This window comes from Phalacrocorax carbo, chromosome 5 (assembly GCF_963921805.1).
Source record: "Phalacrocorax carbo chromosome 5, bPhaCar2.1, whole genome shotgun sequence".
NCBI lineage: Eukaryota > Metazoa > Chordata > Aves > Suliformes > Phalacrocoracidae > Phalacrocorax > Phalacrocorax carbo.
In genome coordinates, this window is record NC_087517.1 from 53,993,206 (window position 1) to 54,115,101 (window position 121,896).

Sequence of the window (121,896 nt, forward strand, 5' to 3'; positions counted from 1 at the left end):
TGCCTGCCTATCTTTTATATACCCTTACCCTTTTTTTGCAGAGAGCTGGGTTTTGAAACAGGCCAGTTGCAATGCAGAAATGTTTCTTGCTGAGCAGATAGCTTCATTTTCAGACCAAGATGTTGGTCCTCATTGAGGAAGGCAGCTGTAACACCTGGAAAAGAGACCAACAAGGCAGGCAGCTGCCATTATGCAGCTCCCACCTCCTCGGCTGGTCACAGCAGGGGAAAGAAACAGCCACGCCAGCTCTGAGTGCTGCCCACATGCTCGCGCAGAGGGAAACAGCAAGGCTCAGCCTCCTCCATAGCCTTGTGTGACAGTACAACGGGGGCAGGGACTGTGCCCACAACACAGGGTCTGCTTCTCTGCCTGGTGATGCTGGGGCAGGTGTGTTACATACATATAGTGCGTGTACACCCATCTGTTTGCATATTTGCATGGTTCTCAGGGGTAGGTGTTTTCCGGGAGGAGAAGCTGTCGATATGAGGTTTTTCAGGGAGCTCCCTCCACCCTTGGCAGGAGCATAGGGCTCCTCCAGGCTGTACCCCACAGATGGAGGCTTTAATCATGGGGTCAGACAGTTGGGCAAGTTGGAGCTATGCTTTTGAGCAGCTGTCCTGTATCTTCTTCAGGTATCTTTATGCCAGTGCCAGGATAGGGGGAAAGAGGTAAGAGGTACCCATTACAAGGCTTTCCACAACCAGGCAAGCAACTGAAATGTTTCAATAGCGGCTTCCTTTTGAAACCAGAAAAAAAGCCAGCAAGCAGTTTCAACTAATCCTTCCCTCGGTGAGTATATTGTTTGTGTACATGCCCAGCCGGCTGGGTCTCCTCATGTGCACAGGAGAATGTTAACCCCGCAAAAAGAAAAGAAAGCAGGGCAGAAAACCAGTCCCTCAAGGAGCAATGGAAATTGGTGCATGGGTTTTAGGTGCACTTTTATTTACCCAAGAAAGGCAGCTCTGCAAAGGACTTTCTAATTCATCGTCTGGGCCCAAGACTTCCTTATAAAAGACTGTTGGGCTTGTTGCAACATATTCCAGGTGTGTAAGTGATGCCCTGCCTTGCACCTTTCACAGTGCAGAGCCCGGGGCCTCGAAGGGAGCAGGGAGGAGGAGGGAGGGAGACGTGAGTGTGTTCAAATTAAATGAAGCAGAAAGAGAAAGCTGGAACCCGCAGTGCCTGGGGCACCACTAATTGAACAGGTTGAACCTGATAGCAGCGCAAGGAAGGCAGCAGGAGGCATCTTCCAGCTCCTGGCCGGTGGTGGAGAGTCGGGCATGGCTTAAGAAGCCAAGCTTGAAAAGCTCAGGTGGTGGGAGACAGGGAACAAGGTGAGGAGACGGCTTATTTGGGGCTGGAAGAGGGAGACTTCAAAAGAAAAAAACTAATTATTCATTAGCATGACAAAGGGAGGCAAAGAAAAGAGACGGCATGCATACTCTTACTTCACTTGCTCCTGAGGTCCTTAGCTATTGCCCAGGATTTCATGGGCGTCCCCCTCGCTGGGATCAGCTCTGTCCCACCGAGGTACCTGGGGATGCAGAGATGCACGATGAATGAGCACTGAATGAGCACAGAGCTGCTCAGCAGCACCTGTGCCCAGGTGCCCTGGATGCTCTTCCCTGGCCTCATCCTCTGCAGATCCCAGCTAGCACAGCATCCACGCCCCTTTCTTCCCCAGCAGTGCTCCAATTGCAAGGATGTTGTCCAAAAGCCAGGGCACAGGGACAGCTGTACTGTCTTTCCTAGTCTTAAATGAAATAAAACCCACCAAAAATCAGGAAAATTCACATTTTCAGGCTTGTTTTCAGGATGGCCTCATAGACAGTTGCCCAAGGCTTTCCAGCTGTTTATTCTGGAGGGACGCAAGGTACAGGCTGACAACATTTTTCCTCTCAGCTATGGTTTGAAAAGTCAGCCAAAGGAGGTGGTGGGACCCTGTGGGACAGACACGTCCTGGGGCAGGAGGGCTTGCCCTGGGAGAGAAGGGGGAAGGTGGGGAACATCCAGGCAGCGCCCCAAGGAGGGCAGTAGCAGCAGGACTTGCAGGTGCCTGCATCGCCCCAGCGCCGAGAGTCGCCAGCACCCTCTGGGTCCCTCCGCTGTCCTTGGCACACCACAAAGGCTATCACCTGCTTTTTAAATAGCAGCAACTCATTGGGAAGCTGGGAGACAGGGTAAGAGGTGGTCAGAAATGAAGGAGCTTTGCACTTCAACAGCAATTCTCCATCACTGCTAAAGGGTGCCAGGCAAAGACTTGCCTTCCTTTGCAGCAGTGATGGACAGCAGCTCGAGGAAACACTGCCAATTTAATTAGTGATGCCCAGAAAATTTGAGAGCAGCAGGAGCTCTGGCCTCTGCCATCTCCCAAGCTCTGGGCTTGCTATTTCAACCCAGGGAGGCTGCAGGAGCAGTAACTAATTGCCATTGCCCAGGTCTACAAGCCACAGGCTGTGGGTCTTCACTCACTCATCCCCTGGCTGCCTCCTGCCCTGCAAGGAAGCTACGTTGCCACTCTCTCACCTGCAGGGTGCTCCCTGTCACCCTGTCCTGCATGGGAACGAGTGGTGATGGGGCACTGCAGAGGACCATGCCTGCACTGCCATGATGCCCTCACATCCACTCCCACTTTCTACTCCTGTCTTGGCCCTGTTTGAGAAGAGAAAAGTCTCGCTTGCTGGGAGAGAAGTGGCTCCCAAACTTTGCAATGCTTCAGGGCCTAGAAGGTCATTCCTCTTTGGCTGTTCCTTTTTCTTTTTTTTTTTTTTTTCTTGCCTTTCCCTCTCTGTGGTCTCTGTATCACAACCCAGTGAAAAGTAACCTGAGGGGAGAAAACATTGCATTGAGGAGAGGAGCCCTTTGCTACTAATGACTCTAGTAAAAATGGGTGATGTGGTAACTCAGCGTCCTTTCTGGACCTCGTTGTCAGCCACTTGGTAAGCTCTGCAGGTACCCCTGGCCCTGGGTTCCCACTGACGGCCCCATGGCAGAAGTGGCCCAGTGTGGTCCTCAGCACAAGATCCATGGACTCATCTCTGTCCCCTGCTGCTTAAAACAGGGCAGTTCAGGTGTACCCCAAGGTGCAAAGAACAGTTTGCAGGTGGTTTGTCAGGATCTGGACTGAAAAGCTGCATTCAGCTCGTGGTGTGTTCATGGGTAAGCTCTTCAGGGCAGGGACTCTGCTCGCCTGGGTGCTTGCTCACTGGACAGCAGTGACTCCATGCTGCTAATTCAGACCTGCAGGCATTACTGCAATATAAACTGCAAATAGTCATCATAATAATTAATAAACATGTTGAAACGAAAACATTCTCCTTGTTTAATTAATGTCAGTCTTCAACAGCTTTATCTTGGGGTGAGTGGCTACTTTGTTGGTGCTCTGCCTTCACACTGAGCCTTGCCCTCCATGGCTGGGGCAGGCAAGTCTTCACTGTGCAAATGGGAAAGTCTCTTTTTCACTCAAGCTCCCACCGAATGACTTTGAACCATCATCTTTCAGACTGCTCTAACCTGAGAGAAAGGCTACAGCAAGAGGAAAAGCAGCTGGAGAAGCCTCATAGCTATCTTTGCCTTGCCAGGGATAGAGGCTGAGCACATCCAGGGACAAGCATTAGAGACAAAGGAAAACAAGAAGTGGAAAGCTTTGGGGCAAGCAGGCCTAGAAAGAGGCTCATAAAATAATGCGTGGCTTGAATTGAGAAGCTGGCAGCCCCCTGGGGCAAGGGACACACATTTGTACACTGTACATAGTCCCCCTACGGAGCACAGTGCTGCAGGGGGCATTGCAGGTTCTGGAGAGGGGGGCTTACCCGCGGGGTGCAGAGCTTCCTCAGCATAAACTAGGCACTGGCAGGTGACATCAAAAAAAACCTTCAGGTATAGCTGGGAAGCCACAAGCATTAGGTGTCAAGTCCTCACCCCTCACCCTGAGGTCACAGCCAGGTTTCTGAGCAGCATTTGGAAAGTCTCTGGAGCAGGAGTCCTGCCACTCAGGTGCCCCATGCAAATGTATTTCTGCCCAGGGACATTGCCCTGGGAGCACTGAATGCCAAGTTGAGACGGCTAGATACACACAAGGAGATGCAGCCCTGCTCATGACTCCCTCCCACCCCACTATCAGGGCGGCTGAAGGTTCAGCCTTTGACCCTTTGCAAGCAGATGGGGCAGAAAGGCAGCCCTGTGGGTTCATGCGGCCCCAGTAGGAGCAGGGTGGGCGTTTGCCTGCCCCACGCTCCAATCACTGCTGCTTTGAAGAAGCATATCTGTAATCTTTACGAGGCCTTGGAGATAGGAGAACACTGGGTACACACTAAACCATGGCAGCCATCTGCTCCCCTCTCCCTCTGTTTTCCCCAAATCCCTCCCTGATGACCCAGTCTGAGCTGCAGTCATTGCCATAGCAGTAAAGGTTTATAGGGCCGTACCCGCTGACAGTACGCCAGGTAAATTCAGGGTCCTGAGCTCCTTCCTAAGGCAATTGGGAAGGACGTAACAAAGAGGAGGAGAGTGGAGGAATGGCCATTCCAGGAGCCCAGGCAGCATCTGTGGCCAAGAGGGTGGCAGGACAAATGGACAAGCAAGCCCTCCCTGCCATCACCCTAATGCTTTGTGCCTCCAAGAAATACCCCACTCTGCTGCAGGGCTTATTGGGGAAATATGGACCGGAGGGGCCATCAGAGCCGGTGCTAGGGTCTGGATCAGTGTGTAATTCCCAGGGTCTTGTTGCTCCCTGTTCAAAAAGGGATGTAAAACATACACAGTGTACATTGTGAAGGGCTAAATGGGCAATATAAGGGAAAATAGAGGGCTCTCAACACTTCAGCTGCCTGGATGCATTGGGCGCTCTGTCCAAGATGGACACTGCCGTGGCCCCAGAGGCGTTTCCCAGCAGAGCTTGCCCTGGGCAGCACGAAGGGCTTGGGCCTGCCAAAACTGGGCTGGGACGGGTGTGCTGGGGACTGATGCGTTGCTGGCAGGCTCCACCAGTCGGCCGGCAGTGCCCTCTCCCTCTGTTGAGATGCAGGAGATAGGGCTGAGGCTTGCCCGGCTGCCTGGGTACACCAGGGCTGCAGATGTACATGCAGGCTCTTGCAGGCTCAAGCTTCCTGACGGGGATCTGCTGTCCTGTTTTTTTTAATGAGAACTTCTTGTAATCACCCCTGTAAAACTCAGGGTGGGGAGCTGTTACTTATTAACATCCGTTGTCTCCAGGGAGGGTGGAAGAGGGGATCTGCTGGCAAATCAGCAGATGGGCTGCAGCATGACATAGTGTGGCAGAGAGGTACCCACACCCACATGTGGATGTACCCATACACGCACGCATGCTCATCCTCTGGCTGTCTCGTGTGAGATGCCATCACCAACCCACCTCTGCCACCACGTCCTTGGATCTCTGCTGGTCCTAAAGGTTCTTTGCAGCAGCCAGCAAAGCAGGAATGATAGTGGAGGTGCAAAAGTCCTTTCTGGTGATTAATACATCATGTGTACAAAGAAGGTCTGTGGTGAACGGAGGCTGGAGCCGGGATTAATTGCATACCTTGAAGTGGAGAGATTTATGTAAGGAAACAGACTTGGCGGACTGCCCCGCTCTGGGCTGTGTTTACCTGCCTGCACCTCCACACCTGTCGTGCTGCAGCAGCAAAACATTATTTAATAACATTTGAAGGGAGACCTTAATAGCCATGCACCCTCTCCACCTCACCCCACCTCCCTGGGTGCTGTGGTAAAGCTCAGCCTCACTTTTACAGACTCTTCAGTGGGCTCCCTGGGCAACGAGTCAGCCCGCTTGCCCCCCAGTGCTCACCTGCAAGGGGCAGACCCATTGCACCCTTGAACCAACCACGATCCAGGGTGATGAGGGATGGGGTGGCTGGAGAAGAAGATGAAATAGGCTAATGCTGGAGGCCATCCCCTGAACTGATGCTAACCCAAGTGGTTCCCCCGAAATCCGCAAGCAAAGTGAGACTTCCTCCTCTTCAGCATGAAAACAGCAACTGAATGCACAAACATTTGCATGCATGCAGGACTGCATGTATACAGATATATATATATATGAACAACACAGTTCAAAATGTTCATAATGCCAATTCAAATAAGAGACAAATATTTGTTAAAACCCTGTTCAGAGATGCTTGAGCATGAGGCTGTTTCTTGAAAGAGATTTGGCTATTAATTTCAGTTCGTTTATTAATTTGCATACTTATCAGCAAGGGACAAGACCAAAAAGGGCCACACAGGCCTCTAATGGGAGCACGTGTAGCTTTATTTCTTACCAACAAAGCCTCTTGGTGATTATAAGCAAATGAGGGAGCACTAAGGACTGTTGGAGGAGGGAAAGAAGTGCATCCCACCTGCCAGGGCATGATTTCTCCCACCAGAGCTTCCCTCCTGGGATTAAAGCCCTGGGTTGGTCCCTACAGAAGGTGCTGGCTGTTTCACATACTCCCCTGCTGCGGCAGCCAGTGTGTGACCTGTTGGATGCTCACCCCAAACTGACAGCCTTGCCTGCCTGAGAAATGCAAACCGCAGCAATGAAGCACCACCACGCAGGGAGGCAAGTGAGCAAACCCTCTCACCCCGCGGTGCAAACTTTGGTCAAACACCTTCAAGTACAAAATACTCTCCATTAGCATGGAGCACAGCAGCAAAACACAGGGTGCTAACTGCAGGCGTAGTTCTCAACGGTCTTGTCGGCTTTTCCTCCTCAGCCTGCTGCAGCAGGCCAAGCCACAGCACCTGGGAGCCTCATGCACCCTGCTGAGGCTGGGCACAGCTCATGGCAGCAGCTCCATTTTAACCAGGAACCTGAAACAAATCACAGGAGACTTGTTTTCATATAGACATGCTACATGTGTCTCAACAGCAGACGAGGCGCGCTGTGCTGCACTGGGGCAAGCCACACTGGTGTTTGCAAAGATATCAGTCTGGGTTCAGCTGAGCAACCCCAAATAAAAGCACTTGGCATAAGCAGAAATGGGAGCACCTTCCCTTTCCATCCCTCTCCAGCAGCAGGGATTTCATAATTCAATCCCAGCTGAAGCCATTAAATGGCGCTGTAATAAACTAAGAAATCATCGCCATAATTCCTTGAAAGCAAGGACTATATTTCATCCTGTGTTGGTACAGCACTAGGAGAGCCAGGGTCACCTGATACCACCCAGACAGGAGGGAAAACAGGGAGAGGTCGAGTGAAAGTCTGTCCCCTGTGATAATTGTCCTACTGTTTTACACTTTCTCTTCTACAAATAAATCTCCCATCCTGCACAAAGCAGGTGAGCTGACTCCTTTTGGCACCACTGTTGGCACTAACCCGGATTGTCCCAGTTCTGGTTCCTTCCTGCATTATTGAAGGAAAAGACTGGGGTTTGGTTGGTTTTTTTTTTTTACCCCTGGAGAACAAACTTCAAAGGAGCAATTGAGACCTTGCTATTTCAATATGAAAAGACCAGAGGACCTGTTCTCCAGGGCCCGTATATATGCATGCTGCCTCATTTCACCCGATAATCTCAGCGGGGGGCTCCAGAGGGGGATGGATGGCTGGAGGAGTGGGGATACAAGGTTCCCCAAGGTTAATCGCAAACTGCCTGCTGCTTTCATCGCAGCGGTGCCTGATTGATGGGCACCATTAATCACTGCCCAGAGAGGCTGGAAGTAAGGCAGGAGCACTGGGGGGGCTGTGGGGACAGGGAAAGGGTACCAGAACGGGAGCAGTGACACCCAGCCAGCGTGGGTTGGGAGACATACAACTGCCACATCTGCTTGCCTACAGAAAATATATATGATAAGGCTTCTTTAAAAGCTAAGAAGTGTATATGTCTGTTCACTCGATGTGTGGTATACACATGCCCTACTGTAATGCAAAGGACAGATGCAGAGGCAGAGAGTAGAAGGTCTCTCCAGCCCTCTGAAATTCCCTGTGGCTTTCATTGAGGGATCAGGATTTGGGATTCTGGCAGGGAGGAGGGCTCAGGGCAAGGTAAGGGTGGCCTTGTGTCACAGCCATAAGGCAATTAATAGAGTTTCAGTCTTCTTTACGGACTGAAATCTGTCTGAGGTTTTTATAGGAACAATGAAGGCAGTGAAAGCCACCCACGTGAGGTCAGATGAGGAGCTTGTGTAGGCAAGTGACTCCATGTAGACACCAGATGCCAGCATGTGAATTTTCTATCATTCCTGACAATTTAATATGCTTTCTCTTTCATTCTGGTCCTAGGTGTTGCTTACCTTTATAGAGAGGCTGAGGCTCTGCCTGTATTAATGACATTTGCATCAGTGTTAACTACCTGGCTGCACATGATAGTGAGGGCTTGCAGCAGGGCTTGACACACTGCAATGTATCCTGCTGCATTACAGAAGCAAGCCGTGATTTCTACTGCGGAGGTATGAGCCATGCTTGGGCAGCTGTGCCAGGAGGCTGGGGATGATTTGCTTGTCCCACTGCAATTGCTTCTGACGTGGTCTGCAGGACAACTCATGCTGCTAAATGATCTGTCATTTCTCGGTTGTCTTCTTCATCCCATCTGCTGATGTCCCTGGCCTTGGCCACACGAGTTAGTGCCTCAAGAACATGTGCAGTTCTTCTCCTAAACCTCTTGTCCAAAACAACAAGAAAACTGTGGCTTCTAAAAAAATATTCTGCAAGTTCACTTTTTTAATTGTTTCACGTGAGGCAGCTGTGTGACATTTTCAGATTTTGCTCTTGCAGTGTCAAAGGCAGTAGCATTTGAATCCCATATGACTGCTAGGACACAAAAAACACGTTATCCAGCTTTTGCTGGATGCATTCAGTACCATTTAAAGATGAAGGCTTGACAGCCAGTGGATGAGGTTGTGGGCTTTTTCAGTCTGATCCATGTTGTAGATCAGGTACAGTGACTACCAGAAATAAAGCGGGGTCCATTTCTGATACTGCACCAGATGCGTTACTACAGATACAATGCAAAGGCCACTGAAAACTACAGCAACCTGGACTTCAGTGAACTTTGGGCTGAATATGTGTTATTTCAGAGATGACCTCTTGGATGGAGGGAGGTGCTCCAGCCTCCTTGAGCACCCAGGTATATAGGGCAGGAGGCAACTCAACTACCTGTGACCACCCAAAGCTGGCTATGACTGATGCATCTACTCACCACCGACCCACCTACAGCCGTCAGGAGGGATGAGCATCACCCAGGGGCGGTTGATCCCATGTCAAATAGTCATCCTACAGCAAGCAGAATGAATTGCTCTCAGAAAATACCTCTGTCTTCGTGAGCTATTAAAGTAGATGACTAGTCAAATTACTAACTTAAAGTAGACACCACACTCCTAGATGGCCAAAGGGAGATATTTGGGTTGGGTTTTTATGCTCTCCGGTTGCACCCAAGAGCACCTCTTTCACCAGAGACCACTGATTTTCAAATGGAGTTTCTGCAACATCCACTGACACAAAAAAGAATAATCAGAAAATGTGGGGTTTTTTGATTTTACAACATTCTTTCCATAACTAAGGCTGTCAGGCTTGTGGATGTGGTCATTTTTTAAGTATAGCCATCTCTGATCCTCAGGTAAGGCTCTGTAATTCAGCAATTTTGCTGAATTAACTTACTCAATGACAGTTACCTCCTCCCAGCAGCACTTCTTCCTTCCTCTTTGCTCCTGTCCAGGACTGCATTTAGTCCTTTCACAATAAGGATGTTTTAGCATAAGAGTTTTCTCCCAGAGAGGTAATTATCAATCGCTACCTTACTTCAAGCCCCTGTTTTTACCTGAATTACATTCCCTGTGTAGACAAGCATTTAAAAAAGTATGATATATAAGTCCCTGTTAAAGTGAGTGCCATCATTGCCCAGTTGCAGTGGGTCTGGGCACTTCTAGCCTGGTCCATGACTCACGGGGGTCCACGGAAAAATTCAGCTCCATCAGGAACCTGGGCTTAGGCTTGCTCACCGGCTCAGGCAGCCTGGGTGAATCGACATTTTTTATCATCACTGTCTCGCTTTTACTTCTGGACCTTACTCCTGCCTTATGAAACCTGCCTGTTGAACTGCATCAACAGGGATAAGGGTGGGCTGGGCATCTTGGAGCAGCTTCTTTGTGTGAAGGGAGGCATGGTCCTTGAGCCTGGAAACATCTCTAAGTCAGGGTTGTTTTGCCATCCTGGGTGCATGTTTCAACGGCAACATTATTGTAAAACAGCTTTGTGTTTACTTTGTGTACAGAAAAGATAAAATCAGCATTTATATGCAAACATGAACCAACAAGGAATTTCAAAATCCTGCCATTTCACTCCTCTGAGAAGGAGAGCCAGGGTTATTGTGTAACCAGAAACATCTGAAAGCAGGGGATTTTCTGCATCTAAATTCAATTTAGATTGTAAGAGGCTAATTTAGGATCTGACTGTATCACCTTGAGCAGCCATAATACGATCTGAAACACATGGAGACAAGGACTTTGGGGTGGAGAGCTGTTCTCTGTTTCAGACAACCTGGGGGACCACATGGGACTGAGCTCTCCCTTTACAAATAAAAATGGTGAAGAAACACAAGGCAGATACTCAGTCAGGGTGAGCTACCCAAGCCTGCTCTGATATCCCCAGCTGCCCTGGAGGACAGGAGGTGTTCATGCACCCACCCCAGCCCTGCCTTTCCAGGGCAGCCAGCGTGCACAGCTGGAGCCGAGCTCAGCAGAGGCGCGGCCACTTGAATGTCAAGGCCTGAGAGCATCAGACATGCAGAATAAGGGCTTTTACTTGGATTTCATAGCTGAAGCACTCTATTGCGCCTCTGCACATTTGTGATTGCTCAGGGACACATGCCGGGGGGGTGGGGCTGGGAACTGGGGTGTTCAAGGCAGAGAGCTGCTCATGGTTTTCGAAAAGAAAATACCCACTGTAGAAACTTCAGAGCACAGGTGTTATCTATCTCTTGGAGACCTTGATGCCTGTTAAGTACCCTGAAGAAGAAGGCTGACTCCATTTAATGCAGACCTTTAGCCATAGGCATGCAGCTTCAGTAGTGGCAAGTGTGGCCCTGCCTCTGGCTGATCAGACCCATGTGCCTCTTGCTCCTCCAGTGGAGCTATGCCAGGCTCAGGGTATCTAAATACCTTCACCAGCTTTAAAAATTATATGCTAGGGGAGTCCAGTGTGATGGATGCTTAAACCCTGTTCTGGGAGAAAAATAACCCTGTGGGAAATACTGCTGTGCCACTGCTCCTGATAGAGGGTTCAGCTTCCCATGGGTAGACTCATCCCTGCCTGGTAAGTGGGAAAGCCAGGTGCCCTGCATCACCTTGCTGCCTGCCTGCAGGGAAGCAAGGGGCTGGCAGGACCTGGTGTGTTTCTCAGATGACCTGATAATGAAAAAGAGGAGTGGAGGGACTGTTTGCAGTGCTCACTGCAGGGACGCCATTGCACTGCCATCCTTTGCAGCCAGCAAAGGTGAAGCCTCCATGCAGGCTTCGCCTGCGTGACTGAGCTCTGCCAAAGTGAGCGGAGACTGATAAAGATTGATGAACCAGCAGGAACTGAAGGGAAACAAATGCAGGGGAGAAAAGCCAGGAGGAAAGTGAGCAGCCTACAGGCACAACAGAATGAGCTGTGGGTAGGCCCTTGCTGCACCCAGACCAGCAAATGCTTTTGTTTCTCCCCTAGCAAACATCCCCAGTGTTGGCTGTGGCTGGATATTTGTTCCTCAAAGGCCCACACACCCATGCTGGAGTACCCTCAGCCACCCCAACCCAAATCTGGCTCTGACCCTCCTGTGGGGCTGGCTGCTATGGGCCTTTATATAAGGTGGAAAAGAGGATGTGCCCTCTTTTGGGGCCAAATCTGCCAAAGCTCTCTGCACCCCTGGCTCACTGCAAGATGCTGGGCAGGTGAATCCACCCCGGCCATGCACCACCCCCTAATAATGTCCCCATGCTGGTGCCCCCCGGCACCAGCCCTTGCCCTCCCAGCTTCCACCCTCCGCTTGCCCCGGGTTTTTTTTTTTCCCGGGGGCGCAGGTATAAATGGGGATAAGGAGATAGAAAAGGTGGCCTGGGTGGCAGCCACAAAAGGGGACATTGTGCCTCCGGGGAGGGGTCGGATCCGCCTGGGGAGATGGGGCACTTTGATACAGTCTGGGTGAAGGAGGCGGGGGAGGAGGAGCAAACGGGGAGGGGACAACACGACACCAAAACTGAAAGGCAACAGCTGGGGCACAAGTCGGGACGGTCCCTTTATTTAAATGGATAGAGCAGGGCACAACGTGGGGTGGTCTGGGGCTAGCCTGTCCTTGTCCCCCTGCAAGTCCTTTCAAGCCTCTCCCCTCCCCTCGCCTCTCACTTTCTTTCCTTTTTCCATTTTCTTTCTTTCCATCACTCCCCTACTCCACCTCCCACTTCCAGCTCTTTCTCACATGGTGAATGCACTGAGAAATGAAGTGGGGGGATAGATGATGCGAAGTTAATTTTAAGTAGAGGTGGGGAGGGGAAGACTGAAGACACCGGTGGAGAAAAAGGGGCTTGGGGATCGATCCTATGAGGAGACTGCCTCCATACATGCATGTCTGTGTTTCAGCATGGCTTTCTGGGCACTGCAAATCCTATGGCAGGGCTGAATCCCGGGCAGAGTGTGCTTGGGGCTGTTACGCCATACAGGCCCCTGCTTAGGTGCATAAGGCTGGAGCATCAAGGCTACCCCCGTGGCTGGAGGAATTCAGAGGCAAGATGTCCCACGCATCCACGCCTCTACAGATGCCCCCAGCTGCTCTTAGGGGGGGTTGCTGGAGGCCATTTCCTGCGGTGGGGGTGGCTGCAGCCTGGGGCATTGCCCCTCGCTTGCCTGGGCTCACTCCTGCCTTGAATTTCCTTGATGTTTCTAGCCCCTCAGTAGGGAAGGAGGTCCAAAGCCCTACTGCCTCAAGTTAAGACATGAGGTGAGCAAACAAAACCAAAACCCCATCGTACATGTTATTTCTTCCAACCTGCCGGTTTTTAGCTGGCCATGTGACCTTTTCCAACACAGACTTGCTAGCACTTTGTTAAGAAAGAGTCAGAACCCAGGATTTTTCTGGTAGCTTGGATGTCATTGCTGTACTTTGATGATAATTCAGAGGTGCTTCAAAATTTCCGGAAAACTGAAATTTTAAAATAACCTGACCCAGAGTAGAGTCTTTACTTCAGCAAATGTTCTGATGTATATTTTGACCATGCAGAACTTTGGAGATTTCAATAAAATATTTAACATTTTGGAATAAAAAGTAGTTACATCCAAACAGCTCCAAAAATTAATAATTTTGTAACCCAAATGCTGCACTTATAAAGTGCTTCTTATTCACTGAATCTTCTTTTTTACTAAAAAAAGAAAAAAGCTACATGGGAAAAAAAATCTCGATTCAGACAATAAATTATCAGGGGAAAGAAAGCAGCAACAAATCCCCTCTTTTTTTTCAATAGATAACACAATCAGCTTCCACAATGCTCAGCTCAGAACTTATTTGAAAGTTCAGTACTTGCTTTGTCACACACTAACAAGGAATGCTTGAAGTGAATTATTTTAACTTTCCAACAGAAGTCTCAATTCATTTCTCTTATTAAAACAGAAAAAAATAAACCTAAGTGGGCACAAATAAATTAACACAAGAACTTTACTGTGCACTTATTTTACCTCTTCTGGCTTATAAAAATTTGCCAGGAAAGAGCTATACAGCTGTTTAGATTGCTTGTGTTCAAGCAGGCGTGTGTCATGACCCACTGCCTGGCTATGAAGAAGCTGGCTCTGGAGCCAGGGCTAATCCAGCCATGCAGCATGGTTTTGTAGTGGGATGAAGTACCCTATGGTGAACTCCTTCAGCAATGCCTAAGGTGCTCCTTGCTGTCTGTGTACAGAGTGCCCTCCGCAGTGGCTGAATAAAGCAGCCGCAAGACCTGGTTATCATATTCTGTACAAGGTTGCAGTGATGCGACAGTACACCAACACAGTGATGATGCTGCTTCATTGGGTCAAGGCTGACGGTGGTGGGATGCAGTTGGGATGGGAAGGCAGCAGAACAGTGTGGGTGGCTTTATGGTTCACTCACAAGGAATGGTCCCCAATCCTGTCCCCCCAAATGCAGCAGAAGAAAACGACTTGCAGGCAGCCTACCTCACCTCCTGCCCCAGCCTGTGTCCCAGGCAGCCTGAGAAGCCATCATCTTCTGCTCCTTGGCCAGAGCTGGGTGATTTCTACCACACGCACACCAAGTGCAGCCCCTGTCCTATACCCCAGATCCCACTAAGGGTCCTGTTCACATACTCAGGCCCAAACAGCCATGGGATGTGCAAGACATGGACGCTGCACCTGCTTTCCCCAGCAGGTTTTGCTGCACAGAGCGGGTTGGTTCTGATTTCAGCTGGGCTTGAAAGAGTGCTCAGAGGTCCCTTTAACACGTTGCCATGCTTCTCTTTAATGGCACGACTTGCCTGCCAGCAACCATTAGCTCTCTTCAGCATTGTAAACAGAGTCAAATTCAGTTTACACCACGTCTGAACTTGGCTTAGACACTAGTTTTTCTGCCAGTACATCACTGTTTTCAACTCCAGTCAGCACTGGTTTGAAGTTATTACTGTCTGGTGGTTGGGGTTTTTTTGGTGGTGTATGCATCCTAAATGAGCTTTGTGGTCTCCCCACTTCAAAAGCCTCTCTGCTCCCACTCCTCTTTACTGGCTGTCCTCTAACAAGACCAAAGACCGAAGGGTATAAACTATCTCAGCTGCATCCCTGGGATGCAACCTGCAGGACAGTCAGCCAGGCTCCTAGAGAGGGGTTTTGGGGGAATCAGGCAAAGACACAGTGCAGAGCTGTGCCAGGGTGCACCCAGACCTGGTCCCCATCCTTGCCTCCATTCAAATCAGATGCAAATACAGTGTGTGCTGAAAACTTCAAGCTGCTTAAAGCACATTTCACACACCCCCCCCGTTGCCCAGTTCGCTCTGGTGCTAGGTGTCTCCTGGGCAAGGAGAAGCAGTGATGGGAGCCAGCTGACCAGTGCAGACCCACCTCAGTAGGGAATGGAACAGAGGTACTTCACTGAGGGAAGCAGCTGCTTCCAGCTGACACCAGTTGGCTTCCCTTTGATATAAGCAAGCCCATGCTAAATGCAAGCTGGTGCCAGGGATGTAGGAATCAGCAGCCTGTAAGGAGGGCTTTGCAGGTACTGTGCTGGTATGAGGATGTTGGTATTTACTAATACTTTTAAGCTAGATTTTTATTTACCCAGTGGGTTTCACCTGCTCTTTCTGTATATGGTTCTGCTAAAGGGACTGTGGCTCCTTTGTAGAGCCTTGAAGGAATTGTGCATGTGAAAATGGGAAACAGAGAGAAAAGGAAAATGTTACAGTATTGCAACACTTCCTCCTAGTATTTAATATCCTGATAAAATTCATTTCTTAAAAAAAAATCTTGAAGTGCTTCACTCAAGAGAAGGATATTTTCTGTGTTATAAGTGTCAACATTTCACTTACAAATTGGTCATTCTTTTGGCAGTGACTTTAACAGAAAATTTCCCTTGGGGCTATCGTGCCTCCCTCTGTTGGTTTTTCTTTGCCTTTAAAAAAAAAAAAACAAAAACAAACAACTTAAAAAGCAAGCACAATTTACTGTGTCTGGTGACTGGATAACTATTGTACTGCAGGCTTTAAGTGGTGGGGCTGAGGCCAGGAGATGAAAGGAGATCAAGAGGGGAGAGGACTGAGGCTTCTCCAGCAGCAAGGTGGATGCTCGTAGGTCAAAGCTTGAAGAACTGCCCTGGTCCCTGCAGCCAAACAATTGTCTTACCAGAAGTTTCTCCTTTTCTGCTGTTCATACTCTAGTCTTACTAACATCTACCCATAAACAGAAGCATCTATAGAGTTAGGGGTGGGGTGGGTGGGTGTCATAGCCTAATACTTGAAGTCATTTCTCTGTGCTTCTTGCCTTCTGTGCACTATGCCTTCTACTGCTGACCGCTTTCTTGCACTTGTTTCTCACTTTCATTTCCATGTTCTTCTACAAGATTGTTTATTTCTTCTCTATTGTAAAACAACACTGATAACTTGGGCAGATATTAAATGTCTGTCTTGTCTTGGGGTTTTTCCCAAGACAAGTGTGTGGATGCTGGTGTTGGAGCCTACCAGCTGGCTAGGGTTTCTCTGAGGACCTCTCTCCTGCCTCACCTGTATGTAGCACAGCCACGTTAGGACCTGTGTGGGTCACTTTGCTTATCCTTTTGCCACCTTGTTGTGCCCTGGGACAAAAGAGTGGTGACAACAGGAGGGGGCAGGCAGCACTCTGTTCATATCAGGATTAATAAATCCTCATTTTCCGCAATGATCTCTGTCTCAAGGCTCTTAAGAACAGGGGAGAATCTCCAGTTAAAACACAGCAGAAATTCCAGTCTCTGCTTTTCCCACACTTTCCCTAAGCTAAGGATGCTGATGTTTCCCCACTTGAGGATGGTGACAGCAGAGGTGCAAAGCAGCCCCTCTTACTGGGAAGTACTTTAGCTATGCCACTTCTCCCTTCCTTGTACGAGCTTTAGCCTCTTCCTCAGTAGATCTATATTGTGGGAAAATAATGGATGGAGTAAATTAGTTGGCTATAACAGACTGAGCGCTGGTAAGTATAAAACCTCTCTGTGCCCTCAGACTTAGGTACAGGAGCATCCACTCACTTCTCCAAAGACGAAGTCCCAGGGACTGGCTTGAGAAGACCTGTGGTGAGGTCCTGGCAGAACTCCTCTGTTCATGAGTGCCAGGGGATGCACAGAGCTGAAAAGGAGCTGGGGGTTCATGGTGTCCCCAGGATTTTAAGTCATTTGTTATACTGCCTGATAGCCTCTTAAGAGTGCAACGTTAACTTGTGATTACAGCTGGTGCTGCTTTAATACTCTTTTTCCCATTACTCTCAGGTATGCCTTCATATCGTACTTTGTTGATGATAGTTTCTGGGAAGAAAACCGAACCCTTGCTGGCTGATGCCCAAACTGGGCAAAGCCAGGCCAGCTCTGCCTGCTGTTGACTGTGCAAGGGCTGCCCTTCATTCTTAACTACACACACTCCCAGGCTGCTGGCCCACATCCAATCCAGATAAGGAATGACTGAAAATTGTTACTGTTAGCCGTCTATTCTGTGACCTGCATGAAAAGAGTGAAATGACCTCAGGACTAGTCTTAGCACACAGCTGTCTGCCCACAAACCATGGCAGGCAAAAAGCCTTGGGACGTACACCAAAGGCTGGCAAGACCAGTATTTTCCTGGCGGCTGCTTCCAACAGATGGGAGGGGAGGCAGAAGCTCGCCTCACTGCCTGCTGCGCTTGGTGTGTAACAAGATCTTTACAAGGTGTTAATGTAAAAGTGAGTCCTTATAAATGGAAACCAACCACTGGCCATTCTCTGCAGGACAACCTGTAGTAGAGCTGATATTTGCTGGTGATGCCATGTGGTGGTAGGAACAGCAGAAATCCCTCTGCCATTGGACTCTTGTCTCTCAATGTGGTCTGAGACAGGAATCTCCTGGAGACCCCTGCAGTGCCGGGGTTCTGAGGCAGCCGCTTGTCCTGCAAGAAGGACCAGCAATGCCATCCTGCCATGGAGATGCTGCAGGGTACCCGTGTGCCAGCTTCCTGGTGCTTCTCACGGTGTGCAAGCCTTCAAGCAGAAGGCATAGCCCTTTCCTACAAAACTACTTTTCTAATAACATGTGAACAAATTTGGAAGGAGTGTAGCCATGGAACTGAACCTGGGGCTGGCCACAAACGGTGACAGCATCATTTAAACACTACAGTGCAATAATGCATGGTTCAATGCTGTGCTTCCTGGCACCCTCGGCTTGCTGCAGCTTTTTTTTTTTTTCTTAATTCTCAGAATTCCTCAGCGTATTTATTCTGCTTGAATCTGACTCTCCTGCAGACCTCAGCTTAGGGCTGGGTTTGTGTCTTCCCAGGGAGCTGGAGTTTCCATTTTAGGCACTGAATTTCTAGCTATACATCTAAAGAGAAACGATGTGCTCATCAGAGACATTCCCCATCCCTGCCACAAGTGTTTCAGGTAGCAGTTTAGGCAGGCACCCAGGCTTCCTGGAAGCCCCCACAACAGCCCTTGGTTAATGGCAGCTAACCCAGACTCTGAAAGTCCCACTGTCATGTGGAGGTGGCTACTCCAGGCAGGGGAAGCACCTGGCTGAGAAGGCAGATCTGGTGTGGTGTCTTGCTGCTTGGAGGGGACTTTCGTGGTCAGAGGGCTTTCATCTCCAAGTCTTTGCTCTAGCACTATTTTGCATAAATGGAGCAAAGCGGTCTAGGTGTGAGCTTTTATAGCCAGGAATCTTCTCAGTTTGGTCCAAACACTCTTCAGGTGGCTGCAGTTGAAGAGAACAGGAGTGAGCCAGGCTGGCCAAAGGTACCAGCTGTCTTTGCAACTGCCAAAGAACCTACCTTGCATCCTCCCTAACGCTCTCTTAAAAGGGCAGAACAATTCAATAACTTTCTCTCTGGTGCAGCCTCTTTAGCAGCTTGATCTGAGAATCTGCTAGTGACTTGTCACCATGGCTGAGGAAAGAGTCCCTCTGTCCATCTTGCGTTTCTAAATCAGGCATACATCCTTCTCCCTGCACTCTTTCCCCTCAAGTGTTTGGAGGACTCATGACCACCTTGATTTTTTTAAAAGTAAATTGTACATTCCTGATTTCCCCCCCTATTTATTTTCTACTGAAACGCTGACTGACAGCATTAAGGTAGCTTTTGATGCTGACCAAGCTCTCTCTCCCCCCTCACCCCCTCAATATTAAGTGAAAACTGTTCTCAGCTCATTTCTTGCCAATACAGTTACAGTTGATTCTGCTTTAATGTTGCTGCAACAGTATCTTGGGTGATCTGATGAACCTAGTAATAAGGCTGGGAGTTACTCAACTAAGAGCTAAATATTGCTTTTGGAAATATGAAAATGGCCAGTGCTGCTACGGAAGGAAAACAAACACTCTGACAAGCAGTAGTAAAACTCTCTAAACAAATGCGTTCTGCCATCACGGGACGCTTGTGCAGATAAATGCAGCAGTCCTGTTTTTTCCTAAATTGCTTGGAAAAGATGGCATGCTGTTGTTTTAGGCTGAGAATAAGTATGTGGGAATCTGCATGGGTTTATGCCTGACTGAATTTTTGGAGGTCATCCATGACAATAAAGCCCCTAAACTCCAACTGGGGAAAGGTACCATGCTAACCCACCCCACCCACCCTATCTGCTGCTGCCGCCAAGTGTAGCAGATCACTTAACACCCAGGTCAGCTCACACTCCTACCGATGGGGCTGTTGAAGAGTCATGCAGGGCAAAATCTTTGCAAGCAATTTACCAAGAACTTCAATTTCCAGGGCCTTTCAAAGGGCATGTTTATTAGAGCAACTTTGGGGAATGAACTTGAAGCACAGTAATCATTGATCTTGCTTGCAGACTCCTAAATGGTACTTGCTGTCAGAGCCTGCGTTTTCCCATGGGTTGTTGATTTTGGTTTTTTTTTTTTTTTTTCTCTTTTCAAATGGAATAATGGAATCATATATGTGGAATACTCTTACAGATCTAGATTACAGAGCACACAGTCGGGACTGTGTGATCATACTCCTGAAAACTTCTACCTTCCCAGCACTAACACAGCCAAGAGATTACACACACAGTCCCTGCAAAGTAGGTCAATTTTAATAACCCTTTCTGTTTTGTGTTTGCTCACTGTATTCTAGAGGCTGGTCCATTTTGCTCCATGCAACTAGTAGCATTCGCTAGAGCTATTTAAGGGAAGTAACCTCTGCTGTAGTTTTTCATGCCATCATCGCTGTGTTTTGTTTCACAGCAATGTTTTACTTTGGCTCACCTGCACTGAAGCAGGCCTTCAGCGTGAGTGCAAAAGTAATGGACAGAGCTTAGGAGTCTGACAATAGTTTCTAAGGAGCAATTAATGTTTGCTTATTGCTTTTAGATAAAGTACATGTACAAGCAGCTGAAGTTAGAGGAGGACAGAGTAGGACACTTAGTTATGTATAAGGGTTTTAAATGACAACACTGTTCTCAGAGATGCGGCTCACCTGAATAAAGGCACCCCAACCTAACTCCTCAACGTAGGTGCCAGGACAAACCAACTTCAGATACCCACTCCCCTTCACCTTCCCGTGACTCTCCCATCGCTGCCAGCAAGGGCAGCGCAGCCTGCGGCACCTTCTGCGTGCCCTGGAAAGGAGTTACCAGGGCTGAACCTGCCCCATCTCCCACATGCATCCGCCTCCCCGTACATCAGCTCTGGAGTACTTGCACCAAGTGTAAAGTTCATAAAATTTGAATGGGGAGGGGGAAAAAAAGGAAGCCTGGAGGTTTTGCTGTGCTGCTCCTTATTCCCTTCTGCACATGAAGCCTGGTCCAGGAGAACTGCCTCTCTGCTGTACCGCTCATTAGTCCCCTCTCCCACCTGCTCAGACAGAAGTTACCTTGGGCATTTCTGGCAAACACATGCACCTTACAGCCCTGAAGTCATTTATAAATAGATTTTTATTTATAAAGTCAATTTACATAAAATATGATACTCTCTTAAAAACTGCATATGTACAACTTAAGAAATCCTAGCAAGTGCATACAAAAATGCCTTCAATACATTTTTTTTAAAAAAAAAACTTCAGTTTTCAGAGCAGTGGACCTTCACACCAGGCAAACTTGGACACCACGTTAAGACACAACGTAACTTTACAGTCTTTTACTAAAGTGTTTGGAGAGAAAAAAACCCCATCTTTTTATCTAAACTTGTGTATGTTCCCAAAACATTCTAGCTGGCAGTGTTCAAGAACAACGGAATAGGACTTGCTAAAAATAGACCCATCTCCTCACCCCTTTTCTCTAAGGTTTCTTGTACAAAAATAAGTCTTCATACACCAGTGTTCCCACAGGCCGTTCAAGTTATATGTAAAATAGAATCTGACATGATAAAAAAGTTCCCTCCCCCTCCAGAAACAAGGAAGCATCAAGAGTTTTTCTTTTCTTTTCCACCCCTCCGAAGCAGCCGCGGCGGGAAGCGGGGTCTCTCGGGCCTCCTCTCCGCCGGCAGCTCCCGGCGGGCAGGTGGAGCCGCCGCCGCCCCGGCGCAGGTACCGGAGCCCCGCCGGTTACGCCATTGCACTTCCCGCTGCCCGAAGACGACGGGTGAACCCGGCGAGGGCAGCAGCCAGCGGCGCCCCGCCGGGGCGGGGGGGGGCCGGCAAGTGTTTTTGTGGGGAGGGGGGTCGCCGTGCCGGCTTTCTGCGGAGAGCGAGGGCGCTGAGGTACTACTGCAGGCTGAGCGCGGCTGCGGAGAGATGCGCAGAGAGCTCCGGTGGGTACGCGCCCCGCTCCCCCGAGCGCCGGCGCACGGGGAGGCGGCCCCCTCCTCCCCCCCACCGCCGCTGCCCCCTCACCTCCCGCCGGGTCAGTAGCTCCCGAGCCAGCTGGTGAAGTCCAGCAGCTCCCGCTCCTCGGGGCTGAGCGCCGCGTCGTAGCCGCTCTCCTCGGAAGAGCAAGGCGAGCCGGGCACGGAGGAGGCGAAGGAGGGCGACGCGGAGGAGTAGCCGCCGCCGCCGCCGCCTTCCCCGACGGCCGCCCGCCCGCGGCCGTCGGGGAAGGCGGCGGCGGCGGCGTCGTGCTCGTCGAGGAGCCGCTGCAAGGCGCGGATGTACTCGACGGCGGAGCGGAGCGTCTCCACCTTGCTCATCTTCTTGCTGGCGGCGCCGTGCGGGACGTGCTGGCGGAGGGCGGCGAAGCCCATGTTGACCAGCCGCACGCGGTTGCGCTCCCGCTCGTTACGGCGGGCCACGGCGGCCGCCGCCGCCGCCGCCCCGGTGCTCGGCAGGGCGGCGAAGGCCAGGCGGCGCTTGCAGCGCAGCAGCTCGGGGGAGGCGGGCCGACGGCGGCCGCGGGGGGCGGCGGGGGGCAGCGGCGGCAGCGCCGCGCCGTTCATCGCCGGGCGGCCACGGCGGCGGCGGGCGCAAAGCGCGCGAGAAAACAAAAAGATTTATTTTTTAAGAAAAACTAAATTTAAAGGGTGGGGGGAAAAAAAAAATAATAAGGAAAGCGGGGGGTGGGCAGCGCGGGGGTGTTTATCCCCGCCACCGCTCCGCGACTCTGCGGCGGGCGCCGCCGCCGGACGCCCCTTATCAACGCGCCGCCGCCGCCGCTCGCGAGCCCCCGCCGGCCGCACGCGCCGCGCACGCCGCGCCACGCGCGCCCGCCGCACCCCCTCGACACCCGCCCTGCCCCCGCGCGCGCGCCCCCGCCCCCGCGCGCGCCCGGCGCGTGGCGCCGCCCGCTCCGGGCAGGGCCCGGCGTTCTCCCCCTGCCCCCGCGGGACGGGGGTGCGCGCCCGCCCCTGCCCGCCCCTGCCCGGCCCTGCCCGGCCCGCCTGCTGCGGCCCTTCCCTTTGCCCGCCGCTTCTGCCTTTATTTTTTTAATAATGTACTCTACTTTTTATTATTATTCGGGGGAGGGGCTCCCCTTTGGCCCCGCCTCCCCTCCCGCACACCGGCGCGGGCACGCACAAGCAGCCGGGGGTCCCTCTGTCCCCGGGGTGCGGTGCCAGCCCCCGTGTCCTGTCCCCTCAAATATGGCATGCCCCGCCCCGCGCCCCCCCCCCCCCCCCCCCAAACCGGGCACCCCGTGGGTGGCGGGGCCAGGGAAGTCGGCGCCCCCGGGAGCGGGCGGCCCCGCGGCGCGGTGGCTGGAAGCAGCCCTGCCATCAAACGCCGGGGCCGGAGCGGTGCGGGCACCTGGCTGCCGGCTGGCGTTTGTTTTGCAAAGCGAAGGGATGCACCGGGACTCTGCTTTGTTACGTGTACAAAAAAATAATAAAACTTTATAGCAGCTGCGTGAGACATCTTAAAAAGGCTGTTCTCCGCACGCCTGCTTTTCAGGCTTACATGACAGTTTCAATGATAAAGGCACAGAGAGGAGAAAAACGCAAAGCTTTTGTGGCTCAGGGGCTGCGCCCGGGCTTCACTTTGCTGTGACATCGAGCAAACCTTGCTCCCAGCTCCAGGGAGGAGAGCAGCAGGGTAAGGTACTTTCAAATAGCTGAATTTAATGGACAGGGCAAAGGAGCTGTTTCTCGGTATCCCGGGAGCTTGTGGTGAGAAATAACTTGCGTTTGTTTTGCTAAGTAAGCAGGGTGGATGGAGGGGGTGCCACATGTACCCATTGCCCAGGGGCTGCAGTCCACTCCTGGCTTCGGCACGGCTGTCCTCAGGGCTTTGCTCTAGCCCAGCCTTTAAAAAAAAAAAAAAGCCCCAAAAGACCCCGTGTGATGCTAAAACATCTGCAACAGACCCTTTCACTGGCTTCAGTGGGGTCAGCCCTGGCCCCTTCTGCCTTGCCTCCGGTGCCAGCTGCCAAGCTGGTGCTCGTGCAGCCCCTCCTCAGTGTGACCATCTGCAGGAGGTGGAGAGTGCTCATCCACTTGAGGGTTTGCAGCAATTAGACTAAGAGACATGCTAATTGCCTTCTGCAGGGTCTCCCTCCACCCAGAGGTGTGCAGGCAAGGAGGTTGGAGGCAGTTCAGTTATGGGGCTTCATTTTTTGGCAGAGAACACAACCCCTTCTCAGGAGACGCTCAAAGCCAGTGGCTCTGGCAGCAACCTGGTGGCAGGGACATGTACGTGCCCATAGCAGAGCCATCACCGCACAGGCGGGGGCCAGCCAGGCTCTGCAGCAGAAGTCGGGTATCATAGTAAGTATCTCTATTCCCCTGGCTGCCCTGAAGTACTCTGGTGCTGCTCCTAGGGTGTATCTAACCCAAAAATAGTAATACAACAAGCCATCCATGCTTTCTAGATGTGACACAGAGGTGGCTTTTTTCTACCTGCCCGGGGTATTTAGGGAGCAGCAAAGCTCCACCATGTTGGAAGAGAAGTAGTTTTCCCAGGGATCGGTTGCAATGGCAGCAGGTTGAAGGAGCAAGCACTGCCACAGCATCGCAGGCAGCCCAGCTGAAATTCCTGGAAGTGGCAGGAAGAAGCCTGCGAGTGCTTCATGTTTCTGGTAATCCCACCCAAGCATACTGAGCACCCAAATTCAGTAGCTTTCAAGATGTTCTTGGCTGTGCTGTAGACCTGGGGCAAAAACTATGAGCAGCTCTGTGGTTGCTCTGAAGGGTTTGGCCCAAGGGGAGCAGCTCGTGAAGTGCGGTGCAGGTGGGAGCATTTTGCTTGGTGGGTTCCTGGGAAGTGCAGGGGAGCTGCTTGTGCATATAAATGTGCTTGTCTCCACGAGCGGTCACAGGATCGCTTGCTCGGCTCAAGCCATGTAATGCCAGTGCTTGCCTTCAGCATCCGCAAAGCTGTCTTGACTGGCGCAGGGGGCTTCCCTTGCCCTCACTAGCAGTAGTGGCTTAGGCAGAAAGGGCATTACTGCAATGGAGTAATATTAATGTTCTTTTATTACCCCGTCTTTAATTTCTGATGCAAGCCTTTCTCACAGGAAAGAGGAAGTTGCTGTCTTTGAAGCTTTTCAAGAGAAAACCTTCTGTATCGAAGAGCCACACTCAAGAGTAATAACTGGATTTTTATCGTACAAAAATAACTACAGGGATTTTTTTTTCATTAATAACGCACAGTTTAAACACCAGTAAATCCAGTCTCAAGAGAGAGCATGTAGCCTCCAGCCCCAGTGATTCCATGCTCAGCTTGGCAACAAACTTGACTTGGCCAAATTGGCTTCGGGGCTGCTGATGGCGATGCGTGTTTCCAGCCAGATGAGGCTGTCGGCTCTGGGCCTGAGCACAGCACAGAACAACTGCGTATGCTTTCTTAACAGTACAGCTGGTTTCCTGATAGTCTGAAGGAAGGTAGGTACATCTTGTACTCTGAGAAATGTAACCTTATTTGAAATCTCTTTATAAAAGCTAATGACTATGTAAGATCCAGTAGAACATCATTGAAGACTGGGTTCACAATCAACTTCCTGATTGTAATCTGGGGAGAGCGAGCTTCCAGCTATGTGATACCCATCCCCAGAGGATGGGGAGAAGAAATTCTCCTATTCTGGCACGGGTGAGGCAAAAGTGATAAATGCATGGTTGGTGTGGACACCTCGCAGCCCTGTGTGGCTTTGGCCAGCGTGGTGCAAGGTGGGCAAGCTCTGCTTGGAGAGAGAGTAACTCTGCGGTGAAGGGCCTCCAAGCCCTGACGCTATGTGTTACTTCTTGCGTCTGCCAAAGTTGAGGGCAAAATGCTGCCACCTGTGTTGGCACGTGTGTCGGTGGGAATGCAGCAGACGAGGTGCTGGGTCAGTCCCACCATGACCCATGATTTACAGGCAGCTGGCATGAGCTTCTGGGGTTTTTTGCCAAAACTTTCTGGACATCTGTAGAAAGCAGTAAAGGTCCCGTTGTGGTAAGGCTCAACAGAGCAAATGACAGAAATAAATGGCAAGGGGCAGTCAAGCAGCCCCATGCTCCCTGGAGAGGAGGTGAATCCCGGCTTGCTAGGCTGGGCTCTGCTTGCATTGGTTTTGTCAGGAGCAGGGCTAGAGTTGTCTTTGTGTCTATCACCAGCACAGCTGGCTCCTGGGTGGTTATGGTTTGCAATTGGATACCATGTGGAAAAGAAAAAAGGATTTCGTTTAAGTAGGGTGTTGTGCTTTAGAGCTATGAGTACAGTTGTTTCACTTTCAGGGGGAAAGAAGTTTATTTGAGTTTATTCTTTGAAGTCTTCAGCTTATGTTCTTTTTGAATGTAATCTTTCTTAGGCTTGATGAACTTTTTTTAGTAACTCTTCTGACATTTATTTTCTCACCTACAATTTCAAAATGCCTGGGAATCACTGGAGGATTTCTGGAGGAGACACACTTTGGAAATAATAATAAATAAAAAAGTCCTTTGGAGATTTTATGATTTCTATCCAGTTTTGTTTCTTCCAAGGCAGCATCCAGCCAGCCTTGTTTCCATTCATAGTGGAGTTGTATGGTGCGTCTGAAGCTTGGCAAAGCTCGGCACCGCCCTCTTTTCTCCTCTCCTTCCCTTCTTGAAAAGAGAAGGCCCCAGGTCTAAAAGTTGATTTTTAGCTTTGATTGTGCGTATGTGCTATAGGAATACTAAGCAGCCTTTACAAAGCGTCCTTGTGATGTGCCTGGGAAGGCAGACACAGGCTGTGAGGTCTCCCTGGCTTCCCGTCATTCATACGGCTTTGGTGCAGTTTGATATGGACATGTTTTATTTACGAGCCTGCACTAGGGTGAATATAGCCGTGCTACGGGCAGTAGCTGAGCGACCGAATGGGCTGAGCCAGTGACACTTGTAAATCTGCCACATTTGGAGCTATTTTCTTAGAAGAGAGGTATTTTCCCTAACAGTGGTATGGGCTGGCAAAAGAGGAGGCTCCTGAGAGGCAGCAGGAACCTGGCACGAGTGTGCCCTGCCTGGACGATGTGTATAGCTTTGCCTCCTGGAGCAACCTCCTCTCCCCTGCCTCCAGCACATCCTTTCACAGGAACACGAGTAGCAGCACCCCAAAGCCACAGGGGAGGTTTCTTCTACCTGCTGCCTGGCTGGAGTTGAAGCAGCTGGGGCCGGGGTGCTGCTGTTGCATCATTAGTGGCTGCACCGATGGAGCGAGAGCCAGAGAAGTGGACAGTGAGAAAGACTAGCATGAATTCAGCCTCTCCTCCTCCATTTATGTTTAGTCTCCCAAGTTCACCCCATGCAGCAGTGACACATTAAATCCCCCAGCTCTTTTAGGATATCCGTCTTGACAGTGTGGGCAGCATTTCCCTCCAGCACAGAAGAGGGTTGGAGGTTTTTAGCTCTGCAAAAGTATGATCTGGCATTGTTCCCTTTTTTAAATCAATCCTTTACTTCTGGACATGGTGGCACATCCTTCCGACACCCATGCAGCTGGGGATGCCAGTGTGTATTTTCACAGCCTAACAGAAGGCTGCAAGCTGCCACAAGGCTAGGCGAAGAGGGCACCTGGGCTCTCTGGGGTATTTTCAGCCTTGCTACCCTCTTCCCGTGCTCCAGCTGATAACCAGAGATAAGGGAGGAAGCCACAGGCGAGAGCTGTGGTCACCTGTGGTTTTTGCACCGCGTCTGGGAGTGATAAGTTGTGCCCTTGCAAAGGGGACCAACTGATAAAACCCAGCAGGGCGGGCAGGAGGCCGAGTCTTGCAGGAAAAGCCATGCTGCCATCCAGCCTGCACACCGGCTGCGAGGATGGTTCCCCGGTGTGCCTCCAGCCCTGCCTCTCTTCCCACTGGTATGGGGCTGGGGGACACCCTGCTTCTTGCCAGGGGTCCCTGGGCAGAGAACTGCCAAGGCAGGCATATGACAATGACACGGCACCCAGAAGTCTACACCTGTGGAAAGTGAAGTGTTGTAAAGGCCCCCTTTTGATGGCCACAGTTAAGATAAGCATGCATGCTCTCCCTGTGCTCACTTCAGCAGTGCCCTTGCCACGTGCCAAATGTGCCTCCCTCAATCAGAGCCTAACCTCTTAATGCCCCAGGTCTACTAACACTCCTACTGTTGACTTTTGTTTGGGGGGAGGGGGTAACTTCTATTGCTTTTTGTTATTTTTTGATGTTAGAAATTCACATATGTTCTGCCCAAAGAGAAATCTTTCAGGCCATACCTGTGTGAGATAATGTGTAAGACAGAGGGAAGAGAAACAGCGGAAAATGCTTCCACACCCAAATCCAGCGCAGCACTGGAGCGGGTAATCAAGAGAGCAGGCACGAAGGCAGAGCGCTGAGCACTGGAGGTGGGAGAAGCATCTGAAGCATCAGAAGACATGGGCAAACTACCAGGAATAGGTATGCGCAACCAAACCAGAGGCAACATCTGTTTAAATCCAGGTGTTTAAAGTTCTGTACCTGCTTTGAGAGCTTTGGTGAGGCAGTGAAGCTGCCTGTTTTTATGGCTGGAGACAAAGGGAGGTAGAGCATCTTTTGTGGAGAGAGCAGGGGCACTTCCAAGGGGTGTAGATGATGATTTTGTGAGCTGGTGGTCAGGTCCAGGATCAGGTGGTCCTGCAGCGAGGTGTGAGGCTCCTGCACGGACAGAGGAGACCTTTGTGGAGCTGGGAAGGGAACTGCCCATCTGTTCCCTTCAGAAAGCCCACTTGAATCATCCAGGCCTTCGGGAGGGAGTTCTGCTGGTCTGTGGGGACCTCTAGTGTGGGATCTGGCTTCGCACAAGTCTCTGGTAGCGTGCGTTTAAGGTTGAGGAAGAAAAGTGGGGTCTAGGGGAAAATGAAGATGGGCTGCATGGTTTTGCATATGTCCCTTGCTGTGAAACAGGCTCCAGGGGTGTTCATGGTATGCACCACGGCTGTGCCCTCGCTTCTAACTCACCGTTGCTCTTGGTCGGGCTTCTGTAGCTGGTTTTACATGCAGAGCTGTGCTTCATACCTTCTTCCAACCTTTCCGTATTTAACCTGTCATTCCACCTGTGAACCAACCCCACTGCCTTTATACCCGTGGCCCCTTGCCGTTCATTCCCCATGAAAGTGCAGGTGACAACACAATCGTCTGGCCCATAGTACCAGAAGAAATGACGGGTGCTAACAGCTCTGCATTTGGATGCAGTCCTAACTCCACCACAGTGTTTCATAAGGCACTTTCCCGACCTGGCCCATGGTGGGGACCATGATCACCTTGCAGCTGTGCTCTGGTCCCCAGGGGTGTCTGCACTGCTGTGGATGGTGTCTGGATCCTGCTCCTGGACATGTGTGGCTGGGCACCAGCTGCCTCCCCAGCCTGTTGCCCTCTCTCTGTAGTCCTCTCCTCACCGCTCTCCTTCCCTGCTGTCCATCTGTTCGACTTTCTCAGGTGATTTCCAGCTGGTGGCTGGAGTAGGAAGGTCTCTGTGTGCACATGGGTACAACAGTGTCTCCTGCTGGGCATCAGGGACCCCCACCAGGGCAGGGACCCACGAGCTATGGGGGATACCTGTTTTCAGAAATGGCTGTGGCAGCTCTCATTGGTGTCTTGGGAGGTTGCAACCAAGATGTTTGACGAGAAAGCTTGCAAGAAAGCTAGCAATGTAGTCAGAAAATCATTACATGCTTTTTCCTGTGCACATGACTTTGTGCAACTCACTTTCTCTTGCTTCTCTTTGCTCCACAAAATGCATCTTCCTTCCTTTTTTCACTCCACTCCTCCTCCTTTGTCATCTTCCTGTAACTACAGTTACTGATGTGGGGTGGTTTTACCCTCCCCACCACCACTTTCTTTGCCACCTGGGGGGAGTGCGACTATTTTCCATTGTTGTTTCACCTGTTTTCCACAGGTCTATCTCCAAAACCAAGGGTGATTAAGGCACTCAGTCATTCCGTCTCCCTTTGGCCAGAGTGTTCTTGAGGCTCTTTTGTGATTTACTTTTGGGAAATATGCAGCCACCAGGCAGCTATTTTTGAACAGCAGAAGTCACATGAGTCTTCTGTAGCCGTGGGTCCGTGGAGTCGTCAGTGGTAGGAGAGGGGAAACAAGAGAGTCAGAATGTTCATGGACAGTGAGGGTCTCCTGAGCAGGGGTTTATATTTACATATAGCCATTTTCCTGAATAAAATGCTACCAAAGGGATTTTTTTCCCCCGTCTGCAAATAGAAGTTTTAATAGACTCTCAGCCAAAGGATATTGCCATGTGGTGGTTTTTCAAATGGATGGGAAGACTCATGCAGGTCTGTTTGAGGGTTTTGATGTCTTGTTTAAACATGAAGATATTTTTCTCTAAATAGCATTTTCCTAAACTTTTTCCCAAGAAACTAATTATGCAGGCTTAGAAAAAAATTAGTGACAATGTTCATTACGCAGAACTGCATCCCAGTGAAAGCGAAAACCAGGGTATTTTGATACTGGCTCTTGACTGAATAGTTTTTAAAAGTCTTTTGAGAAGCTTTGCTCTGAAGTCCATGAAAGGCTGTTTTTCTATACACCTTTCCTCCTTTCCCAGGTGGCCACATGTTGGAGCTGACAGCAGCCCACCGAAAGCCTGGGTGGAAAGTGGCTGCTCTAAACAGGATTTAATAATCGGGCAGGAGGAGGTGCATCGGCACGTGGTGGGGACTACACTTCCCGAGAGGCCCCACTGTGGCCGTGCCTCCCTTTGGTGGAAACTCAGGCTTTATCAAGAGCTAGAGGGACCAACTGCCAGCTCTCTCTGGGGACGAGCAGCCATGCGACTGAGGTGCGGGATGAGGACCACCAAGTGCCAGCAGCTGGTGACCAGCCTCTGTGTCATGGTGAGCAGGCAAGTTTGGGGGGGACCTCTGCAGAATTGGGGCAAGACAGACTGTTGCCTTTCCCGTCCCCGCTCGGAGACGGTCAGGTTTTCCCACGTTCTGTTTTTCACGGGCGGAGGGCAAGCAAAGGCAACTGCCTGAGTTATCGTTATGCCCTGGGCAGTTATCACCGGCCGCCAGCATCACCCCCCCCCCGCTGATAGACTTCTGGTTTCTCAGGGCTGCCACGCCACTGCAGCTCTTTCACAACCTGCTGGCCGCCTTGAGGGAGAAAGGAAAGGTCGCTGCTTGACAGAATGTGTGGTTTTCAGCAAAAAGAAACTTGTTCCTGTCTCCTTGGAGCAAAAGAGGGAGGATGGACCTGCTGCAGTCACACTTGTTGCTGGGACAGTGGTCAACTGCAGGTGGGATCAATGAGGATATGAAACTGCAAGACTTCGATGGAAATATATGTGAGAGACCTGTGAATCCGCACCACAAAGTGAAAGCAGTTCTAGGCACTTTTTAAAGTTGGTTTTTTTTTCAGATTTTGAAGCAAATTAAAGGGGAGCTTCTTGACATCTGCTGTTAGAGCTGATGGGAAATGTTAGAAACTGGGGGATGCTTCTGCTGGATGTTTTTGAGTTGTATGTGCTTGTCTTTTCACTTCATCAAAACTTGCAGGCTTAAAAAAAAATAATCTGTATTTAGTTGAAAGAGGGTTAGTGGCTTGGAAAGAGTGTAATTAAAAAGTGGCGCCTTATTTTGGGCCATATGGGAAATTTATAGTTCATCCAAATTTGAACATTTCAGGACCACTGGCTGTAGTGGCTGTATGTTGTTCTCTTCCAAATAGCAGAATATGTCATTTGGAGAAAATCAAAGGAGGATTGGTACCAAAGATGTTGCCACCGTTCTAGGCAAGAATCATGTTATTGCTGTTGGGAGGATTTTAGACTGGTGTTTCTCAGAAATCTGAGCTAACCAGTGTTGCACTTAGCATTTTGCTGGGTGTGGATCAAGATATGCAGTAATGCACAGCATGAAGGATCAGTAGGTGCCACAAATTATTTATAAGCAAAAAATGCTTGGTTTGGGTGTATTTAGTCTCTGAAACTAAACTAGTCTCCAACAATAGCTATTAGTCTGCTCTGGAATAAAATGTCATACAGTGGGGATTATGTTGACACTGGATTGTCACATTTGACACAGGGATAGCTGCGTTGTGTTTCCATATTGTAAAGGCACAAAATGCTGAAACCTTACCTTGGGACCTAAGAGTGGCCTCACATCTTGTATTTTCCAAGTTCATTATACTACAGTTGGAGCTGGTTTGTTCTGTCCTCCTGTTGGTGCCTCTGTCCCAGCTCTGCCACTGGTGTGCTGCAAGGAGCCCTTGTCTAGAGCCAGGTGCCATCAGAAATGTTCCCTCTCCATCATCTGGACTTGCTCTGGGCAACACAGAGGGTAACGTGCTGGTAGTCACCCCATGCCTTTGGCATACCAGTGCTCTCAGGGATGGGACAGAAACATGGACAGCCAGGCAGCATGTTGTGGCGACAGAAAACATCGCAGCTTACTTCGAGTAGTATAAGGCTCAGCTCTTTGCACTCTACAATAGAAAATATAGCCAACAGCAGGCAATGGGACTAGCATTGCAAAGAGCAAAGAAGAGAATGTCATCCCTGCCCAAAACCACTCTTGAAACTGGTGGCTGTCATAACTGCATGTGCATACTCTGCAGAGCCAGGTGGGACTGCACAGGTGTGCTGCAAAAGCATCGATCCTCTGGGCTTTCTTCACGTGGTGGGAATTTCATCCATGGACACTGGCCAAGAGACCGTGGGCTGTGCAGTGGCATGTGCACTCATTATGCAAGAGCCCTTTTCCTAAGGGCTTTGGTATAAGTTCCGGGGTTTCTCCTTTTATGTGCATTTTGGGGTAGATGTAGTGGTCTTTGGATGATCGGGCTGTCTGCATCTGTGTGGGGCTCAGGACTATCCAGATACACCTCAAAGCTTTGTGTGTCCTCGGCAGGGGCTGCTACCTTGCCAATACTTTCCTAAAACCCTTCTTTTCCAGCTGCTGGGATTGTCCATTGCCACACTGACCACGGTCACCCACTACGGGCTCCATTTCACCGTCATCAGCAACATCTCCCTGGAGAGCAACTCCTACAGGGTCATCCACTATGCAGGTACATTGCAGTCGCATCCCAGTGAGACCTTTGGTGAACCCAGAACCTGCAAAATCCCCCAGAGCAGTCGAAGGAAGTGCAGAGGCATCGCAGAAGGAAGCAGGGGCTGCCTTTTGGAGGATGCGCTAGGGCTAACACAGTGCCACAGACACTTTTTTCTGTATCAGACCCACATGCCCAGCACTGAAGGGTGTTGTGGAACCACAGGGTGCTCAGGTGCTGCTGTGTTCATTCCTGTCCCTCTATTCACCATCTCCCCATCCTTCCCCTGTGCTGCAGTGAAAGCACGGCGGGGTTCAGCCAAAGATGGACCTAAAGGTGCAGTGGGGCTGGAAGGGCCCTGGGTGTGTGAGAAGGACTATTACAGGAGTTGAAGAAGAGTATAGAAAATTGAGGCTGGGAGGAGAAATGTGTGGAAACAGCTGTTTTTGGAGGAAATGTGGGGGGTTTTCCCTACACAACAAAGAAATACAAACTGAGTCTTGGCTACAAGACCAGAGCAAAGAGATGACAACAGCCCAGATACTAAAATATTCTGCTCACCTCTGCTATGCTTGCATCTTCTCTTTCTCCTAAACTATACTCTGGGCTTAAATGTGCTCATCACTACTCTAGATCCTGGTTCTCAATTTTGGTTTAACAAGGCAGGTGTAAGAACTATGTTAGTCCAAAGCTAAGGTACAGCCCTCCCCTTTTCCTACACACACCAGAGACTGTATAGATTGGCACTTAATGCAGCCTTGCAGTCTTTCCCTTCCCAACCACCCCTCTCCAGCGATGTTTCCACTTAGATTGCTTGCAAGTGCTAACTCTTGCACGGTTAGCCCTTAGTGAGGGTTGCAAAGCCCTTTGCAGCACTGTGGTCCCTGAACCCTGCCCCGGGGTACTGGCTGTGACCCTGACTTAGCCAGGAGGAAACTGGAGGGCGAGTGTTGCACCAGATTAGCAGTGCGCAAAGTCCCGATAGGGGCTGTGGGACAGCTGCTGTGCATCAGCACCCCCATTTGGGGTGATCCTTATCGGGAGTGCTGAAATAATTGACAGCTTGTGGTCTGTCGGGTAGACCAATACCCTTTTAGAGTGCTTAATTCTGCTGGAGCTGTGAGAACCAGTCAGAGGTTTACAGCCCTGCCAGAAAAGCAAAGCATACGCAAATGGAAGGTATTGAATAAATTATAAAACAATTTCAGTTCTGCAACCTGGTCTTCTTGGACCAGCTCCCCAAAATGCGCTTTTTGGCCCCCTTCCGGGAAGAAGCATCAGACCAGGCCTCTGTTAGCCCTAAAGTCTTTGTGCCTGACCACAGCTCCCATGTCTGACTTCCTTCCAGCCTTCTACTTTGGGATCTGCCTCAGCATGACCCTGATCCTTGCAGCCCTGCTGAGCTCTGCTGCCACGGTGCGGGAATCGCAGTGCCTCACCGCCATGGTGCGTATTGGGAGGGGCTTTTTGTAACCTTGGGCTGATACCCTTAAAATGTGGTGCTGGGGGCTGTTTTGCCTTGTGCCCAGGAGCATGCACACCTGGGGAAGGATGTCCTGTTGCTCCACCCTGTGCTGCAGGAGGACATTTTTGTAAAAGGCATGACCTTGCAGAGTTTTTCCAGCTGAGGACTACATCCTTCTGTTCCTTGTTTCTTTTGCCAAAGTGCTGTGTATGCAGCTTTCAGAAGAGGGTCAAAGGGAGGTGCTTATCTGCCAAAGTAATTGCAGTGATGACGATTCCCAGGGTATTTTTTTCTCACAAAGTCAAAATGCGGTTTGCGTGGGGAAACCTTAGCAGTGAGATTTTGAGTCCCACGTTGTTCCTCTGACTTGTGACAGCAAAGTCAGCTCCCCTCCTTCCCCCCTTGCCACAAACATCTACCGCAGTGGTGGTGGTAGCAGGCACGGGGGCTTTGGGCTTGACACTCAGCTTCAGCCTCCAAAGAGAAGGTGGAGGGGTACCACGAGAGCTGAAACGCCACCTTTCTCCTCTCCATCATCCACAGTGAAGTGCCTTTTTGGGCCCAAACCATGGCAGCGTTGGTAAACTGGACTGTGAGCTCAGCCTCATTTAAAAGCACAGCCTGCACACAGGGCTTAGTCTGAACGGAGCAGCTTCCAGCCTTGGGGCTGGAGGGATGAGCAGGAAAATGCTGCTCACTGCATGCTTGCCCGTATTGTGCGAAGGGCAGGAGCTAACAGGTAGATGGCTGTGCGTGAAGGTGTGCTTAATATAAAAATACTTGCATTGCTGTCATAAATAAACTAGCTTTCAGGAGATTTATCTAATCTATGTAATTGGGGAAAATTATACTGATGGTGGAAACAAGAAGCGGACACCTTTAAAACTTAGTGCAAACCAGCTGCTGAAATGAATGTTTTCACCTTCTCAATACACAGTCTTCCTCTCTCTGAGATGCTCTAAGGGGCTTGAGTGATACAGCTCCCATGAATACTGCTAGCAGAGTATGTATAATCCCCCTCTCTTTTGCCAAAGAATCCCCCTCTTTTTTGCTGCAGTATACTTCAGTGTGTGCCCGCAATTACTGCATCTAAAACAACAGATGGGTATGTACAAGCTAGGGGGCATTGTCAGGGCTGCCGGAAAACACAGTTGAACTTCTCTGTAATGTTTATTTGATTGCCTTACTCCACGTGCAGTACGGCTTGGGATATGCCACTAGGTAAAAGAGGTTGTTAAAATTACGGCTGTTTCCTGAAGGGATAGTTGAAGAAAAATGTATCCAGTGAACTCCAGCGTTGCTGTCCCTCCTCCAAGGGCCACCTGATGCTGTTCTCCTTTCCCGTGGCAGTGGAGGGTAAGGATGAGCAGGCCCCTTCCTCCAGGCCCCGTGGGCTCCCCCAGCCCAGCTGGTTTGGTGTAACAACGCCAAGCTTTGGCCACCAAAGCAAGCCCTGGCTGGCAGAAACCCCAAACTAGCTGTTTGCTTTTCTCTGTGGGTCCTAGGGCGTCCTGGTCGCTTTGCTTTAGCATTCACAGTTTAGGTCCTCTGGGGGAAGGTGGCTGTCTTCGTTTTGGACCTCTCATGATACCATTGCAGTGAAGACAGTATCATTTCTTTGTGGCAGAGGGGTGCGAGGTGCTTCCCCCGTGGCTGTGGCAATGGGGCATCCACCGCCCTCTGCTCTCAGCAGGGGATAACGGCATGGCCCTCGGTTGCCTTTAAGCTCCGGTTCCACCGCCTCCGGCAGCGTGAGGGGCCCGCGGGGCGTGTGAAGGTGCAGGACAGGGTGCAAGGGGAGGGGGGCGGCCACCAGCCGAGCGAGGGGCCGCTCCATCGCGGCGCTGCCCCGGGAGCGGCCGCCCGGGCTGCGCCGCCGCCTCCGCCGCGGGAGGGCGCCGCGGCCCCGCCGAGCTGCGCGCTGCCCGCCCCTCCGGGCGGGGGCCCGCGGCACCGGGAGCCGCCGGGAGGCGCAGGGGGTGCCGGAGCAGCCACCGTAACCGCTGCCGGGGGGTGGCGGGTACCCAGCCCTTCAGCAATTAAGGGGGCCCCGGGGGAATACCCAAGAGCTGGTCACGAGCAACCTTATTCTTGGCTCCGCCTTGTTCTAGCAGCTCATCAGCATCTTAAATCACATAGGGGAGCTTTGCTTATTCATATAAATTGCCCCCACCCGCCCCCCCGTTCTGTCAGTATCTTACAGCAAGGGCCAGTCCGCTGCTTGTTTTCCCACCGGCTCCTACCCTCTCCCAAGGCTCGTATTTAATCTCTGATCTGCAAGCGAGAAATGCAGGCAGGGAAAGCCAGCCCTGATGGCTGTGGTGAGATGTCATCGCAGGCGGGAGTGGGGTTCAGCCCTGCGGGGTTCTGACACTTACTGGTGTCACATCCTGCCCTGCTAATCCCTGCTGGACTGCAGCTTGCAGAGGTGAACAGCCCCCCACTTGTAGCTTTTTTCCTGCTTGTTAATAGAGAGGATTTTTCACTTTCCCCTGCTATTGATTTTAAAGGACTTTCCTCCCCTGAAAAGCATGTGTCTGCTTTAGAAGACCATTTAATTCCCTCTTTAATCAAAGAGGGAAGACACCAGAGTATTGGTGCCTGACATCTGTGGCTGTATAGGAAACCAAGCCATGCTCAGGGGATATCTGCATCCGTGTGGCTAATCTATCACAATGCTGCTTGGTAAACCAGCCCCCCCGGGGAAATGCTAGTCAGGATGCAGGTGGGCTTAGAGGGGCATTACCCTGGTCATTGACCTGTTGGGTGGACCCCCATCTCCTTCTTGTGCCTCTTTCCCTATCGACTTCTTTTTTTGTTTGGTTGGTTTTTTGGTCTATTTAAATTATAAGTGCTCACCCTGCCTGGTTATCTGGAGGTTTGTGTGTATACAGAGGAGGGGCCTCGGTCCTTGCAGGCCTTACTGGTGCTGTCCTAATAACTATAATGGGTGCCCAGTGGTTAGAAACCAGAACAGGTCAAATTGGTTACATATCTCAGGAGCTCATCCTGTAGCTGCATTAGCAGCATCACCAGACCTGAGAGATGCCACTGTCCATCCACTGATGCTTGCGAGGAAGCTGGTTGCTAAAGAGTAGCAGAAAACTTCAGGATAAAAAAAAAAAAGTCCTAAAATCCAGGACTATTATCCCCAAAGCTCCTCTTAAATAGGCAGAGCAGTGACAGTTTATTGACTGTCCTCCAGCTATAGTTCTGGCAAACCCTGCTTTTTGGTGATCTGTGGTCCATCATGCAGTCAGTCCTGAACATAAACATCCTGCAGCTCTCACGGCCCCTGAAGGCCACACCACTATTGAAGGAAAGGAAGGAAAACTGCAGTTTTGCTAGTCCTGCTTGTACAAAGGAAAGACTCTGGCTCCAGTGGGGTTTAAGGCGCTATGTGCTGTTATCTGGTCAGACAGAGAGAGGGGAGAAAAAATAAGCAGAATATCTCAGCTGAAATTCTTATACCTGAACTTTCCAGGCTAAAACCCACTTATGTTGAGCAAAATTTGTGCTCAGGATGGAGCAGCTGTTCCAAGCACCTGTTCCAAACAAATTCTGTGGTAAAAAAGCCTCAGTGAATGCCCGATATAACCCAGTTTTTCACCAAGAGTGATGTGCCAGTAGGGCCAGCACACAGCACAGGCTGTTTGCTTTACTGTTCCCAGGTGTATCATTGTAGGCAAGTGTGTAGAGCATCTTTAATAACACTGCAGTGCACTTCAGCATCTTGCTTTCACAATCAGTCTGTCTCCTCTGCTGTCCCTCATGGTGCAGCACTCCTGAGCAATGCATCCGTCCACCATTTGTCCCTGGGGAGCACGTGCGGGCAGAGCTGATGTGCTCAGTTGGAGCTGAAGACGGATTCCTCCTTTGGACTGAGATAACTGACTCATATTTGCTATGTGGAAAGGCAAAAGCATCGTGGGCTTTTAGGTGAACTGGGTCAGGGTGGGAGGGATGCAGCCTGATGGAAGTAACCTGAAATTAGCTCCCCCCCTCCCCACCCCTGGGCTGTGAAGTCTGGCAGGGAGCTGGCCCTTGCAGTGGCCACTGCAGCACCAAAAAGCAGCTGGAGCTGAGCAGGGCACAGGTTGGCTCCTTCCCTGGGAGTGCAGGGGTTTGGCAGAGCTACTGAACCCAGTCTGAGCTAAAGGATCCCCCCTCCTTGTCCGAAGCAGACCCCTTAACTGAAGGGGAAGCATCAGAAAGGTGAATTAGAAGATTCACCAGTCAACAGACAAGATGCTGTTTCTGCAGATTCTGTCAAGTCTCTCGAAGACAAGTTGTTCCTTGCAGCAAGGATGGAAACAAGGTCATTCATGAAAGAGTAATTGATGTCTGGCTGGTGACAGCCCTCTGTGGGGCTGATGTGGCTGCCTCCTGCAAAGGGAACAGGCAGCAGCCCACAGCCGACTCTGAGGAGCTCCAAGGGTCTGGGAGATGGTAAACCAGCCTCGACCCTTCCACATTTTGTATGCAAACTACGTGTTGCCTTTTTCTTTTTTCCTCCAAATGTCTTCTAATGTAATTAGGAAGTTGCTCTTCCAAAAGCCTTTTGGCTGGGAAGGTTAAAAACAGCCTATAATTCATTTATAAGATGTTCTCAGAGCCATGTAATTGCTCCACACTGGCTGGATGGAGGGGGGAGCTTCCCTAGGGGCTGTGTTTTGGTATTCCCAAAGAAGCTAGACAGAAATAAAGGGAGAGCCGATGCTGGAGGTGAAGGACTGGGATGTGGGGTGGAGCTGAGGAAGGGAAAATGAGAAGGAGGATTTTAATCTGCTGGGGTTTCTGGCCCCAGAGAGATGTCGTTAGTGCTGAAGCTGATGGGGGAAGGAAGGGAGAGCAGAGGAAGGGGAAGGAAGGGAGAAATCTGGATGGTGCCACTGGCACGCTGTTGTTCTCACTCTCTAGGTTCATGGTAGGTCCTCTCAATTAAATGCTTACTGGAACAATGTGCAGAAGAGCTTTCACATTGCTGTCGGTGCTGGTTTTTTCATCTGCCATATTTTTCTCTATTTTTTATTGTCTTTGAGCCCAGAGAGTTGTGGTGAATGGAGCTAAATCCAGTTGGCGGCCAGTCATGGTGTCCCCCAGGGCTCAGTTTTGGGGCCAGTTGTGTTTAATGTCTTTATTGATGATCTGGATGAGGGGACTGTGTACACACTCAGTAAATTTGCAGATGACACCATGTTGGGCAGGAGTGTCGATCTGCTGGAGGGTAGGAGGGCTCTACAGAGGGACCTGGACAGGCTGGATCGATGGGCTGAGGTCAACTGTATGAAGTTTAACAAGTCCAAGTGCTGGGTCCTGCACTTGGGTCACAACAACCCCGTGCAACGCTACAGGCTTGAGGAAGAGTAGCTGGAAAGCTGCCTGGTGGAGAAGGACCTGGGGGTGTTGGTCAACAGCCGGCTGAACATGAGCCAGCAGTGAGCCCAGGTGGCCAAGAAGGCCAACAGCATCCTGGCTTGTATCAGGAATAGCATGGCCAGCAGGAGCAGGGAAGTGATCGTGCCCCTGTACTCGGCACTGGCGAGTGTGAATACTGTGTTCAGTTTTGGGCCTCTCACTACAAGAAGGACATTGAGGTGCTGGAACGTGTCCAGAAAAGGGCAACGAAGCTGGTGAAGGCTCTGGAGAGCAGGTCTGATAAGGAGCGGTTGAGGGAACTGGGGTTGTTTAGCCTGGAGAAGAGGAGGCTGAGGGGAGACCTTATCTCTCTCTACAGCTACCAGAAAGGAGGTTGTAGTGAGGTGGCTGTTGGTCTCTTCTCCCAGGTCACTAGCGATAGAACAAGAGGAAATGGCCTCAAGTTGTGCTAGGGGAGGTTTAGATTGGATATTAGGAAAAATTTCTTTACTGAAAGAGTGGTCAGGCACTGGAACAGGCTGCCCAGAGAGGTGGTGGAGTCACCATCCTGGGAGGTATTTAAAAGATGTGTAAACGTGGCACTTCAGAGCATGGTTTAGGAGGCATGGTGGTGTTGGGTTGATGGTTGGACTTGATGATCCTAGAGGTCTTTTCCAACCTTAATGATCCTATGATTCTTGAAATTGGTGAAAACATTAACTTTGTTATGCTGTTTGTTTAGGGGATAAATTGTAGGAGGAGGTGCAGAATGCAGGGTCTGGTCCTAATGAGGAGCAACCTGAAATGGCCATGCAACCTCACCTCCTCCTGCCTCCAACGTGTGCTGTACCTGCAGGGGTTGAACCACCTGCCCCAGCTGGGTTCAGGCTTGGTCCTGCCATGCTTTAGTCTGTGGCATCTCACCTTGTGTGTTCTTCCCCATCTTTGCTACTTGTATTCCCCTTGTCACATCAGCGTTTGATCAGACTTTCCTCTTCTTTAGGGTCCCATTTCTCCCATAATCCCATTTCGGCTCCGGGCAAGGCAGCAAGTGATCTCACCACCTATATGGCCAGGCAACTGCCAAAAAAATAAAAGAAAAGGAGAGATCAGACATACATAATTTAAGTTTTTTTGTAAAAGCCGTACCAGGGTTTTCCCCAGCATCTGATGCAGAGCCTGAAACAAAGCACCCTAAAAGAGTAGGGAAATGCCAATGCCTGTCTTGTTCCTGGAGCAAAGCCCCCAGGGAAGGGCATTGTCCTGCCACGAGCAGAGAAACACAGCAGGCAGCAGATGGACAAGAACCATCAAAAGGCAGTTTATTGGCATGTTCACATTCATTTCCAGGATTTAAAGTAACACATTTTCCTTTCTTGTTGCGTATGGAAGAGTTCGAGTCTTTTTTTTTTTTTTTAAAACCATACCTCTTAAGCAAAAGGTTTTTGGTGAAGCAGAATTTGTAGCAGCAACACTCTTCTTCCTCCTCTTAAGCCTGATTTTGGTAAGCTTTCATGAAAGATTTAGTCTTTTTTAAGCGATTTCAGCTATATCGTACTATTAAAACCCTCATAGAAAAAAATTAGACACCAAAATAAGAAGCAGTCAGTTGGGTAATCTTCCCCTGCTACATAACTTTGTTGGAAGAGGGACAGTTTCATGGAAAAACTTGTAAGGGCAATAATTTTTGACTGGTGCTTATTCATCATCTTTTGCCATTCCAGAACTAAGCTGTGGATTCATATTTGAGGAGCCCATTTGGCCTTCAAATGCTTTACAGGCACTTTTTCCTTTCTTTTTCTTTTTTTTTTTTTTTTAATGTGAACAAGATCCTTTGGTCCAGCTGTCACAACAGGCAAGCGCTGTTTACATCAGGGTTTTTTTCTTTTGGATCACATTTGTTCAAATAAAGAGACAATGCATCTAACTTCCAGCTCTGCGAGCCTGGGGAAGAAGACAAAAGGCAAACTGCCTCCTGCATCATTGCCGTAATTGTTTAGACACTTCAGGGCCAGTTTGCTGGCCTTGATTGTGTTTCTGTAGTCCTTTTATCTAACTAGGATGGTGCTGATTTAAGAAAGGATGCGTGGCTGTGCAGCTGTCACCTTGCTAACAGGGTAAAGTCCAGCTCCTTTTCCAGGTTGCTCTCCATCCCGATTACTCACTTCTTCATGGACTATTTGTGTTTTCCCCACTTTGAAACTGATAGACGAGTTTTAAATGCAGGGGATTGAATCCTGTGAGTAAGGAGGTACAATTCTGGGGCACAGTCCTGCTACAGAAGAGGACCATATTGTAAATATAATGTTTTGGCGTTTTGGGGTTTTTTTTTTTTCTTTCCCCAAAGGGAATTTGGGCAGAATAGTTTAAACGCTCCGCAGGAAGCTTGATGCTTTTTTGGTCAACCCTGCAAACAGCCACAGTGTAATTAGAGGGCTCCTGACAGAGAATCACATTAGTATTAATCTAATTTCTTTTAAGTAACCAGCTTTATGAAGGATATTAAAAGAAGGGGATGTTTAGCTCTAACTTTAACTAAACTTGCTCAAACAAGCATATTAAATGTGTCTCAATGGTGTTTTCAGATGGCTGTTTTTCTCCCCATACTGTAACTGATGGTATTTTTCCTCTTTGTCCTCAGGGATTTTTCTGTTTTGCTCTGGCCTTCTGTGGATTGATCCCAGCTGCCTGCTGGAGATACACACACAGCACAGAGGTAAGCCTCGGCTGCTAGGAAATACCACCACCATCTTGTCAGATGGAGATTTTTTTGTAGCAATGATTTCTCCCATAAAAGGGACATCTGGTGGTAATTAAGGAGTCCATGCTGAGGTCTATCAGATGCATGCTCTGTCACATCCGTCCTTTGCAAGAGCAGGGCTGCCTACATCAGCTGCCTCTCCAATGGGCCATCTGCAGGGAGAAGCCACGGAAACCCTCACGCAGGGCAACACTTTGTCCTGAAGACAAAACAAACGCAAGTCTCATTTTAAATAGCTTTGGGATCTTTTATTTTTTTTCAGGGGATGTTTTGTTTTGTTTTGTTTTAAATGAGATGCTTGACTTTTGAATAGTAATTTCCAGACAGCTCTAATTCCTGCAAACAGTTGGAAGCCTCTGTTCAAAGGTGGTGGCAGGTTGTGACTGTTCAGGTTTTCTCTGGCAATGGCCAGGAGAAACACCCAAGAGGTGTTTATTAACCAGCAGCAATGCTACAGTAAAAACGCTAGTGTGAAAAACGGTGTTTTGGGTCACTGCCATGCTGGACCAGAAAGAGAAGGCTGTACGCAGTCAAATTTTCCAGAAAGCGGCGTTTTGATTTGTTAACCCAGAGCTTGCTGGTGGTGGTAGATGGATGGTGTTGGAGATGCAAGGTGCTGGGGAAGTGGAGTCAAGGCACACAGAGTTGCTAAGGGACAGCCCTGCGCATTGCAGTGTGTACCCTCACCCCAGGGCTGGGATGCCCCTGGGGCAGGCTGTTGGGGAAAGCAGAAATTGAACCTAATATTTGGTAGCCTAAAGATGTTTAGACTTTTTTTTAACCCTTTCTTAATCTGATATAATTTGCTTTTTGTGTATTTATTCATCTTCCCATTCAGAGGAATTTGTTACTGCTTGGTCTTAAATCCCCTTTCTGTATCCCTGCACTCAAAAAAAAATGTTAAGAGACTTAGAAGTGCAAAAATAAAATCATTACTTCTTTTTTTTGAAAGCAGAACCCTGATATTTTAGGGAAGTATCTGAATTATCTAACAGGAACTCAGATAAGTCTTTGGGACTTCGATAGATGTTTCATGCAGCGGGTTGCTCCCCGTCTCCGTTTTGTTCCTCCCCAGCCCGAGGCACATGCTGCAACCTACAATGCTGTGGCCAGCCATGAGGATAGGGGTGACGCAAAACATCATCCTGGTGGATTAGGGTCACATTGATACTGCCAGCTCATCTCTTTAGGGTTACAGACATTGGGGGGGATTGAAGACCAGTGCGTCAGGAAAAGAGCATCAGAAGGGATTTTGTTCTTTGCTGGATGACCACTCCATCAAAACCCCAGAGACTTAATCCATACTAGGAGTGTGGCAATTGCACTTCTTGGGGACAAGAAGCCCTGCCACATGATGGTTCATGTCCTGTGCAAAAATTAAGTCCTTTTGGAAGCAGAAGTCTAAAGGGCAAAGTCAAGGTTAAGATGAGGGGTAAGGTTCTCTAGAAAGTTTGTCCAGAGCTAAACGGTGGCCACAGTAGTTGAAAATCCTTTGAAATATGCAGATGGCTATACTGGATAAGACCAAAGGTACCCACTCTCAGACAGGCACACCCACTGTTGGCCAAGGTAAGAGTATAAAAACCCAGTGAGCACAAAGCAATGCTTTTCAGATGCCAACCACTTGTGGCTCAGGTGCCTGTTCATGGCACCTGCTGGTGCCTTTGCCTTTAATGCTCTCAGTGGGTTTTTCCCCCGTGAATTTGTCCAGCTGCTTTGGAAATGTTAGGGTGAGTGCTGGTGGCACAGCAGCAGCTTTCATCTGTACTCTTAACTAGCTGAAGCAGATTCAGTCAGAGCTGAGACATCCACAGAGAAGTCTTTCCACAGCCTCTACGTATATTTTCCCTGGTTTCGGGCAAAGCTATCAAATGTTGTTATTTCCACACTAACAATTTAATACAGAAATAATTTTGTTTTCATGGCCAACACAGAAGGGAGGTCTTGAGCACAGTTTCCTTCTTCTTCTGCAGAAGTTTGTAATGAGAGTTTGAAATAAAAGCTGTGTTAGTAAGGGAGAAATGGCAACAGAAAGTGTGCCTGCTTGGTTTTGTGAGATTGGGTTTTCCAAACAGACTATTTAGTTATACTTTTTAATCCAGAAACATGGAGTAGGGTGTAAAAAGGCTGCAAGAAAAAAAGTTGTATATTGTAATGAAAAATGTTTTGCTGAAAATATTTAAAGGAGAATTACGTTCTCTGTATATCTCTTAATCGCCACATCTGTTTTTACTTCAAATTATTTTCCTGTTTTCTTGCTTTGAGTGCCCTGCCCATAAATGCACCCATGTGTTATGGTTAGCTGTAGTAGTTGGTTGGGTTTCTTTGGGCAAAACAGTTACCAGTAGGCAAAATGAAGGTTTTCTGTAAAGTGTTTACTTTCTGGGTAAAGAAATCCAGCAGTGTTTCTGGCAACAGAAAAACTGAAATACTGGTAGACATTGTCTTGGGCTTCTCTGCTTTCTAAAATGCAAGGAGAAACAGGGTATATAAGTAAGGAAAGATTTAATTAGGAATGTCCCTTACAAAACAAATGGAAATTTGGTTTAGCTTGAAAGATAACCTGTCTCACCAGTGAGAAAAATGCAGATGTGAGAGAGAAATGCAGATGTGACTGCACCTCCAGAACAGAAAGACAGTGCAGTGACACAGAAAACCAAATGGAGCAGGGGGAAGACTCCTGAAGTCTCGTTATAGAGCCATTTGTTTGCCTGACTTTCTCAAAGTAAAGAGCAAGATAAAAGCAGGTGTCCTCCCCGAGCCTACTGCGTGCCTGTACTGTCAGAAATAGTTAATTGCAGTAATATGGGGGAAAAAATCAAACTCAGCCAATTGACGGGTGTCTTGTAAACTTGATGGGATGTACACAGCTACCAAGAAAGGAAGAGAATTTGGGGATATAAAACTGTGTATGGATGAATATGCCCATTACGTGTGCCTGAATCAGTGCCTCTGAGAGCACCGAGGGGCTACTGCCCCACGCTCATGGCTAAACCAAAAATGTGCATTTTTCCCTTGTAAAATATATTGACCTTCCAGTGAAAAGCCAGACAGAAAATCAGCCAGTTCCATCTGGAAATGCCAGCTGGGAGCTGGTGTCAGTAGATCCTTCCTCTCCCTCCCTGTGGGCAAGGTGCTGAACACAGGCAGCACTGAAAGTGGAACCCTCCCGTCGCTCTGCAAGCCAGGAGATGGGAGGTCCCTCCCACACCAAACCATGGCAGGTGCCCTCAGTGGTTTACTCCTCTTGATCAAAAAAAACCAAACCCAAAAATCAAAAAACCCTGAATTTCCTTCATAAAGCAGACTGTTCTTATAGAAGATTATCTAAAATGGAAAAGCCCCATTTTCAGTTGAAAAATTACTTTGATGGTTATTTTCAAGAGGCGGTAGATAGAAATATTACTTGAACATGATGAAAGCAAGATGGCCTTTTTTGCCTTTGTGAGTCCTTTAGATACTTGTTAACAGTGCTTCTTACAGAGGAGCTACTCAGGACAGGAGAAGAAGAGTTATTTGTAAATATTCTATATTCTCAGACATGGGCACTGTAAACAAAATGTGAATCTTCTCATTTCCCATTCTTTTCTGCTTTTGTGACCTTCTGTAGCTCCTGAATGAATTCTTTCAGAGAAGTGCCATGTGTTTTAATTTCAAGTTACCTGCATCCCAGATAGACTCAGTGTAACCTATCTTTATACTTCAAATAACTTACATCAGACATGTAAAAGTCATGAATCTGAGGTTTACTGTGCTTTACACAAAAAGGTTGATCCCTCTGTTCAGCACTGTAATTATTCCTGCCCTGTTGACCTATCCATGTGGCCAAAGAATGGGTTTTGTGAGATCCAGGCCTGTCTTCTAAGGCTGCTTTGCATCCAACTGTCTGCGCTGAAGTACTTTTAATAAGGAACTAACAAACTACTCATTCCCAAAATATGTTTGCTTGGTACGTTCTGCAAAGAAAATGCTGAACAAAATGGGGAAGAACAAATAAGTCAGAGTAACATCCCAGATCTCCATGTCTTGCCAGCATGTACAATGCAGCCTTTCTGTTAGTGTCTAGCCCCAGCTTAAAAAGAAACACTTTGCCTCTTAGCCAATGGCACCAACAGAAAAAATGCCACTGTCTCTTGCAGAGGTGTGAAAACTCCTCTGGGCAGGTCAGCTGCTTGGAGGAAAATCTGAAATGAAAATATTTGTAATCTGGAGGTTGTTGACGGACCTTTTCTCCTACTAGCTATAGTGCTGAGCCATTCATGTTTCAGTATTTTCTAGCTCAACTTGCCCCAGAGCCATATCCTCACCTGCTGCACCCAATGCTCCTCCTAGGAGTTCAGATAGGTGAACTCTATCCCATCATGCTCTCAAGCCCACAGTTCCAGAAACACCCCAGCCCAGCCTCCAAGCCCCTGTGAAACTCTAATGTGCTTTTCTGCCTGGCCCAAATCACTTGAGAGAGTTGATCCCTTCCCATGTCCAACCTAGTGCAGACAAGGGTCTCCACAAGGGTGAGGAGCACGTTTGGTTGCACTCGCTATGGGCCATCTGGCCAAAATGTGGTCTTGGTGGGAAATGTGGACTTGGTTGGAAAGTGTCACAAACCTGTCTAGGTTCAACACCGGTGATGCAAAGTGAAATAGAGAACAAAGTACAAGAGTGGGCAGGGAGGATGACCTCTACACGAGCACCTTCAGTGCAGCAGTTGTGGTAACCACAGAAATGATGAGGGTTTTGGCTGGTTTTCAGCCACGTTAGGGAGTCCTGATTCCTGAAGCCAAACTGATGAGTCTTGTTTTCCAAAGTTATTTTTATGGCAGCTCCTTTACCACAAACCTCTGCCTGTTTAGGTGAGATCTTTAGTTGTCGCCAGTGCAACCCAATGCGGCTGGGACCTGGGATGTGGAGAAGGATGTAGGAGAGACATGCCACATCTGGAGCAGCTGGTGGGGAAGGCTGCTGCTTTCTCCTCCTCCACAGCTTTCCTTCTCTCCTCACCCATTAACTGCTGCTTTAAAAACCTGCCAGCTGAGGCTGGAAGAGAGAGTAGCCTTGCAGCTGTGGTGTAAAAGACTTTTGGTACCCTTGCTAGCCAACAGAGAAATAGATTTGGGGTTTCATTCTAGGCCCTGCTGTGAAAAAGGCTGGAGGATTTTCAGTCTCACACCATCTTCTGCTGTTTCCCTTCTCTGCAGCGGCTTAGAAGATCCATCCAGCAGCCCTGCGATGCTGGCCCTGTAAGGCAGTCAGGATGGCAGGGTGAATCAGCAAAAATAAAATTACTGCAATGTGAAAGGAGTTTTGCAACAGCACAAGCTTTTAATTACAGAGAGTCTTTTGCAGGTGAATGTTAGCTTAAAACCAATTAAATTATTATTTCCCTACTCGGGAAAATTTGAAACTAAACACTGGTGCAAATAGTTGCCCATACTTCTGGCATAAAGGCCCGATTTCCCGCGTCCTTTGGATGAAGAGGTCACTTGGATTTGCACTAATTGCAATGACACCGCAATCTCTTAATTTTCAAATGGTCTCTCAAGTTGCTGTGTGATTTCAAAAAGAGGTTTCACATTGGCTTTTGGCTCCACATTTGTAGAAAAGCAATAGCCTCTTTGCATTGCACTGCAAGTACTCAGGGAATAAATGTGAGGGTTTAGCTTTTTATGGGATGGGGAACACAAACCACCCGTGCTCTGGTTCTCCTGCAGGTGTGCTCTGCTTGAAATTTTCTGCAGAGGAACATGTTTGCTCTCCCCTCCTCATACTGGAAAGGGGAAACAGAGTCTTTAATGCTTTGTTAGTGAGCAAGGTGGTGTCTTTTGAGGCAGTGATTTTCTAACAGGGCCTGGGGTACAAAGCTGGGATTAACAGTTGCAGCTGTTAAATAACAAGCATTGCTACACCTGGGCCCCATTCTTCAAAAGAGCAGCTTCCCTGCTCTCTTACCTGCATATGGGATCAGTTCCGATCTTGTGTTTGTGGCTCTTCCTCCTAACCAGTGCAATGCTAGATGCGGTACTGCCTGGGTCGCCAGGAAGCAAATCCTGTCTTTTTGTGCTCAAAACCAGGACATGTATTGCTTGTTTCTTCAGGTATGCAAGGAGTGACCTGCACTTCCCAAGTAATTCCTTAAGCAGGACTGCAGAGGTCCTTCCAGTGGCAAACCAAGTCTGTGGTTTTTCCAGGGTGTGTTTGTTTCTGTTGCTCCTGCTAGTCGTGTGTGCTGGGGCAAACTCTTACAGGGTCCAGTCTGTCTCATCTGAAGGCAATGCTTAAAGGCAGGCTTAAGTCCTAGAGATTTTAATGGGACTTAAACACAAGCTGAAGGTGTGTTCAGGTGCTTTCTGAAACCAAACCTGAAGCATACAGTTTCCTTTGGTTTTCTGATTCAGTGGGGCTGGATCAGGGTTGTAGCCACCTATGGGGGTCTTTCAAGAGCATTTGCAAAAAGCAGTGATTTGCCTGCCAAAACACTGAATAATCTAATGTCCACCTTGCTCTTGCTGTTATTCTGCCAGGCACAATCACTTTAAAGTAAGCACAGAGCTTTTCCCAGTCTCTGAAGTCTATGGAAAAAATAGAAAAGGGGGAAACTCCCTTCCCCTTCTTTAGTGTTTTTAAATATTGTGACTCTTTCCTAACAGTTATGTTCTCATCACACAATAACAGCTTGCTCCCACCAGCAAGACCCTGATGTCCTTTGTCTGACATGCCACACAGTTGTTCGCGCTCATGGGTTTTATAATTTATTGCTGCCCTGATGCTGAACCTATGTGGCCCCGTTTCTGCCACTTCCTGTGGCAGAGTGTTAGCTGGAGCTCCTGTTTCCAGTAGCATCAGCTGTGGTACCCAAGGCTGCTCAGATGATTGCTGTCACTATGGAACAAAATCTGGCAAGGCATGTCAAAGATAACAAGAAGGGCTTCTTTAAATACATCAGCAATAAAAGGAAGACTGGGGATGCAGTGGGCCCACTGCTGAAGGAAGGGGCCCTGGCGATGCAGGATGCAGAGAAGGCAGTTACTGAATGCCTTCTTTGCTTTGGTCTTTACTGCTAAGGCTGGCCCTCAGGCATCTCAGCCCCCAGAGAAGAGAGGAAAATCTGGAGAAAGGGAGAATTCCCCTTGGTTAAAGAGTATTGGGTCAGAGATCACCTATGCAAACTGGATCCTCGCAAATCCATAGGCCCCAATGGGATGCACCCACAAGTGCTGAGGGAGCTGGCAGATGTTCTTGATGAGCCACTCTCCACCATCTTTGAAAGGTTGTGGAGGACAGGAGAGGTGCCCGAGGACTGGAGGACAGCAAATGTCACTCCAATCTTCAAAAAGGGCAAGAAGGAGGACCTGGGGAACTATAGGCCTCTCAGCCTCACCACTGTCCCCAGAAAGGTGATGGAGCAGTTCATCCTGGAGGTCATCTCTAAGCAGGGAGAGGACAAGAAAGTTATGAGAAATAGTCAACATGGATTCACCAAGGGAGGATCATGCCTGACCAACCTGATAGCCTTCTATGATGGTGTGACTGGCTGGGTCGATGAAGGGAGAGCAGTGGATGTTGTCTGTCTTGACTGCAGTAAGGCATTAGACACTGTCTACCATAGCCTCCTCACAGGCAAGCTAAGGAAGTGTGGGTTGCATGAGTGGACAGTGAGATGGACAGAGAACTGGCTCAACAACAGAACTCAGAGGGTCGTGATCAGCGAGGCAGGGTCTGGATGGAGGCCTGTCTCTAGTGGTGTTCCCCAGAGGCCTGTGCTCGGTCCAGTCCTGTTCAACATATTCATCAATGACCTGGATGAAGGGATCAAGTGTTACCTCATAAAGTTTGCTGATGATACCAAGCTGGGAGGAGTGGCTGATACACCAGAAGGCTGTGCTGCCATCCAGCGAGGCCTGGACAGGCTGGAGAGCTGGGCTGAGGGGAACCTGATGAAATGCAACAAGAGCAAGTGCAAGGTCCTGCACCTGGGGAGGAACAACCCCACGCACCAGTACAGGCTGGGGGCTGAACTACTGGAAAGCGGCTCTGTTGAGAAAGACCTTGGAGTGCTGGTGGACAAGTTGACCATGAGCCAGCAATGTACCCTTGTGGCCAAGAAGGCCAACAGTATCCTGGGGTGCATTAAAAGGAGTGTGGCCAGCAGACCCAAAACCACAAGAGGACCTTGATAACCCTGAGGCTGGTGTTACTCAGGAGGGATGCAGCCCCAGATCTGGAGGATTTAGGGGAAAAAATTGTTGGTGTTGAATAACTGCTTGCTTGGGTTTTCTGTGCTTCCCTGTGAAGCATCTGGTGCTCTGCCACAGTCACAAAGTGATGCTCCTGGCTGCATAGAGTAGCACAGAGGTGGCCTTGGGGGTTTATGGCTTGGTTGAGCATGAAGCTGTGATGTCCCCCTGCCTGCTGTTTGAGCAGTTTGAATATCACCCATGCAGCTAGACTTTTGCTGTTGTTCTGGGACATGCAGATGGGAATTGAGGAGGAGGTGAGCAGCATAAAAGCTCATCACTTTCTCCTGTTTTAAATGTTTTGTACAAGGATCTGATGGAAGCACTGGGACCAGAGAGAAACAACTTTGTAAGGCTGTGCTTTGCCTGAATTTTTTTGTTCCATGATGGTTTTTTTTCTCTCTCCTTCTGTGTATTCACTCAGTGATGGACTAAAAGATGGTTGGGGGTTGCCTGGTCCTTTTCCAATATGAGAAAGTGGGTGGAAGTGTATGAGTTATTAAAAAACATTATATATGTGTGTGTGTATCTATGTGTATATAATATATATATTTATATATACTGGAAAGAAAAGGTGAAAACCATTTAGTTAAAAACCCCATCTGGATCTTGCTGCTCTTGCATCAGCGGTCCCCCGTGACCACCAGCAGTCAGAGGCAGAGCAGCACCTTCTTATCTTGGGCAGTTTTCCATGGGGCCCTCAAAGGCTGCTTTGATTTGCAGTGCTGGCCAAATTTCTGCAGCTGGTATTGATTGGGTTCAGGAAGGCTGGAGAGGAGGGGAGCTGAATGCTATTAAGGGAATATAAAGATGCAGCAAGTTGTAATGACTGTGTTAGATAGAGCAATGGAGGCCTGGTCAAGCATGGAGCGGGGTGAGCCCATCTTACCATGTGCTTGATCCACATGGTGGCAATTGCTCTGCAACCTGGCTAAAGCACCTAGGGTGGTTTTCCCTCCTCTTTTCACTGCAGTTGCATTGTTGCCTTATCCAAACCCAAGCAGTTGCATCTGCCCCCCCGCTGCTTTCTGACATTCTGTGAACACGTGCATTTCAGCACACTGGGGAGGACGGGGAAGACCGAGATGGTGAAATGCAGAAGTGTTTTGTCTTACTGGAGCAAGGAAGGATTTCAAGTAGGTCAACCACTGTATTCTAGTTCACGTCATAACTAACTTGTGGTTTGTAACTAAGCAAAGTGTTGTCCGAAAAGCGTACTCGTCTCCCGATGTGCAGTGAGTCAATAATCACACACTCAGGAGAGACATTGCTGATTTATTTCAGGATTGCACAAGCCTGGGTGCTTCATGGCTTTCCACAAATCAAGCACACCAGAGCCTGCTCCTTTGTTATATATAGGCAGAATATGTATGAATTTATTGTATGTCTAACACACGTTCATTCTAATCTACCTAGGTTGCATAATGGCATTAAGTCACTATTCTTGGCTCCACTTCAGATCCTTCTGCACATGTCTTCCTCTCTTCAGGGGTCCTTGGTGGTCTTTATGGATGAAGTACCCTAACGCTTTTTATCCATACCTGGTCACATGTCACCTACGGCTAATTCAAGGCTGCTTTCTCTTGCCAACTTTCCTTTATTTTCTTCCAAAAGGAACGCTTGTCCTTGATTAAATGGCCAAGATATCCTGTCCCTAAGCTTACATTAAATATTAAAACATCAAATAATGCTTGATCCAAAAAAAAAAAAAAAAAAAAGAGTCTAGATTCATGTTCGTTAAACATAGACAATACCTCTTCTTTCCAAGGGGGGCTGTTCTCTTACAAAAGGAGTCTGTGGTAGACGCTGCTGAAGGGATATTTCTGAGTGGCGCTAGTGAGTACATCTCTCTTGGAGATGCTGAAAGAACATGAAGTGCTGAGGTTGCAGTTTCTTCTGAGGCTGTGGCGTGTGTGCTCAGTTTGGTACCTCAAAGGCACAAAGAGCCACAGGAGAGGAGGGTCCTCCTTCTGCTTGCCATGCTTGCCTTCCTCCTCTGCCATGACAAGAGCATTCCTGTTAAGCAGAAAGGAGACAGGTGGGCTCATCTTTGAGACAACCCTGACATCTCCTTACACTATGTTCTCCTTGAGCTGCAGCTCTTCAGAGAGATTTTTGGCCAAGAGCTGTTGCAAAGATGGCTCACTGAGTAGATCTCAGACTGTTCTTCCTGGTACAAGTCTACATTAGTTTTCCAACACACATTGAAGCAACTAGCTCAGGTTGCCTAGGCATGGTTATCCACTGGCAGCAGGAGGGGCATTCATTAATACCCCTGGCTTGCAAAGGCATCAGGAACTGAAGGCTAGCCTCCTCATCGGATCTTTCTGTTCCAAATCCAATTACAGGTAAAAATTATCCTTGATAAATAACCCAAGTCAAAAATGTCAGTTTTCCTCTTGAAGGAGGTAAGAATGAAATTTGTCTTAGTTTCTAATAGCCAAGGGCAAGAACACTAATGGCTTAGAGTAAATGCCTTCCTGCCATCATAAATTCTGCTTCTTGGGGGAAGAAAGGACTTAGAGGATGATAAACAATCCAAATTCCTTCTTTCTTTTACTGTAAGTAAAAAACCGCTACTCTACTGAGTCAGATGGAGTTAGATGCATCCATCTCAGTGGTGATTTTCCATTTGTTGTATCCAACAACCCATCAATATCACCCCTAAATTAATGTTTCATTAAAGAATGCAGACAGCAAATGGGAGGCAGCAATTATTTGACTAATTTAGAGCTGGAACATTTCACCCAGCATCTTCCAGGAAAAGAATGACTGTAAGGTGTGACCTGCATATCACTTAACCTGGAGATTTTTCGTAGCCAAGGCCCAGCTGATGCTTCATCTTCAGCTCTCGGTGTTTTTTACTGATAAGCATTGCAGGGACAGTCTCCTTCCAAGGGAGAGCTTCGTCCATAACTACTCCTCCAGCAGTGGGTCACAGCATGTCACTAGGAACAGGAAAATTCACTTGACCATAATGATACTGATGGGGGGGGGAGTGTAAGACTTTTCAAAAAGAAGCCCAGACACACTTTCTCTTCTCCAACGGTATTGGTCCATTATGTGCTAACTGCTGTCTGAGTTAAGGGATGGGGCACAGCTGTGGTTTTCTTAAAGCATGTTATTAACGCTATTGGCATAACCACTCAAACTCAAAAGGCATACTGTTGCTTAATTGTGAGAAAAAGTACCCTGATTATTTTTAATACTTTTTCTCCAACACCTGGTGTAAGAAAAGGAAGAAGAAAATTATTTTGAGGCAATGGATTGAAAGTTGCCCATCAGTGGAGTGTGTGATGGGAACCTGAGGACGGCACAAAGCAGTGCTGCAGTCTACCCTCACTGTTACGTCCCAGACCAAAAGGAAACTAATACAGGCAAACTTGCATCTGCTGGATAAAATAGTGTTGCAAATAAAGATAGGTCATGAAACCACTTGGTGACTTCATGTAATGCTTTCAGGTTTTATTTTTTACATCATTAGGCATGCATGAGTTAGCATGCCTTTTTGGGCTGGATAAACGCTGCCATGCATAACTGGTGCGTCAGAGCTCGTCTGCAGCTCTAAATAGAAACCCATTCCAGGCAAAAAAGTTGCAATGATGATGGTTCATTAGTGCAATCTCTTTTGCTCTTGTATGTCTCCTTGTTAAACCAGACCTGTTGTATGCTCTGTGGCATGATTTCCTGCATGGAAAGAAATAGCCAGTGATAAATACTGAGATTTAGTACTTTATACCTATCTCTGAAATATTTAAATGAGAAAGCTCTCTGCAGTAATCTTTGAAAACAGACTGCCATGTTGTATGAAGACAGCTATTTTCCCCTCCAAAATCAAATGATCCTAGAAAAAGATCAGAAAGATGATGTGGAGGAACTACAGTCAATTTACTCTTTAAAAATGGTTTTGTAGTTTGATATTCCCTTACCAGGGCCTAAATAGTATATTCAGATAATAGCTGGGTATAAATGCTAGATATAATTGCTAGATAGAAACGCTGAGAATGACTTAACAGCAAATTGTACTCTTAGGCCTGCCCAGACACACATTCTAAAAGGAAATTATTGCTGTAAAACATTTTACACTTTGAGCTTTCAGGTCTTGGAGGCTGCTTGACAAAATGAAAAAAAAATTAGTAAATAACTGAGAAGCCAGCTCGCAAGCTCAGAAACAGGGTGCAGTTGAAGTCTTTCGTAGTCATTATGTACCTGGAGATTACCATCGTAATCATCATCACCATCACTGTAGTTGAGCTGGCTGTGAAACAGTGACTGCTGGTGGCTTCTTCCCTCATTGTTTCCAACAGTTGGAATAATTTTCTGCCATAGCTTTGTTATGGCTATCTTGTTCCTTCAATTCTTTCCTAGCTGTTCTCTTCCTTCAAGCAGCCTTAGACTCAATGTTTAATGTCATTGCATGGTACCTAAAATAACAAGGAAGGTGCAAATGTGCACCATGGCATCAGGCAGGACCTTGCCTGGTTAAATAGATCCTCTCATGGTTTTATGCAGCTGGCAGGAGCTTGCCAGTCTGGCAGCTGCCGCAGGCTATGAGCAGTGGCCAGCAGTTGCCAACATCTGGGCAGCTCACCTGCCCTCCTCCCAGGTTGCTTGGTGCAGCACAATAACCTGAGAAGCTGCTGAGTAGGACATCAGCCTCAGTTGGGCCCTGAGGCATATTATCAGACCAAAATACTAATGAGCATTGACTTTTCTGCATAGTGAATTGGTTCTGGTGGCGTGGTCAGAGCCTGCTCTACTGCTATGGAGCCTGTGATGGTCTTTGCAGATGGAACATCACTGGCCCGTCTCAATTCACCTTGGTTTAAGCTGAATACAGTTGTAAAGTAAGCAGCCAGATCCAGCCCAAAACTCACTGCAGTCAAAGGAGCATTTTTGCCCGTTTTTGTGAGGTTTTGGGGAATGTGCCCAGGCAAGGCAGAAGGCATAAAACTACTTGTACCACCACTTCCTGGCCCAGTGTTCAGCAGACCTTTTAATGTTAAACTTCTGGGTTGCTTTCAAGCCTTGAGCACTTGCTTGAACCTAGCAAATTGCTTAAAACCCCCTTTTACTTTTTTTAAAAAGTCATTGAAATTTAGGAGGGAAGCTCAGCACCCTGAGACTAACAATAAATACAAACAGGCAAAAATTGCACATGCAGCACTGTTATCTTACCAAAATCCATATGTATGTTGTAACAACACAAAATAGTTTTTGTTCCTGCATCTTAGACTGGGGTTGGGATATTCAAAAGGTAATCTCTTAGGTTAAGGCACCCGCTGCTCTGTTCTTCCTTCCTTCCTCAGCAACATGAGGCCAAAAGAGGAGGTCAAAAGATTATTCTTTTTTCATTATTCTTAATCTAATTCTTCAGTGGAAATGGATGCTCTTTTTATTGAATCCATTTATTTAATTGCTGCTGCTGGAAAGCTATTTCATGGCCCACAAGAAGAAAAGCTTGGATGTTTTCTTCTTATTTGGGTTTAAGGTTTGCTCAGGGGAAGGATGGTGCACAAGTCTGCTGGAGATCTTTTCTTACTGCTGTGCCCATCCTACTCAATGCACTCTGATACACAGGGGTGGCAAAATGAGCATCCTCCCTCCTCACCTGTGAGGGACAGGTCAGCATCACACACCTTGCTGTGGAGGATTTTTTCCTTGGCTCAGAATATGTCCTTCATCATTGGGCTGCTCCTGCCTCACCTACAGATTGCCCCATGAAGGGTGATGGAGTGTCCAGGGGGGACATCAGCTTTGCTGCAGATAAATGCAGAGAAACCCCCAAGCCCCTTCATTTCTATGCCATGTTGATAGCCACGGAAAATCTTCCAATGTGAGACATTAAACTCTATTACTGGTGGCATTGAGCCGACTTGGATACAAGTAATCTTCTCAACCTTCCTCTCTCTCCTCCCTGGTTATCAACCTCCATTAGTTGCTCGCATTTTGGACAGACAGGCAGGGTAGAGCAATATTGCAGTGATGGCTGTAATTGCCTCACATTACCCTGGTTTCACCCACCAGGCACATGGCGTTGGTTTTTTTTCCCCTAGTATAATTTCCAAGCACAGCCCCTTGAGACTGAGCTGAAAAGCCTCACTGAGAGTTGGCTCTGCTCCCGTAGAGCCTGTCCTCCCTGTGTGGCCACCCACTCTGTCTCGCCGATCAATTTTTCCCTCCTGAAAGGCAAGCGCTGCCTGCAGGCCCACTCAGATCGATGCTGGTGAGGAAGCAAGGGAAAATAAAAGGAAGAAATAAGGTTTTGACTCCAGGCGCTGAAGGCAATTGTCATATTTTTTCCCTTTGAAACCCGAGTGGGAGTTCCCTGGGATCTGTCAAGCTGTGAGTTCTCACATGTTTGGTAAATATTTAGGGTCTGATTCACCACTGAATCACTCTGTTATGTTTTTGGCTCTATTTGGAGGAACACCTCCATCACTGGGATAACACCAGCGATCTGATGTCCTCTCAACTTTTTATTTTAGCATCTCTCAGTCATGTGTGCCTGTCCTCACAGTCATCCAACAGGACAGGGAGATGGTGTCATCCCTGCCTGGCAGAGGGATTTAGAGACACACTGGTCACAGGCACCAGAGTTGTTCTCTGACTCTAAACACAAAACAGGCCAAAAGCTCCAGCCATCAGCTGGTGAGAACCTGGCATGATGCCAAAGGGCCCATGCTGGAGCGTGTCCAGAGAAGGGCAACGAAGCTGGTGAAGGCTCTGGAGAGCAGGTCTGATAAGGAGCGGCTGAGGGAACTGGGGTTATTTAGCCTGGAGAAGAGGAGGCTGAGGGGAGACCTTATCTCTCTCTACAGCTACCAGAAAGGAGGTTGTAGTGAGGTGGCTGTTGGTCTCTTCTCCCAGGTCACTAGCGATAGAACAAGAGAAAATGGCCTCAAGTTGTGCTAGGGGAGGTTTAGATTGGATATTAGGAAAAATTTCTTTACTGAAAGAGTGGTCAGGCACTGGAACAGGCTGCCCAGAGAGGTGGTGGAGTCACCATCCCTGGAGGTGTTCAAAAAACATGTAGATGTAGCACTTCAGAGCATGGTTTAGGAGGCATGGTGGTGTTGGGTTGATGGTTGGACTTGATGATCCTAGAGGTCTTTTCCGACCTTAATGATTCTGTGATTTTTGTGTGTAGCAGAAGGTGGAACAGATGCAGCATTGCAGCCTCTCATGTGGGACTCACCATGTTGTAGGTAGTCCTTGGTGTGTGGTGGGTCATACACTAGCTCCTGCTGCTGAATGGTGGTCATTTAATAGCTGCATTACTTGTCTCACTACACATGTGATATCTTCTGGGGGGATGTGAGAGAAGCATATTTCCCTTCAGAAATTACCACAGTAAGTGTTTTCCACATACAGATCTCTGCTTTCATTGCAGGTGGAACACAGCATGATGGATATGTACGATCTTGTGTACGAGGAGGTGAGGAGGAACACCTCCAGCATCAGGAGGCAGGAGCTGACTGCCATTCATGAAGCAGTAAGTTGTCTTTCAGCCTCAGCAGAAAACCTTGCCCTGGGGTATCTTCCCAATGGTCTCAGCAGGCTTGGGCTGATGCCTGTGCTCTCCCTGTGGATGATGCAATGCCGTTTTTCCTTGGGAACCAAGTCCTCCAGCCTGCTGTGAAGTCTGCTCCTCCCTTCCTACTCTTACTTTCCCACATTTGACCAACCGGATTATCAACAGGAGGAAAGGGCCACCTGCCTGAGCATTGCTCTGGTATGAGATCTTCAGAGCTTCCACACTGTAGCTGATATATATATATTGTCTGTCTCAGCAGGGTCTCTGCCATGCTCCCTATCCGTGGTATGAGAAAGTGGATATACACCTCTCTGGTGTCCCCAGTCAGGTAGAGAGAGGGGGGAAATTCCACATTGTCCAGCAGAAATATTTGGACTTGGTTATTTCTGTTTACTCTTGAGCCTATGGCTGAGAAGTACTGGATGCTACGTGGCCTCTTGCAATGCTGGAGGCTGCTAGCAAGCTCCCCAAAACCACCACCAGGATGCTGTTGGCACAGGGGATTTGTCTGTAGCTCAGTAGGTGGGTATGGGTGGTTGCCCAGAGCACAGGGAGGATGCTTGCCCTCAGAGCCACAGGAGTTGAGTGAGGATGTCCCCTGTGGTGAGAAACTCCCAAGTCCCCAACAGGAGATGTTGTCTCCTTGCATAGCAGGGCCTGTTTGAGTAGTGAGTTCATGGCATGCAGCAGGGCTGGATCAGGAGGTCAGCTCCGTTCAGCTGTTTCCAGACACCTCCCATGCAACTCTCTTTATCCTTCCATGTTTTCTTAAATCATTGTAACATGTACTTTCTGAAGCTGCTGTCATCCGTGCTTCTCAAAACACAGAAAAGGGCAAATGTTCCTCATTGCAATAATGGTGGTGGCCCTCGGAGCCTTGACCAGGTGTGGCGGTGCTTGCTCTGCAGGGTTGTGGAGCAGCACACACAGAGTCCCCCTTGGCAAGGAGAACCAGGCACAATATCCAGCTTCATTAGTTACTATTTTAGCCACTTTGATCCTGATAAACGCTGAAGGCCTGAGAAACAGTCCTTCTACTCCTATTTTTTTTTCCTTCTGCTAGAGCTCCAAGCTGGCCAGTTTACCCTCCTATGGGAAACTAGCTCCACAGTGGGTGTTGCTGGGGACCACCCCCAGCCCACAACAAGCACTGGAAACATGAGTCTGAGCATCCCTGGATTTTCCAGAGCAGACACTGTGAGAGCTGGTGTGACCATGGAAGGAGAGCCTGGCCCCAGCCCCAGGCAGCAGACCTGGAGGGGCTGGGCAAGTCTGGGGCCAGATCCATCCACCCCCTCTGAATTTAACTTCCATTGCTGCTGCAGTTGTCAGCTGCATACCTGTGCGCTTCGCTTCTTGCAGCCCTGGTTGCATAGTCCTGCCTGGGGCAGCAGGGAGGAAGGGTGGCCCATTGCCAACATCTCCTGCCGCAGCAGCTAGCAGCAAGGAGAGAGCCCCAGCAGGTGGCTGGCAGATCTCTCCCTCTCTTCCAGTTCCTGTGCTGTGGGAAGCACTCTCCATTTGGGGACACAGACAACATCGAGCACAAGACTTGCCCATCCAGCCAGGTGCACAGTGCAGGACAGGTAAGGGAAAGGTTTCTTCTACCCCACAGTGCTCACTAACTGTTAAAACCTCACTGGTGTCTAAGCGTTAAGGAAAATGATGGCGTTCTCATGGTTTGGAGTTGCTATAGTTGGGGTTTCTTTTGTTGGGGTTTTGTTATTTCAATAAGGAGGCATGTCACCCACTGGAGGAGCCCTGGTTTCGTTTGCAGCTCTAGAACAGCTTCAAAATGCTTGTGTTTGCAGTCTGTCATTTCCCTCCAACTTCCTCCTCATCTCCTGCCTCTGCAGAGTCTGTGACATACCGTGGGCCTGTGTCTGCACTCAAAAAAACTGTTGGACATTTCCAAGCGACACTAGTTTCTGAGGCTTAAAAAGTGCCCCGCTAATAAAAAATGTGGAATTTGCTGTAATTCCATTTTCCCAGGGCATTAAGTAGGTACTAAAATGAGAAACTTGAAGCAGGATGATGATGCCCAGCAGTAGCTTAATCGGGTACACTTTATTCCTCCTCTTTGCAGTATCTCAGTGAGGCTAATGAAGAAGCCACCAATATTAGACTGCCTCTGTGCTGAAGCTGCAACGTAGACTTCGTACTCTCTGAGCAAATCTATTGTATGATTACTTTTCTTCCACTGGAGCAGTCAAATCAGCTGAAGTAGATAAAGCCACCAGCATCAATATGTATGCTGTCCCTAGGAAAAACAAAACCATGTTGCTACAGCTATAGAAAAATATTGTTGTTAGACAAAGATGTCAAGCGCTAACAGGACGCTGTGACGCGCAGGCACGCGTCCGCCCGCAGGGCACCGTTTCAAAGCACTGCCTCCGGGAATGTCACATCTCAAAGCAGGGTTGAACTCAGCTCAAAGAGCAGGAAGGGAGAGCAGAGTAAAACTGGGCACCATAGGGGTGACTCTGTTCCCCTCCCAGCTAATGGTTTGTGTTTCCTCCAGTGGCGGTCTGGGGGAGGTGGGTGGGAGGATGCATTTTGCAACTCGGGGAACCGCGGTTTGGTAGCCGCAGTACATTTGCCCTCTGGCTTTGAGCACTCTTACCTCATGCTACAAATTACTTTATCAAGGGCATGCTCTTGCATTTTTGAAATTGCTCTCTTGGCTAACAACTCCTGGATTTCTGTAGGGCCGTTGGCATGCTTACAGCTAATGTATATTAATGCTTGTGACACTTTGCAAAATTGAGCTGTTCATTAGTATCTTCGGGGAACGTATTTAGCATTATGGTGTGCTCTGCTTTGTCCATCTTTTCGTTTCCCTCTTTACATTTTCCACTGGGTGGAAAGAAAAAAGCCTGTGCATGACCACCCTTTCCTGTGCACACACACAACCCCCACAGTCTGAAATGCAACACACCAAGAAAAATCGTAGGTGTATTGTAGTAATGGAAAATACACTGCAGGTGTTTGTCTTCCCAAGTTGCAGCAAGCAGGAGAAAAAATAGAAGAGCTGCCCACAGAGCAGCCCAGCTGTGTAATGCTGCATCCCCCTCTTGCTTCCCTTTCCATCTGGCGTTGTGGCAAGTGCTGTTGCGGGGACGAAGCCCCGCACTGAGCTGCAGCTGTGCTGCAAGTTGTGTCTCTCTCCTCCTAGGACTGCCTCAAAGAGATCCAGGTCTTCCTGAAGAAGCACATGGACTTTGTCTCCACGCTCCTGGGCATCACCATTGGCTTCACGGTAGCTATGTCTGTTCCTTTGCGTTTTGGCCCCAAGAGGCAGGGTCCAGCAGGAAAAGTGTATCTTAAATTAGCCCCCAGAAGCTAGGATTTTCAGTGGGTTTGGAGACTGGCAGCAGGGAAACAAACAGTGGCGGGCTCCACTGTGGAAATTAGGAAAGGGCCATGACCTGTCTTGGCCAGGCTGATGGATGGAGGCATTTTCCTGCAGGAAGAGGCTCGCTGCATGGTTTTTCTGCCCAAACTAGGCACAGCAGCTGGAGCTGGGGACCAGCAGGAGTGGGCTGCAGCAGCATTTGTGTTTCATCCATTCAGGCTTGCCTGCACATCTTATCCTGCAAGCGAGAGGCTGTGTCACTTGGTGCAGGCCTTGCAGATCAGGTAGGCAGCCAGCAAAAATTGTAGAAAAGGAGATGCAGTAAAAGCTCCATATTTTAAGAAACTTGCTACCCCTCCTTGCCCAGCGCTAGCTGGCTGCCTCCCAGCTCAGCCTGAGAAGTCACTTTGTGTGGCCAGAGCTAGAAGGTCTTGAAAGCTAGTGAGCACTAGCAGTGGAGCTGGAGAGCTGTGCAGAAGGGGAAGGTCCCATCCTATTAATGACCACTAACGAACCTGGAAAGGTGCATCTCAGGCAGTGGGTGGGTGAAGCATGGGCTCATAAGGAGCAGGTTGCAAAGGAGAGGAGCAGAGCATGTTGCCTGGGCTCCCAGGCACCATCTTTGAAGGAGGGTCTTGCAGAGGAGGGGTAGGATCATCTTCATAGCATGGCTTGGGTAGAAAGCGTCTGTACTGAATTTGTGAGTCTTGTTTGGGGGGAAGACAAAAGAAAAAATGAAGTGCTGCAAGAGGAGCGTGTCCTTCAGTGGTGAGGGGGCTCAGTGGCTGCATTGGGATGGTCTCTTTGGAGCTGGAGAGCGCCACTAATTGAAAGAAGCCTGTTCATATGCCCACCCACTGCTTGGCAGAGGTGTATCACTGTAATCACATCTACACAAGGGCCCTGCATGTGTGGTGAAGCATGCAAGAAAAGAGTACTTGCCAGGATACTCATTTCTTCACCATGAAGGGAGGTTTGGTCTGCTGTGGTATCTCTGTGTTACTCCCCAGCTGGGATGACCTTTCCTGACTGAATGTGTATTTGGAGATTGTTTTACTACTTGTGTCCACCTTGGCACACTTATGGGTTAGAAGGCTCTTCTCCATCTAAAAAAAAAGTATTTTATACTGCTAGTAGCAAATTAGGAAAAACATCAGGCATTGCTGTGGAGCTATAAATGTAAAGTCATGTGTGAATATTTGGTGTCGCTTTCTGATTTTTCTCAGGTATAGAAGGAATTTCACTGCAGCCATATTAGACAGAAGTGGGGGCATTTTTATTATGTATATCTTTTTTTCACAGCTTGATGCTATAGCCAGATAAGGCAGCTGTCTTTGAAGTGCATGCTAGAGGAAATCTTGCTGCATGGTTCACTATTGTGATGGCAGGATGCAAAGGAAACGTGTGACAAAGTCTATAGCTGCTCTGATGTCACTGTCCCTCAGCCAACAATGCACACGTGTCCCCAGATCAAGCTGCAAGCAAAGGCACCTGCACACCAAGGCAGACTTTTAAGCAAGAGCACGTTGTTACAGCCCTTGTTATCCTTCCCACAGCAGCCTTGCCATTGATACATTGCCTGTGTAAATCCTGATGTGTGATATACTAGGCAGAATATGAGAGTACAGAGGAAGTATACTGTCCTCTGCAGTCACAACCATGCACGTTTATGGGGTGGGGTTTGTGTTTTGTTAGAGATTTTTTTTGTTTTGGTGAGTTTTGTACTCCAAATGATACACGAGGTTTGGGTTTTTTTCTCCCTATGTTCTCTTTACAAAAGGCTATTATTATGGGAAAGAGATGTTTGTTTTCATAGAGGAATGTTTTCTGGCAGGAATTTGAATTCTGAATTTCCCAGTTTCATCTCATTTCTTGGTATTTTTAGGACTGGGTTTGAGCCATACTGTGCTAATTGCAATCAGATGCTTTAACCACTTTTGGGGGTGTTTTTTTCTCCTATGTTGGAATTGGTGTTCACCATTTATTGGAGAACAGCTGTCTTAAGAAAAATGTGACATCCTGATACATAAATTCAGAAGTGCCACGTGGACTAACAAGCAACATTTATGATCACTTATTTGCGCAGATGGAGCATCATAATCAGTTCAGCATTTAATTGTATGCCCATCTCATTTATTTCATCTTAGGCTTATGGGATGATCCTGACTTCATTCCTCTGGTTCTCCATCCACTTCAGCAGCAACCTGGACCGGAAAGGCAAATATATCCTGCGACAGAGGTAGAAACGCACTGCCCAGGTAGAGCCGGCTCTTGGCACAGGAAGATATCTGAAGTCACCCACAAAATTCCCCAGGGAAGGTGTTGCATAGGGTCAGGCAGTGTCATGCATTTCCCCTTCCTGGACTACTAGCTGTTATACATATCTGAGCTGGTCGGAGTGGACAATGATCTGAGCAAGGGCAGTCCCACACCTTTGCTGAAAACGGGCAAGGACTGAGACACACACCTGGGCTCGGAGGTGCAGATTGCCTCGCTGGGGTATGTACAGGCCGTAGCTCCACAAGCAGGACACAAAGAGCCCCTTAGGGCAAAAATGGAGAGAAAAGCCCAGCAAAAATCACAGCATTAAAACAAACTTCTCTTGTGCTGTCATCTGAGAAGTTCCCTGTGACCCCCGGAGATGCAATGTTTCTAGGAAGATGGCTTTGGATCACAGCCCAGGACTGATCTTGTGCTATCAGCAAATACATGGACACAAAGTGTGTTATTGCTGATGGGAAACGTGCTCTCCTAGCCTGGACGCTCGTAATGATTTACTTTGGGCATGTTTCTGATCATGCTCACGTATGTAGGCATCCAACAACTGTTGACTGTTTTTTCCTGTTTTCAAATACTGTTGGATTTACAGAGCTTTTTGTAGAGATCAGGAAAAAAATCAGAAAGCAGTGCATGAGCTTTGAAACAACTGACCAGCATAAGGACGTATCCCTCTGTTATTCCTTCTTGGTAATGCAATACAGCATTATTTTTTATTCTTAGAATTTAGTCAGCCTCCTAGAGTTTGATGCCACGCTGATTTCACAGGGGCTTGTTCAACTTCCAGCCTTAGTTCTGTGTTTATCTAGCTTCACTAACCCACCATGCTGCTGTGCAATACAAAAGGACTTTGATATTACACATACACTCAGGACTGAAGTTTAAATCTGTCAGAGAACAAGAGTGATCACCAGCCAGGTCAAACAATACAATGTCCAGCTCCATGTCCTCTTTACATCACCTTATCAATAATAAACAGAAATCTACTGAAGAACTTGGCTCTCAGTCTAGCTCAAACCATGGCTCCCTGGCACGCTTTACCCTCATTGCAAGGAGGCAGAGTTGCTTCTGAGCTGAAACCCATCATTGCAATAGAATTAGCACCTGCTGCAAAACCTGCTGTAAACTATATGGCTATGTGAAATGTCTGTTGAACCAACAGAATATTTCCCCCCTCTCCTTTGTTGTGGCTTTTAGCCATGAAAAACAGTAAGTAGCAGTTGTTTATTGACATAAACATGGAAAGGCCCATGCTGATGTTCAGGACAGTTCCTGGCCCTCAGGCAGGGGCTGCTACACATACAAGAACAGCACCTGGTTAGCATTTTAACATGGCTACAAATATCTTGCATTGGAAAGAATTGTGTTGGGGCGGGGGGGCGGGAGGGCAAGGGCTGTTGCTCCTCATCCTGCTCCCTTGGAACAAGCGGAGCTTCACCATTGACTTCAGTGAAAGCAGGATCAAGTTCAAACTGCTCCAGAGTATTACTCAAGCTGCCTCCTTGCAGTCACCAACATGCCTCGGCCCAGCAGGGGTTTAGTGGTGATATGCATTTGCCAATAGCGCAACTTTCTAGCAGTGGGGAAAAATTCACTTATATGTATATATGTACTATTAAGTATATCACTTTCTGGAGAGAGACAATCTCCCTTGTGAGCTCTAGCTGCTATTGTCCAGGCCACTGCTATTGTTATTCCTCAGGCCAGCTGGCAGCTCATGTGACTCATGGTTGCTTCATTAAAGATTAATTTCTTACAAAAGGCCATCATTCCTTCTCTTTTTCTGCCGTGCATAAGGCTGCCTGCATTACTCGGGGCTTTGCGTCATGGAGAGTTCTCAGTAATTCTTTCAGTGCTGGGAAGAGATATTCCCTGGGCAGCTGGTGCTTGGCTGTCCCAGCAGTGTGCCTTAGCACCCAAGAGGGGGAGGATGGCATTGGTCCTTTGGAGGAAAAGGAGCCGCTCATCAGCCTCACCCTATCCTGCTGGGATAGCAGGCAGGTAACTCACGAGGCGTAATGCAAGCAGTTGCAGGAAAAACAAACTTAAGAACATGTTTAAGCAATAAAGACTGGAGTATTTATATGAAAGAAATCTCTATGGTTTCACTTTTTTAAACACTAGGTAGTCAGGCCTTGCTGATCACTTTATGTTGGCTGGACAACTGCTGATGTTCTGCCATACCAAAAAACACTGGAGAGCGAGCGAATCAGTGGAGTCTGTTATGGATGTGGGTTACCTGCTTAAGCCTCATCAACTAGTAGAAAATATCGCTGTTAAAGCTTCACCTCCAGGACTCCGAAAGCTTTATGTGTTCCTCCTTCCCAGGTCAATTTTTAATGTAAAGGGATGACTATGGACAGGAGTAGCATATATATAATAAAGAAACCTGACAGGCTATCGTATCCCTCTCCCGCAGCTCTCACTTCCCTTGAATCACGTATGATTACTGAAACTTCAGAAGACGAAGCAGGCACCTTTCCAGCACTGGCCATATAGGTGTGCGTAGCTGCTCTTTTCACACCTCTGTAATGATTTCTGCTACTTGTGGCAGGGATGAGAACATGACCTGCACCAAACCATCTCACAAGATGATAATGTGCCTGTAGAGTTGTCATTTCTTCTTCCAGCAGACTGGAAGCATGCAATTTCCTGTCCCAGGGAGCTGGAAGTTCCCTTTCTTCCTCTGATAGCCAACCACAGGGTTTAGGTAATTTTTTTGGTACAATATACTCCAACAAACCATAATTAAAAAAAAAAAAAGCAAACCTTGCTCTGTATGTACATGCTGGCCATATTGTGACCTTTATTCCTATTCCCCCTGCTGCTGGAGTCCCCCTGCAAGGAGCAGCATCTTTAACGAGCGGGTCACAGAGCAGTGCCTGGCTGGACATGCTCTTCTACCAGAGTTTGTGCTGTGTGTAGCAGCGGGGGCTCCTGCTGCCCTGTGATGGCACCTTGCTGTCATTTTTGGGAGCAGGAAAGCAGATACCTTTGACTCCTCAGTGTTTAGCAACCTGTTGCAGAACAGTGCAGCGTTACCATTGTATTTGTAATAGAAATGGCAGCACCCGGGGATGGCTGGATGGAAGCTGCGAGGTGGGCAGGTGTTGGGTGGGTTTTTTTACACCCGTGCCAACAAAATATCTGTCCTGCAGTCCATGCACTTGCACTTACTAGTCCCTAATTTGCTGCTCACTGTGGGAAAATTGCAGGTCTTGTGCAACCAGAGCAAAACTGCAGGAACCTATTTGTAGGTGCTGCCGATATTCACCTGGTACTGAGAAGAGCAAAAGAGAGATTTTTTCAGGATAAGAGCATAGAGTTGAGCAGAGGGGATGCAAAGCCAGCAGCCAGGCTAGAAACGCTGGCAGGCCTGCTGAGCCTTCCTGGGGCTTGCACAAGTGGAAGCTGGCTGTTACAAACATGTCAACACTTAAACTCTGGTAGGAAAGAAATCCCTGTTTATGTAGGCATAGGCAAGAGCAAAACAAACAAAAAAAAAATTAAAGCAAGACCCAAGGTGAAAAGTTAAATATTTAATTATGAATTGGCTCCAATTAATTGTCAGTTAAGCTCCAGCAATTATCAATTAGCTCTGCTAAGGTCACCTGGGCAATCACAGCTTGGCTACTCTATGGGTATCTGTTAGCTTGTGCTCATGTGTTACCCTTTTCTTTTTATTTTAGACAAACCCCTCAGCTCTATCTGAGGACTCAGGAAGAAGGAGCACCCTAAGGCCAGGTGATTAACTGTGGGGCTGGGGAGCATCAGCCCATGGCAGCTGCAGAAAGCCTTTTGTGCTGCTTTCCATCCTTCATTGCCCACGCACTGCTCAGGTCCTTCTCTGCCAGTGTGAGTGTTAGCTTCCCCTGGGGCTTTACATGAGGCTCACTGCGTGCCCGTGGGTAGCCTGACCACAGCTTGCTTATGAGCCAGGGGAGCTTTCCCAGTGCCTGCTCCGACGGCAGCAGATTCTGCTTTTTCAATGTACTTCTCATGTAGAACTGCAGGTGAGCAGGGTGCAGCTTTGCACAGCAGCCAAAGATGCTCAGGGCTTCTCCAAACGGAGTTTTTCAGTACCCAGAAAAGAACTGAGGACCTCAGAGCACTTGTGAAAAGCACAGGTTAAGCAATTTACTGACTCTCTGGAAGGTTTTGGTGAGGAGAGTGGGAATCTTTCAGCCTCATGGTGGGCTGGCTTGGCCTCAAAATGTTTTGCTATTTCCTGCCCTACTGACTGTGTGTCTGCCAGTTCCCACTGCCGTCAAAATATAACTTCGTTGTGCAACAGCCCCTTTGCTGTGCAGCTCTGGTTCATGCCTGCAGTAAGCTCCCAAAGGAGACGCTGCTGAGCAAGTCCTTCCAAAGCCTTACAAGTTGGCAAATTTGGGTGGACCTTTGCAGTGCTGAGGTGGTAAGGATGCCATCTCTTGCCAAGGTAAAGCTGCATTTCCAAGCTGCAGCCATGGGAAATATTTTTTTAAGAAATAGTTGATAGACATATTTTTTTCTAACCGGGTGCAGAAGCAGTGCGTTTGCAAAAGCAGCTGGAATAACTCTCCTCTAGAAATGCAGCCAGGGTGGTAGGTGGTGTCTGCCAGCACAGCTGAAGGTGGGTAAGATCAGAAGCTGCTTTAAATATGCAGTCGTATCACACAAGCCCTGCAACTTTCACATGAAGTTGTTGCAGTTCTCTCTTTTACTAAAATGCTATATTGGGATGAAAAGGGATTTTTTTTGTAACTGTGTAGTTCCTCTTCTGGGAGGCCGAGCAACGGGCAGTGAGCATGAACCCTGTCCACTGGCAGAGGTAGCACCAGGTGGGACAGTGGGGGAGAGCATGGGAGTGAGGAGGGGGAGCCCCAGAGCAGTCTCAGATGCTGTTTTGGAAAAAAAAGTGGTATATGTTTTGCAGCTTTCAGCTGTAGCTGCCGAACACATGACTGGTTGCAGGCCTGCTGGTGAGGCTGCTCCACAACCTCCCTCTCAACCCCAGCACAAATCCAGTGCTATCTTTAGTCACCCAGCATTTTGGGGGTCCACCAAACAAACTAATGCCTGGCGGCAACTTGCATATCTGCCCCTGTCAGTAGTGTCATGAGTTAAAAAACCCATCTTTTTATCTGGAAGAGATACAGGGTGGTTGCTCGGCTTATGAGGAATCAGCACATCTTGGGAGAGATACTTTCAGTCGAGCCTGGAGGTGCCCACCCACAGCTAATACCCTCCTGTCTACCAGATGCTATTCCTTTAGACTCCAGCAAGTGAAAAGGAAGGGTCCTTCCCAGCATTTTTGCCAGGACGATGCATATCCCTGTGTTGCCACCCCTGGAGCCACTGGCAGCCCGTTTGCTGGGTTGTTTATGTTGTCCCAAGGCAAAATCCTCCCTTTCTCCCCTTAGCATCAGTAAATGCTATTGTTTAACCCCCATGTGCACCAGCTTGCTCACGGACGTGCTTGCTTTCTTATTAGCCCTGTTACATCAGCAATAAGCTATTCCAGGCTTTATTCACCTACTAATGAATTATACATTGATTATACAATAGAAGCTCTCTGCATCGATGGGCTGGGCTCTTGCTCTCCCACATGGCATCTTGCAAAGCACAGCTAAGCCCAGCTGTGGCTCAACCCTCTCTGATGCCCTGAGAAAAACGAACGTTCAGTTTCTGGGCTCACAAGCAGCAGAGCCTGAGCTGAGAAGTGAGAGCACGTGGGCTGGATGGGGAAACCTGCTTGGGTTTGCTTTCTCTCTGCCACAGCTCCAGTGGGAGTTGATCCTGTCCTTCCCCACTGCCCCCCCCCCCCCCTCCTCCTCTTTATATAACCTGACCCATCACCATAGATACATTGACATAAATATTTAAAGATGGCAGAGACAGACAGAGGGGAACCATTTGTTGAGTTTATTAGAAACAGAAACTTCAGGCACAGCTACAGGCCTATGCTGGCAGCATCCCTCCAAAAAGGCTGTGAGGCTAACATGACCCTCCCGGGCTATCACAGTGCCTTGGCTGAATTTGCAGAGTTGGGCACAAGGATTTTCGGATGAGCAGTGCCCACAGAACAGATATCTGGAGATGCCCGCTTAGATGAGTGGATGAGAATCTTTTTTTTTTTTTTCCTACTCAAAATGAAGGCGTTGGCTGGCTCCCCAGGGGTGCAGGTGGGCCTCTTCTGAGGATATGGATCTCCACCTTCCCACTGTCATAGGCCACTCCATGCCCTCCAGCTTGCCCTCGCTCAGGGCCTGCCTTGAAGCACTCTGGTACTATTAGCTTCCTGCAGGATGAATTTCTGAGCCTCTTTTCATGCATCTCCAAAATGTCCTATTTAAAAATTTTTGGTGATGCTGCTGCTGTTTTTTGGTGGTTTTGTTGGGGTTTTTTTCCTTTTTTACCACCACAGGTAAATTGGAAATCCAGGGTATTTCTGTCATATTTTCCGTAGAAAATAGGATGTGGTGGTTAAAAGCTACCTAGGACCTCACCCGCATTTTATTCCCATGGTTTGTCCATCATTTTTGTGCTGGCTCTGAGGAGGGCAAGGGGCTTGCCATGCAAACACAAGCCATGCAGCCAGAGTACCACATCAGCAGCTATCCTGCAGTCCCTGGCAGACAAGGGACCCCCATCTGCTCTCCCAAATCTCCTGGAGACCCTGGGTGTTAGGTGTTTAGGGTCTGCCTTGATGCTATCAGTTCACACCTTGGTCACCAGCTCTCCAGGCATTCGTACGAGGCAAGGAGGATGCGGGTCTGTCCTCTCTCCATTGCTTTTTATAAAACACAAGGGGTTTTTTTAAGGTGGAGCTGCTGGAAGGGTGGCAGGCATCTCCCTGGAAGAAGCAGGCTCGAAGTTCTGGGGATTGGGCTTGGTCAAGGGGTCGAGCGCATCCGTCACAAGCAGGCAGAGGAGAAACACCACAAGTGCCTCTGCTTTCTGCTGCTTCGCCCTGCCTGCAAACCCAGCTGCAAAAGCAAATACAAATGGCTGCTTGGGGGCAGGGAGGTTTTTTTAATCTGGGGTTTTGCGGCTTTTTTTTTTTTTTTTACTTTTTTAGAGTTTACTTTTTTCTTTCAGTGATGCGAGGCATGGGAGGTATGTAGCTTCTTCATAGTCCTGCCTGCAGCTGGCTGCTCTGTAAACAGCTATACATTATGATGGCGCACTGCTGAGCACTTGAACCGAGCCCATCCTCCTAAAGAGGGAAGTCATCAGCCCCATTCATAGCACTGACACTCAATACCAGCATGTGACACCGATACATTAACTGAATTTGTGCAAATTAGCTTTCCTTATTTATACAGCAGCATTTTATAAGGAGCTGATAAAGCCGCTGAGAGTCTTTGAAACATAGTTCTGGTACTTTATGGGCTTCACAGCAAGTAGTACAGCATGACAAATATACAACTGAAATCACACATAATCTTAGGAAACACTATATGTTATCTTGATACTGTGCCACAGTGGTGTTTTTTTCCTTCCTGTACATTGATGTCAAAGTTTTTGCAGGTACCCCCCGCACCCCCAAAAAAAAAAATCAGACAAAGCTTGAAATCCTTTTCCACTTCCAAGGTTTGGAGAAGACACTGTTGGTACGGCCAGATGGGTGAACCCAGTTTAGACTGTAACTGGGAGATTCTTGATGCTCCCCAAGCCAGGGCCACATCTGTACCTGATCCCTAGGCAGCACATGGCTCCAACACAGCCTGAAGGAAGGTCCCAGAAATGGGACTGAAAAGCTTTATTTCCCATTTTCCATTTTTTTTCACTTCCCAACAGAAAAGAGAAAAAAAAGGAAAAAAGGAAAAGCAACAGTGACCAAAAAAAAAATCCTGAGCTCCCTAAAAGTAGTTTCAATGACAACTTTGTGGCAGTGGTTGCAGCTGGGGTTGCCTGCTCTGCAGTGTACAAAAACTGATTTGAGAGTCATTTTCCTCTGTGGTCGGCGGGACCGCTGCTGCTGAAGGCCTTATCAGTTTGCAGCTGGTTCCTTCCTCTCCTGCACACAGACTCTCCAAGCAGTGCCTCCAAAAGTTTTTCTGGAAACGTCCAGAAAGCTGTTTTCTGGAAAAGCCAGAAGTGGCCACCTAAGTGCACGAGAGGCTCCTTGGCTCACATAGCCTCCTATCTTCAACCTCTCCATTTGGTTGGGGGAGGGGTATTTTTGTTTTAATATTTATAGCTGGAAAGGATGAAGGTGCAGAAAAAAAGGTGTTGTGCGATGCTATGATGTAGCAAATGAGCGGCTTCAGATTCCTGCCATTATCCTTTGGATTGATGAGCAAGAGGCACACAGGATTACAGCTATTGCCATGGTCAGATGGGTTGTACCGATAATTTGGGATAGCACTTACATGCATAAATAGCCTCGTGAACCTCCAGCTTCACTGGTAAGTCTGGATGAGAGAATGTGGCTTAGAGACAAAGGGTTTATGCATCCATGGCAGGCCTGCAGTTGGGGAGGTACTCAGCATAAGTAACTGGGGAACGAGGTCAACTTTCGTTCATCTCCAGACTGCCATGGGCTGTGACTGAGGGGCAAAGAAGGGTTTGATGAACATGATGAAACCCTGGACCAACTCATCCCTCAGGACAATGGGATGATTTTGGAACAAGTTGACTCATTTTCAGCATACATGTGTAGGGAATGTGCGGTTACCGAACAGCACATTCCTGCTTACGGGATGCATGGCAGGGGAGACTCCACCGAGTGAAAATGTTTGGCTCAGAAGCTGCTCCCTGAAATGTTTTTGCTATAGGAAATTGCGCACACAGAAAGAGGGCAGTTTTCCACATGCAATGCTGCAGGTGGGCACAGAGTTAATATTTAGCAGGGTAAGGCCCTGACCTTTGCTGGAGCTGCTGGCTGCTGCTTTACCAGAAGTCCTCCTGTGTTCGGATTATGTGACCTACTGCCCTGCCCTTAGAAGAAACAAATGAGTTTGTTGGAAGCATAACGTGGGGTGAGAGCGATTTATTTTTCTAGGGATAAGCAAGTGGGCCAAACTAGATTTCAGCCAAAAGACTGGGAAAGTTCATCAAGCTTCTGTTGCACAGCTTTGAGTTTTTTAAACTAAAATTTAACCAAAATTTCTAAGCCGTAATGTGAGGCTTACTTGAACTGTTGATACGTGTGACCCAAATCTCTTTGGTGGGCAGCCCTGAAGCCCCCCAGGTGCTCATGCAACCCAATAACTGAGGGAAAACATCCTGAGTGGCTCTACTAAACTTGATGCAATCGCTTACAGTAAGAAAGCCACAAGCTTAGGCAAAAAGAGTTCAGCAGATCAGATCTTAGGATACAATAGCCAGGGGAAACAAATGAGGAAATATGTGCTGGTTTTGGCTGGGGTAGAGTTAATATCCTTCACAGTATCCAGTGTGGGTCTATGGTTTGGATTTGTGCTGAAAACCGTGTTGATAATACAGGGTTGTTTTCCTTATTGCTGAGCAGGGCTTACACACGGTCACGGCCTTTTCTGCTTCTCACCCCACCCACCAGCGAGTGGGCTGGGGGTGCACAAGAAGCCAGGAGGGGACACAGCCAGGACAGCTGACCCCAACTGGCCAAAGGGCTATTCCATACCATATGATGTCATGTTCAGCATATAAAGCTGGGGGAAGAAGAAGGAAGGGGGAATGTTCAGAGTGATGGTGTTTGTCTTCCCAAGTCACCATTATATGTGATGGAGCCCTGCTTTTCTGGAGACAGCTGAACACCTGCCCGCCGATGGGAAGTAGTGAATAAATTCCGTGTTTTGCTTTGCCTGCGCACACGGCTTTTGCTTTACCTATTAAACTGTCTGTATCTCAACCCACAAATTTTCTCACTTTTACTCTTCCAATTCTTTCCCCCATCCCACCAGTGGGGAGTGAGCAAGTGGCTGGTTGGGGCTTAGTTGCCAGCTGGGTTTAAATCACAACAGTCTTTTTTGGTGCCCAGTGTGGGGCTCAAAGGGTTTGAGATAATGATAGATTTGATTGGAATGTGCTAGATCGAATTTATAGATGTTATTGCTGTTTAGCTATTAATTGGCAGGGCTTCTGTGCTTGCCATGGGGCTTGCTTGCTTTACTATATATTAAGGTAAGTGCTCTTTAGCAGCTGTTTTTTTCTTTCATTGCTTGCTGTACTGCTTATCATCTTACTGTGTTCTGCATGGGAACATTTTGATAACAGCAATGGCCAGGTGCCTGGGCTGGCAGACAGCCAGGGCATCACTGCTGTTTCTGTGCTGCTGTACTGGGCAGGCTGGAACTCCAGTGCGAACTTGAGTCGAAAAGACTGTGACCTGCGGATGAGTCCACCTGGGAGCAGGACACCCCGAAGTATCTGTGGTTGTGGATAAGCCCATGCCACAGCAGGTCCATCTTGAAGTGTCTGTGGCCGTGGTTATGTCTGTGCCACAGCAGGTATGCCTCTGAAGGGACTGTGGCCCAAGGATAATTCCACACTGGAGAAGGTACGCCTTGAAGCATCAGTGGTTGTAGACGAGGTCACGCTGGAGCACCTCAAAGCATGTGGCCATGGATAAGCCAACGGCAGAGTAGATATGCCCCAAAGGGATTGCAGCCATGGGTAAGGCCATGTTGGAGCAGGGGCAAGGGGAGGAGTTTATTGCTATGTTAAACCCAATGGTCTGGTCCAAAAGGACCAGGAGTGGAGACTGTAATGGTTTTACCTTTAAATTGTTATAACCCTGGATTTGGGTTGCATGTTATAGGAATTACTACAGGAACCACCTGAACCAATGGAGGACAAGCCTTACAAGGAGCAGTGCAAGGGCAGCAGTGACCTGACCTGAGCTGGCTTTGGTGCCCAGGAACTCTATGCAACACACCAGCTCTCCTGCCCTGAGTGACCACCATAACAGATGGAGCCCAAAGTCATGGATCAAATTAACTCAGTGGAAATTTTGTGGACATTTCAAAGACATTTTACAGGCATGTGGACATTTTACAGTCCATAGACTAAGGGAATGATACCTGTGTATTATATCAAAGGATGGTAAGGGAGGGTGGGGTGGTTAATAAGGTTGTATTGGTTAGTGTGGGACCTGAGCATGACATAAATGGTATGGAGTCAAGGCCTTTTCTGCCTCTCACACTTTTTAATGTAAAAATCCTTTCCCTTCTTTCTCTTTTTTTTTTTCTTGGGGGAGGGGGTGTGTCAGGGCCCCCTCATGGATGTAACCTAAAACTTCTCTATATACAAATACAAATCCTGCTGCACCCTACACCCATTCACAGTGGTTTCTCCCCCCACCCCAGGATGCCTGCTGACGTTTAGGGGACAGTGGTGAGGTTTAAGAGATGGTGGTGCCACAGCCCCCAACACTCCTCCTCAAGGCTGCCACTTGCATGTAGGAAATTCTTTGTTGTGAGCCGCCCCTAGTGGGTGGGAAAAAGAGGAGAAAAGGAGAAAACAAACAGAAAAAAAAAAAACATGAAAAAGAGAAAAAAAGGAAAAAGGGGAAGAGGGAAGAAAAAAGGAAAACAAGGAGTTGAAGAGAAAGGAAAAAAGCAAAAAAAAAAAAGAAGGGAAGAGAAAACTGAAAAGAAAAAAGGAAAAATGGGTAGAAAAAAGTAAAAAAGAAAGAAGAGGAGGAGAGAAAAGAAAAAGGAAAAAAGGAAAGATAAAAAGGCGGGTAAGAAAAATAAAAAGAAAAAAAAGGAAAGGAAAAAGGGAAAAGAAGCAGACGGCCCCAGGTTTCGGGAAGGGGTGTGGGGCGGTGCGCGCCGACCCCCGTTCCCGGGCGGGGCGTGTCCGGGGGCGTGTCCGGGGGCGTGTCCGGGGCGGGGGGCGGGGCGGGGCCTCTCCGCCCGAGGCGCCGACGCCCCAGCCCGGCAACAGACGTTGAGGGGAGCCGCTGCCGCTGCCTGCGCCGCCATGGGAGTGGAAGGCTGCACGAAGTGCATCAAATACCTGCTCTTCGTCTTCAACTTCATCTTCTGGGTGAGCCCCGGGGCAGCGGCGGGGGGGAGGGGCGGGGCCTGAGACACCCCAGCGCTTTAAATAACGGGGTTCCAATATGGCTCATCTGCCTGCGCCTGGTTTTAACCTCTTTCCCACCCCCCACTCCGCCCAGGACTAAGACTTGCTGCCTGGGATATGCCTTAGGGGTTGCTTTTTTTTTTTTTGGGGGGGGGGGGATGGGGTGGTTGTGTGTCGGCTTATCCATTGCTTTTTTTTAAATGCATACATATATTTATTTATTTGCGCATGCATATCTCTTTCCATATATTTTTATATCGAGGCTGTATCTAGAGAGAGGTGCTTATACGCATCCTTTCCGAGCGGAAGGGCGGGGGGCAGAGCTGGCGTGGGGTGGGGGTCGCGGGGCCGCCCCGCCGGGGGCTGCCGCTCCCAAACCCCCAGTTGCCGTGGGTCTGCGCTGGGGAAAGCGGCGGGTCTCAGCCCGGGAGGAGGGAGGGAGGGAAGGATGCTGCCAGGCGGCAGGAGGAGCGGCGCCGGTCCAGCCGACCGCCGCAGAGGAGCCGGGGAGGAGAGGGTGTTCCAAAAATACGGGCGACCGGGGCTGCCTTTGCTCTCCCCGCCCCGAGAGCTGGCGGGGAGCGGACGGGGCTCGACGGCCCTGGCGTCGCCTCGGGAGCCCGGCCTTGACGCCCGCCTTTGGGCCGGGCTCAAGCTGGGGAGCGCTGCCTCCGCCGCCTGGGAAGTTATTTTAGGATGCAAATTTTACCCAGGCTGAAGATGTTGCCCTTCCTGAGAAAGTTTCTTATTAAATAATCCATCCAGACGCGCGGCTAATTTGGCAAAAAGCAGCCTATCCCAGTTACTCTGCAAACAGGGTTTGTCCTGGTTAGGAACACTCTCTGGCAGCGAGGGCTGGCACGGCAAGTAACGCGCTCTCCCCGCTCCTGTCCCTGGGAGCAACGAGATGCGCCCGAGCAGGCTGCTTTTTTCATTTTAAACAGGCTGTTTTCCATTCCCCAAAATGCTGTTGTTCTCGCAAGCAAGCCCAGCCCCACCCCGTGAGGCGAGGCGCTGCTTGCTGGGGGCTGGCTGCATGGGCAGGATGCGCACCCCTTGTCTGGTACCCTGCTCTGCTGATGAGAAGTTTGGGGTTTTTCTTGATGTTTGTTCTCAGCAGTGAGCGCAGCAAGGAGGGCTGCAGAGGTGGGGTCGGGGGGCAGCAGTACCTTCCAGAGCAAACCCTGCCTCGGCACCGGGAGCTGCTCTGCCCGGCTGGAGCCTGTGTCTGCCGCCTTCTCCCCAGGGGTGCACAGTGAAGCTCTGGGGCAGTTGTCCCCCCACCTCTGGGAGGGGTAGGGCTTACTGCTGCGTGGGAGCGAGCGCTGTCAAATCCGGCCTGATTTCAGCCCTCTTTACCTTGTTTTTGGGTATAACGCCGACCAAGGGAGAGATGATGATCTCTGATAGCAGTGGTGTTAACTGATACTTGATGCGTTGCAAGCTGTAAGACGAACGCCAGACAGTCCTGGGTTTTGGTTTTTTATTAGCCTCTTCCTCCATGCTTAAAATGGCAGGACAGAGGCAGGTAAGCCCTTCACTGAAGTGTTTTTACTTCCGAGTTATCATGCTTGTCCTAGAGCTTTTTCTTCCCTTCTGGTCCTAATTTCCTGCCATTCTTGTCGCTGAAGCCGCCGGGTGTGGATGTGAGGGAGGAATGGTCTCCTGGGTGGCAGGAAGGATGCAGGGGGCTTTGCGCAGACGCTCCTGAGCAAGCCTGCTCACTTTCCCAGTGTGTGCTTGCAAAATAGCTTATCTCTTATGAACACGCATTTTGCTTCCAAGAGGAATAGCCGATCCATTTAATTTCCCTGTTAGGATTCCTGGTACCTTGCCCAATCCCTTGGAGGGAGCCTGACACCTGCTCCCTGTGAGCATTGTGGGGAGGTGCTCCAGCTCCTTGCAGGGAGGGGTGCCTGTGAGCTGGGACCCACCAGGTCCCCAGAACACCTCCCAGCACTGGGGTCACCTACAGCCAGTCCCCTCAGACCACATCCTGAGTGGATGGGGAGCCTGGATTCATTAGAATTAATGATGCTTTTTGTCAGCCTGGCTGGCTGAAGGGTGGTTGAACGCCAGGTCTTATGGTTTTCAAGCCCTTTTGTGTTGTTTTTTAAACAAGTAGTCTAGGGGAATTTTAGGCTTACTACCAAGCAAATACAGTTAGCAGCCAACCTTGCATCCCCAGCTGGGGAGGGACGCCTTTGTCGCCACCATAGCGTGAAGGCCCTTTTTATAGGGTGGCATTTGAAGGTTGGACACGGTGCTGAGCACCCTTGCTGCAGAGTGGCTGTTGGGACCCCAGGGAGGTATGAGAAGGGGCACTCGCAGCCCTGTGGTCTTGCCAGCTGGTTAGCATGCAAGGGCTGCTGGGTTCCTCGTGCTCATTTGCTTATTGTTTGCTTATCATTTGCCTTGCACCCAGCTGAGGACAGGCACTGTTGGTGAAAACAAGCAGGAGGCAGAGCCCAAAGTTTGGCAGACGCTGCACTGTGCTGCACAGAGCTTGCTGCAGTGTCTGAGAGGAAGAAAGGAAGCAATTCTCAGCCTTAACAGTGTTAACAAATAAGAAAGAAACTCTGATAACTTTTGAAAGTGCTCCTGCTGTCCTGCCAGAGTGTAAATAAACTGACACCCCTCTGGCTTCCCCCTCTTCCTTCCCCTAGCAGTGCAGGGGGAGTTTCACAAAGCTGCTGTATTAAAAATCAAAAGGAAAAGGTGGCCCCACTGCCAGCTCCCCGGGATGCCTCGGCAGCCCTCTCTGCCTGAGATGTTTCGTTTTTATTTTATATTTAGGGTTGTTTTTCCTTTGTGCATGCATTTTTTTTTAAAAAAAAAAAGACAGCAGGCTTGCTGGGGTTTACCTGCTCCGTCCGCGGTGGCTCTCAAGGAGGGAGCAGTGGCTGCTGCCCGGAGCACTCATACAAATGGATGCCGATTCCCAGGAAAGAGAAGATCCCTGCATGTTTCACAGCAGCATCCGCTCACTGAAACAGTGGAGGTGGCCACGGCATCACCTAGGGATCTCACTGGGTTAGTAAAACACAGGGCTGGTAAGACAAAGGCTCTTCTGTGCTGTAAACCTGTCCTGAAACCTTGGAGTGGCCAGTGGTGAGGCGATGCTCTGCTTCCCTGCCCTGTGAGAGGGAGCATTGGTGGTACCTGGTACTGGGTGGTTTTGCTGCTGCGATGGGTAGTCCCAGCTCAGCCTGCAGCCCAAAACGGAGCTGGGCTGGGCACATAGCAGGGTGGAGCTGCTTCTCCATCCCACTCTTAGTAGACGGCCAGACTTCAGCTGCTCTCCTGAATTATCTGAATCCGATAGCAGAGCTCAGCGCGTGGAGCTGAACTGACCACTGCTGCAAAGAGCCCCTGGAGAGGCCGAAGGAAGCCAGAGAGCTATTTTAAAATGTAATTAAACATAACCAAGGAGAAGTTGGCTTGCTCGGAGAAGAATTGCCCAGCTTATTAGCTAATACAGCGCATGGCAGCCTTCCAGATCTAGATCAGGGCTGACTGCCCTACCAGAGAGGTGTCTAATGAAAAGGAAGAGCTTGCTTGTAATGCCATTTTCCAGACGCTGCATAACTCTTTCCTCTTGCTTGTGCTGAGGGGATGTGATGCAGTCAGGATGCAAAGGGGAGGGAAGGTAGAAGTGAAAGTCTGTCCTGACAGTGGTGATCGGAAGGGAAGAGGTAGAGTTGTTGAGTATTTTCTTGTGCGATGCTGGAAAATCTGTCAGTTGTCCTCTGGAGTCTGCAAAGTATGCACAAAGATATTTGGCTTTGGTGATGAGAGGTGATGGTGGAGGGAGGTGGCAGCTCCCTGTGGTGGTGGTCCCACAGTGACAACTCTGCTGAACGCCTCATGACACTCTGTGTGATGAGGAGGGAGGCTGGGTACCACTATTCACAGGTTTAAATGGAGAATGGAAGCACTGGTGGTTCATGCAGTGTGCAGCTCTGAAGCACAGGTTTGAAATAACTCCCTAGACTCACAGAGCAGCTTGCGTTTTGTTTTGGGTGCAGGCTTGCACTGAGCACTGCTGAAATGCTATTAATGATAGTGACTAGCAGGCTGCTTTGCTGTGGAGTGCAGGGTTGGGGTTTGGTTTGGTTATTGGTCTCCCTGGAAGTCACAGAGCCTTGCGATCAGCCAGGATGTGATGCTGACCCAGCATCTTCTTCCACTGCCTTTGGGTTTGGTGTCCTGGGACCATGTACAAGCAAGTGTATTTCCATGTGTGTTTGACCCTGCAGCTGTTTAATGCCTGACTTTGAATGGCAAGGGAGAGGTTTTCTTAGTAGGCTCGGTATCTGGACCTACATTTCCCTGCTGGTGGCTCTCTGGGATGTATTTCTGGGCTCTCTGACAAGTGAACACAGTCCTACCATCACCTGTGAAAGCTATTCTGAAGCCTCTGCATGCAAAAGGTTATTTAATCAGGTCATTTGAAGAGACCGATGCCCTGCCCTGTCGGGGTACCTGATTTGAGTTCATGGACTGGGCTGCAGTCGGAAGGAGGGAGCATTGCTGGTGGCTGGTAGTGGGGATTGCTCTGTTTTCCTGAGGTTATTCTTCTATCAACCACTGTAATGCTTATTTCCTGCAAGAGCATTAACCCATGTATGATGCCTTGAGAAACACTTTGAACCTGTACTGTGCAAGTGCCTTTCACTGTGTTATTAACAAGGGAAAGCAGTTGCATTACCATTGTAGTTAAATGCTTATGTATGGGGCCAAATTAATTTTAAAGCAATATCTGAAATTGTTTTCCCCTCTGCTGAGGGCAGTTAAACCCTGCTGGTAGATGTCAATGTATAGCAATACTTCTATCTGCAGTGGGAATTGGGCTGCAGCTGGCAGGAAGCAACCTGTGGGCTCTGTGCTCCCCATCAGAGGACCCCGCTCCTGGATTTTGGTGCCGGATTCCTGCTCTTCTCCCATCTATCAAGCTTTATTTGGCCTCTGGCATGCTGCTTCTCTGGGAGTGTTCCTCTGGAGCTTGTTTTGAAAAGCCCTGCAGTGTTGTGGGGCTGGTAACTATAGGCACCAGCAGAGAATTTCACCCCAGCAAGGCAGCTCTATTAATAGCTGCTGCTGGAAGGTGGCGGTGGCTGCACGGCTGCCTGCGAAGCTTGGGCTGCCTCCTCCTGCCTGCAGAACACCAGGCTCCTCACAGACACCCTTTTGGCAATCCCTGGGCAGGCCTTGCCTGCAAGCTTTCAGCCTGACCTTTGGTGGCCGTTGAGTGCGATTGCCGTGGAAGGCAGCGGAGAGACCTCACCTGTGCTTTCCAAGAAGAGTCTGGTCTGCTGCTGCAGTTTGTGAGTGCCTGTGCCGAGCTCGGCAGAGAAGCTTTTGCATGGTGTGACTGCCAAACTGCAACTGTGTCTGATTTAAGTCACTTCCCCTGCTTACAACCCGCCAAAAAGTCTTGCAGGGATCCTGATGTGTTGGAGATCCAGGGCATCCCACAGTCTGCTCCAACAAGCAGCGCAGGGGCGATCTGTAGTGCTTCTCCCCTTGAAATTTTCAGTGAATTTTTGGCACGAAGTCCCACCATTATAACATGAAGGCTGTCGCAGCATCAAACCAAAGTTCCCAGGCTCATGGGCTGCCATTCAGCTCTCAGTCCCCTGCTGCACCCCAAGCCCTTTTAGCGCTTTGGCAGGGCGCATCTATTTGCAGTAAAAAAGAAATCCAACTTGTGCTTTCCAGGAAGCGAGGCTCAGAGTGTGGGCAGGCTCAGTGCTGCCTGTTCATGTACGCCTGCCACCAACAGTCATCTGCTTCTCACCTCGGTCTTCAAGGTGGTAGTACAATGCCTGTAAGGTCCTAGCACGCATCTTTCAAGGGCTAGTATTGTCATTCCAAGGGTAATTTCCATCGCTTTTTTCCCCACTCACGCTAGGTGCAGCATCAGAATGATGTTTCATTCTTTATGCTGCTCCTATTGGAGAGCATGACATCTGCTCCTCCACCTAGAGACCCACAAATGGCCTGGGAGCAAAGCATTCAAACCAAAATTAGCAATTCATTCCTGGCGATGTGAGGAGCTTCTTGTGTGGCAAGATACTTTGGCCTTGGCAAGCCATTTCATCCTTCTGTGCCCCAGTTCCCCACACCTAAAAGAAGGGGGATTCAGTTTTACTCCATCTTGGCTGCTTTGCAGGTTGTGCTGGAGAGGAGCTGTGGGGAGCCCTGGTTGGGCTCCCTGAGTAGGGTCTGGGTGCTGCTCCCCATCCGCAAAAGGGCTCAGCTTCCAGGCGGTGTAGGGGAAGCTGTAAGCCTGTGCAGCGTGAAAGCCTGTTAAAAATCTCTATTCATCTACCTGAATCATAAAACAGCTAAAATCTGTTAAGCTTTCTTGGCAGCATCCTGCTTCTTGTAAGTAACTGTGGTATTTCACAGGCATTGCGGTGCACACTCTGCTGCTGGCATTTTTACAGCAAGGCAGGAGCTTCTCCCAGCCCTCAGGCTCATGCGGGTTGGGAAGCAGCATCCCGACGGCAGGACTGGCCATGGCTGCGGGAAGCGGTGCTGCTAAAAATACAGCATTGTGAAACTGCTGGCACCTCTGCTTCCCTCCTCTGCCGGCTTGAGCGGATGTCTGCTTTGCTTTGACATGCCGGCAAGCCACCCTATAGTCAGGACTTCCTTCTCCTCCTCCTTGCCAGGAAACCTATTTTGGAGAGGGGTGGAGGGAAGGGAACAGGAGGAAGAGGGCTGGGGGCAGCGGAAGGGACAGGAGGGTGATGCATGTCCCGGCATACACAAGTGTCAGGGGAGCAGCAGGTGAAGGTGGGGGCAGCTCAGATACAGAATGCCCTGCAGTAACAGAGGGAACATGGCTGTTCCTTGCATCCCTAAATCATAGGAATTCCTTCTGGACGGGAGGAGGGACTAAACCATGAAAGACGGGCTTGTTCCTTTATCCCACAGCTGGGTGTGGGAAATTTTGGGGTGAACAGCATATCGGTTGGTAAGGCTCAATCTGGAAGGGAGCGCCACTATGTGCATCGTGGATGGGGAGGCAAACAAAGGCTGCATGCCCGCCATCGTTGTGATGTTGAGAAGGTGATACCCCATCACATGGGATACCACCCCAGCACCTCTCAGGTGGCTGGGGGCTGCCTTTTCCCTCCCCTGGGCAGCATTCAATGGGGTCTTCCCCCTGCCGTGTCAAGCAGGAATGGCCTCCCTGCAAAAAGCAAGCCTTGGGCAGGCAGGATCCAGCTGGAAAAGTCTGGCTGTCTGTGGAAGAAGCAATAAATCTCTGGAAGCTGGAAAACAGCAGTAAAGAGGAAACACTGGAGCCTGCCGCGCCACATCTGCTGTGCTGGCAGGCTGCTCAGGGTGCAATCTCCAGGGTCAGCCTTGTCCTGGGCAGCACTAGTAATGAAGCGGGGATACCATGCCGTGGACTGGTTGCCCCTCTAGGCTCGCAGAGGACTTTTGAAGGGTCAAAGAAGATGGAGGAGGTGTTGTTTTCATCAAGGCGTTGTTTTCTTTTGGGATTTGAGGGGTGTCTGTGGGATCTTTTTTTTAAAATTTATTTTAACAAAGGCATACAAAAGTGCAGGTAGGGGTGGGCAGCAGAATGAAAACTTAAAACACTCCAGGGCAGAGAGTGCAAGGCTGTGAAAGTAGCTGAGAAAGTTAGTAGCACTTAAAATGCTGGAAAATAATCTGGATGCTCCAAGTTGGAGTCCGAGCAGTTGCTTGTTTCAGCAGCATCCACCTCTGCAAGTGCCTTTGTGCTAGCAGGGGAAGGGCTGGATGGGGAGGTAGGCTTGTAGAAAGCAGATCTAAGCAATGCAGTGCTGGCATTGATGAAGTTGCGGCTTTTAGCTTATTGCTTTTGTTAAAGCCGTCCACAGAAATCTAAATGGCGAGCTGTGCTGAGTGCTCGGGGTATATCTGCAACAAGTGACAGCCCCAGCCTCTGAGGCATTCCTGTCTGACTAGCTGGGCCAGCACAGAGCAATGAGGTAACCTGCACGAGGTCATGGGGATTCCCTACAGGAGAAAAAAAAGGGGGCATTTAATGTGTGAGGATATGCAGCCTGGAGACTAGCGGGATGCTGCCATTGGTGGTTGGAGCCCTTCTGGCTCTCCTGTTGGCAAACAGCAGCGGTTGAATGATGGGGAGGGAAGAAAATACCAAGCTTATGTTTGGAACAAGTTGTGTTAAAAATGAGATTATCCCAAGCAAGGTGCAGTGGAAGGCAGGGTTACTGTGAGCTGATGATGTTTTCTTCCTCTTGCCTTCTTTCCTTTGGGAAGAAAGATGCTTTAATTACATTCTGTGCTTCTTGGTGGTGGAAGGATGTATGGTTTTAATGGAAAAAGTTACTCATTGTAGCCTAAGCCCTGTTTTCATTAGTAAGTGAACATTGCTTTCTCTTAAGAAATCCAGCTGCTGTTGGATTAAAACTTCCATTCAGAGGTTCTCTGTACTCTGTTTAAAAAAAATGCAAGTGGAGTCAGGCAGTGTGGGAGAGACAGAGGTGGGGTGTTCCTGGGGCACATTCGGGCTTAAACCGGGAACATCTGGAGATGGTTCCGCTGGCTGCCATAGGCAGGCCTCACCACTGGGGTGGGCTTGATGAGTCAGAAGTGGCTCTATCCCTTCAGCTGATGCTCCCAAATGATTAAGAAATATTTTGAGGATAGCTTGCAGCCTGCTTTTGGTTTGGTGTTGGGCATTTTGGGGCAAATTTTATTGGAAATCAGCTGCCGCTCCTTGCGCTGGTGTCACCCCAGCCTCGCCGTGGGTGGCACGGGGTGCTGGGGTGGGTACTGCTGAGTGCAGAGGGCAGTGTGCCAGGGCAGAGCAATGCTTCCCTGCAGAGGGAAAAGCAAATCAAAAAGGGCTGCAGTCTTTTCTTTACCTCTCCCAGTCAGCACAGAAAGCCCAGTCTTCCTCAGGGCCTCTTCTGCCCTGGAAGCCACCAGCCACTGAGAGACCTTTTCCTTAAGAGTGGCACTGATTAATTTGGGGACATTCTCTTTCGCCTGAGAGGATAAACATGGGCTTCATTATGTCTTCAGACAATGAACAAGCCATGCTAGGCTGGATCTGGGTAATTTTCTGTGAAGCCATGAGCTGCCTTATTTGGAGCTGGGTTTGAGCACGGACCAGGTTTTGTGACTTTTCTCCATAGCCGGTGTTTGGAGAACCTCAGTCTCTCCCAAGCACGAGAGGGATGGGGGACCATGCCAGTGGGGAAGTTGCATTACTTGCTCTGGGAGAAGTGTTAAAAGCTGATTATTTCGGTGGCAAATTGAGGAAAGGCTGGTAAAATCTTCCCTCCCTCTCCAGAGAGCTAGTGAGGATTTTCTCCCTCTGATAAGCGGAAAAGCCCCCTGCTCAGCTTGCCCAGTGAGTTTTGCACAAAATGTGTGGTTTTCTCCCAGCTTGGATGGTACCCCTGTACAAATCTCTTGGCTGGGATTTGTAAAAGTGGGCAAGGAGGAAAACTGACCTCCGAGGGGTAAAGCTGGACTCCCACCAACGGCCTATCTTGTAGATCCCAGTCCTTGAGTGTTCACCGAGGCTTGCTGCGCTTGCACAACTGCAGACTTTGCACTTCTACTGAACAAACTCTTTTTTTTAACATGACCTTCATGATGCCTCTCATGCTGTAGCTGACCCGACTTAGACCCTTTTGAAAAAACTCATGGTTCTGCTTCTGTACTCTTTAGTAATCTTCCCTTTTTCAAGATGAATGGCATCGAGCATTTAGGATGCTCAAAATTAAATCAGCATTTGAACAGGCGCTTACAGCCTTTCCTAGAAGTGATATTGAATTCTCAGGGGTTTGGTTGTTTAGGGGTGGGGTTTTTTGGTTTGGTTTGGTTTTGTTTTATTTTGGGTTTTGTTGGGTTTTTGTGTGGGTTTTTTTTACATGTGTGTTTATTTTTTTTTCACCTCTCTCTCATGGTTTTAAATGGAAGAGGGGTGTCATGGAGAACACAGCGAGTCCTGCTGGAAATACTCTGGCTCAAGTTCCTCTCAGTGACACCTTCCCCGCTGCAGTGCCCCCCATCCTCTGCTGCCATTCCCTGCCCCTCCCTGGAAGAAAAAAGAGTGAGGAAGTCAGTCATAAAACTTCACATTATTTGGACATAAATATTCCAGTAGTAAGCTGGGTTGATGCAGAACATTTCCTCCCATGTCTGAAGCATGTTTTTATCCTTGGCCTTGGGGCTCTGTCCTGCGTGTCTGCATGCACACCTGTGTGTGTGGGAGTGCTCTGTTCTTCTGCTAGACAAGGGTGGAGGCAAGGCAGTGGTTTCAGCCTTGTCAACTCACAGAGCTGCTCTGCTCTGTTGAGCATCCTCATGGTAGCCTCCAAAAGCAATGTAGTTGTGCCTTGGCCTCAACCAAGGCTTTGTTCTGCTTCAGTCCCTGTATTAGGACATTAAGGAAAGCCATACTTACCAGAGGAGCGGGAGAGCACAGTCCCAGCTCGCAGCCCACCCACGGGAACCTGCATTACAGTTTCTCTTTTTCTATTGTGTTATGACATTAAATGGGCAGTGAACTGAGCAGTGGCAGTGATGGCCACAGGGGTTCCCGTGCTCATGGGACACCTTGAAAAAAGTCTTGATATTAATCAAAGTGATGCTGCAAGGGCAGCTGGTGTGAATCCTTGTCTGTCCCTGTCATGGTTTAGCCCCAGTCAGCGACCAAGCACCACGCAGCCGCTCGCTCACTGGTGGGACTGGGAGAGAATTGGAAGAGTAAAAGTGAGGAAACTCGTGGGTTGAGATACAGACGGTTTAATACGTAAAGCAAAAGCTGCGCATGGAAGCAAAGCAAAACAAGGAATTCATTCACTGGTTCCCTTTGGCAGGCAGGTGTCCAGCCATCCCCAGGAAAGCAGGGCTCCATCACACGTAACAATTTCTTGGAAAGACAAATGCCGTCAGTCTGAATGTCCCCCCTTCCTCCTCCTTCCCCAGCCCTATATACTGGGCATGACGTCATATGGTGTGGAATATCCCTTTGGTCAGTTTGGGCCAGCTGTCCCGGCTGTGTCCCCTCCCAACTTCTCGTGCACCCAGCAGAGCACGGGGAGCTGAAAAAGTCCTTGACCAGTGTAAGTGCTACTTAGCAACAGCTAAAACATCTCCACATTATCACCACTGTTTCCAGCACAAATCCAAAACATAGTCCCATACTTGCTACTACTAAGAAATTTAAATCTATCCCAGCTGAAACCGGGACAGTCCCCTCCTGATGTTGGATGCCCTCAAGACGCATAGGGAAAGGAGTGATAGGATCTAACACAAAGAGTGTGGTTTCTTAGTCATCTGTGTTCTCCTAAACACTCCGCTAAATGTCAAGACGTGGACATAGTGAAGAATGTGTTTTCCAGGAGTTGGAGGTATTTTGGATCCTCTGCGAGTGGGTGTGGCAGCAGTTCAAAGCCACGATGTCTCTGCTCTTGCTCGGCGTTACTAGCAGTTTTACTGCCTTTTGGTGTCACGTTGGTTGGATAAGGCTCTCCTGAGGCAGAGCAGCTTTTGGGGGTGCAGAAAGCTCTGTCCCACTTGGTCTGCTCAGACTGGAAGCCTGATCCTGGATGGGAAGTAATGTGTGTGTGAGCCTGGGGGCAGAGGGAAAAACTGACAGTCCCCCCCACTTTGAGACACGGTTTCCCCATCTTCCCTACCCAGTTCTCAGCAGATCAAACAAAACCCAAAACCGTGTTTGTACATCACAGAGAAATGAAATGGGAAAAGGGATTAATTGGGGCTGATCCTAAAGTCTGTTCAAAAGTTCTCCTAAAAGCCTCAGTCGCACATCTTGTGCTTCTTGGGTAAGGCTCAGCCTTACCCATTTTAACAGAGCGACAACATAGCTCTTAGGAAAGAAATCATCTGCAGGAAAGGGCTTTGCACATCCCCAGAATGAGGGGTCTTCTCATAAAGCAGGTGGATCGTGTGGCTCACGTGCTGTGGGGCACAAAGCATGTTGCAGGGGCGGGACGATGGTTAGGAAGGATATTCTTGTACATGAAAGAAGTCGATAGGAATTTGCAGAAAGATTAAAAGCAAGCCTTCTGCTCCTGCCTGAAAACTGCTGCTCCAGGTCTGGTGCAGCCAGAGCAGTGGATAATGCCTGCTTCCCTCTGCTTTCTCCCCAGCTGGCAGGAGGCATCATCCTGGGAGTGGCCCTGTGGCTCCGGCATGACTCACAGACAACGAATATTCTCTACCTGCAGCTGGGGGACAAGCAGGCCCCCAACACATTCTACGTTGGTAAGTAGGTCTGGGGATGCTGGCGTTGCTGCATGGGCGTCGTGCTCAATGGTGGACAGCATCATGCCCAAAAGCAGGGCGGAAAGTCTGGGTGAGCAGCAAGGGGGTTAGACTGAAAATACCTCCCACTTCCCCCATACTCCCAAAAATATCCCCTGCCGAACCAATCAAAGCGTTATTAAATGTTGGCTTTGGCCCAAGTGTAGCAAAGTCACGGCAGTAATAAGCGCAAAAAGACATGTTGCAGCATAGCGGGTTTTCTTCAGTGCCATTCTCTGCTGCAGTCTCCCCCAGAGCACATTTGGGAAGAGGGGGGAATGTCTTGGAAGCGTGTCTCATTTCCTATCCAAAGGGATGTAAAAGTAGCCGACAGAGCGGCTGGCAGTGGAAAGTGAAGCTCGGCGAGCTTGTGACTCATGTTCTCCAGGGGGGGCAGGTGGAGCCTCTGTGTGTTACAGTTAAGCTTATCATGATTTTTACTAATTTGACAGCATGCTGGCTTGCTGGAAGATGAAAACCCTTATTTTTGCCCTATTCTTCAACAATCCCTTGCAGGCAAGAGGGAAGCAGCTTGCAGGAGGGGCTGGCTTGGAGTGCAGGCTGCTGGGGCTGGGAGTGAGGACCCATCTGATCCAATGTCCTGTTTGTCCTTGACCTTTGCTATTTAGAAGGCGATGGGGAATGGACTGTGGATCCCACCACTGCACTGGCTTTATGACTCTCATGAACAGCCCATGATTTGATGCTGGCTGTCTTTTTGAAGTTATATTCAGCAACAGATCGGCCTGGATTCCTTCTGGTGGCTGTAATTTCCATGCAGTAATAACAGCAGAGCATTTCTTTCAGCTGCTGCCTCTCCCAGCCAGCCCTCTGGAGTCTGAAGGCTGGGATTTCTTTTTGCTTTTCCTTTTTCTTTTTTTTTTTCCCTTCCCTTTTTCCCCCCTCCACGACTGACACTCCCTCCTTTTTCTCCTTTGGGATCCAACATACGCATGCACACAATGCTCCTGCTTTGGGAGCAGGAACCTCTCTGGTGTTGACCTCCAGAGCTGCTGGTTTTTGTTTTTTGTTGGGTGCCCCCACTTGGGCAAACCACTTTTGGCATCTGGCACGAGGCGCTCGTCCCAGGATCTCTCAGGAGGCTTTTAAAGGCCAGCCAGCCTTTGCCATGGCACTGCAGGACAGGGGAAAGAAATAAAAACTGTTGGAGGAGGAAAACTTGCGCCATGGGGTTTGTACTTGGTGAGGAGGGGGAGTGGGAAAGCGGCACTTTGGTGTCTTCTGATTTCTCTGTTATTTCCTCTGCCCCAAAGTTAAAGCTGTTTCGTAAAGGCTGTTTTCCCAGGGTGTCTGTGTGTTACAGGACAGGAAAAATAATTAACATAGCTGGTTGGTGTGGGGGATTTGACGGCAATGGGGAAGCGGAGGAAGGAGGATGTGGGGGCAGCAGGGGAGCTACTGGGGTACCAGGCGTGATGCTTTCATCCTGCTGCAGGGCTTAATTTCTCCTCTGAAATAAGGCAGGCTTCCACCTCAGCTGTTGCTCAGGTCCCTTGATTGCAGCTCTCATTCATGGATCAGGCTTACTCCAGGCCCCACTGCAGAGTTTGCCGCTTGCAAAGGGGAGAGCTGCTTGGGAAAGAAAGGGTCCGGCCATGCAAGGGTGCAGGAGGAGAGGAGTGGCCCTTGCTCTCAGCTTCTCAGTAGCTGGATGGTCACAGGCATCTGCTCTTGCAGCCCCCGCAGGCACAGGCAGCTGTTCCCCTGCTCACCCATCCAGCCCACGAGGATGGAGTCTTGGGGTTGGGGTTTCCTTTAAGCAGTATGGCCTCCCCGGCACTTTGGCACTGCATCCAAAGAGTTGTCTTGTGGGCTGGCTTGGGAGAGTATTAAACAAGCTCTTGTTATTGGGCATTTCCTCAGCAGGGCTTGCAAACCATCTGATCCCTTAACCACTTGTTGTAGTCTTGGCCTTTGGCACTTCCATTTTGGCTGTGGACCCAGTGCTCCAGTTAACTGCTTCAGCGCTGTAAAGACCAAGTGGTACCAGGGATAGAGGTAGCTGGAGCACCATAGTTTCATGCTTTTGTGACTATGAAGGAAAATATTTGCTTGTCATCAGAGCTAGGCTTATGGTCTAATATGCATTTATTTCCTTTACTTGTAGTTGAAAAACTAAAATCCTTCTTGCCTCTTGCCCTTGTATAACACTGCATCTAAAGTGCTCTGCATGTCTGGAGGCCGGGCAAGGTGTTGATAGCAGGTCAGAAAGCATCCTTGAAGATAGGTAGAGGCATTGGTAAGTTGCATGCGAATAACTGGTTAACCAATTCTTAGCTATTTATTGACCCTAAACATAAAGTACTCTTAAAAAAAATATTAAAAAATAATTAACAAAAAACAACAAACAAACAACAACAAAAAAACCCAACCCTGTGATTCAATGAGCTATGAGAGGCTGCGGGAGAAGGCTGAGCTGGTCCATCTCTGTTGTTACCAGTACAAACTGGAGCAGTCTGATCTCTCTAAGTTGGTCCTGGGGTGTCACTGGTGTTAAGAGCCCCTGGGGATCCTGAAGAGGCAAGTGACACCAGACTTACTGCTTTTGCTCCGTCTTGGTGAGATAGTAGTAAAGGTAACGTGACAGGGGACAGCCAGGATCCCAGTCCTTCAAGGATTTGGTTATGTGATGCCCAGAGATGGGTGCTGTGGGTGAAATGGTTTCAGCAGGGTGGGGTCAAAAGCCTCGAGTCTTGTTCACCTTGCATCTCCACCCCTAGATTTCACATTTCCCCCCATGCTGGGCTGCCTGTGTGCTGGGAGCATTGCTGGGTGCCCATCCCTGCTGCCCGCCCTTCCCATGCTTTCCCTGCAGCTGCCCAGCGAGGAGCGGAGTGCGGCAGCTGGATGGTCTCGGCTTCACTCTCACCCGCCAGGTCCAAAATAGGAAATCTGCATCCAGCTGCTCACAGCAAGTGACAGGGCCACAGGACCTGCAGCTCTCATTAGCTTGGTGCTGGCAGCGGGGCCAGCCACAAAGAAGAGTGCAAAGGCATCCAGAGCTGGGGTGTGGTTTCCCCCGTCGCTTTGGGGGCGAGAGGGGGTTGGTTTTGCTTCTGTTTAGGTTTTTCTGTGTTTTGTTAGTACATCCTCTGCTGCCCAGTGCCTCCACCCCAGAGTGTGGTGGCACCGACATTCCTTGGGAAGGGTGAAAGGTTTCGGACAGGCACGCAATGGCAGGTTAAACTTGACCACCAAGTCTGCTGCCACCACTCTCTTTTTCTGCTGTCCTGCTGGGTGTCTCTGCCCCAGTAGAAAAGCAACAGGTTTTGATTTTGGCTTTTTTTTTTTTCTATTTTGTTTTTTTTTTTCCCCTAGGAACTGGGCTGATGATTGTGGATCTGGCTCCCAAGCAGGTCAGGCAGCAAAGCCTGTGGGAGACAAGGGGGGCACAGCTGGGGGCAGCAATGGCTTTGGGCTAATTTTAAGGCTGTGAGTGTGCCCACAAAGCGGTGTGCTGTGGTAGCGCTGGAGGGGAGACTGGCTAACAGGAGCGCAGGCTCTCTAATGAGGTGAATCACAGACTCTTTGCCATCCTGCTCTGTAAAAATACAATTCAGGATAATAATTTCTGCCCTGGAAATGAGTTCAAGCTGCTTTTCACGCAGACTGGGCTGGAAGAAACGGGCCAGAAAGCACAGGGATGCTTTGAAGTCTTTCTCACAAATGAGTACGCATCTGAGTTGAGCTGCAGTCGCATCTGCACGCTTGCCAGGGCAGTGTCCATCACTGGCAGGCTTTCACAGGTGTCCTCAGGAATTTTGGATGTACTGTCGTGAGGCTTTGCTGGCCTCAGGGGGTTTGACCCTTGCAGAGAGGAGGGACTGCTGAGCGGCACTGTGTATGTGGGTAGGAACTGGGACACCTGCGTCAGTTTCCCCAGGGCTTGCCCACTGGCCCTGCAGCATGTGAGGATGCTTTGGCCACTCTTGCCATGGGTCCCAGGTGTGGCCAGCAGTGCGGAGCATCCTGGCACATCAACCAAACAGACTTGCGTTGGTTAAGCAGTTATGGAGGAGCTGTCTCTTCTATTCATAACAGCAGCTTTTTTTCTTAACTGGCCTTTCCAGGACTGCCTGGGACAAAGAGCAATGATGTCCAGGGTTTCAGAGGCATGTTTTTTGTTGCAGAGGGGGTTGCACTGAGCTCTGGTGTGGTGCAAAGGCTTTGGAACCCAGCAGTGCTCAGTGAGTGTGGACCTGCCGTGAGCACTGGGGAGTTCTTGGTTTCTCTTCCTGCTCCCATCCTTGTCCCCATCCTTCCAGAAATATTACACATCTTTAAAAGGTGGTGCCAACTTTTGTATATTGTGGGTTTAGGCTCAACAGCAAATCTTTTGCTAAACTTGTGAAAGGGCTAGAGAAGAGCCCAGGAGTCCTGGTCTCTAGGTCCTGTAACACACACTAGTGGGTTTTTACCACCTTCTTTTTTGGCGTGAGGCACTGCAGCAATCCTTGCGGATGCACACAGCTGGTTCAGCACCGGAGTCTTGTCCCACCCATTTGTGCTCCACTTCTTCAAGGCTCTGTGTGTTGGTGGTTTACCAGTAGAGACATGAGCTGTGGCCTGGCTTGCATGCTTGGGGTGGAAACCAAGGTTTCCATTTGGCTTTGAACTACAGTGAGCAAAATGGATTATTTAAAAAATATATATATATGTGGATTTTTTTAATAATAGAAGTACATGCGTTGTTCTCTTTTGGAAATAAACTTATTTAGAGTTAAGGGCAATTTAATTATTTAATCCCTTTAAAGGAAAAAAAAAGGCTGAGATTTACTGGTTCTAGATTTTTCTCTAATCACTTTCAGATCAATTCCTTCAATAATAGTGGAATTCTTTTTAAAACAGTAGTTTTGAGGCAAAACACTTTGTCAGTACTTCCCTCTAAGTATCTGGCTTACACCATGAACCTGACAATACAAAAAATCCTGGTTTTGTGTTCTTACCATAGAATTCAATTTCTCTTAAAAAAGCAACTTGTATTTAGTTGTACTTCAGTCTACCTTCATTGTGACCAGCTCCTGAGATTCATTTATTCTGTAGACTACAATTGGTTATGACTTAAGGGCATAAACTTGTGCCATCAGGTTATTTTGAGTTCAGATCTCTCCAACTACAAATAATGTAGTTCTCCTCTGTTGTCCCCTCCCATTAGCTCTGCCACTGGGAACCCGAGCCAAAGGTGGCTCCTTGCTCTTCAGAGCTGTTTAAACCCGTAGCATTGACAGTTTTCCTTTGAAAACCTGCCACATGTTTAGGCATGCAAAGTCCACAGGAAATCCTCCAGCGGGATTTAGGCTCTGTCAGTGGGTGAGACCCCAGGCATGTAGAGACGTCTGGAAGCGTTGTAGGCTGGGGCAGCAGAGGAAGGGCCGGCATGCCCAGCTGGGTCTCCTGTGCTGAGTCACCATCGTCCATTCCAGAGCTGGAGATGTGCAGCAGACCTCTTCCCAGCTCTTGTGGGCACACCAACGTAACGAAACTAAAGCCTCCTTCCAGCATTTCCCAGGTAGGCGGAAGAGAAGAAATCTGACTGTGGCATCTCGGGGTGGAGTCTGTTTCAGTACGAGTGTGCACACACAAGGATGTTGTTTGGGCTTTTCTCTACCTCCCCTTTGCTTTTCTGATGGAGGGGTGTCCTTTGCTTCCTTCTTGCCTTGTTCTTGCGGACAAGGGCAGCATGTACAGCCTTTCATCTCCCCTTGTGAGCCACGTGCCTCCAGGAGAGCTCTCCATCTGGAAGTCATTAGCAGCCACAGAGCAGCAATGTTTTTCTTGGGAAAGGGGGTGGAGAGGAACAGAGGGGCTTCCCAGTTCTTGTCTTCCAACAAACTCGTTCTTATTCTGCCCCCACTCTCCTCCTTGCCCCACTTCCAGGAAAGCACTGTTGGCTCTGCTGGGCCAATTCCACAGGGCAGCTGGACAAATATGTCCAGGAGTCCCTCCCTCACTCGCTGGCTGGCTGGTGTAGCCACCCCTTCCCTGCTGCTACCCCTATCCTGGAGGGACCTTCCACTCCCTCCCTGTATCTTGTCCCCAAGTCACAGGGAAGCATGTTGTGGTCAGGACTTCTTGGTACAGAGAGGGTGTTCTTCCAGGCTTCATAGTGTGATGTAGGAAGGAGTCTCGCTCCTACCACTGTCGGATGGGCCCACCCTTCCCTGCAGCAGGGGTGGTGGTGAGCCCCGTGATGATCAGCATCTCCAGGCCAGGAGCCATGGGCAGGGTAGGCAGTGCAGCCTGCCCTCCCTCCCTCAGAGGCTTACAAAACACTTGGATGTGCAGAGTATCCCCCCGGGAACCTGTCTGTCAGGACAGTAAACCCGAAAATATCTTCCCCTTTTTAAAGATCATCTTGTGGAGAGGGCAGGCACGGCTTGGAGAGCCACCCGGGCTTCCTGGGAAGCACAGTGTGGTGCTGGGGGGGGTGTTTCTTTTTTCTTTTCTGTTTTGTCTTTTGGAAACATTGCCATGGTGACAGGGGGGAAGAGACTGGCTTCCATTAGCTTAACAAGTTAAAGATGCCAGGAGAACAGTGAAACGGGGGGAGAGGTAGGGCGCTGCCCAGGAATGCCCATGCCTGGAGCTCCAGAGCATCTCCAGTGGGGATGGTGGCGCACGGGGAGGAGGGCTGGTTGGGGCTGGCCCCCTCCCTGCTTGTTTTAAAGGGACTCTGCTGTGCTTGTTACTCATTTGTTTTTTCATTCTTTCTTTTTTTTTCTGTTTTTTTTTTCTGCTTTTTCTGCCTTTTTTTTTAACATCTCAGTAGAGACAGGATGTAGGTTTTGCAACCCTGCAGACACCAGCTATGCTGCTTTAATGCCAAAGCAAGTACTGACATTGAATACTTCCTTCTTCTCTCCCTTTCCTGCTCCCAGAATTGTGGCTAAAGCTGTAGGAGGTCCCTGCAGCCTAAAGCAAAACATGGCCTGGTTGTATCAGGGAAAGGGGGATGATATTTCATCCATTGCTGCTGCTTTTTGTGATGCATTTACATGCTGATGCTCTTGAGTGAAGAGATCCTATCGCAGTTGCTGTGCTCGTGCTTTGAATTCAGACAGGAGTCTGAATCTCTGTAACGATGAGATGAAACTAAGATCAGTTGTCTGTCTTTTTCCTAAAGCTTTCTGTTTCAAGGCTCCATCTCAAAAGGATGCCTAGAGGACTCCAGGCAATATTGACAGCACTTGTCCCTGTGAGTCCTCCTGTGACTTCCCAGACTCCAAGATACAGGTCCTGCGGCTCACGGCTTGCTTTTGTGGGCAGCTGGATACACGTGGCAGCTTTAGCAATCATGCTTACTGCTGCCTTAACCAAGAACTGTGCCGTAGGATTAGATATCACACTGTAATGTTGCTCAAGGATGTGGAGGCATGTTGGTACTGTGAACACCTAGAAATTATTTGCTCACTGTACCTGTTGCTGCAGCTCTGGCAGTTCCCAGGGTTATCTCCTGCTGCCGCTGGATGGAGCAGCATGACATGCATTTTATACCTCTCTGATTTTATTTTTTGTTTATGGCAAACAGCATTTTTAGTTTTAAAACTCCTGAGAAAGCTGCAATACAAGGGAGCTGGGAAGTGTCATACAAAAGGCAGATGGAGCCTTGCTCATGCAGAATTGTGCCGGTGCGGGTGAAGCCCTGAAGGAGCGGTTGCTGCTTTGGTGAAGAGTTTCCCACCCAGGACAGGCTAGCAGGAGTTGATCCAGTATCTGATGCTTAAATAGTGAGGAGACTTGGGCTGGGGGGAAGTCTAGTCTCCTCTGGCTTTAAGGCAGATAACGTGCCATTCAGGATGGGGATGACAGGTGCCTTGATCACAGACGTGGAGCCCAAAACTGTGCTGGCCCTCATCCTCAGCATCTGCTGGGAATGAAAGCTAAGATGTGTCAGGCTGCTTTCTGAGAAGAGGGCTTAGTCGTTCCTGTCTGGGCTGTGACTGCCATGAAATAGCCCCTAAGCTGCCTGGCACCCAGTCTGGAGGCAGAGACCCCTCGCCGGCCCTATCCCTTGAGGAGAAGGATGGGTGTGGGAAAACAAACACCATCCAAAGTGTGTGGTTGGGTGCTTTGATTGCTTGCATTTGCTTTTGCAGCCTTCAGTGTGGCATTTCCGAGGAGAAACACCACTAGCATTCATCGTACAAGATGCTATTGTTGCATTAAATATTTTGTGCTTGTTCTTAAATAAACTCCAGAGCAGAGTCCCACTCCATTGCCTCCTAGGAGGCTGTAGTGCTCTGGCCCTCCATAACAAAGGGCGACTCCATAACAGACACTTGTTTGTGCCTGGGAATGAAGCTGGCCATTATCCCAAAAGCCTTCGAGGGTTTTTTGTGGTTTCTGGAGTCCAGGCCAGACATCACCACCCTCTCCCCTGCTTGGCTGCGTGTTCCTACTGCCCCCACCCCACCAGCCACATCCACTGAGCTCCAGTCAGGAAACCACACATGGAGTACTTCTTCCCTTCCTTCCTTTACTTCTTGCTGTTCGCTTGCTTGACAGTGGTGCTGGCTCTGGTGAGGAGTTGGCGAAGCATGAGCAGGGAGAGAAGCGGAAGGTCAGGACCTTGCTTGCACAGCCTGTCTGGGGTGGGAGTTCAGCGGGTCAGGTTTGGCTTTGTTTTTTTTGAAGCTGCACAAATCCCAGCAAGAAGCAAGTACAGAGGCCTCTGGAAGACTTCTGTAAAATGGCAAATGCCTCTGTTCCCTCTTAGTTTCCTCCATCAGTTGAGGTTCTTGCTGGGCTTTTATGTCCTAGTTTTCAGAGCAAAACTTTCCTAGCTGCCAGTGGCTCTTATGTTTCCCTGATGATCTCAGTATAAGAAAGACGTTTTTTACAGTGAGAACAATAATTCACCGGAACAAGCTCCCCAGGGCTGTGGTAGAGTCCCATCACTGGAGATTTTCAAGTATAATTGGGCAGGGTGCTAGATAGTCTCATCTAGGCTTCCTTTCTCGCAAAAGGTTCGACCAGGTGATCTTTCAAGGTCCCTTCCAATCTGGGCTGCTTTATGATCCTGTGATGTCCTCACTATATTTGTTCAGCCTGGAAGTTGCCTTCAGTGTTAATTTTGAAGAACTGGAGAGGAAAATCTTCTGTCCATCCATGGGAGTGACCTGTTTGGGATCCCTGCAGTGTCATGCTGCTTGGTCTCCAGATGTGCTGCAACCGCTTGTTACCCATCTACCATGGTGGTTAGCATGAATGGTGACGTCTCAGATGTTGAAATTACTTGCCCCCAGCCTGTTTTTGTCTCCTCTGCTGACCTAATGTGAGGAGAAGTCAGAAGCTGCTGCACCCAGGGATGAGCAAAGTTGATTTTTCCAGCAGGACTCTGATGAAGACTCTCCAGTGGAGCCACCCAAGGCTGAAAAATGGAAAAACCTGGTGTAATTTGCATTGAAAACCTAAACCAGAAGCATCACTGGTACAAGCTGGAGCAGTGAGGGCTGGTTCTTGGGCATTAGCAGATTCTGGTGGCACTAAGCAGACCTTCTTTTGAGAGTCCACTACTGATACATTGCTCTTCTTGAAACAGCAGTTATGTGGCAGCCAAAAATCTCCATCAGTCTCTGTGGAGCTTGGCAGGTGTCCAGCAGACAGCCTTCATTTTACAAGATGTGTTCATGCCTTCCCATCACCTCTAGCCCCTTTGGGGCCCCTCTTCCCAGTGCACACCCCAGCCCACTGCTCATCACACTGGCTCTCTGCCCAACTGCCACTGCTGGTCCCTCCACCGTATGTCATAGGGATAAAATCACCTAATTCTACTTCAGGCAGGCGCACAAAACTAACTGCTGGACTGCTCTTTCCAGGAAACTCTCCTGGGGGGTTTCTTTTGCTTGTTTTTCCTTTCTCTTCACACCTCCAGCCAAGGAGGTTTCCTGTTGCCTCTTAGGGAGCTTCAACAACCCAGTTGCCTATTGGGTTTTTGTGGCTACGGGGCACTGCTGAAGCCCCTTTGATACACAGCAGGAGGTGCAACTAGCACTTTTTTTTCCTCCTCCTTCTGGCAGTGTTGCCACAAGGATGTTGGTCACCAGCCGCAGAGTCTGTCAGGTTTTCTGAAGAGGGGCTTCCTGCAGGGTCAGTGTGCTCCATTGTGCTGGCGCTTCCCCTGCAGCTGGCTTCCTCCCTCCTGCGGCACCTAAATATAGCGGGAGGCATTGTGCAAGTGCGGTGCTGGTGAGAAACGCCGTCTGGAGGGTCCCAGCGCAGGGGCTGCTGGGGCCGCGTTTCCGTCACCGCCTCTTGTTGAGTTGGCCCCTGCGTTGGTGCTTGTGTTGTTTGGGTGCTGGTGACTTGTGTTTTAAAGAGGGAAGAAGTGGGAGCCAAAGTTGACCCTTTACCAAGTTTGACATATCTGTAAGGGGATCTTAAACAAGTCGAGAACATTATTATGTATCTCAGTTTTTAGAGAAGGGTTTAACTTGGCTTAACTCTGCTCTCAGTGCATGCCCTTTAGACTTTGCTCTTTAATTATCAGAAGATTGTTTAAAAGCTACAAAGATAAGAAAAACCTTAAACATGATGGGCATGCACAAGCAGTTTTAATCTTGAGCTCTGGTTGTACTTCAGTACTGTTCCTAAAGGGAGTTGACAGACTGATTAATAACTATAAAAATGTTTTGACGCATAGCAAAAGATGATATTTAATTGAAGGGATGTGTCTCCCAAGCACTAGCAAGATGCACTGTATTGCTGTTACCTCTGGGATGCCGCATGTACATTTATTCTCATCCTGATTTTTTTTTCCTCACTGTCAATTAAAAATGGTGATTACAGTCTTGCTTCATTTGTAATTATTTATTCGATTATTTTTTGCATGTGTCAAATTGCTTTTCATATGGGAAGTAGGATTCATTTACAAAGTAGTAGAGCCACAATACTTGTGCATTTTTGTTACCTAATATTCCCTAAATATACAGGATACATCAGGAGGAAGCTGTGTTTTTGGAAAAGGATACAAATTTAACTGAGCTGATAGCATTTGGCCAAGTAATCACCCTGGTCTCACCAATCTCCTGGCTGCTGAGTCCATGGTGATTACTAGTGGCAGCAGACCTGAATGTTGAGCTAAAGCTCTTGTTTCCTCATGAATAAACTCTCATTCCTCTGTTTTCTGAGCCCCCCTCCAATGCCTAGTTTCTAGTCTTTGAACTAGTTATGGAGTAAGTTGACTGTGCAAATTTAATAAGTTGAAGTAAAAATCCTAGTCTTCTCTGTAGAAGAACCTGTAATAAACAAAAGCCAGATTATATTAAATTAGATGCTTAAGCAGTGCTTTTCCCTTAGTTTTGTGGCTCATCTGTCTTTAAAATGTTGGCTAGATAAATATTTGCATGAGGTTTGATATAAATAAACTATATGCCTTATTGTTTGTTTTAAAAGATATACTAATAATTTTATTCTCCTCTGCTTAAATACTTAAAACAGTGTGTACACCATGGAAACTCCCATACTGCAGCTTTGAGGATGCTGTAAAGCCTTTGTCTTCCCTGCTGCACCCTCTGCCTACTACTGCTAGAGCTCTCTGCGTTTCCTCTGATTTTGGGGGTGATGGGGTTTTTAAGTTTCACTGTTAGCACCTTCAAACACTTTGAGATCTGACTCATTTATGTTGTTCTGTCTGCCGCCACCTCTACTCGAATTTCCTAGGCCTTAATTCTGCACACCCCTAGTTAGCCACCCCGGGCGGTCAGCGTGTCCAGCCAGGTGCTAGGGTGCTGCCATACAAAGCTCTGCAGTAGCATGTTTGCTTCTTGCTCTCCCTTGCAGGAATCTACATCCTGATTGCGGTCGGAGCTGTCATGATGTTCGTTGGGTTCCTGGGATGCTACGGTGCTATTCAGGAGTCTCAGTGCCTTCTGGGAACGGTAAGAAACACAAAGCTTTGGATGCTGCTTGGCACCATGATGGCCCACCATGTCTTTGCCACATCCCTGCCAGGCAGCACAGAGCTGCGCCTCCCTTGCTGGAGACGTTTGCAATGAACGGGCCTGGGAGGATGCGTGGGCACGTAGGTGGGCACTAGCTGACCTCTGAAAGGAGCAAGGCAGCACTATTTGGCCAAGGGCGTCGCTGCCTGACTTGCTGGAGCACCGGCTAAGCTGGCAGACATGCTGCAAGCTCCTGCTTGTGCCTGGCTGGAGGACAGAGGCAGCAGCATAGCAGAAGAGATGTGAACAGCAAGATTCTTGAAGGTTCATTTTCTCTGTTATATGTGGAAACCACCACTCCCCACCCCATGCTTTTTTCCCCTGCCATGGTCTGGCTGTCTTACCAAGCACCCAGTAAACTCTTTCTTACCTGATGTCCCCTATAGCTTCCCCTTTCACTCTGTTTCAAGGCTGCCTGTGGTGATTCCAGTTCTTTGAAAGAATCATCTACTATTTTTATCTGTTTGGACAAGGAAACAGCAAAGATTTCCCACAATATCTTAGTGAGGATGTCTAGGTACATCCTGGAAAATCCATTACTGAAGTACTACAGGCGTCCTTGATATGAGGCAGCAGCTCGGGATTCCTGGCATGGGATGATCTTAATTGTATAAACTGTAGCCACACCAAAAGCCTTTGCCTTGGGGGTAAGGGAGACCCAGTTATTTAAAGCAAGTTCTCACACGTGGTTCAGCTTTAAAGTCAATGCAAAAAAAAAAAAAAAAGTTGGAGGCATAAAGCATTAAAAAAAAATAATTGGAAGGACTTTCCAGCACTTGGCTTTGTGGGGCTGGAAGATTCTTAGTGATGGTGCAGTGACTTGTGGGTGTGGATTCAACTGGGGCGGAGGGAAATGGAGCTGCTTTCCCTGCGCTCTCGCAGATGGCTTCACCTCTAGTTGCTTCTGTTTCCCAATAAGAAGGGGGTGCTTCTCACCAGCTTTTATAAAGCACTTCTGAACGTCAGTGGATGAGGGCTGCTGTAGGAGTTTGCAGGCATTATCGCTGCTGCTGAGAGTAGGAGGAGCCAGTGCACAAATCTGACAGGGGTTGTTGTAGCGAGGTCTGGCAGCTTTGGATTATTTTTTTGTTAACACAAGTGATTACAGAACCTGAATTTACCCATCACTCCCTCCTGAAATTGGAAAGAGGATTAGAAGGGCAGATGGGACAATATACCTGAGGCCTGACAGGGAAACCGGCTGCTTTGGCTGAAATTAGCAGCTCTAGCTGCTGTGCCCTGCCCGTGTTTGCTCACACTTTGGCTTGCCAAAAGAAGGCTGGAGATGCCTCACAGTGACGCTTTCCGCATGTCCACCATGCTCCAAGGACATTTCCAGGCAGTGTCCTTAGAGCGTTGCAGGGAAGCAGCTGCTCTCCCCTCTCCTGCAGCCAGCTGACAGAGTGACTACAGGCTTACTGCAAAAGGAGGAAGTACAGGAACCTCCACACTATCAAAGTCCTGTGTCGAAGGCAGCATAGAAGCTGAGTGGCAAGACCCGAGGAAGGCAGGAGGGAGCTGCTCACATGGAGCAGGTGCTGCTCCCCAGAAGGGGCAGGAGCACATCTGAACACCACCAGTCCCTGTGTGGGAAGGGCTCTGCTAATTCCCACTCAGCCATCTTCGTGGGAAGTCTAGACATGGGGTGGCACCCGATGAGTTATAGGAAAATGTGTTTGGGCTAAGCATGTGTATGAGAGAGAAAATGGTTTGAAGTCAGGCAACACCTCGCTGTGATCTCTGTCAGTAGAGGTGCTCCACACCTCTACCCACCTAATTGCTGGTTTTGCCTGTAGATGGGTATGTTAAGTGTCCCTCTCTTGATTTGTCTTTGCAGTTCTTCACTTGCCTCGTGATCCTGTTTGCCTGCGAAGTTGCAGCTGGAATTTGGGGATTTGTCAACAAAGACCAAGTAAGATGACTCCAAAACCTGTGTTTGTGGGGCTGGGAGGCTGGGGTAGAACTGCCGCAGATGCTGATGGGAGCTGTTTTGCTCGCGAGCCGCTCCTGGACTGACTGACTGAGTCATGGGGCTTGGATTAGCTGTGTGACCCAGGCAGGTCACCTAACTCCTTTTGGCTGGGCTGATGAACTTTAAGTGTGAGCACTTGATAGTAGCAGCTATCCTTACGGTATATAGTGCAATGTCTGAAATAAAAATAACCCTGTCTTACTTGTCTCCTCCTTGCTGCCACACTGTCAGTCACAGTGTGAGTTGATTCATGTATGAAGTTGTGAAGGAAAGCCATCTGCACGTCCTAGGTGCCAAAGAGCAAAGAGTGAACCCAGCTGCGTGGCCCCTAAGGGAGGGAATAGCACATGGGGAGAGCCTGCGTCTGCATTAACGGCATTGCTTGATGCTTCCTGCTCTTTGTCAGCATCACGTAACCTGCTTCAGGCTGTTCATCTGCCAGGACTGAGCATGCTGCTCATCAATATGCCGTGCACACGCAAGGGGCAGAAGTCATGTGTCTGTCCAAGGCAGCCTGCTAGGGACTGCTTGGATGAGGTCCTCTGGCTGGAGGGGGTTAGCCAAAGGGTAGGACTGAAAATTGCAGCTTTTCACCTTCCCTTTCTGCTCGCCTTCCCTTTGCTACAGACACATGTGCTCCCACACATGCAGAGTTTGGTCCTGAAGAGCAAAACTATCAGTGTGTGGGAACCATGGCCACGCTGCAGCAAGCAGCGTGCTGGGTGTTGATCACTCAGCCCTCAAGAGTCTGGAGAAGGGGACTGCTTGTGCTCAAAGGCAAGTTTAGACTCTCTGGCAGAGTGGGAAATGTGTTTACTAAGAGACGTAAGCCAGCTGTGCAAGTAGGTGGTGGCCTGCTCAGCTTTCACATGCATGTAGGCCACAGATGACCAGCTCTGCCATGAATGGGAACACCCTTATAGTCATTCACCGGAGAGAAAATTACTTCACTGGAATAAACTCTTCCGTGGCTAAACATATTACTATGCAGGCAGGGTGCTGTTTCCTAGCAACTTTAGTGAGCTAATTAACCTTTGTAGAGGGGCTGTGCCTCCTGCAGATGTTAGTTTGTGAATCTTGAAGAGTCTAAGATGTGCAACTGAACTGACAGCAAAAAAAAGTGAAGCCTGAGTAAGGAGGGACCCCATGGCTGTTGCTTTCCATGCTGGGGAGAAGGCGCTTGGCCATTGGAGCACAAAGCTGAGAAATTTAGGACTTTCCAATACAAGAGCGATGACCTCAGCCCCTAAAACTAATTTTGCAGTTTAAAAAAATGAATGGTGGCAGTCTGTTGGCCTCAGCTGCTTTTGCAGCCTTGATGGTGAATGGGCTGTTTGGCAGTTCCCACTCACAAGGCAGGGCGCTTGCTTCTTCCTGCCTCCGTCAGGGGTATCTCGGGAGCAGCGCAGGCTGGGAGGGAAGTGCTGAATGCTCCCAGCCACTGAGAGCTAATCCCAGCGGGGACTCCGCTCCAACTTGGTTTGCAGCCCCTTGAGGGGACAGTCACCTCCAATCATGCAGGCACAGGATGCTCTTCCATGAAGCTGGAGGCACTCTCCCTCAGCCTGCCTTCTTGGAGATGCTTTAGATACAGGGTGGTGAGGAAAGAAGTGGGATTATTATTTCATTTTTCCCATATACCAGAATCGAATGGTTTGACTGAAGAACATCACACTCCAAAGCAAACTTTTTTGAGCAGTGATGGAGAAATGCTGGGATAATTGATTGAAATCATACTCCTTCTTGCTGCAGTTTCTTTTTTCGTGTGCTAATCCAGCCTGCACTGCCAAGAACAGATGTTCTAGAAAGCATTTTCCCTTCTGTGCTTGCTTGTATTTTTTTCTTTTGCTTCTCTTGCATGTCCTCCTTTTGTCTGTCTCCCAAAATATTGGAGGGTGTTAGAGAAGAAGCCACAAGCCAGTTTCCCTGAAAATGAGGAGTTTTTTGCACTGTGGAGCAGACCTCCATGGGTGGCTATAGTTTGCCAGCCCAGGTGGTAGGGCTAGAGGACAGATGAGACTTCTCATATAACTTTTTACAGGATGGGGGTGCCCAGTTCCAGGTAGGGACCCAGCCAGAGTTTGATGTCCATCCAAAAGCACCTAACCTTCCTGATCCAAATGAGCTGCCTCACTAGGCTTTAGCATGCAATCTCTCCCAAATTCCTGCCGTCCCCTCCAAGCCAGAAAGTGAGCTGAGGTGCCCATACCTACCGATGGCCTTGCTTGCGCACCCCACCTCCTCCTCCTCACTTCCCCAGCATGTCCTGCCTCTGTGGCCTCAGTGGGAAACGTCTTGCCTGCTTGCTTTGTCTCCATGTGTTGGGTGGTTCAGAACAAGCTGTTTCTGCATTCCTGAGCCCAACAGCAAATACACATGGGCTGAAGACTATCTCAGATCTTGCGGTTCACCCTCTGGGCCTTGGCTGTCTTTGCCTGCTAGAGAGAACTTGTGGAGCACTTGGATAGCGTTGGCTGGAACCTGCTGGCTGGTGGATGAGGTTCTTAGTATTTGCTGCTCTTAACATGCTATGTCTGGAGGCACTTGAGCCCTCTGAAAGATTTTCACACACTTGTGCAAATAAACAGGGTCCAAATCTATTTAAAAACTGTTCATCTACCTGCGAGTGCCATTAGAGGGAACCTGTCCCCTTCAGACACATCTGCTGAATGGCTTTCCTCCTCCGGCTGAAAGGGAGTTGTTCCCATCTTTCCTAGATAGCCAAAGACGTGAAACAGTTCTACGATCAAGCGTTTCAACAAGCGCTTGTGGCAGAATCGGAGACAAACAATGGGAAAACTGTAGTGAAGACCTTTCATGAAACGGTAAGACTTTGGTGGTCTTGCTCCGCGCTCTGGTTAGGTTATGGGCAGTTAGCTGGTCAAAGCAACCGCTGATGGATAGGATCCTGCGTGCTGTGAATTACACCGGGTTACAGCTGCGTGTGGTTTGTCAGCGGGTAAGTGGTGAGGAGCGACTGTCACTGTGCATAGACTGATCCTCCCCACCGACGCAGGGGCAATAAGCACTCTTCTCAGGATGCTGATGCCAGACCTGTCTGGGACTATTGCAGGAAGCAGCTGCATTGCATGGAAATAAAAACATCAAATTTGGAGAGTTATTCCCCTTCCCTTGTTTTCACCTCCAAGATGCCTCCTCGGTCTTGGGTGGCTTCAAGGATGTTTAATGGTGGGGAGGGCATTGCATGAGTACTTGCTGTCTGCTAATGCTGTTTTTTTGGGTGGGTTGGGTTCTTTTTCCCGTCTCTCCATGTAGCTGGACTGCTGTGGTCCTGATAATGGAATGAGAGCTATCACTCCACTGTGGAGAGAAGACCTGTGCCCAAAGAAGGACTTCATGAAAAATGTTTTTCAGGTAGGCATGGCTGCTCTTCACTCAAAGCAGCTCCTACAAGGAAAATCGGCTGCCATGGAAATTTGGGGTTTTACTGGGAATTAGATAAAGGGTAGAGATTTAATTTATTTGGGGATGGTGTAGAAGGATGTCAGAGGTCCCCATTGGTTATTCCTTTGCTGTTCCTGCTTGAGGGGGCTGGCAGACACGCACACAGGGGTGAAGTCTGGAGGGAAGTTCTAGAGCCAGGACCCAGGAATGTGAGCAGACCTGGGGGAAGCAGACCTGCCTTTCTGAGTGCTTAGGGTGGGTGAGGGGAAAGCAGGCTCTCTAACTGGCGTGCTTCTCTGCTTCAGTCCTCGAATTGCCACAAAAAAATCGATGAGCTGTTCTCCGGGAAGCTGTACCTGATTGGTATCGCTGCCATTGTGGTCGCCGTGATCATGGTAAGTGTGACTCTGCAGCACCCTGCTGTAGTGGGATGGGGAAAAGCTGCCTCAGGTTGCCCCAGTCCTGTTCCAGCTGGGCTGGATCCATCCCTTTCCTCCGGATGCTGCTGCGGCTCATCATGCAGCACCAGCTGTCTGCACCCCAGGTGCTCAGAGATGTGGCAAGACCCCCTCTGGGGGTCACAAGGTTTGGGCAGGTGCCTGCTGAGCACAGTAAAGCAGGAGCACCTGCAATCCCATCCAGAAGGGCAGAGCACTGTCGAGCCTCCTCACTGCCTCCAAAACCGCTCGTTTCTCAGGCCGCCATGTTTTGTCACGGGGGTCTGCAGTGGGAAGGGATTTGTTTTCTTTGCCACGGTGGGTAGGGTCCCCAGTGAGTGGTGGGTGATGTGGGCTGGTAACCCAGCGCCTGCGTGAAGGCTGGGCTGTAATGCTGAACGGATCTCGAAGCATTTGCTGTGTAGCTGGTAGTCAGGAGGCTTGCAACATACCACCACTGCTGCCAGCAAAAGAGGAAAGAACAACATCTTATCTTGAACTGGCCAACTTCTAAAGAAAACAGTAGTACAGGTGTAGCATCTCTGCCCTTATCTCTGGCGTGAGAGTGTTTATGTGGAGTGGGGGAGCTCGGGACAGGGGTGAGCCCCTGCATCGTACTGGTTGGTGCCTCACTGGTGCCCCTTTGTCTCCTAACAGATCTTTGAAATGATCCTGAGCATGGTGCTGTGCTGTGGCATAAGGAACAGCTCCGTCTACTGAGCCGTGAGAGCTGGGGAGGGGAACGGGGGTGCAGGGCGGACGACACTAGAGGGGACCCCAAGTTGCCACCAAGTGACCAGGAGACATTTCAACAAAAGAGAAAACTATGTATATAAATACTTCAAATATTACCATACAGTACTTAATTTTTATTTTGAAGTACTTTTTTTTTTAATAAATAAAACTTTCCCATATCTTTGTGGCCAAGTTAGTTACACATCAGTTTTGTGTGATGGGGAAAGCTGCTGTAGCAAGAGATTGAGTCCTTCCTCCCACTTCCCCACCCCCTGTAACTCAGAAACAGCACTGGTGGAAGATGTGCAGAGGAGAAGGCTGCAGCCTGTGATCAGAAAACTTTGCCTTGGTTTTTACTCTCTTTTTCAACACGGACTTTTTTCATATATGTAATTGGATGCTGAAGCAGGGTTTAGCATTTTTGTTCATTTATTCTCACCTTTTCTTACCATCACCCTAACTCCCTGGTGTTTCCAACCAGTCTGTAGGGAAGCCTTGCTGACTGCTGAAACCTGGGGGAGAGGTGAGGAGAGAGCACAGCCCCTGTCGGCTGGGTGTGATGTGTCCTGAGGGGAACGCAGGCGTGGTGTTCCTCTCTGATTGGTTTGCATCTCTAGGTCAATCCTTAACAGAAGTCATGCTTAAATTGTTTTACTCTCTAAAGAGCGGGGATGGTTTTGGCTTTTTGTTTTTGGGGTTGTTTTTTTTTTTGGGGGGGGGGGGGGGGGCTGTAACTTTATAAATCTGTTCATTGCCATTGATTCGTTACATTAAGGGTCAGTGGCTGGGGGTGAATTTTATTCTCAGCTTTTCAAATATAAGAAACTGAAAAGTCACTTTTTTAACCTCCTTCAATGTTTCTTTATAGACATGTTTTTGGGAGAGTCTAGTTCTGTACTAAGTTTCCACTGTTAAGCTAATGCTTGCATACAAATGATATTGGAAAAAAGAAGAAAACTTAAAAAAAAAATTCTTTAACCTTGGAAATACGGCATTTATGTATTGCAGGATGACTCTTGGGTTCCCAGACATATGCGTACCTGTTTCAAATTTCATTTTTGCATCACTCTCTTGGTCAATGAATTAATCCTTACTTATAGCATATTGTCGCACACTGTAATATTGCTGGGAAATTGTCATAACCTAATTTTGAAAAAAAAAATATTTTAAAGACCTTCCACTTCCAGTTACATCAAAGCAAGGGAATTCAGGATTTTAGATCACACCAGTTGAAACACTTTCTTGTGACCTGGTAAGCTTTGATTGCCAATTCAATGTATGTGGCTTCTGTTGTATGCCACTCTGTTACCATGTAGATAGAGGGGGAGAGTGACCCAGGAGCTATATAATAAAATCAGAGTGTCTCTAAAAAGATGATCTATATGTATAGTTCTATAGATATATATTTTTAAGCAAAGCCTTTTCATTAGCTGTATGGGCACTTGAGCTGGAAATGATAGTCTCAGCTCTTTGCCCCCTCAAAGCAGGTAAGGGGAGGAATTGAAGCTAGGGATCACCTTCCCCACTTCAGGAATATTTCTGTTTCATTGCAACAAAGAGTTTCAGATCGGATAGGGAGGGACACCTGTGATAATTTTAAACTAGTACCTTGTGCACTGCATGTGGATGCTGTGGCCTTTGCCACTAGAGGATAGGAAATTCCTGCAGTGGGGCAAACCGATCCATTCGGAGGCTTTTTCCCTGCTTCCATTCCCCCTTTCCTCTTTTCTTCTTCCTGCCTTTTAGTATATAGGGCCTTTTAAAAGTATATAGGTAAATATATATATATATATATCAAGTTGTGCTGGGTAAGAGGAGGAAGTGCTTCAACAGAATTTGGGATTGAGAGGTTGGACAAGAAAAGATTCAGCCTTAGAAATAGCCTTAAAGCAACACTGCCCTGAATGTCCACGTTGTGCACATCAAGAATGAGACAAGGTTTTGCAGTAGTTAACCCCTTCCCTGCTCCCCAGCATACCTCCTTCAGGCCATCTACTCTGTTATGTGGCTATATGTATATGCATCAACCAAGCATGTGTGTTTACATATATGTGCATCGGGATTGTTAGCATACAGAATGGATGTGTAACTTGCCGCCTTTTTTGTTGACTGTTGATAAATGTGTATAAATATGCCGTTAAGCATTTCAATTCTGTTTTCTTTCCTTATACTGTATTTTTGATATTGTTCAGTATTCAGTTGATGCTGTGTATGTAGCTGGAACTCTGTTTGAAGATGGACTGGGCCTCGATGCAGGTCAGGTGTGTCCTTTGTCATTGCAGCTTTAGGGGTCTGGGTTGTCCAAGGCAGGAGCAATTGGGAGAAAGTGGTACTTGGAGAGGGAGTCTGAGAGCTGTGGGAGGAAGAGCGGGACGTTTGTTCAGACCACGTCCCACACGGTCTGCAGTTTCCCTCTGGTTCATTTCAGAGGTGGCTTGTCACCATGGGGAGCTCCAGAGGAAGCTCCCTGGGCCACCTCCTGTCCCTGTGGCTGCTGCAGTAGGGGAACAGCCAGCGGCTGGGAAGGTCATGGGAGGGGGCAGAATGAGTTTTGCAGGGAGGGGGTAATGCTTTCTTTAGAATTTCTAGCTGAGAGTCCCCATGTTCTGTCATGATGGATTGTCGTCTGCTGAGCAGGAGGGGTCAGCCCTGGGAGAATAGAGACAGAGAACTGTCATGCCTAAGAACAATGAAGTAGCTGAGAAGCCCCTATGAAAAAACCTACCCACTTGGGTCTTCCTTAGTCCAGCCCCCTGTGAAGCTTGATCTGAGTTAAAACAAACTAGAGAGGGGGCTGTGAAGGCCTGAGGGGACTCGCCCTGTTGCAGGCACTCAGGATCCAAAAGTGACAGGGCTTTTCTGCCAGTTGGTCAGTCCCAAAGCTGGCTGAGGTGAAGGGGAAAAACCCACTAGGTGGGACCCATGTCCTGCCTCAGACCCTCTCCTGTATACCTGGGCATTTGTGTGTGCAACATGGGGCCCTGTCCTGCTCCCCTCCACACCCTGAAAAAACAAACTAAGGATGAAACTGGGCTGTAAATACAAACCCCTCCCTCTCCATGGAAGCATCCTCCTGGAGCTGCTGACAGCTGAGAAAATGGCTGTGAGCTGAGGAGAGGAGGAGGAGAGAGGCTGGTGAGGAAGAGGAGAGTCAACTGTCCAGGTCGAAGTTCAAAGACCATATCGAAAGGTCAAACAGAGCCGCTGACAGCTTAACTGAATGCTTGGGTTTTTTTCATGTTGTGGAGCATGCCACAAAGCAGTGTGTTTAACTTTTCTGCCTTTTTTTTAAAGAAACAAAACAAAAATCGATTTAATAAACATTTCTCATAGTGTGATGAACCGCTGCGGTTTTACAACTACTTAACCTTAACACCAGGATGCTTTGTGAATCAGGCTTCAACAGCATGCGGTTTTCTAGCCTCTGGGATGGGGGCCTGCAGGCAGGCTGGGGATGCATTCAGAATGATGCTGAGGGAAGGCAAAAAGGTTGCTTGCTGGCAGTGGTGGCTGCGGCAGTTGTGCCCCCGTCAAGGGAAGGGGGGCACAGCTGTGGGGGAGCTAATGCGGATTGCAAAATAGGGTGACTGTGTTGAAATTCAGGGGTGCTGTGGGGGCAGTACTGCACACACTCCAAGGGGCTTGTCCTAAAGTGACCGAAAATGGCCCAAAATGCCCTCTGCTGCCATCTGAACCAGGCTGGTCTGACTTTTGTGGATGGTCTGGTAATGCCACTATTGCTGCCACTGCCTGCCCCTCTGCACCATCGGGGAAAGCCTGGCTGAGTGTGAGGGGGGAGGCCAAGTGCTGTGATCCCACAACTGCCTGCCTTTCTCTGCCCTCACTGCATTTGAGGCAGGAATGTCCTGCAGTGGCCTCCAGTCATTGCTCATGCTGGTATGGAGAGGGAGGGAATACCAGGTGAGGGACAGTGATGTTCAGCTGCCACAAAGAAAGGCAAGCCCTGCTCCTGGTGGCTGTGCCCGTGCTACGAGATCATGCCCATCTGTTGTTTACCTTGTTTACCTGAATGTTAATGGAGTCAGACATAATGACTTCTGGAAAGAAAAAAAGAAAAAGTGATACTTAAAAACAATAATAAAGAAACAATGCAAAACCCCTTGTTAGTGGATTTTTAACAATGTGTTGTCAGATCTTGTTTCTTTCCATCGCGTACAGATTTCTGCCATGTCTTCCAAGGGAACAAGCTTGTCTCGTTCTTGTATTCAAGCAAAATTTGGGCTGCAGGGAATGCAGTCCTTAGCTGACCCTCTAGGTGGTTTCCCATGAATGTGATGCTCTTTGCTTCATGCCTTAAAACGTTTGTATTGTGGTGCTGTGTTGTTGCTCCAGATGTGGATAAAATTATTCCTGCCTCTGGAACTATGATAAAGCTGATGGGAGTCGCTGTCAGACTCAGGCTGGTGTTCAACAGGGAGAGAAACGATAGTGGAAACTAACTGGCAAAGCACAGTGCGTGTTTGGCATTCAGGGCGTGTGCCTTTGGACCTCAGCCTGGAAGCATAGCTGGGATCTTAAACCTCCCCTGGCTCAATGCAGTCCCCTCTGCACTTCAGGTCTGAGTATTAACACTGATGTGCTTGAAACAGATGAGTTGTACGTGATGCCTGAGGTGAGATGCTGGGAGAGGACAGGGCAAACCAGGCCCCTTAAAGGTGCTGATGAGTGAAGACATGGGTTATTCTTGGAAAACAGCAGTCCTGCTGTGTAGGAGCATGTGAGGCTGCAGGCATAAACCACTGTGAGGGGAAGGGGTGGGTGGATGCTTGCAGCCCACTTCTTCTCATTGCACCAGCAACCCTGGCTTGCACTTCTCTTAAACATTTTTCTCCAGCGGTCTGAAAGACTTGTCACTGGAGACCTTACTGTGGACTTCTGACTCCTAGGAATATGACCATGGTATCTTGTTTTTGTGAAAGAAGAATTTTCACAAAAAATAAAAAGAAAAATTCATGCTTGCATTTTTTAAGCTAGACCAAGTTGGGATTTTTTCCAGTGGAATTCTTTTCCTCCCCCCTCCCAAACTGTTATTTAAAAAAAAACAAAACAACTCTCTAGACTGTTTGTAACAAGACAGTTTGGAGGTATTTTTGCTTTGGCGAGCTCTATTTCATACGTCTCTTCTGGGCTGTTTGTAAGTAGCAATGTGCCTAATTGTTTCCTACTAAGACAGCTGTGACAAATGTATAAATTGCTTATGTCCATTCCCCAATAGGAGACTAAGTTCTAACCAAGATTTGCAATATTCCCATAGGAGGGAAAAATCCCACCTAGCTCTCCCATGCTGTTTATGGCAGAGGTTTCTGTAGAGAAAAGCACCCTTGCTGCCGGATCCTGGCCGCACCCTCCATCTGCCAGCTCCTCTTGCCAGGCTCCAAGATGAAGGATGTGTTAGTGGCTGTGTTCGCATTCCTGCTCTGAACTGCCATTTCCTTTGCTGGGCATGGCAGCTTGGCCCTTCCCATTAGGGGAGAGGAGGGAGTTTCTGCTCCAGGGCAAGCTGCTGACAACAGACGAGACTGCTCTGAAAAAAAAGGTGATTATTTCAACAACCTCAGATACTGGCAGGGTCGTGGTAGGGCTGGGAAGCTCTGGCTGCACCAGAGAGGAGGCGAGAGTGGAAATACAGCCCCCAGCGAGGGAACATTTGCCATCAGTGGGTGCTGAAGGAGAGAGGGAAACAATTAACTACCTGACCAGCTCTTGATTAAGTGATAAAGACACAGGCTAGAAACCCCGAACCCCATATGTACCACGCTGTGCAGCTGAACTAGAGGTGCAGTGTTAATCTGTGTCCTTTTGTCTGACTACTCCTCTGTTTCAGCCCGGGGAGCATCAGGTTACCTTGCTTGGGGTATAACCTAAGCAGGAGAGCACAGAAGCACTGTTCTGATGCAAGCTCTTCAGCCAACGTCTAGCACCTGGTCTGATGAAGGTGGCCTGATGCTTTCACTTCAAACCCCAGGGACCTGAAGCAAACAGAAAACATCTTCCGGATGCTAAAACTGCTGCATAACTGAAACCCACATTTTTTTCACACTTGCAGTTACATTAGAGGTTACATACACTTCACAGCTAGGCATGCTAGTGTGGACTGCCTGGCATTTCTCACGGGGTTTAGATGACCCAGCTCGAGTGCCAGTGGTTGCAAGTAACATTTCTAATTAGAGTTTAATCATGCCATAATCACAGGTCTTTCTTGGCCCTGCTTTGCTAGGGTATTCCCTCATGTTAGAACACAGCTTTGCTGAGTACTAAAGAGGTGTTGGTGTTAGGCCAGGTGAGATGGCACACACACAACACCCTGCCTGCCGGCTACAAGTAAATTGGTAAGATTTCCTCCGGTGAGGGTTAGTGGTGTTAAATGCAAAGCCCTGTGTTGGCTTCAAAGTTGTGTTGGTTAATGAAGGTCCTACAGGTTATGTTCTAACAAGATCTCGGGAGTTTTAGGGTTTTGTGGGTTTTGTTTTTTTTTTCTTAACGTTGACTTCAAGGCCCTCAGCTGGCTCCCACAACTTCTTTCAGCCCTCCGCTACTGCTGTTAGTATTAGGCACACTGGGGCCAATGATAGGAAAGAAAAAAAAAAAAAGCAGCAAGAATTAGAAGGGGGATTGTAGTAGGAATATTCTGTAGCTAAATTGAAATGAACAGAGACAACCCCTTCCTCAACCGGTTTTGTTTCTTTTTAAAATTTCAAATAATTGCATAGAGTATTAATTTTGCTCTTAAGTGACTTCAGTTCCCTCCCGTACATGCAGTGCCTCTAACAGAAAAGGGGTTGCGGGTTCTCCCTGCAGGTCCCCTCCAGGCCAGCAATTACATTGTTACTGTGAAGAATCAAGTTGGTAAAGACCTTCCTAGCCAGCCGGCATTAAAAGTCACTCCACAGGAACTAATTCTATGTAGTTACCTTAGGTGGAAAAAGCACCCGCATAGGTAAACAGCACTCGAATAAATCAAACCTGCTTGCAGGTCAGCCAGGACCAAAGGAAAGTGCAAAGTAAAACAGGTAAGCAAAGCTCGGTGTAGAAGAGAGGTGGTGTCAAGCACTGAATCCTGGAAATTTGCCCCACAGGGAGATTTCAAGGCCATTTGTAGGCTTTCCTTCCTGCAAATGGGAGAGGGCAACTCAAATTATTTCCTTCAGCCTGTACCCATTCTGGCTTGGTGTGACTGCTTTCTCCCAGCAGAGAAGGATGTGGTGGTGACTACTGTGCTGTGCTTTTTGCCTGCAGGAGCCTACTCCATTCCTCCCCTCAGGAGCTCCAGCATCAGCTGTGTGGTGCCATACCAGACTAACTTCCATACTGCTTCCAGACACAGGAGATGCTGAAAATGCATCCGATCACTCTGGCTTGCAGGATCTGGGTGGCTGCTAGAGAACTGCCTGCTGCTTTCCTATAGCCATGAGAAGGGCCAGCAGTCCCTGCCAGGTGTCTGCCTAGGCTCTGAGTGCAGAAGCAGCAGGAGCTTGCGAGTGAGCAACAGAAACAATTACTGGATGGGGGCCAGACAACAGATTTATTTGAAAGAAAGGAGCATGAGGATCCCAGCCATGGGGCTGAGATTTGCACACACCGCCCTTACACGTGGGGACGCACAGGCTTTCCTGCAGATGCATGCGGCCATCTCTGCAAGGGAGCGGGCCCCTTGGAGCCCACGCACCAGACAGCCCGCTTGCTTGGATGATGTCCCATGCTGCAGCGCAGATCCGCCTTCCAGCCCCCCACCCCTCTTCAAGTCACCTTAGTTCATGCTGGCAAGGGGAAAATGCTTTGCCATCTGTTTGTCTTCAGAGTCTGACTCATTATTTTTATTTCAGCTGTCACCAAGCAATAGCGAAAATCCCAACACACCAGCATATCCACCGCTGCAAACTGTCTTGGCCTCAGCCACCAGAGAAAAAGCAGCTCATCCCTGGTTCTCTGCAGTGTGCAATACTAAATCTTCTGCCAAAAGACAGGAAGGAGAAAAAGGGTACAGCCAGCTTCTAAAGGTGACCTTGGTCATCAACACACGGGCATCCAGGTAAAAAATGAAAACTTGTAGCCTCTGGAAATGGAGGAATGGGGCTTGTCTCTGAAGGCACCCACATCCACAGGAGGTGAAGACGGTGGAGGTGGTATAGCCCTCTTCTGCCCCTCTGAGCCCCTAATATAGCGTTAAAACCAGGGCTCAAAACAAAAGAGCACCATCCTGCTTGTTTCCAGCCATACAAAAATGGGGCATGCTACTACTTACTCCACATGTTCCTGCCTGCTCCTTAGTACCCTGAGACTCGTGCCAGGTGTGTCCCCGGCACCCTGGACAGTGTTGCCCAGCCCTGGTAGCCTTCACCCACGGTTTACTCTTGGCTCCCTTTGCCTGTTTACTGCCCTCCTCCCATCTGTTCCTGCTCGCCTACCAGAGGACTTGTGTTTTCCTCCCTACCCCCCTCCAGCTGGGAACCCATGTGAATGCCTGTGACTGTACTACCATATGTGTATACATTGAAAAAATAGGATCACCAAACAGGGAAATACCTCTAGATCTGTTGTTTAAAACTACAGCGTGACTCCAGCCAGATAGAAGACATTTTGTGCTAACCTCATCATTGCTGCCAAATGTATTCCAAACTCAACCCTCATCTCATAAATTACCATAGTTAGTAACACTCCAGCAGGCGAAAGCGTAGATCTAAAAGCTGACAATGCAAATGAAGTGGCTGCAGTTTATATTATGGGTGACTCACAGCGAGGCCCCACTTGAAGGGAGCCAGTGAAGTCTCCTCAGCTGTGGGTTCAGCCTTACCTCTAGCACACCCATCGGCAAAGCAACCAGTGGTGCAGCAGGGTTGGGGTGCCACGGGGAGGGAGAGGGGCAGCAGGAACTAAAGCACCACCAAAATCAGACAAAGTGGGGCTACAGGGTAATTTCTTCTTTTGTTGCAAAATGATGGCATAGATGAGCTTTGCTTATACTCATGGCCTATAGCAAATCCCTCAGAGCAGGGTGATCCAAAGAGATAAAGGGTCGACCTTTAGAGGCTCAGGCACTTTGCAGTCATTAATTTAATTTAGCAATGCAGCCCCAGCACCAGGCGAGGTGGTAAGAGAGCGTGACCCTGGGGAAGAGTGGAGATGAGGCCTGCAAGCTGCTGGGCCACATGCTGGCGCAGCAGCCTTGCCTTTTCTCCTTAACATAAGGTAAACAAACTAAATATTGAACATATTTAGGAAATTTGTTTCCACTGAAAATTTAAGCTTTTTGCTTTAAGAAGGGGGTAAAAAAAATCAGGCGTCTTTGGCCAACACCAATAAAATATTTTTGGACAGAATTCCACTGCTTGATGCACACACAAAAAAATGTTCTTCTGGGACAGAAAATGGAAACTTTTCTTTTTTTAATGGATAGTGGTTTTATGCCCCAAGTGACTTGGGATTTTCTGGTTAGAAATACATACCAAAAAAAAAAAAATCGAACAAAAAACCCCAGACACTTCCTCTGAAGTTTTCATTGTAGCCAAACTCTGCTTTTCTGATGAGAAAAAAACCTGCTGCTTGACATTTTTTTTTCCAAACTTGAAGGAGGCGGCGCCGTGCCAGCTCCGCTGGCCCCCTCAGGGCCCCGGGCCGGCGCAGGGGTGCCGCCGTGCCTCAGCCCCCTCAGCGGCGGAGCCAGCCCCGCCATTCCCAGCCCCCACCAGCGCAGGCTCTCTGGGGTGCACGGCTGAGCCCCAAACTCGCCCCCATGGCGGCGGCAGCGCAGGCACTTCGCAACTCATCTCAGGCTGCAAAATGGCGGGCGAGCGTGCGGCGCGGTGCACCCCGGGAGCTGTAGTCCCTCCGCCGGCGGATGGGAGAGTTCAGCCCCGTTTTGCGGCAGGCCCATGATATTTTCCCGACTCCCCGGTTCTCAAAATGTCCCCCGCCGGGGGAAAAAGCGGGCGACTACAACTCCCGGGACGCGAAGGAGAGAAAGGCGGTGAAGGGAGGTGCCGATGCCCCTACTTTCCTGCCCCTTCCGCACCGCTGGGAGTTGTAGTCTCGCCGCCGCGCCCCGCCGCCCCGCGGCAGCTGCCAGGGACTCGGTGTCCCAGCAGGCCGCGCGGGGAGGGGAGGAGGCGGAAAAGGCGTGCGGGCGCTGTGAGGAGGTGCGGGGCGCGTCTCCCCCCTTCGCGCTGTCTGCTTGGAGGTGGCGGTGGGCTGGCGGCCTCCTTGTGCGGTGATAGGCGGGAGCGGGGGTGGTTCCAGGTGCCCCCGTGTCGTGAGGAGAAAGGTGTAGGGGTTGGAGGAGGGTGGCAGCCCCCGAGGGCGCAGAGGCCTGCGGGGGGTGGAGGCGTCGTGTTTGTACCTTACACGATGCCGGCCCGGGGAAGGGAGCTGAGCCCGGGGCGGACGGGCAGGACGGCCGAAGCTGTGGGCCGCACCTGTCGTGTTGGGCATGGCCGTGGGCTCTGTTTTCTCGCCGGGGTGGGGGGGGCGCTCACACCTCCAAGTGTGAGCACCCAGGGCCCGGGGGCTGCTGCCCTCTTCGTTGGTATGGCGGCCCGTGTGAGCACCGACCCGAAGGGCTGCGCTGTTGGTGGCGCGGGGTTGCCGCCGGCTTTGCTGCAGTGCTGTCTCTGCGATGGGGGCAGGCTCGTGTCCGTGGTTGGGAGTGACTGGGGTCTCTGTTTTTCTCACAGGCTGCACGAAGACGCACAGAGCCTTTTTTTTGGGGTAAGACCAGGATGGAAGAGTCCAACGGGGACCTTCCCATCCAGAGAGACACCATCCTATACGAGTTGTGGTGCGAACACGTCACCCTAACAAACCTGTGAGTCTGGTGTGCTCTAAGGGTCAGTATGTTTGGTTACTAATGCTGTTAAGGCTAAAACATCTCCTTAGGAGCAAAATTTTTCCTTTCTGTGTAACTGCTCTCAGATAAGAGATACCCTGATTCACAGCCAGTGATAAGCACTTACACTGATGACTGAAAACAGCTATTTTAGTCAAGTTACGTGGTTCAACATGTCTTTTGGGTTGTAGGCATTGCTTTTTATGCGTTGTAAAGCCAAGTGGAAAAATGTGTAATTTTCAGATTATTATTTCCCATTTAGGGGTTACACTGAGTTCCATGTTTTCAAAAGTAGGCATCAGATCCCTTTTGTCAAAGACAGTCACACTTTACGTGGAATGTAGCACTCAGTCTGTTGAGTTCTTCAGAAGTTTGTCCGTGTTTTAATGCCTCACAAAGATCTGGCCCTCGCTGAATATGACCGTTCTTTGAAAACAGAAGCCTGTGGTATCTCTGGTCTTCCCACGTAGCAGCACTTAGTACTTGCATTGCATAACTATTATTTTTATATTTTCTTAGCTGCTTTTAATATTGCTCATTTAGTAATGGTTTACTGCACGTGCAAATTACAGTTTTATTTTTTTAAAACCTCTCTTCTGTACTACAGAATAAGGTTGGCAATGTGAATGTGGAGAGCAAGTAAACATAGTGGTGCCTGCCTTATTAAGCTGTGTGTTGTTCTTTTGCCAAAAATCCAGGAATATCTGCAGACTTTTATACCTGCATGAGTTTGTGTCAGATTTAGAACTCAGTTCTGCAGTTTTGGATGATTCAGGGAGAAGGAATTATTTTTAAAACTCATTCTGAAACTACATTTCCAGTATCTTGATGGAAATGTTTGTTTTCTAGGGTGGAACTGCTGAGGTCTTTGGTGGATTTAACTGACTCTCAGAAGGGGAAGCTGACTCAGTCTCAAGAGAAAGTGAGTGTCTATTTAATAGACTTTCCATGTCTGTTTACTGTACTGTTTCAGAAGAACCTATAATTAGGTAGTTGAGCTTATTCTGATAATATATTGGAACTGTTTCTGTAATTCACATTTTGGTGAGTAGAACTGAACTGTGTGTTTGCTGACTTCGTTTCTCATTGTCTGGCAAGCAGTAGTGTGACCAACAACCGCCTCAGTTCTGCAAGGTTACCTTTGCAGGGAAGAGTGGTGGAAGAGTGAATCAGGTGGTCCAGCCACTACTGGATCAGGCTTCAGACACACTGTCTTTTTACTGACTGAAGGGCCAGCTCTTCCAGACCCTTGGCTGCGCCTGCCCCTTGTTTCCATGGACAAGCATGGCTCATGCCATTAGTTTTCTTAATCCAGTGGGATTGATTTCCTGAGCTGGTTTGTTTTTGATTCCAGGAATCTAGTAGTAGCATGAGAGCTTAAGGCCAGGGAAGGAGTGGAGCTTGCACTTTATATCACTTTAAAGCAATCCTGAAACTGTAGCCCTGATATTTTTGTGCTTCCCTGCCACTGACCTCGGTCAGTCATAGCGTCCTTTATAATAGGCAGAAGGTGATGATTATTGGTGCAGGAGGTACAGCAGCTAATGCAATAAAGGATAATAATGGCCAAAAAAAAGTGTGAGAGTTTAGGATGTGTTTTTGTGGATTTATACAGTATGATAAGTGCAGGGTGTAATTTGGAGAGGTTGTTGCTGTCACTTGGAAGATGTGAAAGACTGCTATGGGGTATTCAGATTTGCTGAAAAACATTATGCTCATCTTTTAGTAATTGGACCTGCTGTAACCTTTAATGGCATTTGGTGTGCAACACTATTCTTATTTACTTGGTATTCTTGTATTGAGTCTTGTGTAAGTCTTTAATGTGCATTCATTTTTTAAGTAATGTTTTTCTTTCAAACAAAATCGATTAGGAATCTCTGAAGTGCAGCTGCCTGTTATATTGCAATAATAATGATTTTGCATGGCACAGAATGGTAGTCTCTCACTTAGTTCTCATTTCACAGTTGAATTTTTATGTTCCCTTGTATTCTAGGCAGTAAGCTCGCTGGGCATTTGGAAAACTGTATTTACAGCTGTTCCTACATCAAAGACCTCAGTGGAGTGACCGCTCAAAGATGGGAGATCAGGATGCAGGTGAACCCTTTCTGGGGATAGTGGCTGGTGGTACCACAGACTACGAAGGAGCCCTGCCCTCAGACACGGTGTCACTCAGTGATTCGGATTCCGATGATTTGGGGTTAGCGGATGAAGCAGAAGTTGATACAATATCTCCTGAGGAGCCACCTGTAGATGATGGGGATTACAGATCGGGGGAGACCCCTGACCCACCAAACAGCAGTTACAGATCTCCTGTCCAGCCATTCCACCTGAGAGGCATGAGTTCTACATTCTCTCTCCGTAGCCAGAGCATTTTTGATTGCCTGGAAGAGGCAGCCAAGTTGTCTGTGCCCTCAATGCCTGAAGATAATGTTGTTGATGGGAGGTTTAAGCGTCCATTGCCTCTAACCACAGTTTCAGGTAGCATGGTTCCAGAAAGCCAGGGAAAGCAAGCCAAACCAGTGCAGGCTCCCAAAACCTCTCCTGCAGTGCCGGACTATGTGGCACACCCAGAGCGCTGGACCAAATACAGCCTAGATGGAGTTTCAGAGTCTAGTGACAAGACAAACAGGGCAGCAGCCATGGAATTTCTAGAGGGTTTGAAGAAAAGAGGGGAGGAACTAAGCTCAGCTACCCGAGATAGCTACACCCCATGCTTCAACCAGGACCCTTCTAGCTGTGGGGCTGGGAGGATTGTCTTCACCAAACGAGCAAAAAGGGGTGTTGATGGACTGGAAGAGAGAACATCAGCAGGGGAGGATAAGAAACACATGAAAACAGATCTGAAAGGAAAATCTCTTAAGATGACTGATGACTTGAAGGATGAGGATAAGGTAGAGCTGGGGCACTTAGATAGTGGAAGTGGAAAGGCAACAGATGAGGAACGCATGATGGCAGGGGACCTGAATGTAGAAGGTAAGCTTAGTGCAAGGTTTAGTGGAGCAGGTGAAGAGCCACCGGTGGAAACAGTTGGATTCCATTGCAGTAAGAAGAAGAACAGGAAAAATTTCCGACCTAAAGTAGATGATGAAGGGGAGGAGGAAGAGTCCTGAAGGATGGAGCACACTGGAGACATCCAAGGACTTGTATTGTCTTTGCGTATGTTCAGTTTTTCCTCTGACTTCTTTTTCTGGTCTGGAAACCATGTGACAGCGTTTTGTCGAATGGTTTGCACTGTAGCCATTAAGAACTTTTCATATTGTTAGAAATTAAGCTACCTAAAATATACTCCAAACTTTTTGTTCATGAGAATTCTGTGGGCACAGGATAATTGCACCCTACCAGGAGAGAGTAAGGTGTGCTTTGTTTGCCTGAGCAGCTCCCTGGGGCTTGCTCTGGAGCTGAAGCAGCCAAAGAAAAAGATGCATTAGCTAAAAGGCTGCAAGGCTTTCTACTAACTCCCAAATTTAGAACTGTTCCCAAATTGTTTAGAATTCTGGAACAAAGATGAACTCATTATGGAGAGATTTTTAAACAATGTGAATGAAACTTAGTCTTCCACTAGATGTGATTTCTCCTGGCCCTGTCACAGGGAGGAAACCCCTTTTTTTAACCTTTTTTTTTTCTCTTGTAATACATCCTGTCATTGCCATTGAGAGTGAGAGTGCAATGTTGCCCAGTCGTGAGTTTGGAGGGCCCAGGTGGGAACTGGCAAAACCAGTATTATTTTAAGGTTGGCTTAGTATTTGCCTTATTTAGTGTTACATGGTAAAGATTTTAAAAAACATAATGTTTCCTGTGGAGAGGTACAACTCTAGATACATCCTGGTGAAGATGTGCTCAGGATGGCTTCAGTAAAGTCTCACTACGTTGAGCATAGGTCAGAATTCGCAACAGCTTCAGTTGGGAAGTTGGGCAGCAGCTTTTCCTCACTGGTGTGATATGACATGATGATTCTTGGCCTGCACATTTGTACGTCCTTTCCAGGTGGCACTGCTTCCACATAGATTCCGCGTGTGGATTTGGTGGGAATGAGGTATTTAAACCAGAACTGGACACTTTTGTGTTCTTTGGGATTCAATAAACTTTCAGCTGTTGATTACTTCATCTCTTTGAACCATGCTGATTAATGCAGCTATAGGAGTTTTAACAGATACTCTGTTTATTAGATTTGAGAATTGTCTTGAAAATCTAGAACGGTACTCTAAGCTTAACATCTTGTAACTTCTCCCTCAAGTTTTATATTTTTAGATTCTAAAATTGGCATTTTTAACATTTTCAATCATTTTACAATATATAGAGAAGCACCTCATAGGATGAATCATGTCATACAATGAATGATTTTGTAGTGAATGTCCAGTATAGTAGTTTTTCACACAGAATGTCAATAAATGATATAATAAGGTTGAAAGATTAAATTGTTTGAAACGCTGTATGATTTGAAACTCAAATTACTTGAGGTCAGTTTGGACTGACATTTTTTTGCCAGTATTCTAAATTAACCAACCCCAATGTTAGTATTTATAACCGTGTAGTGAAAGACTACTTTAGAATTTGTGATCTTTCTTGCTAGACTGTCCATGCTCAAACCGAAGGATATTTGAGGAAGTTACTTCCTGTGTGGGGGTGTCAGCATCTTATCAGTCATTGACTGGTAGGCCCAAGTCATTTGGGGTTTTTGTGTTTGCACAGATGCATCATTTGGCAGCAGAAGCAGAAAGCAATGTAAAATGAGTAATAGCACTCTGTCCTTTGAAATTAACTTTTTGATTTTAGAAGCAGAATGCATTTTCTCCTGAGTATACGGTTTGATGCACATTCATTAACGGGTCATTGCTAAATACATCAGTTGTTCCAGGGCATGTGTGTGGGACGTA

The 121,896-nt window shown here is 48.7% G+C and overlaps 4 protein-coding genes across 6 annotated transcripts; 3 read left to right on the forward strand and 1 right to left on the reverse strand.

The window, feature by feature from the left end:
• Nucleotides 1-20,501: 20,501 nt before the first annotated feature.
• On the reverse strand, nt 20,502-22,178 carry ASCL2 (achaete-scute family bHLH transcription factor 2). The gene is made up of 2 exons (XM_064453331.1): nt 21,406-22,178; nt 20,502-21,296 (listed from the first exon to the last, which is right to left on the reverse strand). Exon 1 carries the CDS (start codon nt 21,942-21,944, stop codon nt 21,417-21,419), a length of 528 nt encoding a protein of 175 aa, XP_064309401.1. The 5' UTR covers nt 21,945-22,178; the 3' UTR covers nt 20,502-21,296; nt 21,406-21,416.
• Nucleotides 22,179-24,211: 2,033 nt separating this feature from the next.
• CD81 (CD81 molecule) lies at nt 24,212-109,524 on the forward strand. Of its 2 annotated transcripts, XM_064452520.1 has the most exons (9): nt 24,212-24,217; nt 75,230-75,316; nt 87,517-87,631; nt 99,473-99,570; nt 101,471-101,545; nt 104,323-104,430; nt 104,882-104,980; nt 105,316-105,405; nt 106,105-109,524. In XM_064452520.1, exons 2-9 carry the CDS (start codon nt 75,251-75,253, stop codon nt 106,165-106,167), a joined length of 714 nt encoding a protein of 237 aa, XP_064308590.1. In that variant the 5' UTR covers nt 24,212-24,217; nt 75,230-75,250; the 3' UTR covers nt 106,168-109,524. The 2 variants fall into 2 exon arrangements, with proteins under 2 accessions (XP_064308590.1, XP_064308589.1); XM_064452519.1 differs by lacking the exon at nt 24,212-24,217 and having other exon boundaries at nt 75,179-75,316.
• On the forward strand, nt 30,125-64,745 carry TSPAN32 (tetraspanin 32). The gene is made up of 8 exons (XM_064452518.1): nt 30,125-30,213; nt 32,275-32,389; nt 33,720-33,817; nt 41,836-41,910; nt 57,580-57,681; nt 59,217-59,309; nt 60,899-60,982; nt 63,226-64,745. Exons 1-8 carry the CDS (start codon nt 30,148-30,150, stop codon nt 63,319-63,321), a joined length of 729 nt encoding a protein of 242 aa, XP_064308588.1. The 5' UTR covers nt 30,125-30,147; the 3' UTR covers nt 63,322-64,745.
• Nucleotides 109,525-116,322: 6,798 nt separating the features above from the next.
• On the forward strand, nt 116,323-121,121 carry TSSC4 (tumor suppressing subtransferable candidate 4). 2 transcript variants are annotated; one of them, XM_064452532.1, is made up of 4 exons: nt 116,323-116,407; nt 116,871-117,023; nt 117,872-117,944; nt 119,016-121,121. In XM_064452532.1, the coding sequence occupies exon 4, from the start codon at nt 119,098-119,100 to the stop codon at nt 120,130-120,132; it is 1,035 nt and encodes a 344-aa protein (XP_064308602.1). In that variant the 5' UTR covers nt 116,323-116,407; nt 116,871-117,023; nt 117,872-117,944; nt 119,016-119,097; the 3' UTR covers nt 120,133-121,121. The 2 variants fall into 2 exon arrangements, with proteins under 2 accessions (XP_064308602.1, XP_064308601.1); XM_064452531.1 differs by having other exon boundaries at nt 116,871-117,001.
• The last annotated feature ends 775 nt before the right edge of the window (nt 121,122-121,896 follow it).

Bases quoted from the DNA above. Each gene is read 5' to 3' on its own strand.
- ASCL2 (XM_064453331.1), bottom strand. From the start codon at position 21,944: ATGAACGGCGCGGCGCTGCCGCCGCTGCCCCCCGCCGCCCCCCGCGGC.
- TSSC4 (XM_064452532.1), top strand. From the start codon at position 119,098: ATGGGAGATCAGGATGCAGGTGAACCCTTTCTGGGGATAGTGGCTGGT.
- TSPAN32 (XM_064452518.1), top strand. From the start codon at position 30,148: ATGCGACTGAGGTGCGGGATGAGGACCACCAAGTGCCAGCAGCTGGTG. The intron at 57,682-59,216 runs GTAAGTTGTCTT...CCTCTCTTCCAG, and splicing joins TGACTGCCATTCATGAAGCA to TTCCTGTGCTGTGGGAAGCA. The intron at 59,310-60,898 runs GTAAGGGAAAGG...CTCTCCTCCTAG, and splicing joins AGGTGCACAGTGCAGGACAG to GACTGCCTCAAAGAGATCCA.
- CD81 (XM_064452520.1), top strand. From the start codon at position 75,251: ATGGGAGTGGAAGGCTGCACGAAGTGCATCAAATACCTGCTCTTCGTC. The intron at 101,546-104,322 runs GTAAGATGACTC...CATCTTTCCTAG, and splicing joins GATTTGTCAACAAAGACCAA to ATAGCCAAAGACGTGAAACA. The intron at 104,981-105,315 runs GTAGGCATGGCT...TCTCTGCTTCAG, and splicing joins TCATGAAAAATGTTTTTCAG to TCCTCGAATTGCCACAAAAA.